The 143,877-nt window shown below is 44.7% G+C and overlaps 3 protein-coding genes across 5 annotated transcripts; 2 read left to right on the top strand and 1 right to left on the bottom strand.

The window, feature by feature from the left end:
- Positions 1-3,090: 3,090 nt before the first annotated feature.
- LOC118093199 (tropomodulin-2) lies at positions 3,091-43,601 on the bottom strand. Of its 2 annotated transcripts, none has more exons than XM_035132123.3 (10): positions 43,382-43,601; positions 30,495-30,687; positions 27,969-28,125; positions 18,965-19,087; positions 16,664-16,747; positions 11,268-11,398; positions 10,632-10,739; positions 8,079-8,222; positions 6,235-6,379; positions 3,091-5,243 (listed from the first exon to the last, which is right to left on the bottom strand). In XM_035132123.3, exons 2-10 carry the CDS (start codon positions 30,618-30,620, stop codon positions 5,209-5,211), a joined length of 1,053 nt encoding a protein of 350 aa, XP_034988014.2. In that variant the 5' UTR covers positions 30,621-30,687; positions 43,382-43,601; the 3' UTR covers positions 3,091-5,208. The 2 variants fall into 2 exon arrangements, with proteins under 2 accessions (XP_034988014.2, XP_088512722.1); XM_088656596.1 differs by having other exon boundaries at positions 30,495-30,653; positions 43,382-43,561.
- A 10,543-nt stretch (positions 43,602-54,144) lies between these two features.
- Positions 54,145-97,319, top strand: LOC118092615 (tropomodulin-3). Of its 2 annotated transcripts, none has more exons than XM_035130886.3 (10): positions 54,145-54,254; positions 66,560-66,765; positions 68,069-68,225; positions 79,615-79,737; positions 80,120-80,209; positions 83,295-83,425; positions 84,371-84,478; positions 85,779-85,922; positions 87,559-87,703; positions 92,909-97,319. In XM_035130886.3, exons 2-10 carry the CDS (start codon positions 66,640-66,642, stop codon positions 92,941-92,943), a joined length of 1,059 nt encoding a protein of 352 aa, XP_034986777.1. In that variant the 5' UTR covers positions 54,145-54,254; positions 66,560-66,639; the 3' UTR covers positions 92,944-97,319. The 2 variants fall into 2 exon arrangements, with proteins under 2 accessions (XP_034986777.1, XP_060138669.1); XM_060282686.2 differs by lacking the exon at positions 54,145-54,254 and adding an exon at positions 57,217-57,435.
- Positions 97,320-106,992: 9,673 nt separating this feature from the next.
- LEO1 (LEO1 component of Paf1/RNA polymerase II complex) lies at positions 106,993-129,158 on the top strand. Its single transcript, XM_035131772.3, has 12 exons — positions 106,993-107,147; positions 109,313-110,089; positions 110,786-110,890; positions 116,627-116,721; positions 117,271-117,416; positions 118,438-118,522; positions 120,184-120,278; positions 121,452-121,586; positions 122,941-123,076; positions 124,420-124,606; positions 124,938-125,035; positions 128,875-129,158. Exons 1-12 carry the CDS (start codon positions 107,090-107,092, stop codon positions 128,980-128,982), a joined length of 2,025 nt encoding a protein of 674 aa, XP_034987663.2. The 5' UTR covers positions 106,993-107,089; the 3' UTR covers positions 128,983-129,158.
- The last annotated feature ends 14,719 nt before the right edge of the window (positions 129,159-143,877 follow it).

Raw genomic sequence — 143,877 nt, 5'->3', positions numbered from 1 at the left:
GGAGAACGGCAATATCAAGCGATCGTTTGCATGCAAGCAAAGACCTCGGCTGAAGCAAATGGGAGCTGCTTCACAGTGCCTGGACCACAGTTCCTATTCCTTCTCACAGACTGCCTGGGAGCAGAAGGGAGCCTGGATTTCAGGACCCACCACACCTGGAATACTGTGTACAGAGTTCTGGTCATCTCAGCCCCCCCAAAAGTGTATCGTAGAGCTAGAAAACCTGAAAGAAGTGGGGTGGGTGACAAAAAATGATCCACCAACCCCACTCTGAGGAAAGTATACGATGTTAGGGGCTTTTAACTCAGGGGAAAGGTGAGCAAGGGGGGTAGGGAGACACAATGGAGGTCCATAATAATATCCATTCTGAAAGCAGACAGGGAGATGTTTTTCTCCCTCATAATACTAGAACTTGGGGCCATTTGATAAAGCTACTTACTTACGCTTTAAGTGGTAAACAAATTTTGTTAAATAAAATAAATGTAGGAAGATTCAGGACGGACAAAATAAAGTGCTTCTTCACCTAACACTTAATCCCTTCCCACAAGAGGTAGTGACAGTCACCAGTTTGGGTGGTGGTAAATTAGGATTGGACCAATTGATGAAGAATGAGATTATCAAATGCTATTTATTAGCCACAGTAGCTGTGGTCTACCTGTTGGAGTCAGTTTGCTCCTGAAGACCCAAGAGCTAAGAATCACAAGAAGCGAGAACACTGTTGTTTCAGGTCCTGCTTGCAGGTTTCCAAGAGGCATCTAGTTGGTCACTGTGAGAACAGGATGCTAGGCCAGGTGGGCCTCCAGCCTGATCTAGCAGAGGTCTTCTAATATTCTTAAGAATGGGTGGGGAGCAGAGAGAGGAAAGGGGTGCTGGGGGTGGATTCAGACCTGCAGCAATTTAAAAATGCCAGGCTGTGTGCTAGCTTTGGTTTTCTATTCCTATTTATTAAACTGAGTTTATAGCAGCAAATGGGTGATTACATTTCCTCTCCTTGTTTCCTTGCGGGGATCAAGAATAAGCTGCCATTCTTTCAAATAAAAGATGGGGGAATCTGGTACACAAGGTTATTTTGCAGACTATAAATTTCAGACTATAAATTTTGCAGACTATAAATTTCGTGCATGCACACGAAAGCTCATACCAAAATAAAAACTTAGTTGGTCTTTAAGGTGCTACTGAAGGAATTTTTTTTTATTTTGCTTCGACTCAGACCAACACGGCTACCTACCTGTAACTGCACACACAGAGACACACATATCTAAATTGCATTTGGAATTTAGAAAGCTTTTTTTTTCACAATCTCCCCACAGCCAAGGAAAGAGTTTTGTTACTTTCACTGCTGTGGCTCTGCCAGCTTTTTGCTGGACCATGGAAAATGTGCTGATTTCAGAGATTAAAAAGGTAAAGTGGGCAAATGCCCTTTTCTAGGCTTCTTCACACATTACGTTTGAAGCATCTTACCTATGTGCCTAAGATGTTTGTAAGGGTGCACCAACAGATGCGAAAAGTGAAAATGTTAGCAATGCGTTCTTGCAAACAGGTGGATCATACAAGATAGACACATCAGGCTTGGCTGCAGGTAGGGATGGAAGTGTGGAACCATCTCATTTTTCCAATCTTAAATTTAGTTCTCCGTATTTCTGTAGCAATCTGTTTTTTTAAAAAAAAAATCCTCATGAAAATTCCTCAGCATTTTAGTGCGATTTTCTCCTAATAAACCCGTTCCTGTATGTAGTTTTCACTAATGAACACACTTTTTGCAAGCAATTTCTCCTAATCCCATGCATTTTTGTGCGTCATTTTCATTAACACATTCATTTTTAGATATACACTTTAACCTAATTGATGCATTAGTTTGAGAATTACACTACAGAATTCGGGTAAGGGCAAATCTGAAAGCATGCCTGTGTTTTGGTTCTCATTATTTTGGAAAGTGCCAAGGTGATAGATTGGCTTTTAAATGTGAACCAAACCAAATTTCTCCCCCTATAGCCCAGGATTCACCCAGTGCCAAACAGGAGTGCGCCCCCATGTAGTTTGTGAAACAGCCCTTAGCTGTCTTCTAACTTCCTCCTTTTTCCATTCACTGGCAAGAACTGGCTTTTGCTGCATCAACTATTTCACAGTACAATCCTCTCTACTTGTGTCCTTAGCAGATGGCAGACTCTCTCCCATCCCAGGTAAAGGAATGTATGATTGCAGCCCTAAGGGCATTTATGTAAAGCTTCTTAGAAGGGAGACTCATTGATAGAACTGTGTCTTGAGTCAGGCTTGCCTTTGAAGCGAGTGTACATTAAAAAAAAAGGTAAAAAGGTAAAGGACCCCTGGAGGATTAGCTCCAGTCAAAGCCTGGGGTTGCATTGCTCTTCTCACTTTCAGGCCAAGGGAGCCGGCGTTTGTCCACAGACAGCTTTCTGGGTCATGTGGCTAGCATGACTAAACCGCTTCTGGTGCAACAGTACACCATGATGGAACCCGGAGCGCACGGAAACACCATTTACCTTCCCGCTGGAGCGGTACCTATTTATCTACTTGCACTGGCGTGCTTTCGAACTACTAGAATGGCAGGAGCTGGGACAGAGCAATGGGAGCTCACCTTGTCACAGGGATTCGAACCTCTGACCTTCCGATCGGCAAGCCCAAAGGGCTAAGTGGTTTAGATCAGTGCTCCCCAACCTTTTTATCGCCGCGGACCAGTCAACATTTGATAATTTTACCGCGGCCCACTAAGGGGAGGACGTTGACTGTTTATATTTTATTTAGATTGTTTTGATTTAATAATTTTAATTTAATTGTATTTAAATGTTCCTTGGGCGGCCCGGTATCAATTGACCCACGGACCGGTAGCGGTCCGTGGCCCGGGGGTTGAGGACCACTGGTTTAGATCACAGCGCCACCCGCGTCCCTACATTAACAATAAACCTACCCCCCACCCCTTGCAATCTGGTATCTCACTCACTGCTCTTCTGCTACTCACAGATCAATCTACAGCCACTATTTGGGAATCTCTGCGTCTCAGCAGCTGGCAATAGCAATAAATGCAGGTGTCAGTAATTAAACACACACACACACACAACCACATACATGAAATGGCTTGAAAAACACAGCACCTTTGCTTGTTAGAACACTGATCTAAATTAAGGAGACTGTTAGTGGCAACCCCGGCTTCCTGAAATAACAGCAATAATAATTTGTAAAAGTATTAAAGGTTTGGCAAAGCTAGTGTTTGTTACATGACATCACCCAACAGGACAAAACAGATTGGAACGCTAGCCCAACTTCCAACCTTTGTAAACAAAGTAGGCTTTGACAAGACAGATTGCACAGATGGGGTTCACACAACATAATGGTTATATGGGACAGGATGTTTTGGTGGTATGAAGATGTGCCCAATTCAATTTCTCTTCGCATTGGCTGGATGGAGGGATTTTCCCTTGTGCTCCGGGTTTGAATGACCATTGTTTGGGTTCTGGAAGGAATTGTCTCCAGGTGATGCCTAGGCTGGGCAGGTGGTGATCTCAGCCTTACAGCATGACTTAACGTTCAGAAAACACCAAACTTTGGTTAGCGGTGATGTCTGAATAAAGAATGGTTTGCAATCAGTCAGCAAACCAGGATCAGGAGCCAAGATTTGACAGAGATCTGCAAACCATAGTTTGAGCTAAGTATGTTTGTGTGATGCCTGAATACTTAGTCAAGCGGATGGAATGTGGTTTGCTGACAGATGGGAAATGAAAGCAGACTAGCTCCTCTGAACTGCGGTTTGTCTATATGTTTGGAAGCTCACACCAAACTTTGGACTCTAAACTATGGTTAGTGCAAACAACGTTGTCCTGTCCACATTGAGCCTTTGTGTGACTTAGCACAAACTCCTTTGTTCCGTAACCTCTTCTCTACTCACTGTTTTTTGGCACGTTGTAGTCTGGATTTCAAAGGCCGATCTGTTTGGTGAGTTTGGCTGCTGGTGGAGAGATGGTCCCATCCTGATACGAGAGGTTGCTTTAAAAACGACCTCTTGGTCCCTTTTATGATCCACACAGAGCTCCGCTCAGGAAGGTAGCTAAGTGGATTGTATGGGAACAGACCAGATCCTGCTGTACTACGAGGCAAGATGAACTGGCAGGTTTCAGGAGCGGGAAATGGACAGTTCTGATCCACGAGGAACAATTCACCAGGCATCTCCCATTCATTTCAATGGGGAGACCTTCCTAGTGGACTGTGTGCCCTTGTTAATTTAATGGGGACAGAAGGTCGCCATTGGGCTTTTTCATCCCAGGCTCTCCCATTCCCGTCTTGGGCGCGGCCCAGGACCAGAGGCTCAGAACCACCTTAATTCAATGCATGGTTATAGATTGCTAGGGTGGAAGGAAAGAGGGCAGAGTGGCACTGCAGAGACCAGTCCTTACTTATGCAGAAAGAATTCAGCAGGACTGAGAAAGTGCCACACTCATTTGTGAGCCCTGGCCTTGTAGGCGGCATCTTGTACAGTGGTACCTCGGTTTATGAACACAATTGGTTCCGGAAGTCTGTTCATAAACTGAAGCGTTCATAAACTGAAGCAAACTTTCCCATTGAAAGTAATGGAAAGTGGATTAATCCGTTCCAGACGGTCCACGGAGTAACCGTTCATAAACTGAAGCAAACTTTTCCATTGAAAGTAATGGAAAGTGGATTAATCCGTTCCAGACGGGTCCGTGAAGTACTTAAACTGAAGCGTTCATAAACTGAAACATGGGTGTAATTGGTTCCGGAAGTCTGTTCATAAACTGAAGCGTTCATAAACTGAAGCGAACTTTCCCATTAAAAGTAATGGAAAGTGAATTAATCCGTTCCAGATGGGTCCGCGGCGTTCATAAACCGAAAATTCATAAACCGAGGTGTTCATAAACCGAGGTTCCACTGTAACTGAAGTCAACGGAAGACTTCTAGTGGTTTCAGAAGATCCACATGAATGGCTATTTGGCCTCTATGGTGTATATTTTGGCTTTACATAATTGATTAAAAGAAGAAGAAGAATATTTTTATGAAAAATCAGGCTGAATCATTTTGTTTAAAAAAAGGTGTGGGGGGGAGAGGGATAGGAGAATGGAACACGAGGAGCTTCATTCTAAAGACTTTCCAGTGTCTTCCCTTAAGACCAGTGAATTCTCTGAGATGGGTGATAGAACAGCTCTCTTTGACATCTAGCTTGTTCACCTCCTGGCAAGACTAGTGGCGTCCTCCTTCCACACGCTTCTTGCGAACTAGAGAGAGAAGGGGGGGGGGAGAGAAAGCACAGCTTGCTAAGTGTCACGGGGCGCTTTACTAATTTTTGCAACTTGGGGGGGGAGTTAATTAACTGTGTTGCGTTTATGTATCAGAGGTGTGTCTTGCCCTTCTTCCAAGGAGCTACAGTCACTCGCATCCAGGCTATGAACATAGGCATTAGAACTCATTTCCATTGCTATTGACTATACAGCTGGGGTTGAGAACCTGTGGCTCTTTGGGTGCTGCTCGGCTCCAATTCCAATCTGTCCCAGCCAATGTGGCCAGCAGGCATGGATGATGGGAGTTGTAGTCCAACAATATCTGGGAAAGCCACATTTCCCCCCAACCCTACTGTTTGGTACTGTTCTCAGCAGTGCCGGATTTACATATAAGCTAAACAAGCTATAGCTTAGGGCCCCACTCTCTTGGGGGCCCCAAAAAAATTAAAGGAAAAGAAACTGAAAAAAATATTTCCAAAATATACCGTAAAATAAAAAACAAATACAATAAAACCTACATACAGCAGCAGTGTTTTGTGTTGTGTAGGCTCCTGTGATGTAAGTAATGGGCCCTGCCTGCTAGCCTGCTCCCTAAAATATTACTGGTAATTATTTCACTATTAATATTCTTCTTCTTAATTGTATTTCACTATTAATATACTTCTTAATTGTATTTCAGTTCAACAATTACTTTGATAAAACACATATTTTGTTATGTGCAAATGGCTTTAGATACCTATTAGGTCCATAAATGACCATATAGCATATATTCAACACAAAAAACAGTGACAATTTGTTCTTGACAAAGGACAGCTGGACAGATAAAGGCCCCCATTACCTTCAGTAGCTTAGGGCCTCATCAAACCTAAATCTGGCCCCGGTTCTCAGACTAGTGAGGAAATGTTACCCAGGGATCTTAAGGCTGGGAAATGTTACCTTGGCAACTGAAGGATGCCCCTGAGGTCTTGCTAGGACCAGCAAGTCTTACCTAGGTCATTATTTTTAGTGATGGCTGCTGCTACCCTGGTTCTTGGGCCTTGCTTTGTAAACTGGTACCCAAATTTGAGGATCTGTGAATTCTCCTCCAACATCTGAGCAATCTCCATCTCAACCGCTGTGCCGAGTTGTTGTCTCTGGGAAAGGAGGTGGAAAGGTTGACTTTCTTAGCACAAAGAAACAGACACACAGATTTCTCCCAACACTTAATATAGCACATCAACATACATGGCACTTTACAGGAAAAAGCAAGTCCTTGGCGTCAAAGAGCTTCCAGTCAAGGGTAGGCAGGGACACTAAACAGAGGGAGGAGGGAGGAACAAGGGACGGATCTGTGCAAATCTTAAGTGTGTGCATGTGTGTGTTGGGTGGGGGAGTTTAGATGAGCCCCTTATAGAACATCTGAAGGCGGTTGCAGAGCCATGTCGGCAAACAATGACCCCCAAATACACAGTGACCATTCCTTCCCACAGTCCACAAGTATGGACAGGATAGAAAGGAATGCTCTGTCTGCATATGAGTTGTGTGCCCATAGATCCCCTCCACACACCAAATGAACAGATGGGTGGGGTGGGGCATGGTCACTGTGCCCAAGGGCAAGGCTAGCCTCTGCAGCAGTTGTGGGGGACAGCCGGTTCCCAAGGTGGTCAATATCCCCAAGGCTGCTTCCCCATATGTCAGGGACTGTGGTGAGGAGGGCTGCACTGAGGAGGAATGGTGGGAGCCACTCCCTCCCCGATCACAAATCTTCCCAGGAATAGGAGGACAGCGTAGATTTGGAATAGTGGTTTGCGGAGAGGCATAGTTCAGAAGGCAGAAGCTGGGAAATACTGGATGGGGAACAACTAGAAGAAGAAACACTGGGAGAGAGAGGGTTAACAGATTCACAGTCGTTGGACAGCATTTCTCTGCTCTCCCCAAGGTCATGAAGAGCTCAGAAATTCTCAGAACAGAAAGTGCAGACTGTACAAACTCAGATTACAAGACGTAGGAGTGACGTAGATTAATAGATAGGGAGGGGGGAGTAAGCCTTAATTGGGAGCACCGCCATTCTAGGGAGACGTGTTCTTTTCTCTCTCACTGTGATTATTAAAGAATCTAATTAGCAAGACATTTCTTTAGTTTGATCTTCTACTCCCATGGAGGGGGGAGCTGATTCCCCAAAGTCTGACACCATATGACATCACCTGTGGGGCAAGTGAAGACGCAGCTTGCAAAAACCCTGCGCCGGTCACAGCGGCTCTTCCAAAGGCACATGGCTTCACCCGTGCCATCAGGTCTGGGCAAGCACACTGGCTTGCCCCCGCAATTGGGAGGGGCTGGGCAATGTGCGCACATGTGCTGGCATCATGCATGCATGCCACAGGGTGTGCTGACATCACTCGTGCATGCCGTGGAGCATGCTGAGGTGTTGTGTGCACGTTGCAGGACTTGCACGCATGATGCAAGCATGCCCTGTGGCACGCGTGCATGGCTGCCATGGAATTTTGATGGGGCCCAGACCCCTCCTTAAAATTTTTGGGAGATGCCCTCAGCCCCCTCTAGTTGGCGCCCCTGGGTGTGGGGCAGGTGACAACTCTGCAGATCGCCTTTGATCTTCCAGGTGGTGTCAGTCATCCCTGACCATCAGTCATGCTGCTGATGGGCACTGGGAGTCCAACAACACCTGGAGGGCCACAGGCTCCCCATCCTTGTACTTAGGAAAATCAAAAGCCTTGCCCTCCTACTGCTGAACACAAGACCTTGGACACTGCCTCCCAGCTAATTTTCATAGTCAAGCTGCAACTTTCAGATTCCAGCTAACCCTTAAGTTCCAGTATGCTGCCCTTTCCTTACCTGATTATCAATTTTTATCTCAGTCAATGTTTCATTCCCTTTCAGGGCTTCAACCAAGGCAAGGATGCCTGTCCCCGTGATGAAATTGGATTCTACATTTAGACTTTTCAGCGTCTTGTTCACTTTTAATGTATCTGCAAAAGCCTGAAGGGAGGAAAAGAGTGGTGTGAGTTCAGATCTCAGGGTACCCCACAAAGCGCTGTAACCTGCCCCGGGACCAGCTGGTATGGGGTGGGTAGTAATAGGAACTGTAGGAATGTTCAGGGTGGCAGGAGAGAATATATTGTTCATTAACATCCTTCCTAACCTGCGCTAGCAAGTTTCTTTACTTAGCAGAGTTTACATTCCCCTTTTATATGCACAGCAGACAATCTTACTCAAAGTCAATAAAAGAAGTTTACTTACATCAGTTCACAGTTGGATCCCTGAAGGCAGACTTAGTTACAAATATGTATATGTGGATCTACCCCATATGGGGGAATAATTCCACTGCCTCTGCTAGCTGAGAGCTAGCAGAGCAGTCCTAGCTAAAAGCTGGTCAAACGAAGGTGTCCAAAAAGAGGGAGGTGTGCTGCGTGACTCGTTCTTTTTTACCTGGACAGGTTAGGTCATGCCCACCTTCTATCACATGCAAAAGGAAGGATGCTCCAGCCAGGAGGAACAAGGAATGTTGTACTCGACTGTCTCTCATGGATTACATCGCACAGGAACAACAACAATACCTACATATAATGGTCCCAGAAGAATATAGGCTCCTATCATTGGATATGTATGAAAGGATTTCCCAAGACTAACAATGTGACTTTTCCAGTTCCTGATTGTGGAAGTTTTGATACTGATGTTAATGACGTTAAGTTGCAACACCTGACATCAATTTGGCACAAGCTGCATTGCCTACAGATGTATTTCTGCACCCAATTCAAACTGCCAGTGTTAAGCTTTAAAGGCCTAAATGGTTCATAATCCATTAACTAAAGGACCACCATCACCCATGTGATTCTGCCTGGGTGTTAAGATCAGCTTTGCTTGAGGCCCAAACATGTATGCTTCCACCCAGTAAGTTCAATTACCGGTAGGTTAGTGGGCACAAGACACAGGAACGCCCTCCCATCAGATGCCAAGGAGATAAGGAACTACACAGCCTTTAGAAGACATCTGAAGGCAGCCCTGTTCAGGGAAGTTTTTAATGTTTAATGTCATATTGTGTTTTGACTTGTTGGAAACCGCCTACAGTGGCTCAGGTAACCCAGTCAGAAGGGTAGCTTCCTCCTCCTCCTCCTCCTCCTCCTCCTCCTCCTCCTCCTCCTCCTCCTCCTCCTTCACCTCCACAGTTCTGGAACTCTCTTTCCATTGAACTATTCATGGTCCAAACCAGGCACAGGCAAACTCAGCCCTCCAGATGTTTTGGGACTCCAACTCCCATCATCCCTAGCTAACAGGACCAGCCGTCAGGGATGATGGGAATTGTAGTCTCAAAACATCTGGAGGGCCGAGTTTGCCTATGCCTGGTCCAAACACACTGCCAAACCATGGTCTGTTAAATGCAAAGTCCTGTTTAATGTCATGACTTGCTTGGCCTTCAGAATAAAAATTGTGGGATGAGTTTTGTGAAACATCCCTTAAAGGGTGGCAGGAACGCTTAGCTCCAGTAAGTCTCTTCAGCTCTACAATCCCGGGGACCCAACTGAGAAGCCTCAGCTGTGCTCCATCCGTCCCCCCATGTAGCGTGGGGACTCCCCTGCCGATTCAAAGAAGAAGACCTCACGAGACATGAAGCAGTGGCCACAGCGGAAGGAGAATTTAGCATGCTGGAGCCTGGCCAGTATTAATAGCAGAATATTCTCATTTCTGTGATTGGTTCTGAGAAGCAAGGCATGCTGGGATGAAGAGGAAGGAGGGATGCTGTGTGTGTTTGTGTGGGCACGCACTTGCTCGGTTCCTCCATTTATGGATGCTGATGAGACAGCAACGCAGCTTACAAATCAGAGATGTTAGAGCTCTAAAATGGGACCTAATTTATTTTCTGGATAAAATGTGCTTGGATTGTTGTAACTCAGGAGTCACCAACAGGATGGTTCTGAGGTTCTTCCCAGGTGCCCATGAAGCCACTGAGCGGTGAGGGTGGTTACTTTTTTTTCTAAAACAGTTTGTGATCCCCGTAACCAGTACGGTATGCTGAATTGCCATTTTATTTCTTCTTCTGGGACTCTGGTGCATTTTAACAGAGGCACAGCTGTGTGGTCTTTTCTATCATAAGCAGAGATGAGGAGAGCTATGCCTGATTAGTTTCTGCTTGCTCAGCAGCTAGACACAAAATCTACCGTAGTTTTCCTATGTTCCCAAATCCAGCAATAAAGGAGAGAGAGTGAACTCTCGAACAGGGCAGAGGAAAGCCGTGGAGAGAACTTTCGCTGACAAAATCTCAAAAATACTGTAGCCCCGGAGCTAGTTTTGAGTTTGAAAGCTTCTCGGCATTTGGAACGCTGCAGCTTAATTCAGCCAAAAATTAAGAGCTTTTTCTTTCTCTCCAAAGAATAGTCTTCTCAAACTTACAATTGCAACAGGGTCGTTGCTCCGAGTAGCAGCCAGGCTGAATTTCGTCACGTGGGTGTTGGTTTCCAAAGCTTTTGCAAAGTCTTTCAAAGTTGGAATGGGGATATTCTGTATTAATCGAGAAAAATACAATATTTAAAAATGAGTATCTTTGAATCCAAATCATAGAGTTGGAAGGGTCGTTCCCTGGAATTCTAATGGAGAAGCAATATCCATAGCTGCCAAGTTTTCCCTTTTCTCACGAGGAAGCCTATTCAGCATAAGGGAATTTCCCTTTAAAAAAGGGAGAACTTGGCAGCTATGAATATCTGTTGGGGTGGTAATGCTATGGAAGACAATCTTACTCGGCCAAAGAAGAAGAAGAAGGTGTGAGCCCCTCCATCCTATGCTCAATTGTATATGTGTGTAAATAAAACCATATATCCTAAAGACGCCACAGTCTCTGCTGACCTTTATTCCAAGGTAACCAAACCCTGGGTGAAGCGGAGGCAGCCCTGAAGTCTCTCACCACTCAGAGATTGGGGTAGTGTCGTAACAATACTTTATAAAACAAAATTAAGACCATTTAGGAATACTTTGCAAATAATAAAAAATGGCACAATGGGGCAATCAGATAAACAGCAATGATATCCCTACCTTTATGTTGTTCAGATTGACTTCCAGGAGCGTGGGATCATTTGCCTTTATCCTTTGCAAAGAGGCTTCAACATTCGTTGGGTTAGGCGGTTCCTCGAAAACTGGCTTGACCTTCTCCCCTTTGACTACATCTAAAAAGAACATAAACCAGTTATGCATTGAGATGGCATCTCCACCCACATCGTTGGTCCACCTTGAGGTCCACCTCCGAGGGCCTTCTGGCGGTTCCCTCCCTGCGAGAAGTGAGGTTACAGGGACCAGGCAGAGGGCCTTCTCGGAAGCGGCGCCCGCCCTGTGGAATGCCCTCCCATCAGATGTCAAGGAAATAAACAACTATCTGACTTTTAGAAGATATCTGAAGGCAGCCCTGTTTAGGGAGGTTTTTAATGTTTGGTGTTTTGTTGCGCCTTTAATTCTGTTGGGAGCCAGATTTTATTATTATTATTATCATCATCATCATTAAAAACACAGAGAAATTTAGGGAAGTTTGTAATGTTTGATATTCTGTTGGGAGCCGCCCAGAGTGGCTGGGGAAAGCAAGCTGAATGGGCAGGGTATAAATACCGGTAAACTATTCTTATTCTTATTCTTGTTCAGCTGCTGGGATTTGTAACTCTGTGAGAGGTAAACTTCAGTGCCCAGGATTCTGTGAGGGAAAGAAGGTGGGTCAGATGCTTGGAGTTGCCCAGTGGTGCCACAGGCCTGGCAGAGAGAGTGTTCCTGGAGCCCAGAGCCCATTGGCTCCAGTCCTTGGCCAGGCTCTGAGCTCACAACCAGCTGTGGAATCCTGGGGAATGTTTTGTTTCCTAGGAGGCCAGGTGAGTTGTTTAAAAGGAACTTTAAAGAGTTGGGATGGGTGAATTTCTCAGCTTCTGCTCCTCATGTAAACCCATCAGCAAATTCAAAATTTCTCCTCTTATATGCACATTTGAATGCAATTATTCCTACCTTTCCCCCTAAAATAACACAGTTCTGTGGCAGGATTTGAATCCAGGTCTCTTTGACCCTAGTTTAACCAGGGTAACACAACAGCTCCTCTTCCCCCCCCCCTCCTGTGCAGCCTCTCTTCGTTTAGTCTGCTTATAATCTTATTTCTTCAGGAGCTCCTGAAATGCATGCCTCACCCTTTCCCCCCCCCCCATTGAAAACAAAACAACAAGCATCTGCTGGAGGGAAGGGAGTATTGTTTTTGGAATGAAGATGTCTGACAAAGCAAATTCCTAGCTGCTAAATATGTGACAGGAGTGCAGCTTAGCAGACCCACCAAGCAGGAATGGTGGACCTTCGCAAAAAAAAAAAAAAAGAGAGAGAAAATAATCACAGAGAGGGACACGAATTAGCAACATAAGGCCTTTGAGGGCTGCAGCAAACGAGCCTCTAGCTGGGAGGGCTATACCATCCGCCTCATTTTGGGTGGAATAAAAACTGCCCTGTTTCTTCCACATTTCCCAGGGGCACTTGCTTTACGAACGTGAGTTGTTTAAAAGGAACCCTGGCTGAGCTGAAAGCCCAGTCAGTTGGAGCAGTTAGCAGCCATTCAGATCACTTCTTCTGTTCTTGTCTTGAAAGCTGTTCAGATGGATCGACTGACTTTCTGGACATCTTCGGTTTTCTACCCTCATGGCACAATGTCTCACTGGTTGCGCAGAAGGTAAAGTCATGGGAAAGAGGGGAGACATCCTGAAGATTCATTCCCCCACCACATGCCCAGTTTTTAAAGATGCTCCTTGGACCAAGGACCTTGGTTATTTGACCTTTCTAAATCCCATGCTGGGTGTTACGCGAGCCAGCAATTTTCCTAGGGAGTTTTCTGATGAATTTTGAGTTTCCTTTTTTGCCACCATTCAAATTGCAGCAGAATTACCATCTCTCCATCCCAAATATTCAGGAGAATGCTCCCCCCCCCCCACCAATTTCACCGCCCACAAATAGGATGGGGAATTCTGGGAGAACGTTTTTACACAAGTTCCAGACTTGTCACTGTTTTCGGGTGGGATTCCGGCAAGGGCCGAGGGCCTTCTGGCGGTTCCTTCATTGCGAGAAGTAACATTGTAGTCCAGATGTTTTGGACTACAATTCCCATCATCCCTGACCACTGGTCCTGTTAGCTAGGGATCATGGGAGTTGTAGGCCAAAACATCTGGAGGGCCGCAGTTTGGGGGTGCCTGGGTTACAGGGAACCAGGCAGAGGGCCTTCTCAGTGGTGTCGCCTGCCCTGTGGAACACCCTCCCATCACATGTCAAGGAAATAAACAACTATCTGACTTTTAGAAGACATCTCTGTTTAGGGAAGTTTTAATGTTTGATGTTTTATCATAGAATTGTGTTTTTACTATTCTGTTGGGAGCTGCCCAGAGTGGCTAGGGAAACCCAGTCATATGGGCGGGGTATAAATAATAAACCGTTGTTGTTGTTGTTGTTCAGACAGTCATTCAGTCAGTTTCATTACAAGAACCACCCTGAGACCTGCAGGTATAGGGCAGTATATAAATTTAATAAATAACAACCACAACAAACATATTCAGTCATTTAAGGTGACCCAACACCAGCGAACCTCATTAGGAAAGATATCCTAGAAAGAGATGAGGGGTGCCCCTATTGTGCTACAGAATTATGCTGGTCTGAACTAAGTTATGGACATCCTCTGCATGCTCCATCTGTGAATTCAATTGATGCTCATGAAATTGCCACATCTGCACATCCTACAAGAAAAGAGCTGCTCACTTTGCCAACCCATTATTTGTCAAGTCTTGAGGAGCCTTACTTGCACAACCATTCTCAATGCTGGCAGCCCTGAGCTATATAAAGCAGCACTGATTCCTGCAACTGCTTTCCCCCCAAAAAACAAAAAAAACCCAACCCATAGCTTTTAAAGCTAATCTGCAATTGTAATTCTTAAATATTAGATAAATAGCAGGCTTAGACCACCCAAGCAGCTACCGTATGGAAAGCTATACTTCTAGCAACTAGCAAACTCCAAGCCAAATACAAATTAAAGAGAAACTTGAGATGGGGAGCTGCCTTAGACTGTTCCAGCAACCGCACAAGTTCTGTGGCACTTTAAAGAGTTGGGATGGGTGAATTTCTCAGCTTCTGCTCCTCATGTAAACCCATCAGCAAATTCAAAATTTCTCCTCTTATATGCACATTTGAATGCAATTATTCCTACCTTTCCCCCTAAAATAACACAGTTCTGTGGCAGGATTTGAATCCAGGTCTCTTTGACCCTAGTTTAACCAGGGTAACACAACAGCTCCTCTTCCCCCCCCCCTCCTGTGCAGCCTCTCTTCGTTTAGTCTGCTTATAATCTTATTTCTTCAGGAGCTCCTGAAATGCATGCCTCACCCTTTCCCCCCCCCCCCCATTGAAAACAAAGCAACAAGCATCTGCTGGAGGGAAGGGAGTATTGTTTTTGGAATGAAGATGTCTGACAAAGCAAATTCCTAGCTGCTAAATATGTGACAGGAGTGCAGCTTAGCAGACCCACCAAGCAGGAATGGTGGACCTTCGCAAAAAAAAAAAAAGAGAGAGAGAAAATAATCACAGAGAGGGACACGAATTAGCAACATAAGGCCTTTGAGGGCTGCAGCAAACGAGCCTCTAGCTGGGAGGGCTATACCATCCGCCTCATTTTGGGTGGAATAAAAACTGCCCTGTTTCTTCCACATTTCCCAGGGGCACTTGCTTTACGAACGTGGGAAGACAACTGGAACCGCAGTTAATCTTAAAACAGCCCACACACAAAGGCCCGGATCCAAAGGTAGTTGGTTTAAAGTCGGTCAGAAGTACAATGTATACAAGTGAGAAACCATTAAAGGGCTTTAAATGAGCCTGGGTGCAGCCAGGGAGGCACATTTCCTGATAAATGTACCTGATATGTTGGTGGGATGCAGAGACAATGCTCTCCAGAAGAACTTAATATATGGACAGGTTTATACAGTACTAGCTGGCCCTACATGCGTTGCTGTGCGTTAGTCTGTGAAATGGAGGGTAATAGCCCCCCTTCAGATCCCCCTGAGCCTCAGAGTCCCCCTGAGCCGAGGCGAGATACTGTGGGGAGGGCAGGTTTCATCCCTGTGTCTCCCCCCACCCTGTTCTGACCCATTACGTATCCCTGCCCCCTATTCGGCCCCCCACCCCCACCCCCAGGCAGGCCCCTACCTCCACTTGGCAATGTTGGGCCTTGCGGCTGCAAAAGACCTGTTTTCAGTTGGTTTGGTCTTCAACACCTCTGCTGGATGGATGGATGTGAGTGGTGGATCTCGTGGTGGAGGCGGGGTTTGTGGGTGTGGTGTAGATTTCACAGGAAGGGAGGGGGTGTACTGTGGGAGGAAATCCACTTGAGGGCGCTGTTTTACTTTGTGGGAAAAGAGGTTTGTACCTGCGGAGGTGTGAGGATTTGAGGGATTTCTTTTTTCTAACAACGCTCGGGGAGTGGCCTGGATCGTTGTGTCAAAATTTCAGGACGATCGGTCAAGCGGTTACGGAGAAAAGTGGATCCCGCACTTTCACGATTTTTACATTTTTATATATATAGATGGGAGAAGTAAGCCATAGTCCTAAGCCATTTAGGACTTTAAATTGCTTTGAAATGCTTGAAAAACAATGATTTTATCTTTTTATGTTGTGAGCTTTTGATGAAAGGCTGTATATAAATTTAATAAATAATAAGTTTGTTGGTTAACTTTTCTAGTAGGGCAGTTTCTCATAAATTGGGGTACCAGCCATCAATTTCCATTCCTGAGAGGTCCTTTCAGTGTCTAGTTATGATGGTTCTTGCTGCTGAGAGGAGAGTTCCTTGTCATGGGAGTGTGCTTTGTTATCCTAGAAGATATTTAATGTATAAACCAGGTATAACTTAATGTGCTTCCATACAGCCCATTTATGCTGAGCATTCATCCTGATTTGACTGCACAGCGATTAGATGACCCTGGCAACTCAATGAGCATTCATTCCGATTCTGCAACCTGGATTTGCCTGTATGCGATTTAATAATAACAATAACAATAACAATAATTTATTTATACCCCCCCCCATCTGTCTGGGTTTCCCCAGCCACTCTGGGCGGCTCCCAACAGAATATTAAAAACACAATCAAACATTTAAAACTTCACTAAACAGGGCTGCCTTTCGATGTCTTCTAAAAGTCAGTTGTTTATTTTATTTCCTTGACATCTGATGGGAGGGCGTTCCACAGGGTGGGTGCCACTACCAAGAAGGCCCTCTGCCTGGTCCCCTGTAACCTCCCTTCTCGCAGTGAAGGAACTGCCAGAAAGCCCTCGGCCCTTGCCAGAATCCCACCCCAAAACAGCGACAGTCTGGAATTTCCCCTTTGGCTTCCATTGCCGGCTTGGATGCTTGCAAACCACCTGGGAGAAAGAAAAGTGCCTGCTTACTTTTCACGGTTTCTTTGCCATCTTTAGTGGTGGTTCCTTCATCAAACTTTGGATTGTTGACCAGGTTGTGCACTCCTAGGACAGCTGTAAAAACCAGCAACAAGAGCACAGGTTTTAGCATCATCATCATCATCATCACTATCATCATTTATTATTTATACCCCTCCCATCTGTCTGGGTTTCCCCAGCGACTCTGGGCGGCTCCCAACAGAATATTAAAAACACGATAAAACATCAAACATTGAAAACTTCCCTCAACAGGGTTGCCTTCAGATGTCTTCTAAAAGTTAGATAGTTGTTTATTTCTTTGACATCTGGGTGTTCCACAGGGCGGGTGCCACCACCGAGAAGGCCCAGCAATACAGTATAGGATTTCAATAGCCCAGCAGTGGAAAAACTTGGGGGGAAATCTACATTTGCCTTTGTGCTATAAGAACTTATGGACTTTGGCTACTGAGTCATAGCTATGCCTTTAAAGTACAGGGGTCCTAGCATCCAGGGGGCATTAACCCTCAATTGTAGTCCCAGTCCAGATTGGGAATCCCAAACCTGTAATCAGGGGCGAGTCTCCTTTGTTTCTTTTCTCTCTCTTTTTTTAAGGATAGTGAGGGGACAAAGGGTTAAAGCCCTCCTGTTCCCCATAATAAGGACCCAATCCAGATCAGGAACCCCACAGTAGCCTCTTGTGTGCAGGGGGGAAAGGCACAGCTATGTAGCTAACAGAATGTGCGGTTTGGATGGATGGTTTAATGGAATACTGAATGCTTTAGTTTAGTTTATACAGTACAGGGGTACCTCGCAAGACAAATGCCTCGTGCAACGGAAAACTCGCTAGACGCTTTGTTGCCTCGCAAGACGAAGCTTTCTATGGCTGTGTCTCGCAAGATGATTTTTTTGCCGCTTTTTTTTTTTGCCCTCTGCCGTTTGTTTCCGCAAGACAAAAATCTCGCTAGACGAAGCGACCCGCGGAACGAATTATTTTCATCTTGCGAGGTACCACTGTATAAAATATGCAGGGATTTCTGTTGTGCAAAATGAACCATGGAAAGAGGAGAAGGGAAGTTTTTTGATATTTTAAGGTTTTTTAAATGAATATTCTAAATTGTAAAACAGAAAATTATATATATCTATACAGTATATATAAAAATGTAAAAAGGACATGGGGGTGGGTATCCACTTTTCACCGAAACCGCTTGACCGATTGCGCTCAAAATTTGACACAACATCACATGCGAATGTCCGAAGGACCTTAGAAAGTTACTAAAGACAGGTGCCACACCTCCGCCCGGTGAAACCCCCAAAACCCGTTCCAGAACGCACCACTCAGCCAAAAGTGCATGCTGGGAAAAGAACCAGGCAGTAAACCAGCGCCCTCTAGCGGCGGCTACACTGGTACTGCACCTATAGAACCTTCCCTTTAAACAGCACCTCGGCTGCCGTTTACATACTAGGCCGAAGCCTTTACAGACTAGGCCGAATGGAGGTACTGACTCACCTGGGTGGGGGTTGGGGGCATACCTGCCAAGTTCCGGCCTGAGAAATAAGGGACTGAACCAGAAGTAGCAGACCGGAAGTAGCGCTGCCACCATTTTGGAACTGGGCGGAGCATGCTCAGAAGCAACTTTTGATGCTGCTCTGCCCTGTTCCAAAATGGCCACCGCACCAGAAGTCGCGCTGCAGCCATTTTGGAACTGGGCAAAGCAGCACCCAAAGTCGCTTCTGAGCATGCTCCGCCCAGTTCCAAAATGGCCGCCACGCCAGAATCAAACGGGGGGAATCCGTTTTTTCGGCTGGGGATAGCTGGAAAAACGGGGGTTTCCCGGGGAATACGGGAGACTTGGCAGCTATGGTTGGGGGGGGCAGGGGACGGGATAGGTCAGGACATGGTGGGGCCAGTCACAGGGATGGGCCGGGGGTGGGGGGGAAGAGGGGGCATGATACAATCATGGGACGGGGCAGGTTGGGGGGAATCACAGGGGAAACCCGGGGGTGTGGGGAAGAGGGGGCGGAATACATCATGGATCGACACAGGGTGGTGGCAGTCACAGGGATTAGCCACCGCAACGCGTGGCAGAGCCAGCTATAGTGTGTATGTGTGTGTGTGTGTGTGTGTGTGTGTATTAAAAAACAAAAACAGAATGTGTAGTTTGGTCCTGTCAGCATATATTGCAGCATCATGGATGGCCCCTTTGAGAAGCATGGTAGGAGTTGCAAAAAAAATGTAGGGCTGTTGCTGCCAGCTGTGTTAAGATACCTAGGCCCAGTTTGTGATAACCCAACTGTTCAAAGATGGCAACAAACCTGCTAGATCGTACAGCTCAGTGTCAGAGGCACTGGCTAGGGCTTCTTCTAATTCTGGATCCAGAGTTACTTTCTCCTCTGTGCGAGTTTCTATTGGTCTTTCTTTAGGGATAAATGCTTTTCCTTTAAAAAGAAAAAGGGGAAAGGAAGAGAAAGCAGATTAAACTGGATGGTGGTGATGTAATTGTCAGTAATGCTCAACATATTATTATTATTAATTATTATTATTATTATTATATTACTATTATTTTAATTTCTATACCGACCTATACCCGGAGGTCTCAGGGTATACGGTTCACATAAAAGATCAAATCCATAAAATCAAAACAAAACCAACAACCCAATTTTTTAAAAAAACCCAAAGGGCCAGCTTTTTTTTAAAAAAAAGGATATAGGATGTAAATCAAGTCAGACAAAGGTCTGGTTGAAAAGGAACGTTTTTGCCTGGCACCTAAAAGTGTGTAGTGAAGGCGCCAAGAGAACTTCTCTGGGGAGAGCATTCCACAGATGGGGAGCCACTGCAGAGAAGGCCCCGTTCTTGTGTTGTCACCCTCCTGACCTCTCGCGGAGGAGGCACACAAAGAAGGGCCTCAGAAGGTGATCTCAGGGTCTGTCTGGTAGGTTCATATGGAAAGAGGCGATCCTTGAAGTACTGTGGTCCTGAGCCCTTTAAGGCTTTATAGGTCAAAACCAGCACTTTGAATTGGGCCCGGAAACTAATTGGTAGTTTGTATAGGATTATCAGCACTTGATTTCAGATGCAGAGTGCCTCTATCTTTCACCGTCTAGATGTTACTGACATACAACTCCCCTCATCCCTGGCCTTTGGCCATGCCTGTCGGAGCTGATGGGAGTTCAGCAACATCTGGAGGGCCAAAGGGCCCCAACACCTGCTCAACTCCATCTTGCACCCCTGGTGGTGCCCACGGGTGTACACATGCCCACAGAGGCCTCCCCTGGCACCCACTGGGCCTCCTCTCCCTGCTGAAATTGGGTTTAATAGAAGCATCCTGCTGTGGTCAATAGAATCGGTTGCAGCTGGGGTCTGGTACCCGCAGTAATTTCTCCCGCCTCCCAATCTGTCCACCCACTCCAAAAGGTTGGTGAACCCTGATGAAGAAGAGCTCCAGAGAACTGGAAAGCTTGCTTGATGTTTTGAGACCTTTTAGGTAGTCCCAATAAAGATGTTGTTCTACTGTTACTTTTGAACCGTAATGTTCCTTTTGCAAACTGCCTCGAGGGTTGTTGTTGTTTACACTCAAGCAGAATAGAAATTTTACAAAACGAACAAATAAAATTAAAAGAAATGCTGCGAATTCAGTTGTTGCTCGTTTTAAAACACTGCCAGCGCCCAAGTATCTTTTTCTTTAAAATGAACGCTAAGCAGCTGGGTTTCATTACGAGGATTTTCCGAGACATTTGCATCCTGGCCTGGGTTTTCCCACCAGCCAACGTCATCTCATTTCCTACGGATTCCGATGAGAGCAGAGCTAGAACCTCAAGTGCATTCTCCTCTCATTTTATGAATCGGATTACAAAGGCTAAGCTGTCCAAGAATCTGACAACTCTCTAAGAAGCATCCCTCTGTGGGAACATCCCATCATACAGAAGCCTTCAGAAAGCCTCAAAGGCTCTGAAGAAGTGTTCCCACAAAGTTGCATTGCCTATTTGATTACTATCATTCGATGGACTCCAGATATTACAAAGCACTTTCTGTAGGAATCAAAAGAACATGATTTCCCCCGCAAGTTACCAGAAGGCTGCCGGTACATTCTTTGAGGCAACCATGTCCCGGCAGCAGAAAACATTTGTCAGTAGAACAAGTTGGATGGCGATCTGTCAGAAATTTTTATTTATTTTATTTTTTGGCGTTGCAGGGGATTGGCCTTGAATTCATCTTGGAGGAACCTTCCAAGTCTACAACTATGATTCTTTAAGTGGCTTTATCTTAGCCCTGCATTCCCAGTCTTGCATGAGGCCTATTACTGCCACCTTCACTGATGCAACTGGTCCAACTCTTTGAGCTCAACATCTCTTTGCATTAGTTTAATAAAATGGTAAATTTATAGCTGTTCTCCATGTTTTCCCCCCACCAGACCTAGCAGTGTTTGTCTACTAATGTGAAGAACCCAGACAATATGTGAACTAGATGGGCCTGATTCAGTTTAAGGCTGCTTCATGCATTCGAGGAACAAGAGACAAATAATGCACGGAGTTGATTGATTTTGCCGTGTGATATTTAGTCGCTTGTATTATTTTTAGGGAGGTGATTCATAATTTCCAGACTTAGAAGCTAGCGATACTATGACAACTCCCAAAGGAATGCCTCCACACAAGTACATCTCCCCATATTAGCAATGCCCATTAAAACCTTATTTCCCCCTACAATATATTCATGATGATGATGATGATGGATGTCAGGGGGACCCTCCCCCAGTCATCCGGACCAGCACTTCGCCCAGTGACAGCACGAGCAGCGGGTCAGGAGGAGGGAATGAGGAATGGAGCGGAGTGGAGAGAGGGCTCTCAGACGTGTCACAGCCTAGACACCGACCCAGCTGGCCAGGTGGGGAAGGACAGCGCAGCGAGGTGCCGGAGCCTCTGCAACGCTCCAGCCGAAGGACGGGAGAAGGAATGCAGCCCCTTCCGGCACCCGAATTGACACGCGCCCACACGCAGGGCTAGGGGGAGGCGCTTTGGGGTGCCCAGGCTTTTATGCTGGCCAAAGAGCCGGAAGCAGCCATTGCCGGGTTCTGAATTGGACTAGGCAGTCATGTTTTCCGATATCTCTGCCCTGTAAATAATATGCACAATAAAACTCTGAAAGACAGAGCGGACTGGGGCGTCTTTACTCGAGAGTAGCCGCAACAATCCCCTGACAATGATGATGATGATAATTGCTGCAATTTATTACCTGCCCTTCACCTTAAGGTCCCAGGGCATGTTGCAACAATTAAAACACAACATCAATATTAAAGCACAATATTTAAAAGTTTTAAACAACCTAAAATTAACACAAAGAAAGTGGGCCCTAAAAATATACATTTCAAGCATTTTAAATTTTAATACTGTATTTTAATCTGTATTTTAATTAATTGTTTTATGTTTTATTGTGGTTTTGTTGGTGTGAGCCGCCCTGAGCCCGATTTTTGACTGGGGAGGGCGGGGTAAAAATAAAAATTTATTATTATTATTAAGTGTCAAAGGTGAGGGTAAAGAGGTCCATTAAGTACAACCGCATAGTGGCAAATTCAGAAATGTAGGGTCCTTGCATGATAGTCACAGCCCTGCCCCTTCAAAGATTATACAACCTCCTAAGACTCCTAAGAAAATATGAGCAGTCACTCTATCAAATTCCTTCCCGATTCCACAGCCTCCCTATGAAGCTTTTGGAATTCTCTCCTCCCCCCAGCTTATTCCACAACATAATCAAAAGCATACAGCTGACTTTAAAGAACACACACACACACAACTGAACGTCCATCTTTTAACCAGATGGTTGACACTGGAGAGCTCTTTTTGCTCAAGTATTCCCTAGCGAAGCCATCGGCTTCAAAGAAAGGGAAAAGTTGCTGAGCTAGAAAGAGAGAGAAATTACTAACTGCAGGGCTTTTCCAGGAAGAAGGATGGATTTTAAACTCTCGCCTCCGGCAGTGCTCTTTCTGTCCCTCTCCCTGATGTGGGGGGATATTGTTGTTCAGGTGCAGCTGAACCCTGATTCCAAAGTGAAACATTTGCGCATGGGATGGTGTTTTTCTTTTTTTTAAAAAAGCACCAATAGACTCACATGCACCACCTGCGCAATATCACACCTTGGCACTACGTGCGATCCGAAAGAACTCTCCACCTACTTTGCCCCAGACCAGGTCTCAAGGTAGAACTTTTTTGGGTGGGGCTTGAATCTGGAGGTTGCGGGGGAGGGTCCCCAAAGCTGGGAGTGGGGTTTTTTTGTGGGGGGGGGCGTGTTTCAATAGGTCCATGGGGAGCAAACTCAGTGGTGAGGCAGCCATGCATTAGCCTGTCCTTTTTATTTTTAAACTGGTGCTGGCAAAATGTACAGTTTTGAAATATTATTTTTTAAAAGCAGGGAGTGGGCTCCGCTGTACATCAGTGTGGAAGGACAAGGGAGCTAATGGATCAAGAACTGTGTGTGCACTAACAAGAAACCAGACTTATTTACCTATTTAAATCCCTGCACCAGGGGGGGAGGCGAGTTTGAATACTTAATTAACTTTCAATTGTTTTATTTAAGTTTTCTGACAATATGGCTACTGTTTGTGTTCTCTTTGCCAGATTTTTGGATACTGTACCTTTAAATTTCCTGAAATTTGATGTGATTCATTGCACCTGTGGGTAGCCTTTATAATGCTACCAGGGTTCTGCCAACAGTATCAGCTTACTACACTTTTAAGCCAGGCATAGGCAAACTTGGCCCGCCAGATGTTTTGGGACTACAACTCCCATCATCCCTGACCACTGGCCCTGTTAGCTAGGGATGATGGGAGTTGTAGTCCCAAAACATCTGGAGGGCCAAGTTTGGCCATGCCTGCTTTTAAGTGATTGCTGATCCATGGCCATTTACAATTAATTTGGTATGTATTTATTATTGGTTGTTTATATGCAGGCCTGTCATTTCAATCTCTGTATTGTATTTGAATGTACAGTTAATGGATTTCATTTTAGATTGTTGCCAGCTGATGAAGAATTATCATTGAAACAGTTCATCAGCCTGGAAGAACTGTTCTGTCTGCTGCTGTGCTTGGAGCACCCTATTGCTAAGTTCAGAGTACCAACCTATCACCTCACGTTTGTAGGATATTGACTGTGGAAAGGCATTCTGCCTCCATTTCAGTTATCTTTGACAGTGACTTACCAACCCTATCATTCCTGGTTATGGAACATTTATTTGATTCCTTTTATTTGTGACTCCATGCACATATTATACACCCTTGTGCAAATTAATTGAAACAAAGCATGTTTTCTATCTTACTCGTAATCCTGTACTAAAAAAAACCACGAAAAGTCAGTTGATCATTATGGTGTTGGAAGCCTGCAGCCAATACAGTACAAGGAATGATGCGCTCGCCACAATATATTGAGGTTCTATGAAAATGAGCTTTCCAGAGCTGGAAAAGAGGTATCCTGATAGTACTGGGATATTGCAGCAGGACCTAGCCCCCTGCCACACATCGAAAGTGGTGAAGAAATTCATGACAGAGCAGCAAATACAGGCACTTGATTGGCCAGGACTTAAATCCCATTGAGAATTTGTGGGCTATATGCAAAAGTCACCTCCGTGCTGTAGACTGTACGACTATGGAGAAGCTCATTCAGGCACTGATTCAAGCTGGTACAGGGATCCAAAAATCGACAGTGACTGTTCGAAACTAGTAGACTCCATGCCAAACCGTGTTCAAACGCTGCTTTAAAATAGTGGAGGTCATATCAGTTACTAATGTACATCTATGTGAGTTTTGTCCATGTATATGTGAGTTTTATACAATAAACTACATTGTTTGTTTCAATTAATTTGCACAAGGGTGTATGTCTTCTGTTTATGAATTTTGAAGCGGTATAATGTTATAAAATTTTTGTTAGTATATAATGGTGATGATGATGATGATGATAATTTATTTGTATCCAGCTGGGTTTCCCCAGCTACTCTGGGCGGCTTCCAACAAAGATTAAAATACATTAAAATATCACACATTAAAAACTTCCCTAAAAAGGGCTGCCTTCAGATGTTTGGTAAATGTCAGGTAGTTGTTTATCTCTTTGACATCTGATGGGAGGGCATTCCACAGGATGGGTGTCACCACCGAGAAGGCCCTCTGCCTGGTTCCCTGTAACTTCACTTCTCGCAATGAGGAAACTGCCAGAAGGCCCTCAGCGCTGAACCTGGTGGTGGAGACGCTCCTTCAGGTATACTGGGCCGAGGCTGTTTAGTCGATGTGTTGCTTGTTGTTGTTTAGTGTGTGAGTGGAGGCATTTCAGCAGTTGAGAAAGAAGTGTGGGGAAGAGTCTCGGTGCAATGTCATGCGATACAAATGCACAAGTGCCTCCATTTCCATAAATCGGGAAGGTGCGCTGCTCTGAGACTGGCTGTCACTCTGCTCTTAACTGCCAACTGGCTTGTCGCTGCCTCAAGGATGGGTAACCTCAGGTCTGATTCTCCAAGGCAGCCCCACACACCTTTGGTCATTGCCAGCTCTCACAACCACAGGCTGTTTCCCCTTTCCTAGGAGGCCCCTCTTCTTCCTTCTAAGAAGTGTAACTGGCAAACAGCTCAGTTCCAGCAAGGATCAGGCTACGAAAGCTTTCCAAACAATCGTCGCCCTGTCATTTATACAACAGGCTCTGCCAAAATAAATATTGTGGTCAGAAACACCACATAGATCACACGCCCTGCCCGCCTCGCTCGCGCCTGACTCTTACGCAACGACGATAATGTGTTGCCAGCTTTGAATCAGGAGGCGCATCTTGTGCAAGAGCCCGGAAGCCTCCCATAGGGCTCATTTGTACAGTGAAAGGTTATCGTAGCAAGACAGTTTCAGACAACCTGTCCTTAGATACAACGGTTCACATATACACCGTACATTTAAAGCACGCGCACCCCAGCTGAATAATCCTGGGAATTGTAGTTCACCCATCACAGAACTATAATTCCCAGCACCCTTGACTACAATTCTCAGGCTTCTTCTTTTTTTGGGGGGTATACAGCCTTAAGGAAGCTTGAAAACCAGCTTCCCCAGTTTGACCAGTTGTTGGACTCCAACTTGCATCAGCCCCAGCCAACATAAGCCTATAGTCAGGGGTGATGGGAGATGTAGTTCATGCAACACCTGGACGGCCATATCGTCCCCATCCTGTGTTCCAGGTGGAGACCTTATGGCTACACTACACCATGCCTATTTTTATGGGTTTTTGGTTTTTTTGTCGCTTTTGCATTACACCCACCATGAAAAGGAACTCTGCAAAACTAAAAAGCTGGCTGACTGTCTTGAAGGCAACCCTGTTTATGGAAGTTTTTAATGTTTGATTGTATTTTTAATATTCTGTTGGGAGCCGCCCAGAGTGGCTGGGGAAACCCAGCCAGATGGGCGGGGTATAAATAATAAACAAATATGGTGGTGATGATGATTATGATTATGATGATGATGTTTTGATTGGTCCTTTTAAAAAATGCACTGCCTAACTGTGGATTTAGGACAAAACAGCTTATGACTGACGGAACAGACCACAGACCAAATTTGCAATTTACCAGGGTTAAAAGTCTGCCACTTGACACTGAACTTCCATTGCTAGGTTGATTTTCAGTACGAGGCCACCCAGTTAGCACAGATGACTCTGAGCATCTGCCCTGCCATTTTGACTCTCCACAAAGATGAAGGCTTATGTGGCAGAATAGTGCCTGATGATGATTCCGGTTCATCATGGGTTAATCTATCACTCCCATTCTAGGCAGGTGTTCCCTGGGAGGCGGAGCTAGATGGCATTCTAAATGGAGGGGCAACAACCGTTGAAAGGCAGTTGGGGGTTGGCAGTTGAGAGAGGGAAGAAGAGGGACGAGGGAGTGAGAGAGTTATAGTGAGAAAATGAGAGGTTTCGGTTGTATACTACGGTAGGATCAATCGAATGTACTAGTTTTATGGATTAATCAAATATGGTGAACTAAGAGTTTAAACAAATGAAACCATAAAGAAATATACATGTTCTCCAGTTAAATAAAGCTTTCATCTGTGTTGTGTCAAATTGGATGTTCCTCCTTATTCCAGCAACGTATCTAAACTCAAAAGGGTGGTGACCTTACCTTCCAAGTCCCGGACTGCAGAATCTGGGACCGGCAGCCATGTGACACCAGAAGTTGCGTTGACATAACTTCCGGTGTCGCTTTGCCCTTCTATGGGCACCAAAAATGGCCACCGCCGGTTTTGAAAGTCACTTGTACGCATGTCAGGAAGTGCGTCAACGCAACTTCCGGTGTCGCTCCACCCATCTATGGGCACCAAAAATGGCCGCAGACACCGGAAGTCGCTTCTATGCACTTACGGACATGCGTAGATGCGACTTTTGAAGCCGGCGGTGGCCATTTTTGGTGCCCATAGAAGGGCAAATCGGAAAGAAAAAAATGGCCGAAGGCAGGAGAAAATAAGGGAGAAAAACGGGAGACGAAGTGATACGGGGGACCACTGGAAAAAGGTAAGTAAAAACGGGGTTTTCCCGGGGGAAACGGGGTACTTGGCAGCTATGGTGGTGACTGAAGAGGGGAGATAAAACTAAGCCAGAGGAGCAGGTGGATAGTTTGTATCTCAAAGTCACGCACAGAGGAGGCAAGTGAAGGGAAAGAGTGCCTTGCAGTGGCTAAAGTGCTGAGGCAACAGCTGCTGAGGTGAACCTGAGTTGAGAGAGGGAACGCTTACTGAGGGCACAAGATTGTTCCTGTAAAATTTGCCTGGAGTTTTTAAGGATACAGAGCCACGTTAACTGGAAAGCTGGAATTGGACTCTATATACTAGCAAACCTATATAAACAGGGAGTTTATTTGGGAGGCAGAAGGAATAGTGGGTTGTTTGAACAACAACTGAATTCCTTTAGCACTCTGTTAGTAATAGAGACCAGGTGGCGCTGTGGGTTAAACCACAGAGTCTAGGGCTTGCTGATCAGAAGGTCGGCGGTTCGAATCCCTGCAACGGGGTGAGCTCCCGTTGCTCGGTCCCAGCTCCTGCCCACCTAGCAGTTCGAAAGCACATCAAAGTGCAAGTAGATAAATAGGGACCGCTCCGGCAGGAAGGTAAACGGCGTTTCCGTGCGCTGCTCTGGTTCGCTAGAAGCAGCTTTGTCATGCTGGCCACATGACCCGGAAGCTGTCTGCAGACAAACGCTGGCTCCCTCGGCCTATAGAGCGAGATGAGCGCCGCAACCCCAGAGTCGGACACGACTGGACCTGATGGTCAGGGGCCCCTTTACCTTTAGTGATAGAGAAGCGAGGTTCGTCACAGTTTACCTTTCTTTTCTCCGGTAAAGGGCACGACGTCCTCTATGTCTTGGTGTTCCAAGGCTTGTTTCTCCAAGTAGGACAACAACCGCTCTCTGTCAAAAGGTCCCGTGGCAGGTTTACTGGTCTGATCCTTCTGGCGGAAGCCTGCCGGCAGAAGCGCATTCTATCCAAGCAGACATGAGAGAGGAGAGCAGAGAGTCAGTAAGATGGCAAACTACTGTCTTTATTTAGAGCACTTCTTTAGCCACAAAGCCTCCCCGAGCAGCTAGAACAGGCATAGGCAAACTTGGCCCTCCAGATGTTTTGAGACTACAACTCCCATGATCCCTAGCTAACAGGACCAGTGGTTGGGGATGGTGGGAATTGTAGTCCCAAAACATCTGGAGGGCCGAGTTTGCCTATGCCTAAGCTAGAACAAGGCAGTCCCTGTGCGCAGGCTTACAATCTAAAAGACACGACACAAAAGGAAAAAGCGATGGGTAGGTAAGAGGAAAGGGGAGCGCAAACTCAGGTGCACATTTTTAAAGACTGGGACATACGTTCTTAAATAGTAGTCAAGTCCCTATCAGAGAAAAATGGCAGATTAAATTGGTGGATTATGCCGAAATGGCAAAAATGACCGGAAGAATCAGAAATCAGGGAGACCAGAATTTTAATAAGGAATGGGGGGGATTTATAATTTATCTTAAAAAATGATTGTAAACAGTTTAAAATCGTTAGTAGGATTGGAATAACACTTGTAGTTTAATCGTGAATTTTGGATATAATGGATATGTAAAAGGATTTGGATTTTTATAAAAGATGCAGGAGGAAATAGGACCCACAAAGGGGAGGAGGGAAGTTCAGGAGATTCTTTGGAATCTTGTTCTTATGATGTATGTTGGATATGTGAGTGTAAAACTTTCATTTGAATGAATGAATGAATGAATGAATGAATGAATGAATAGTTATCCTGATGACCAGCTTCGGGATGGAAGGAGCCAGAGCTAGTATTTGCCCTTGTTTTCCATCTCTCCCACTGTTGTAACTTGCTGCAATCACTGCTGCCAGACGATAGTGGAGAGGTGGTGGACTTTCAGCAAGTTTCCACATTATCTGTAATTTTACACCCAGATCTTGCATGTGCTCATTAGGGAGCAAAGAATGATGAGACAGGAGCTTCCAAAGGTGCATTGGAAACGCTTTTTAAGCCCAATGCCAACACATTTCAAGTCTTACAAGCCTTCTCCAAGGGCACCATGCAAGTGAAATTATATACCATCACTATCTACTGCCTATCCAATGGGTGGCATATCATTTTTTTCAGAAATGTTACTAAAAACAGGGCTGGTTACAGATTGGAGAGGAGCCATAGCAAAATAGTAGTAGTAGTAGTAGTAGTAGTAGTAGTAGTAGTAAAACTTCAAACATTAAAAACTTCCCTAAAAATGTCTCCCAGCCCCCCTCTTGAAAAACACTGTCACACTGAGGGGGGGAAATAGCAGCTACAGCACCTCAGTCAGTGATAAAAATGTTGTGAGAAATAAAATAAGGACCACTATGGCTGCCACCAAAAAAAGAAAAAGGAAAAAAAATCTTGCTTGAGTCTTTTCAAAAAATGTTGTTCCCCTTGAAATTGGCCCTTAGGAACGATCAAATTTTGGTAGTTCTTCCTACCAACTTGCCTTCATCCTCCATGGGTCGATTCTTACAATACATGTAACTCCGAGCTTTATAAAGATTCTGATATGTGATCCTTAAGGTTAAAATCCAATTATTCTTATTTATTGGACTTTTTACTTCTCCTTCACCAGAAGGTCCCTGGGCATCTTACAACATTGTAAAACTACAATATTAAAATCAGATGAAACAATTTACGATATGAGAAAAGAGTGGGTCCTAAATATATATCGGGTGTCAAGGTGAAAGGTGTGTCTTCATCATTATATGATGAAAGTTGTACAACAAAGGTACCAGACACACCTCTCTGGGAATGAAATTTCATAGCTTTAGGGGCTGCCACAGAGAAGGCCCTATCCGTACCCTCCAACATTTCTCGGATGAAAATAGGGGCATCCCATTCCATAATGATAATTTTACTATTTATACCCCACACATCTTACTGGGTTGCCCCAGCCACTCTGGGCAGCTTCCAACACATATAAAAACATAATTAAACATTTTTAAAAAAACAAAAAACCCTCCCCTATATAGGCTTGCCTTCAGATGGCTTGGGGGATCGGATAACTCTATACCCTCCCACATTTCTCCAATGAAAATAGGGACGTCCTAAGGAAAAGCAGGACATTCCAGGATCAAATCAGAAACTGCAGCGGATTCTCTATATCAGGGTAGTCCCTAGAAAATTGGAGGGTCTGCCTCTCCTGGCCTGGTTTGGCCAACCACCCCATGAAATTCCTAGGGCATTAAAACGACCAAGAGGGCCCTCTCTGCTGATCTTAAGAGAGTCTGTAGGGAAGATGGTGGTCTTTCAGAAATGAGGAGTCTAAGTTGTTTAGGCTTTTAAACACGAATGTCATGTTTGGTACACACCTCTGGATCCAGATCATCAAGAACACTTTCCAGCTGCTTCAGCTCATCCTCAGAGAGTTTGTTGAGAATTTCGTCTTCATTGATATTCTTGTATTTCTCCAGCTCTTTCCGGAACGGCACAGACATGGCTCTTTCTAAACAGGGTCCTTTGAAGGTTGCCTGTCAATCATTCAAGAGTCAGTCTTCCCGATCCCTGTGAAAAAAGGAGATCTCTTTGGGGGTTTTTTTTGCTTAATAATGTTTTTATTATTTATATGCCACCCATCAGACTGGGTTATTTTATTTTATTTATTAAATTGTATACTGCCCGTGGATCTCAGGGCAGTAGTTCGGTCCTCAGACTTCAACACTAGTTGCCTAAAAGAGAACAGCTTTTTCTTCTCACCCATTGATGGAATCCTAGAAGGCTGGCAACCCTAATAAATCTGAATAGATGAACAGGGTTATGTGAAACTAGGAGCCAAAGAGAATTAGTATAATCCGTTTTCTGCTACCAAATACTGGCATTAGTTTTACAAAAGCTGACTTGATCCACATTAGAACTCACACTCCACCCCATTTTAAAAATAAATGTCTCAGAAATATTACATGCAAACTGTTAACAGCTACTTTAAAAGATGGGCAAGGAACAGGGCTAAACCTTTAAGAAAACATCTAAATAGCAATTTTTAAAATAAAATATCAACAAAATGCTAGTACTCCAGCCAGCAGTAATTCACAAGACAGAAAATATTTTTTAGAACTGTATTAAGAGCACAGGAGGGTGGCAACATGAAAACAGGCCTTTTCGGTGGTGGCTTCCCAGCTTGTGAAATGCTCTCCCCTAGGAAGCTCACCTGGCACCATCATTATATATTCTTAGGCACCAGGCTAAACTCCTTTTTAGCACATGTAAAGTTCTGTTAGATGAGTGAGTTCATGGGGACAAAAAAGAGTGTATGAAAGAATACCACTGCAAATAGCTAAATTGAAAAAAACTGTCTCTCTTGTCTCTTGCAGCTGAGATGTTATGAGGTCCAAAACTGGGAAGTAAGGCTGCAATCGTAACTTCACTAACCTAGGAGTAAGCCTCACTGAATTTGGCTGTGAGTGCAGCTTTCTCCCAATTGAAGTGCAGAGTGTTTGAGGACCAGGACATTCGCGGGGGAACCAAAATGCTTGTTTACAAAGCTATTGTACTACCAACCTATTATACTACCAACCTATTGTTTACAAAGCTATTGTACTACCAACCTATGCTTGTGAAACGTGGACCACTTATAAACGCCATCCCCAACTCCTCAAAAGATTGTCTCCGAAATCAACGGTGTCTCCGAAAATTTTTGCACATCACTTGGGAAGACTAATGCCAGTGTACAGGAAGAAGCAAAAAGCACCAGTGTCAAAGCAATGATTCTTCAACATCAACTTTATTGGACTGGTCATGTTGTGCAGATGCCCGATGATCGTCTTCCAAAGCAACTACAGTACTCTATTCCAAACTTAAACATGGAAAGTGTAATGCTGGTGGTCAACAAAAGAGGTTTAAAGACTCTCTCAAGGCAAATCTAAAAAAATGTAATATAAACACCGACAACTGGGAAACCCCGGCCTGCGAGTGCACCAATTGAAGAACTGCCTTTACCAAAGGTGTCATGGGCTTTGAAGAAACTCAATCTCAGGACGCAAGGGAGAAACATGCTAAGAGGAAGGCACGCTTGGCAAATCCACACTGTGATCAACTCCCGCCTGGAAACCAAGGACGAAAGGGGGAAACATGCTAAGAGGAAGGCATGCTTGGCAAACTCCTGCCTGGAAACTTATGTCTCCACTGTGGAAAGACATGTTGATCCAGAATTGGCCTTCACAGTCACTTAAAGGTAAAGGGTAAAGGGACTCTCTTTACCATTAGGTCCAGTCGTGGACGACTCTGGGGTTGCGGCACCCATTTCGCTTTATTGGCCGAGGGAGCCATGTGGCCAGCATGACTAAGCCACTTCTGGTGAACCAGAGCAGCACACAGAAATGCTGTTTACCTTCTTGCTGGATTGGTACCTATTTATCTACTTGCACTTCATGCTTTCGAACTGCTAGGTTGGCAGGAGCAGGGACCGAGCAACGGGAGCTCACCCCATCACAGGTATTCGAACCGCCAACCTTCTGATCGTCAAGCCCTAGGCTCTGTGGTTTAACCCACAGCGCCACCCGTGTCCTTCACAGTCACTCAAGAACCCACTATTCAAACCGTGTTTATGGAAGACAATCTTACGTGGCTAGGAGTGATCGCCAAAGAAGAAGAAAGAAGACTTCTGATTAGTCATAGTTAGGACTGCACTCTTCAGGTTGTGTATCCTGTGTTCTATTCATAGTTGTCCCCTGATGTGAATGAACAGGACGATCATAGCTTTGTTGATTTTAATGGGTCTATTCTGAACAAAACAAGCATTCAATTCAACCCTAAGTCAGGAGTGGGAGCCAAAGATAAGAGCCAGGGACCAAGATAACCTGTTGTTTCAAATCTCATTCATTCAGATCTCATTCTCTCCAAAGGCATTACACTAGTATCCTTTTCTTCCACAGTTCAGGGCAAGAAAAGAAAAGAGATTCATTTCTGCACTAGTCAGCTGGGGAACGAAATGTTTACTTCTCCAGCTCTTAGGAAATTGCCATTTAATCATATGATTACCATCCTTTCCTTGCTAATTGGATTCTCCACCCTTAGCCTTATGCAAATAAACTGTGCCATGCCCTGTCTGAGAGCCTTATCTTGTCTGCAGCTTGAGGCTCTCAAAGAGTTCATTGGTCATATCCTCTGTTCTTCTCATTCCCTCCCCCACCCCTTCCTTGTATTTTTTGGCATGCTCTCCAAGCAACTCGCTCACTTGGGTAACGGGGCTCATTAGAGCGAAGCAGAGCTTGCCAAGGTACGCAGCAACGAAGCAACAACAACTCAGCAAAAAAGAAGAAGGATCTAATGCACATTTATGATCGGGTTGTACTTGCCCATACAAAATAATCAGATTATCCCACAAAAATATGAGTCACTGCTTCTCTTATATGGACTGAACTTTAGATAGGAGCCCAACTGCCTCCAGTCTGCAGATACAGCACAGCATTTACACACCAGAAAGCAGTATTTTATATAATACTTTTCTTAAGTCCTGGGTGGGGAGCCTCCATGATTGTCTTTTGGCTGCCTGGAATAGGCTGGGGAACTGTGATCATGCCTCTTGCTTGCCTGGAAGGAGGATGGAGAGGGGTGTGGCATTCAAGGCTCACCCTACCATTAGGCAGAGGGGGGCAGCTGGCTCAGGCGGCAGGGGTGGGGAGTCGGGCAGAGGTGGCGACAGGGCTAGGCCAACATTTTGCTGCCTGAGGGAGCCTATGGAACAGAGGAGAGGTGTCCATTTTCAGGTGGGATTGGGGCTGGTTCTGGAGTCTGAGGTTCTCCACAAGGGGATGCAGCTTGGAGGAGGCAGTCTGGAGACACAGGCTTCAAAGGCCCCCAGTCTGCTCCCAGCCTTTGTTGGAGCAAAACCCTCACCGGGAGGGAGCTATCCATGGTCTAGAATCTAGATACCCTCGCCTTGCTGCTTTTTCTCTGTCAGATTTGACATTGGGCCAGAACACAACAGCCAATGATAGACAGAGCCAACTCATGCTAGTTTTCGTCCTCATCCCCCCCTATTCCTCCCTGCTGAGGACAACGGGAAGCTGTCTCAGGCAGTGTCACCCCCTGGACTGGTTGCAAAGAAGGAGGCAGGGGGGCAGTTTAGGGCAGCGCCTCATTTCCCCTAAGGGACCAGCAGCTTCCACTGCCTCCTGCAATTGTCGCCTCATCCGCTTCTTCCTACTTGGGACTCCCTTTCTCTTGCCATCCATCTTCCTTCCTCTGTTCCCCCTCAAAATACTTCTTAAAACTTCCTCTCTTATTTCTCCTCGTTTTGAAGTCCATTTTCGTGTTGCTATGAAGCTCATCGGGCAACCTTGGGCTAGTCCAGGCATGCCCAATCTGCAGCCCTCCAGATGTTTTGGCCTACAACTCCCATGATCCCTAGCTAACAGGACCAGTGGTCAGGGATGGTGGGAATTGTAGTCCAAAACATCTGGAGGGCCAAAGGTTGGGCATGCCTGGGTGAGTCACTTTCAAACCAACCCGCCTCGCAGGGTTGGTTGTAAGGATTTATTTATTTATTTATGTACATGCATACTGTGCCATCCTGATCTTCTTGAAGCAAAAGCAGGGAAACTTAAAAATATATATATTATTATTTTTAAAAAGTACTATTCATTTGCATTTATACTCCACCTTTCCTCCAAGGAGTTCTCCTCCACCAACTTTTATTCTCACAACAACCTTGTCAGGTAGGTTGGACTGAGAGGGAGTGACTGGCCCAAGGTCACCCAGTGAGGCTTCATAGTCAAGTGGAGATTTGAACCCTGCTCTCCCAGGTCCTAGTCTGACACTCTACACCAGGCATAGGCAAACTTGGCCCTCCAGATGCTTTGGGACTACAACTCCCAGCATCCCTGGCCACTGGTCCTGTTAGCTAGGGATGATGGGAGTTGTAGTCCCAAAGCATCTGGAGGGCCGAGTTTGCCTAGGCCTGCTCTACACCGTATGGCTCTGTTGCTGCAAAAAAATTTTTTACATTCTCACACAAGGGCAACTATCTGCACACAGAACTTGGAGACGCACTGATACATTTTCCAGCGGTGTGATGCCCTCCCCTATCCTTAAAGTAGCTGTTTCTGTTCAGGAAAAATATATATCTTTGTTTCCAAACAAAAAACTGTGGTTATCTAAGGTCACAATTTTGCAATTATGAATCCCGCAGAGGAAGTTTCCCAGCCTGCTGTTTTAGGTTTTTCGTTTCCCCCCTGCAAACAGCGATAACAACATTCCGTGGGAACACAGACTAGCCTTGTTGAAAGGGAAACATCCTGCACAACCCTTTGGAAAAGATACAGCTAACAGCAGCAATCTTTCACATACGTAATTGCCCAGTTCTTCCAGACTGGTAGGCTCTTGACTACTTAAGAACAAGCCACTTCCTTGGTCTTTTCTCAATTCAGATGAATGAGAGATGGAAGGTCAGATCCAGACTTACAGAGCAACCCAAACACCCTTTATTCTGAGGGATCATAGAGTCGTAGAATTGTAGGGTTGGAAGGGACCCTGAGGATCATCTAGTCCAACCCCCTGCCTTGCAGAAATATGCAGCTGTGATGTTTGTGTCTTGGGTGGGAGAGTTAGAATTGCTCCAGTTTAGCTTGTCAAGGGTGCTGCGAGTTGTTGGGAGACCCCTATTTCCCTCCCAGATCTACAATTTCCAGAGTTCCCTGGTTAAGAGGGATTGATCGCTAAACACTGGGAATTGTAGCTCTGGTAGAGGTGTAGCACCCTTAACAAACTACAGTTCCCAGAATTCTTTGGAAAGTGGCATGATTCTTTGAGAACTGCAGCATGCGATTAAAATGTACAACCACATCTTCCTTCCTTCCTTCCTTCCTTCCTTCCTTCCTTCCTTCTCTCTCTTTCTCTCTTTCCCTCCTTCTTCACCTCCACACCCAGATCTCTCTGAACTCAGCCAGACTGCTGTTTGTCCTGCTGCTTTTCCACGGGGAAAACCTGATCCTTAGCGCTGTATCAGAGCAAACGTCAATCGGGTCTTCCAGAGATTGAAGTTTGCTCCAGTCCAGAATCCTGGAAACAGTGGTCTACCCTCCACCAAACTATAACTCCCAGCACCCTTAACAAACTACAATTCCCAGAACTCTCTGGGGGAAGGCATGTGCCTTAAATGTATGCTGTGTGCACATTTCAGCAGCCTAGTTTAGAAGAGGGTGTGTGTGCTTTTTCTTAGCGCTGTGGCTAAAGAACTGGAAGCCCCAAACACTTGCTGATCAACTGCAACTTGAGGATTAAAATGCCTAAAAATAGCTTTTATCCTCTGAACAACATCTAGAAAATCCAGTGATGGATGTTTTCATAAAAGCAGAAAAACCACTTTATTAGTTATTCAATAATGTTTGATGGTGCCGCCAAGACTGGCAGGCATCCTGTCCCACAGTGAATACTTTATTACAACACTCATTTTTATTTCATTTATTGATTTAAAGTATTTATAAACCTTTCTATTATTAACATTTCTAAGCACTGTACATAGAAATACAGAGAATAAAGCAATAAGACGTCATCAGATCCAACACTACATGGAGGTGCCTGGTGGAATAAGAAAGTCTTTGTCATGCACCAGAACTTTAGCAAGGAGGGTGCCTGTCAGATCTCAGCTGGGAGGGATTTCCATAGACTAGGGCAGGGCTTCCCAACAAAATTTTCTCGAGGACCCCTCATCAAGCCGCTATTGTGACAAGGACCCCCATTAATTCCTAATCCTAAATCTAATTCCTAATTCCTAATCTAATTTTTCCAGTAAGCTTAACACTGATCTTGGAAGGGTAAGGTTCAAGGGACGCCGACGATTTAGGTTCAATGGACACTGACAAGATCGGTTCGAGAGTCACTGACTTACTTGCTTGAACATCAAATGCATTATCTTCCTCTTCATCTGTAGGCCTTTGTCGTTTTAACGAACCACTTTTTAACCAACGGTCCATTTTTAACTACGCGAACTGTAGCTTCCGCGAAAAACAAAGCTTTGTTTACAAACACTACTGTTTTGCAAAGAGGCAGCGCGCGCCAGGGAGGAGGGAGGGGAATGGAGAAGACAGGGTACCTGCGCAGTAGCGCACAAATGAAGCCGACGCGCGCAAAGCATCTTGGGGAGGTGAGCGTTAGTAGAATGCGCACACTGCCTCTTTGCAAAACAGTAGTGTTTGTAAAGCGCCACCTAACGGCATACAGCAGAACTACTGCCTCTATCTAATTCTAGTTTTGCGCTAGACTCTGCTCATGCAGGAAGCGGCCAAAACAAAAAATCTGTTATCATACGAAATATATTTAATATATTTTTTATTCTAATAGCATCTTGCGTACCCCTCTGGCATAGCTCGCGGACCCCTGGGGGTCCTCGGACCACCTGTTGGGAACCACTGGACTAGGGACTCAGCTACATTAGTAAAAACAAAACAAAACCACAATGCCTTGAATGTGTTATAAACATGTAACACCAGATGGCAGCAGAGAGCAAAAGAAATTTCTATGCGATTTTTACAGTGTGTTTTTTTTTTTCTTTTGGTATAACGATTTAATTTCTTCCTTATTTATAGCGACCCCCCCCCTGGTGTGTAGATCCACCCTTGGGCCACAACACTAAATGCATGGCTTATCTAATAGCTACTCTGAGCCACCGGGAACCTCCAAAAGAGATTTTCCCCATAATCTCAGTGATCAGGCAGGGCTGTGTTTTATTTATTGCTTTATTGCGTTTATATCCCATCTTTTTCTCCAAGGAGCTCAAGGGGGCATACATGGTTCTCCCCTTTCTCGTTTAACCCCCACAACAACCCTGTGAGGTAGGCAGGGCTGCGAGTGAATGACTGGCCCAAGGTCACCCAGTGAGTTTCATGGTCGAGTGGGGATTTGAGCCCTGGTCTCCCAGGTACAAGTCTGACTTGCTCACCACTAGACCATATGGCTCTGGATCAGGCTCACACCACACCCACCTGCATCCATTGTGGCTACTTCTACACAAATACAGTTGATGACCATTTCATGCAGGGGTTCCGTTTTCAGCCCCTGCACACCAGTGGAGCGCACAAAAACATGCACCACCCCATTACACTCCGCCCCATCCCGGTTCTGCACTTTTTAAAATCATTTTTGTCACATTTTCAGTCCCTTTCAGGTTCGGCCCTGTGTGCGAGTAAATGGTCATGCATCTTTTGGGACTCTAAGGATAGCATGTGGGATACAGTAGTGCTTTGTAAACAAGCATTTTGGTTTCCCTGCAAATGTCCCGGTCCTCAAACACTCTGCACTTCAATCAGGAGAAAGCTGCTTGTGAAACGTGGACCACTTATAAACGCCATCTCCAACTCCTTGAAAGATTCCATCAATGGTGTCTCCGAAAATTTTACAGATCACCTGGGAAGACAGGCAAATTAATGGCAGTGTACCGGAAGAAGCAAAGATCACCAGTGTCGAAGCAATGATTCTTCAACATCAACTTCATTGGACTGGTCATGTTGTGCAGATGCCTGATTATCATCTTCCAAAGCAACTATTCTATTCCAAACTTAAAAATGGAAAGCGTAATGCTGGTGGTCAACAAAAGAGGTTCAAAGACTCTCTCAAGGCAAATCTTTAAAAATGTAGTATAAACACCGACAATTGGGAAACACTGGCCTGCGAGATCTCCAATTGGAGAACAGCCTTTACCAAAGGTGTCATGGTCTTTGACGACGCCCAAACTCAGGAAGAAAGGGAGAAACGTGCTAAAAGGAAGGCATGCTTGGCAAACCCTCATTATGATCAATTCCCATCCAGAAACTTATGCCCCCACTGTGGAAGGACGTGTGGATCCAGAATTGACCTCCACAGTCACTTACAGACTCACTGATAAAAATCGTGTTTATGGAAGATAATCTTACTCGGCTACGAGTGATCGCCAAAGAAGAAAAAGAAAGAAGCAGGTGGGATAATGGATGATGCACGACCAAAAGAGGTCATGTATTAAAGGTGCTCTCAAAGACACATCACTCATGAGCTGGAAATATAAATCTGCCTTCCAGCCAGTTCCAGATCTTAATACATAATGAAAACTCTGGCACGTGATGTTCTGCTCTGTGCCAAAAGTGGTGCTAAAAGGCTGTCCGTACATCACCTGGCAACATGTGGAACTAACTTAGGTCACCTCCAGCCTGCCAGCATTTCATGAAAGAGATCCAAGCGCATACCGGAAATTTAGATTTGCGCAACTGAAGTAGATTAAAGTGCTGTGTTGCAACACACCCAGTGTTTCCGCTGTTAGGAAAATACAGTAGAGAACTTAGGACGAACACATGATGAACAGCAAGGCACATAAACACCCCAGAGGCAAGTCTGCCTGAGTGCTCATTATTGTATAACCTCCCCACCAGCAAATCAGAACAAACGCTCAACAAAGACCAGGCATAGTCTAAGCTCCGCAGAGGGGGGCGGATAGCTCAGTTGGTTAGAGCGTGGTGCTCATAACGCCAAAGTTGCAGGTTCAATCCCCATATGGGACCGCTGCATATTCCTCCATCGTGGGAGGGTGGACTAGATGATCCTAAGCATCCCTTCCAACTCTCCAGTTCTATGATTCTGTAAGCTTTGGGCCAGCAAATCAGGACGAACGCTCAGTAAACGGGATATCTGGAGGAGCCCACGTATTGTGTCAAGTTCCTCACTGATAAAAGGGCAGCATCTCTTCAGGGCTTCTTGTAGAATCATAGAGTTGAAAGATACCACGAGGGTCTTTTGCCCAACATGGGGCTCAAACCCACAACCCTGAGATTAAGAGCCTCATGCTCTATGGATTGAGCTATCCCAGCTTACTCCCACAGGGCTGATTTCCCAGTCTCTGCTAGCTGGGATCTAAAATGCGACTACAGATTCAAAGCATGTAGAACGAAGATAATTCAGCACTACTTTGCACTCAGGTCATCTCATCTGCACATCACTTCTCAAGAAAAAGGGGTTTTTGTTAGGTGGGGTGGGGAAGCCCCTATCTGGGGGGCCGGCCCGCAGGCCAGTGGCGAGTGTGGCAAAGACTGGCGTTGGCAAAAACCCAACCACTTCCCATCCTATGCCCAGGCAAAAAAGAGGAAGTGTCACAGTTCAATGACACTTTTCAGCCAAGTAAAAATCACTAGAGGAAGGTGGGGAGCAGGATCCGGGCTGGGTGTGACCTGGGAGGGAGGGGCAGCATGGTGTCAGCAGAGTCCCGAGGGCCAGGCAGAGCTGCCTGGGGGGCCACGACTCCCAGGTCCGAGGCTCACCACCCCCGCTTGACAGTTCCATTCTCAGGATCCAGCTGATTTGCCATGTTTAGGGTTTGTGGGGAAGAGAGAGGAAGGAGAGTTAGCTCTTGGGTCCAGGGGCTGATGATCCTAAAAGCTTCTTGCTTTTGTCCTGAAGCAAAGATGTGAAATGGTTTGTTGTATTATTTTTTTCCCTTATTGTGCTTCTTTTGGCATGAGCATTTGGCAAGACGCTCTTTCCTTGTTCTTAGCCTCTGCTGATTACACAACCACAGCTGGATTATAGGGAGGTCCTCTGCAGGGGATGCTCAGTCAAAGATCATGCGGGAGAAAGGCTGTTTTACTCGGGCAACTGGGTCCCTTTTAATCTCTCTTTTTTAAATGAACTATGTTATCTGGTGGTTGTTGTTGTTGTTGTTGTTGTATTTAAAAAATGCATATTAAGGGAAGAAAGGGACTCAGCAACCCTGCAGTCATTTTTGTTGAAAAATTGGGTCTTTCTATCACGTGTTGGCGCAAGAAATCCACCCACAGTGTTAGGAGCACTGTGAAATATTCACTGAAGGAATCTGTGCATTTTATCTGCTAGCGTACAAGAACATATTTTATTTATTTGTTCATATTTTTTACTTAATGTGCCATCCTGTCTCCCTGGTACTGTTTTATGTTGATGTATTTATCTTATTTTTATAAATCCCTGTCAAATCTATTTAAAAAATACAGGACACTAAAAGTAATATTTTAAATTGCTCTTCTTTTTAATGCCCCACCCATTCAGAACTAAATAGCACAACCACCTCCCTTTCTTCTTATCTATTACATCTACGGTGCTGGGGAGAATAAAGGCAATTCCAAAAGGTTAACTATGCTAGGTTGCAATTCCAAACACACTGACTAGGGCAGGCATCCCCAAACTGCGGCCCTCCAGATGTTTTGGCCTACAACTCCCATGACCCCTAGCTAAGAGGACCAGTGGTCGGGGATGATGGGAATTATAGTCCAAAACATCTGGAGGGCCGAAGTTTGGGGATGCCTGGACTAGGGTGTGTAAGCACCATTGAGCACAATGGGACTTTACTTCTGAGGAAACACACACGGGGGCTGTGCTGTTCGTCTCTTGCAGCAGCTGGGGAGGGGGCTGCAGCTCAGTTTGAATCACAGAATTGTAGAGTCGGAAGGGACCCCAAGAGTCATCAAGTCACCTGGTCTGCTTTGCAGGAATGAGGTCCCAGGTTCCATCCTCTCCAAATAAGGGCTGGGAATATTTCACAGCCTGAAACCCTGGAGAGCAGCTGCCAGTTAGTGGAGACAATACTGAGCTAGATGGACCAGTGGTCTGACTCAGTATAAGGCAGCTTTTTGGAAACCCACCTGAGGAATCCTAGAGCACCTTAAAATGCTTAAAGGGAAGGGAAAGTAGAGGCAGAACAGCCTCTTTCCATCATCTAGTTCTGCCTCTCCCACGCCACCAGAGAGCCTACTCAAGAACCATCTTGCCCTGAGCAGAGCAGAGAGATTTTTTTAAGCCCCCACCCTGTCCTTTGTAGCTTGTGTTTGCTATTTTTATACTATTTTAACACAGGTGCCTACTGTTTTAGCATTTCTATGTGAGCCATTTATTGAGGGCTTTATAAATATCTTAAATGCACGCACCCCTACAAAAGACTCGCACATGCCACGGAATTGTAAGAGTCAGAGAGGGCTCTCCAGATGCCATCTAGTCCAACCCCATCCTGGTCAGGGCAGGAAGTTCAGAGTTCGAGCAGCCCCTTGCTCACCAACAGACCGCCTGGTGCCCATTTCTCATGATTAAAACACACACAAGGTAGCAACACCAATCCATTATTATCCTAAAACACACACAAACACCAATGTACCAGTGCTGCAAGATCAAAGTGAAACCTCTTTGGGATGAGGACAATTATTACTATTAATAATAATTTATTATTATTATTACTATTACTATTATTTGTAGGTGTACCCATTCCCTCTGCACTTTTCTGACCGAGTCCCCTTTGGCAAAGCTCTAATCCGGATTCCTGCTCATAGGGGCCTTTGCACACACCCCATAAAATAATTGAGGGGGCCTGCCTCCCCCCAAGTTGATGGGCATTGCCAATCAAATGGTATGCGTGCGCTGCATCTTGTGATCGATTATGCGGGGGCGAGACTTACCTGGGGACCCCCCCCCCATACATTTTATTCAGATTGGCATCCCTGGTCCTGCTCGTATTGAACGCGCTCGCCTCTGCCCCACTTCCCTTTTGCCCATTTCCCAGGCGAGCGGGTGGTCCCTTTTGGCAAAGACCTGCTGTATTATTGGAAACCCCTCCTCCGTGCCCTACCTCTGCTTCGCGGGCGAGTTCCCCCTGGGAAAAGATCCGGGAAGGCCCCACATCCAATACATCGCCCCTCCCCATAGCGACATCCCCCTCTCCCCCCACACACGGCCCGCACCGCCTGGCAACAGAGGCGGCAGAGACTCAATGGAGCATCATCCTAGCTTTAGAAGAAGATGTAATGCAAGCAGAAGGCAACGCCGGGGGACCATTCTGTCCCCTCCACGGCTCGAATATAGGAGTGGCTTCTCCCCAGACAGATCCAGGAGAAGCGGGGTGAGAATGCACCATTGCACCCCATTAGGGGTGCCAACCTGAATAAAATATTGGTGGGGGCAAGGTAGCCCCGCCCCGCAGAATCGATCACAAGATGCCATTTGGATGGCAATGCCCATCAACTTTGGAGATCCCTGGCCCCCTCGAATATTTTATTGGGGTGGGGGAGGGCGAAGGGACCTCGGCTCCCAGGAGTTGGCTGCTATGCACCCCATCCCATCATCTCCGGGCTCTGCCTGCAGAAGGGAGGCTGGCTGGTGAAGGATGCTCGGCTCCATCCTCCAGGGCAGGGCGGGTGGGGTGGCAGCGAGCGTGCATGCATGCACGCATCCCGAGTGGGAGATCTGGGGGTCGGGGTGGGGGGTATGACGACCGCAGGCTTACCCAGCTCCTGCACCGTTGGCCGCTGCTCCTGGGCGGACGCACGATTTATCCCGTCCGCCTGCCGGCCTTTCTCTGCATGGTGCGCTCCTCTCTCTACCGCGCGCTCCCACCCACCCCCCAAAAAGAGAAAAGCCCACCCCAGAGGGCTGTCAACAGGCAACGCGCTCTCTCCTCCTCTGCAGCCAAGCCAGGCAGGCGGTTGCGCAGCCTCAGCTCCGCTGCTGAGCACTCTGGGACTCGTAGTTCTTGGGACTCCGACGCATCCCTTTCCTGGCCGGGGTCTGCCTGGTCCAGAACCGCACCTAATGCATTAAAAAAAAATGCAATGCAGGCGTATATTTATCTACAGTACTGCATTTGCACCCCATCATTTCCTCTAAGGAGCTGGAGGTGGGGCGCACAGCAAAGGCGTCCTCCCCCCTCTCCATTTCATCCTCACAGCTTCTTTGGCGATCACTCGTAGCCGAGTAAGATTCTCTGCCATAAACACGCTTTTAAAAGTGAGTCTGTGGAGGCCAATTCTGGATCCACACGACCTTCCACAGTGGGGACATAGGTTTCCGGGCGGGAGTTGATCATGGTGAGGGTTTGCCAAGCGTGCCTTCCTCTCAGCACGATTCTCCCTTTCGTACTGAGTTCGAGTCTCTTCAAAACCCACATCACCTTTGATAAAGGTTGTTCTCCAACTGGAGTGCTGGCAGGCCAGTGTTTCCCAGTTGTCGGTGTTTATACTACATTTTTTTAGATTTGCCTTGAGAGAGTCTTTGAACCTCTTTTGTTGACCACCAGCATTACGCTTCCCATTTTAAAGTTTGGAATAGAGTAGTTGCTTTGGAAGACGATAATCAGGCATCCCAATAGTGGTTTTCCCAGTAGTGATGTATGGAAGTGAGAGGTGGACCATAAAGAAGGCTGATTGCCGAAGAATTGATGCTTTTGAATTATGGTGCTGGAGGAGACTCTTGAGAGTCCCATGGACTGCAAGAAGATCAAACCTATCCATTCTGAAGGAAATCAGCCCCGAGCGCTCACTGGAAGAACAGATCCTGAAGCTGAGGCTCCAATACTTTGGCCACCTCATGAGAAGAGAAGACTCCCTGGAAAAGTCCCTGATGTTGGGAAAGATGGAGGGCACAAGGAGAAGGGGACGACAGGACGAGATGGTTGGACAGTGTTCTTGAAGCTACAAACATGAGTTTGACCAAACTGCGGGAGGCAGTGGAAGACAGGAGTGCCTGGCGTGCTCTGGTCCATGGGGTCACGAAGAGTCGGACACGACTAAACGACTAAAGAACAACAAATCAGGCATCCGCACAACATGACCAGTCCAACGAAGTTGATGTTGAAGAATCATCGCTTTGACACTGGTGATATTTGCTTCTTCCAGTACACTGGCATTAGTTTGCTTGTTCTACTTCACTCTGTGAGATAGGTTGGGATGGCCAACTTTGCCCGGCTCCCTGAGCTCCTGTGCCTTTAGCAGCTGCATCAGAGGCAGGGTGTGTGTGTGTGTGTCCACCTTGCTACCTCTATATGTCTGATGGACTGGGGAAGCACACCTAATGGGTTTTTACATTTTTCTTTTAGTTGTATAGAAAAATCATAGGATTGGAAGGGACCCGAAGAGCCATCTACTCCAACGCTCTGCAGTGCAGGAGTATATTTATTAACTTCATTTGCATTACACCTTTTGCTCCAAAGAGCGTACAGGCTCCCTCCCACCTCTCCATTTCATCCTTATAACAATATAACACCACCTTGTGAGGTAGGCTAAGGTGACTGGCCCATGGTCACCTGGTGGCCTTCCCTGGCTGAGAAGGGATTTAAACCCTTGCCTCCTAGCTCCTAATCTTGACAATCTAGCCCAGGGGCAGCCAACTTTGTGAACTCTGCATGTTGTGGTCAAAAACTCCCATCATCCCTGACCATTGGTCCAGGGCCAGATTAAGACCTTTCGGGGCCCCAAGCTCTGAAAAGATTATGGTACCTCCCCCCTCCCAATTCAAAATAAAATAAAATAATTCAGAATAAAAACAATGCTATAAGCCACAACATAAACTTTTAAAACAATAAAACATAGATTTACTGCAACACGTAACAAAATCTGATTTCCTCGCGTTATTTCAATTTGTGTTAAGAGGTCAGGGTGCCTCCATTTCCACCATTCTTATTCTACACCTACTTGTAGCCTTGCAACTGGGGATTATTTTCAGTGGTTAGAGGAACGACATTCTGCATATGCTCAGAGGAGGACAAGGCATGGCTGTCATTCAGCCCATCATGATTCGAGCTGAAGGTCACATTGGGAAATTGCCAGCCCTACTTGGAGCTGCCAGGGCATTCCTGCATGGCAGGGGGTTGGACTAGATGACCCTTCGGGTCCCTCCCAACTCTACAATTCTATGATTCAAGGGATTGAACCTGGCACATTCTGTGTGCAAAGCAGATGCTTGACCGCTAAGCTATGGCTCTTCCCCTATGGTAAGTCAAAATTCAGACTTCATGCCTACAACATCCAGCCTAATTTGTGTTGCTGTTCCCTTCCCCTCAATCCCTTGGTTTGTCGCCTGGCAAGAGTTACGGAAAACTCAGAAAGCTTGCTCACTCTTTTGTGACATTCCAGTTAGCCCCAATATCAAAGTATTGCCCAACTGTGGGTTTTGCAGGCTCATTATAACCAGAGAACTGGGTCCTTCTGGAGGAATAGTACAGTGGCACCTTGGTACCCACACGGGTGGCGCTGTGGGTTAAACCACAGAGCCTAGGGCTTGCCGATCAGAAGGTCGGCGGTTCGAATCCCTGTGACAGGGTGAGCTCCAGTTGCTCGGTCCCTGCTCCTGCCAACCTAGCAGTTCGAAAGCACGTCAAAGGGCAAGTAAATAAATAGGTACCGCTCTGGCGGGAAGGTAAACGGCGTTTCCGTGCACTGCTCTGGTTCACTAGAAGCAGCTTAGTCATGCTGGCCACATGATCCAGAAGCTGTACGCCAGCTCTCTGGGCCAGTAAAGCAAGGTGAGCACCACAACCCGAGTCGTCCGTGACTGGACCTAATGGTCAGGGGTCCCTTTACCTTTACCTTTACCTTTACCTTGGTTCTCAAACAACTTGGAACCCAAACACCACAAACCCGGAAGTAAGTGTTCCGGTTTACGGACTTTTTTTGGAAGCTGAACGTGCTCCGTTTTGAGTGTTACACTTCCGTTTTGAGTGCTACGTTGAGGTCTATCTGCTTTTGTTATTTATTTTGCCTTTTTGTTTTTGCGGCTCTTTTTTGGGATTGTGTGGAACCCAAGTTCAGCTACTGACTGATTGATGTGTGACTATAATAATAATAATAATAATAATAATAATAATAATAATAATAATTTATTATTCATACCCCACCCATTGGGCGGCTTCCAACAGAAAAATAAAACACAGTAATCTATTAAACATTAAAAGCCTCCCTGAACATGGCTGCCTTCAGATGTCTTCTAAAAGTCTGGTAGTTGTTTTCCTCTTTGACATCTGTTGGGAGGGCATTCCACAGGGCAGGCGCCACCACCGAGAAGGCCCTGTAGTACATTGTTTATTGCTTTCATTTTATGGGTCAATGGTCTCGTTAGATACCGGTAGTAAAATTCATGTTATATTTCTGTCTTAGGGGTTGTTTTTAAAAGTCTGGAACAAATCAATCCATTTTGCATTACTTTCTATGGGAAAGTGCGCCTTGGTTTTGGAACAGACTTCCGGAACAGATTAAGTTTGAGAAACAATGTTCCACTGTAATGTCCTAAAACACTGAGACTGAAGGGTGGGGACTGCCTCTCTTCCCCCCTGAACGACACACCTATCTGTCCCAGCCTTTCCTTGTGGGCAATCTTAGAAATTATCTTGATCACAAGTTCTAATTATAGTAGAGCACCATCCATCCAGGTCATGTAGAAGCACTTGTTAAAGAGGAACCTAACCATAAGCAGCAATCATGATTCCTAAGCTGGAACCACAAGAAAAGCCAGTCTAGTGTAAGCATAAAGTAAATCTTCCCCTGTCATTGATGTATAATGAACCATGCGCTCACTTAATTAAACAGTGTGCCTCTTTACAGTGACACATTTTAGGTGACTTAATTATGAGGAAGGTATTGGAACGTGTCATCCCAAGATGCTTAGCTCATTTCTGTCACCACCCATGAAGATATGCACTCATCAAAGGGCATGCATGTATGGGGCTGGCTCCCCACTCAAAAATGCACTCTTTCACTGCACCTTATTCCTACTATTGAAACAGCATCAAGATTCAGATCATGAGTCTGCATCTGTTCACCTAGCAAAAGCCACTGGTGTTTTTCTCATTGTTTGGTTGATATTTTATTTCTCCCAGGCCTTTGGCTAATTAAACAATCTACAGTGGTACCTCGGTTTATGAACACAATTGGTTCCGGAAGTCTGTTCATAAACTGAAGCGTTCATAAACTGAAGCAAACTTTCCCATTGAAAGTAATGGAGAGTGGATTAATCCATTCCAGACGGGTCCGCGGAGTACTTAAACTGAAGCGTTCATAAACTGAAGCGAACTTTCCCATTGAAAGTAATGGAAAGTGGATTAATCTGTTCCAGATGGGTCCACGGAGTACTCAACCTGAAGTGTACTTAAGCCGAAGCATGGGTGTAATTGGTTCCGGAAGTCTGTTCATAAACTGAAGCGAACTTTCTCATTGAAAGTAATGGAAAGTGAATTAATCCGTTCCAGATGGGTCCGTGGCGTTCGTGAACCGAAAATTTGTAAACCAAGGTGTTCATAAACTGAGGTTCCACTGTATATGGCCTTTTAAACTGGAGGTGGGAGGTATTTTTTTGTTTTGTTTACTATGGTATGTATTTTTGTACTTTTATATTGTAAAATACCCTGTGGTGATATTATTATTATTATTATTATTATTATTATTATTATTATTATTATTCACAGGAAGGGTGCAAGTGTACTCCAACAAATGTGGGTTTAGTGGATTAAAACACTCTATTGATTGCCCTAGTTTAACAAGTCCATCTTTGAAAAGAAACAGACTTTCAGACTTTTTGCTGTTAGGAAAGAGATGGGGAAATGAATTCAAACATGTGGGAGGGACTAATGATTAACAGGAAGACATCTAAAAAGCACGCAGGCAAATCGGGATGAATGTTCTTTGTTGTATAAGTTCCCACAAACAAATCAAGATGAATGCTCAGCAAAGACCAAGCATAGTCTAACCCAGGGGTTCCCAACAAAATTTTCTCGAGGACCCCTCATCGAGCCGCTATTGTGACAAGGACCCCCATTAATTCCTAATCCTAAAATTAAAAAGTGAGAGCCAAATTAAGAGTCTTTTTATATTTTATATTTATACGTTTTTTACAGTTCTTCCTCTTCATCTGTAGCCTTTGTCGTTTTAACGAACCACTTTTTAACCAACGGTCAATTTTTAACTACGCGAACTGTAGCTTCCGCGAAAAACAACGCTTTGTTTACAAACACTACTGTTTTGCAAAGAGGCAGCGCACGCCAGGGAGGAGGGAGGGGAATGGAGAAGACAGGGTACCTGCACAGTAGCTCACAAATGAAGCTGACGCGCGCAAAGCATCTTGGGGAGGTGAGCCTTAGTAGAATGCGCGCGCTGCCTCTTTGCAAAACAGTAGTGTTTGTAAAGCGCCACCTAACGGCATACAGCAGAACTACTGCCTCTATCTAATTCTAGTTTTGCGCTAGACTCTGCTCATGCAGGAAGCGGCCAAAACAAAAAATCTGTTATCATACGAAATATATTTAATATATTTTTTATTCTAATAGCATCTTGCGGACCCCTCTGGCATAGCTCGCGGACCCCTGGGGGTCCCCGGACCACCTGTTGGGAACCACTGGTCTAACCTCTGCATAAGCTTTTTGCAAGCAAATCAGGATGAATGCTCAATGACATATGAGGAAGCTGTAGTGTAGACCTTCATCTGCCAAGGCATATGTATTTTTTTTTCTCTTATCCTCTCCCAAACTCAAGCCATTCTATGATGAGAACTCCAGGTTAGACAAACAGAGCTAGTTCAAGACACATGGAGGCCAAGGATGAGGTCGTTCCCCCCACCACCACCAATTGCCACATATAGAATCCTACTGGATTGACAGCTGGCTCTTCAATTTTGTGATAGAACCACATCCTCCACTACCCCTGAGAGTAGTAGCCCAGGTAAGGGGATGCTGTTACAGCTCTGTGGAGCAAACACCTCTGTTCTCCTAGAGAGGAAAATGGCCCAGAGATATTGGAAGCAATGGCAAGGATGGGATAGGACTACTGCTGCTGCTGCACACGCACTTATTGTGTCAATCAAACAATTTATTGGGTCAATGGGGTCTCCCACCCATTTAGAGAAATCTTAGTCAATTAATCCTATGCTACTTTATTCATCCCTTGTTGCGAGAAGCCAAGTTGCAGGGAACCAGGCAGAGGGCCTTCTCGGTTGTGGCTCCCGCCCTGTGGAACGCCCTACCATCAGATGTCAAAGAGAAAAAACAGCTACCATATTTTTAGAAGACATCTGAAGGCAGCCCTGTTTAGGGAGGCTTTTAATGTTTAATAGATGATTTTATTTCATTTTTCTGTTTAATAGATTATTTTATTTCATTTTTCTGTTGGAAGCTGCTCAGAGTGGCTGGGGAAACCCAGCCAGATGGGCGGGGTATAAATAATAAATTATTATTATTATTATCCGTTAAACCTGCACAAATATGGGTTGATAATTAAAAGTCTTGGGGAAAATGAGAGGGTGGGAAACATGTACGCCACCTTGAGCTCTATGGAGGAATGGTGGGATATAAATCTAGTAAATAAATAAATGAATGGTGGAATGGAGTCTTCTGGAAAGGGGTGTGACTTGCTGGCTGGAATGTGAACAGGAACACGGTGCACTCCTGCGTTTTGTTGCAGCAGGTCCCGCTTGTTCTTATTAACAAATCACAGATTCCCTCTTGCAATGTTTCATTCGGCTCTTTACTTGAGTTTCTGCAAAAAGAGCTTCTTTCTGTCTTTCTTCATCTTTCTTTCTCTCTCTCTTTATATTTCTTAAAGACAAAAGCACTGCCAACTACTCATCTCTTCTGTGTGTGTTTAAAACATTTTGCATTTCCCCGAGAGCTGGTACAATTTAAATTTCTGTTTCAAGGTAGATGTCAGAGGTTAGGCTACTCCTCTGAAAAGGGAGTTTTACTATTACTTTTTTAAAAAATCTCCCTTGCTCAAGCATGTAGTTGCAAGTTTGGGAAAAGACTCGCCTTCTAAGGAGCACTGCAGAATTATAATAGACCTCTGCTCAATGGCAGGCATACTCTTGAGCATACAAAAGCCTCTCTTCATCCAAACCATGGGCAAGGTGCCAGAAGTACTCAACTTGGCTTGGTGGCATCTCTCACCGCTCCCGCCCCCCCCCCCTTCTGCCCATCACACTCTGCGGAAACTGTCACAGCCATTATACAACTCAAGCAGATCAGTAGCAGAAAACTTCCTGGTTTAGCATAGAGGGTGCTTTTCATGGGATTGAACAAAGAGCTCTAAGATAGCATTGTCTTTCATGTGGGACTCTCCCATCCCAAGCCCCCAAGAAGTGGGGAAACAACAATGGACCATAAGTATAGTTAAGGCAAGCGGTAAAAGCAAGGCTACGTCATAGAAAAGCTTTGTAAAATTCTACCCGATGTTCACATGAGGTCTGAAAAAGTGCCAGATTCCAGACTGATCTGATAATAATTGCCGCCGAAGCCACAAGTGACACTTTGGCCTTGTTTTCTCAATTAAGAAAGCATATCATTTATTTAGGGGACGCGGGTGGCGCTGTGGTCTAAACCACTGAACCTCTTGGGCTTGCCGATCAGAAGGTCGGCGGTTCGAATCCCTGTGACAGGGTGAGCTCCCATTGCCCGGTCCCAGCTCCTGCCAACCTTGCAGTTCGAAAGCACGCCCCAAAAAATGTGCAAGTAGATGAATAGGTACCACTCTGGTGGGAAGGTAAACAGCATTCCCGTGAGCTGCTCTGGTTTTGGTGTTCTGTTGCGCCAGAAGCGGCTTAGTCATGCTGGCCACATGACCTGGAAAAAATGTCTGTGGACAAACGCCGGCTCCCTTGGCCTGTAAAGCGAGATGAGCGCTGCAACCCCAGAGTCCTCTGCGACTGGACTTATCTGTCAGGGGTTCTTTACCTTTTTTATCTTTATCATTTATTTATTTCCAATTTTGGGGGGAAACCACTGGTGCGTTTTATTCAGGCTTGTAGTTGACCTGACCTTTTCATTGGTCTGATGAAGTTCTGATCAGCAGTTTGAAAGTTATTAAGGTTTTTCTACCCCATATTAAGACCTATGGCAAAATAGGTTGTGTCTTGGCAATGGACCACCTAGGTATGTAGAACTCTGTTTCCCATGCCTGTTTCCCATGTGGTGCTTCTGCTTATTCTGGGCACCATTCTCTATCAAAAATGTACAGTCATACGTCTAGATACGAATGCTGTGGGTTGCGTACAACATGGGTTACGAACGCGCTGAACCCGGAAGTAACAGAACGGGTTACTTCCGGGTTTGGCAGTTTGTGCATGCGCAGAAGTGTCAAATGACGTCATGTGCATGCGCAGAAGCGCTGAATTGCCATCCGCGCGTGCGCAGAAGAGCTGGCGCAGGTTGCGTACTGCTCTGGATGTGAACGGAGCTCCGGAACGGATCCCGTTCACATCCAGAGGTACCACTGTAATAGACTCTTCCATGCATTATGCAGTTCTTAGTAATACATCAGTTCAGGACCGAATCCTTTTCTTTATGCATCCTTGAACAAGTCGTCTTGCAGGTGTGCCTTCCTGATCATCCTGTGCTTTGATGGCAAATGATATCAAAGGCCTTCCATTTTTGGGCAAAATCTCTCTTGTCCTGCCACCACTATAAACAGATTGATTCATGTGCTAAAGGCATGGGTAGGAAAACTAAGGCCTGGGGGCCGGATTCTGCCCGATCGCCTTCTAAATCCGGCCTGTGGACGGTCCAGGAATCAGCATGTTTTTACATGAGTAGAATGTGTCCTTTTATTTAAAATGCATCCCTGGGTTATTTGTGGGGCATAGGAATTCGTTCATTTCACCCCCTCTTCAAAATCTGGTCCTGCCCCCAACAAGGTCTGAGGGACAGTGGACTGGCCCCCTCCTGAAAAAGTTTGCTGACCCCTGGGCTAAGGTGAGTGGTTGCTCAAAACTGAACCTGGTTTGAGAGAGGTAGTAAAAATGATGACCCTGTTTTTGTCCACTATCGTGGATGGTGGTGGTGAACTGAAGTTGGCAGTGCTCTGGGTGGATACAGAAGACCTGGCATTTCAGTGGCAGAGACATTTCTGACTGTTAAGTCAAAGATGCTGCTTTATTGCTTTGCTACACAAGTTCCAAAATTTCTGTTTCTAACTTGCAAGGCTAAGCAAAACGTGGAGGCGGGGGGGCGGGAATGATGGCTGGCTTCTTTTTAGAGCATAGTATGAGTACTAAGCTGAAACTATTTTTTTTAAAGAAACATGCACTTTAAAATGTATGTTTCTTCCCTGTTCCCCTTATGTCAGCTCAGATAGCCAGTAGAGCATAAGACACTTACCGTAATCTCAGGGTCATGAGTTTGAGCTCTAGGTTAGGTAACTTTCCTGCATTGCAGGAGTTGGGACTAGATGACTTGCATGGTCCCTTCCAACTCTACAATTCTGATTCTATGAACTTTAATTCAGAGAAAGGGCTGTAAAAGTCACTGCTTTGTAGGTTACAAGGGGGCAAGGGTCCTACCTCCCCCCCCCAATCCCTGCCACTCAAAAAACCTTTGTTTACACCTCCACCCCAGCCTGGATGAATTGGTGGGAGAATGTGGAAAGGAAATGACTGGCCTCTGGGTGGAGTGAGTGCCCATGATAAGAGTGTCCATAAGGCACTGGAATGGGAATGTCTGCAGTACTCTAAGGTGAGACATGGATGCTTGAAGGTTGAGTCTTGGATCCAAATGACTGGAAATAAGATACATCATCTGGAGCATGTGGATGTTTCGCATACTACTTTTTTATTTCTGCATTAGGCAGTATTTTCTCTCCCATCTAGTTTTAAGCTGTTAAATTGTTTTATTTGTATTGTTTTATACAAACGTATGGATTGTGGGTGTTTTTTTTTTTTTACATATATTGGTTGACGTTGTTGTTGCTGCTGCTGCTGCTATTTATTTTGAGTTACACCAACACCTTCCCAGGCAGGAAGAATACACCCCCCTCTAATCCATTTCATAAAACAATGTATTTTAAAAATAACAATAAACACAGGCACTCAAAATTTGCAGACAAAATGACAGTATTATTATCATTAAATTTATTAATCCGCTTTAGTGATTTATTTTTAATGGAGCAAGCAAGCAAGCAAATATTACATTACAATCATATCATATTAATGGCCCGCAGAAGTGGAATGCTGAGGGTAGTTAATTCGGTGGAGCGCGAGACCCTTAATGTCGGGGTCGCGGGTTCAAGCCCCACGTTGGGCAAAAGATTCCAGCATCGTAGGGGGTTGGACTAGATGGCCCCCATGGTCCCTTCCAAGTCTACAATTCTATGATTCCTGCAAAAGGATATGGGGCGGCGGCATCACGCCCGGGATTCTCCCCTCCTTCCGCTCCATCGCTCGAGCGAAAGGCTTCCGGACTACAGCCCAAATCAATGGCGGACTACGCCTCCCATGATCCCACGCGAGCGCCTCCTCGGAGCCAGTCCTGGGAGGGGCGCGCAGGCGCAGTGGCCGGGCGGAGAGTCGGTAGCCGCAGCCTTATACGCTTCCTTTCCTTCGAGAAGGCTGGGAGAAGTTCGCCTTCTGGCTGGGTGAGTCCTCCGGGGGCGACGAGGGTGGTCGGGGCGGGAAGGGCGTGGTGGAATTAGCCGGACCCGGGTGAGGCTCTTGCATCTGGAGGGGACGTCTGTCACTTTGGCCGCCCTTTGGGAAAAGTTGGGGGGAAAGATTCCTGCCTTGCCGGGGGTTGGGCTAGATGACCGTGGGGGACCCCTTCCAACTGCACAGCTCTAGGTGAGGCGGAAAGAGGAGGGAGCTAGCTGCCGTTGTGGGAAAGCAGGCGTAGCTTATTATTATTGATTATTTAAAAGGGTCGTATGCACAAGGACAAAGAGTCAGTTGAAGCTCTCTTCTGGTGGGGCAGTTGCTCTGCAGATCCAGCACCGCGGAGTAAGATTTGGAGTCGCTCCGCTTCCACACCAGCTTCAGTTTTTCCTCTGTGCCTCCCTTCCCCACAGCTCTTTTCCTCTGCAGACTTGATAAACTCACACCCAGGAAGCTCAGCTCCACCCCTTGTCGCATCGTGAATCTTACCCACCCTCCCTTCTCCGTCTGCAGGATTTCCTCCCTCTCTGACTACATGCCGGCTCCCCAACTCAGGGAAACTTCCTTCCTCTATCTCCTGGGGGGGGGGGGGGGGAGAAGCAGGGGGGAAAATGTTTTGCAAGTGGGGTTTGGTGTTTTGTTTGATGCTTTTGTCTCCCCACCCCACCTTGGGCATTTCTGCTCAGGGCTGTAGCGTGAAGAGTTTAGGATTGTTGGGGGGGGGGGGTTGTCACCAATATGATTTCCCCATAAAGAGGGCATATGTGTCACTTCTGGTCTGCAGCTGATTAAAAAATGGCCAAGAGTTTAATGGCAGGTGAGGGTGAGCCTTGTTTTGCCATGGTGCCTGCCTCCCCTTCACTGTGGAACATTTTGTACTACGCCCAGCAGTTTGGTACAAGCGAGTTCTCCTTTGCTTCTCCGTGTTTTTCTGTTCCTGTTGCATGCAACAAAAGATCGCTCTTTGGTTTACATCTGTACTAAGTGTGCAGGATGAATGGAGAGGGAATCCTTTCTCACTGAGGTCCAGAGTGAACAACTTTTATTTTAGACTCTGGACTTTCTAACCTTATGCCCTCCCTGCTTCCCCAGTCCCGGCTGAGGTGGTAATGTAGGAACTAGGAAGTGGCCTTATAGTGACTCACACTATATCTTTGAAACACATTCTTTCCCTTGAAGAATTCTGGGCACTGTAGTTCTCAAAGGGCTGCTGGGAACGGAGACTCTGGAAGGGGTAAACCACAGGGCCCAGAATCCTTTAAGGGAAAGCATGTGCTCCGATTGTGCTTTAAAGGTACAGTGTTTGCATAGCCTCGGTTTGGACCACCCTATAATGGTCATTCGGATTCCACCAAATTTTCTGGGCACATCTGCAGGTGTGGATTGACATGCCCATCTGGGGGTGTGAGGTTAAACAACAGGGAGCTGCCCCTCTCAAAGAAGTACATTATATTTATTTTTATTTCATTTCCCGTTGAGTGGAGGGCTGTCCTACAGGCCTGTCTGAATGTTTGAATTGGCTTTGTGCTAGCATGCCGTTGAAAATGCTTTCGGGAGAGTAGGGTGCTAGAAATGAAAATAATACCGATGATCCATGATAACTTGCGTAAAGAATGTTTCTTTGAAATATGGTCAGGTGGTCTTAAAGGGAAATGTGCCATGGAAATCCATCATGTATGCCTCGTTGGCATCAGACCTTTCTCAAGCGGCTCACCAGGCTGAGGAAGGCTAGAGGCTCATTGCATGAGGCGACTAAAAAATACAGCAAATAAACAATCCAAGCCTATGGCTATCAGGCCAGTGCTTAAATAAAAGGCTGGTATATCATGGTGGTAGGGACCCAGGTGGTGCTGTGGTTAAACCACTGAGCCTAGGGCTTGCTGATCAGAAAGTCGGCGGTTCGAATCCCTGTGACGGGGTGAGCTCCCGTTGCTTGGTCCCAGCTCCTGCCAACCTAGCAGTTCGAAAGCACGTCAAAATGCAAGTAGATAAATAGGAACCGCTACAGCGGGAAGGTAAACAGCGTTTCCATGTGCTGCTCTGGTTGCCAGAAGCGGCTTTGTCATGCTGGCCACATGACCTGGAAGCTATACGCCGGCTCCCTCGGCCAATAATGCGAGATGAGCGTGCAACCCCAGAGTCGGTCACGACTGGACCTATGGTCAGGGGTCCCTTTACCTTTATATCACGGTGGCAGTTAAACAAACAAACAAACATCCTAGAATCATAGAATCACAAAATTCTGGAGTTGGAAGGGACCATGCAGGTCATCTAGTCCAACCCCCTGCAATGCAGGCTTCTTTTGCCCACGCTGTGCCTCGAACTCGCAACCCTGAGATTAAGAGTCTCACGCTCTGCTGATGGAGTTGCCATTGGCATCCGTTTGGCAGACTAGAAGAGTTCAAAGAATGTCAACAGTGTCTATTGAAGTATTCCCATATTTGTAACTGAGGGGGAGGTGTTGCTTTCAGAAGTTGGGGTTACCGGTATATCCAATGCTAGTCCAGACCCCATCTGCACTAAACATTTAAAGCAGTATCATGCTACTTGAAACAGTCATGGCTTCCTTCATTCTTGGGAACGGTAGTTTGTTACGGGTGATCAGAGCTGCTAGGAGACCCCGATTCTCCTCACAGAGCTGTAACTCTCAGAGGGGTTTAACAGTCAATCCCTCTTCCCAGGGAACTCGGGATTGTAGCTGCTTGAGGGGAACAGGAGTCTCCTAACTCTCAGCACCCTTGACAAACTAAATTTGAAGTGCTGTGGCAGTGCTTCAAGTGTATTGAACAGATGGGACCAAAGTTAATGAACATGACTAACTTCTGTTTAAGCAGATGACTAACTTAGGTCCAGGAATTTCACTGGGTGTACTATGAGCAGAACCTGGTTCGATACAACCTCGAGATCTTCTACTTATCCTTTTCTTCTGCTTGTATTATTGTGCTACAGTTTCAAACGAGCCGTTCTACCTTCCATGGGACTTTTTAAAAAGCTGCACAGGTATGTGTTGTCGTCGTCCTCCAGGTATCTCGACTCGGGAATGCTCACCTGATGTGCTGTGCCTAATAATAAAATGTTAGGTGTGCGCCGTCACTCTTATTAATGCAAAGCAGTTCCGGTGCTGAACGGCGTAGCTGCGTAGAAACAGGAAATAAGAGCATTTGAAAGGTATGTTTGGCTTCTAGAAATGGTACTTGAATGGCAGGGCTCCCTTCGGTCTCTAGGCTCTGTTTGCTATGTAAATGTGTACATACTCAAATTGTTTCCATAATGCTTGGGGCATCTCCTAGACCAGTTTGTTTGCTTTGGCCTCTGGGATATAAAGTTCAGCAGCGGGACGGTTGTGGAAAGCAGAGCGATTGTCTTTCTTCTTTTAAAGATAAATAAACAGTGGGAAGGGAACGGGGTGGCAGGCGAACCACCCCAACCTTAGTCCTTGTGATGCTGGATGTGTCCCTCCCAAGACTTTTTTTTTTTGAGTGGTGCATGCTTGGGATATCTTATAGCAAAACCAGATGTTGGCGTTTCGAGCTGATTCCCAAAGGGGACAAGTTGTCGCTGCTGGAGGAAAGGGAAGAGGGGAAAATTGGCTCAGGGCAAAATACAAATTAAAAAATAAATAAATCTGGCTTGGGATACCTAGAATCGCTGAGTTGAGAGGGAACAATCATCAACCAGAAATATCCATTAGGCTTACACTCTCCCCCAATCTACCTGCCTGGCCCTTGTGACTCTCCATGGACCCGTCACGCACCCGTTTGAACACTCGGCGAATGCTTTTCCTCTAGATGGAATGCATCTCTAAACCCTGATAATACTTCATTGTATTGTATTATTGAAGTTTTCACAGCACAATTCAAAAGAACAAACCAATCTACAAAAATTAAAGAAAATAAACCAAGGAAAGAAGAAACGGAAAAAGAAACTACAAAATCCTCTTTAACCCCTGTATCTTAACTTTCATCCCCTACAGAGGAAGGTGTGCTCTCCCTAGCTCTAACCTGGGCTTGTCCCTGTCTTCTAACAGCCTCCCACCCTGTGAGATCTCCCCTTACCCACCTCTCGCACAGGGTCCTCAAACTCCTTCTCCATCTGTATACAGTTCTTACTAAAATACAACGAGAAAGACAACAAGAACAACAAACAATTACCAAGGGAGAGAAAAATAGAGAGAGAGAGAAAGAAAAGACCACCAGCTAGCCATTTGTCAGTTGTGTATACAGTGGAACCTCGGTTTATGAACACCTCCGTTTACGAATTTTCGGTTTATGAACGCCGCGGACCCATCTGGAACGGATTAATTGACTTTCCATTGCTTTCAATGGGAAAGTTCGCTTCAGTTTATGAGCGCTTCAGTTTATGAACAGACTTCCGGAACCAATTACACCCATGCTTCAGGTTAAGTACTCCACGGACCCGTCTGGAATGGATTAATCCACTTTCCATTACTTTCAATGGGAAAGTTCGCTTCAGTTTATGAACGCTTCAGTTTAAGTACTCCGTGGACCGTCTGGAACAGATTAATCCACTTTCCATTACTTTCAATGGGAAAGTTTGTTTCAGTTTATGAACGCTTCAGTTTATGAACAGACTTCCAGAACCAATTGTGTTCATAAACCGAGGTACCACTGTACAATATTTCTTCCAAATCGTCAAATGCTCAATCTAGGTTATTCGATTGTTCCTTTGTTGGAAGTTGTTTTTTCAGCCTTCCACCTGGTACTGTCCAGTTCGTTTACGAAAGTGTAAAGAAGATTCTCCAGTTACTGCTTTCAGCATTATAAAAAATTCCCTCTTTATTCTTTTATCTTCTTCTCCAAAAAGAAAAGCTGTTGTTGTTTTTTAACCTATGTTGGTATATTAACACATAGTTGTTCAGTCACTTTTAAAATCTTCGTTCGTCTCCCAATCAATTTCCTGTGTCCTTTCCATCCGAATATCAGTTCTGTACCTGCTAATGCCTTCTGATGGGTGGCTGTGTGTAGGTACTAGCCAGCTGTACCAAGATAAAATTTCTTCCTCCACCCACTTGTGCCCCAGCCCCCAACCACCACTGGCAGGCGTCCCCCAGAAGGCAACACGGCCCCCAGGCTGAAAAGCCTTCCCCATTCCTAGCCTGCGCAAATTGAGCAGAGAACAATTGCACCACAACAGGATTGGGCCATCTCTGGGCCTCCCAATGTTGCCGGGCTACAACTTTTGTCGGCCCCAGCCAGCGTAGCCTGGCTTCTTGGACCTGGGGGGCGGGGCGGCAGGGGGTGGGGTGGGTAGAAAATGTGTCAATGTCTGGAATATAATGGAATGGAGAGTCGCAAAAGAATGCTGGCAGACTGTGGTTAGAGAGAGGAAATGGAAAACCACTGCGGGTGGGAGGGAGGATGCAATGGAGTGTCCTGGGAAGGGGATTGCAGGCTGGCTGGAAGACCGGACAGGAGAAATCCATAGGGGAACATTTTTGTTGAAATCCATAAGGCAGATTTTTATGGCACAACTGGAGCAGGGATGTCCGAACTGTTTTCCCGGCTGGTGAAGAGTTAACGCCTGCTGCCAATGTGAGGGTTCTCTGGTGAGAAGGTTGGAATTGGTCTCCCTTAAGCAGCTGGAACCGTTTCAAGCCTATGATTGATGGTGGAAAACTGATAAACTTTGCCTACAAAAGACCCTCCCTTCTCCCGTTGAGGTTCATCCAGAGGCTGATTGGAATAAGAGGCGGACCCAAAATAAGGACAATGTTTTAAGGCTTCTTAGCGTCCTGTTCCAAACCAGCTCTTGTTTATTTGCCTCTGATGTCATTTTCTATTTTGAAACATTAGCAATGGGGTTTTGTTTCGCAGAGATCCTCAGTAAATTTGGAAGCCCCACCCGCCTTCTAAAGAGAAAACAATTAGGACTCTAACTTTGCAGGTCACTCGTCTCCAGTAACCTCTTTGTAGCCTTGTTAGCGCCTGAGGTCAAGGGGTCCTGAGTGCATGTATTTTGCATGCCTCTGCTAAAACATTTATTTAGGTCTTAATTCAGGACAAATAGCAGCATTTCCGGTGCTGCAGGTAGGTAGCTCTCAAGTTTGCAGGCAGTTTGAAACTCTGGAGCATTGCTGCTAGTCAAAGTTCACTCTACATGAGTTAAATCATGGGTAGGCAAACTAAGGGCCGGGGGCTAGATCTGGCCCAATCAGCGTCCAGGAATCAGCGTGTTTTTACATGAGTAGAATGTGTGCTATTATTTAAAATGCATCTCTGGGTTATTTGTGGGGCATAGGAATTTGTTCATTTCCCCCCCCCCCCAAAAAAAATAGTCTGGCCCCCCACAAGGTCTGAGGGACAGTGGACTGGCCCCCCTGCTGAAAAAGTTTGCTGACCCCCGAGTTAGATGGACTAATGATTGGTCTGGTATAAGACAAATATGTTTATCTAAAGCAAGTTTCTATCCCTCATTGTTGCAGAGGAATAGCTTGAATGTGCTATGCATGCAGGCCTCTGTTTGAATCTCTGGCATCTTTAGCTTTTGGATGAAAGGCCTCAGATGGATCACATGCTTTTCACGCCAGAGGTCCCAGGTTCAAATCCTGGCATACTCTGTCATTATTATTAGCGTTTTCATTGATGAATTGCTTTCCATAGTGTTTTAACAATGAAGTCATTGATGCTAAAAGCACATTAAAAAAAATATAAATCAAGTCTGGTACAGACAGTACTGTAGGATTTGGAAAGATCACAGCTTCCTGGGGAAGTGTAGTTTACTAAGGATGCCGAGAGTTGTTAGGTCACCTCTTTCCCTATCACAGAGGTACAATTCCTCGAGTGGTTTAACACTCAGTCCCTTTCCTGCTAAATGTTAGGTCCTTGGATTCTTGGAGGTGGGGAAGAAGAAGAGAAGAGTTTGGATTTGATATCCCGCTTTATCACTACCCGAAGGAGTCTCAAAGCGGCTAACAATCTCCTTTCCCTTCCTCCCCTACAACAAACACTCTGTGAGGTGAGTGGGGCTGAGAGACTTCAAAGAAGTGTGACTAGCCCAAGGTCACCCAGCAGCTGCATGTGGAGGAGCGGAGACGCGAACCCGGTTCCCCAGATTACGAGTCTACCGCTCTTAACCACTACACCACACTGGCTAATGGCCATGACTAATACGGCTTATAGTCAAAACAAAAAATAAAATAAAATAAGTTCGTCATTGGTATGAGCTTTTGTGTGCATGCACACATGCACACGAAAGCTCAAACCAATGACAAACTTAGTTGGTCTCTAAGGTGCTACTGGAAGGAATTTATTTTATTTTATTTTGTTTCGACTACGTCAGGCCAACACGGCTACCTACCTGTAACTGATTATAGTGCAGAGGAGCCCTAAGTTCCTGCAAAAAACTTGTAAGCAAAGCATCACCTGATCAGGGTTTTCGTGTGTGTGTGTGTAGGGGATGCTGTTGGCTGCATCTCAGTGTGACATGCAACCTCAACCAGTCTAGCGTTTGCAGTGTGTTCAAGCTGGTCAAATGGGCATCTCATAGGATGGGATATGCGGACAGACGAGGCGCATGAGGGAGCAAAAATGATGGCAGCATTGATGGCCAGATCACGTTGCAGCACAAGAGATGCTGTTATTCTACCTGTTTCCAGGTATATAAAAAAACAGTGCGGACCATGACTCACTTTGGGACGTTTAGTGATTCTTTGGAAGAGATGCAGGTGTAAGATTATGATGGAGCTCAGAAACAAACTAGCTCCTGTGATAGTCTGGCTTATAAACAGCCAGCTGTACCAATGCTTGATAAGAGAAAATAAGGAGGCCACAAATATCGATTGTGGCAACCTCCCTTTTTTCAAGTTGTCGGCTGTTTGTCTCCAGCCACCAGCACTCGTATTGGAAAAGGTTCCCTCCTCCTCCTCCCAGAGTATTGTGGTCTGGTCTGATTATAAACAGATTTGCACTACGCTGGGAGAGGGAACAAAAACACAGCATAGTGTTGACTTGGCAGATGGATACGCAGCTTGGCAGCCAGCTGCAGGAAGCCATTTCCCTTTTAAGATGCTGGCTCACATTGGAATGGGGGTTTGCTCGTCTGATGGGAGCAGGAACTTTTGTTTGCTTCCTAAGCTGTCCCGTCCCCCCCCCCCCCGAAAAAAAAATCTGGCAGGGATGTTGCAATGGCAGCAGCACCACAGTGTTGCAACGCTCGTGGAGAACAACCGTGGCCCAGTGGTTAGTGCATCTACTTTGCATGCCGAAAGTCCCAAAAATCTGGACGCTGCCTGTCAATATATAGACCAAGCGTCAGCAAACTTTTCCAGCAGGGGGCCGGTCCACTGACCCTCAGACGTCTACAAGCGCCCGCAGTGAGGATCCAGGCCAGGATCCTGGACTCCCCAGCTTGCACACAGCTCAGAAGCCAGCAAACGGGTGCCTTGCAGTGCGGTATCCTAGAGAGGGAGACAGAGTAAGGTGCCGTGGGACTCTGTGGCGATGTTGAAGTGTATAACCCAGTCTCCACGGCCGCAAAGTTTTAAGAAGATGGTGGGAAGGAATACAGGGAGGTTGAACGAAATAATTCCGAGTCTCACTGATCTGAAAAAGAGACCGCGTGTTCCTAAGAGAGGAATCACGCGGATGCCTTGACTTTAGACCTGTCGTTCATCGCAGATTCTCCACTGGGTGAAAAGAGGCGATACCTAGCGAACATGGAAGGTGATGAAATGCAAAGCAGGGATGTGGGACCTGTGGCCCTGTAGATAATGTTTGACTACAGTTCCCTTTAGCCCTGGGCATCATGGCCAGTGGTAAAGGATGATGGGAGTCGTAGTCCCCACAATATCTGCAGGGTCCCTTGTTGGCTACCCCTGGGTTGAGGCATCTCCAAAGGCAGGAATGTGTCCTCAGCTGCTGGAGTGACTCTGCCCAACCACACTGGCCATTGGCTCTCCTTAACAGGAGATGCTATAACAGCTTCCTGTTCAGACTAGGATGCTGCCTGAGCAGTTATCACTTTGCTTTGACTTCGGGCATGCTCACCAGCTCTTTCTCCCTGCATAGACCGTTGCTTCCCACTCAACAGCTGTCTCTGGTTCAGACCTGTTTGTATGCCAGCGACACTCAAATTCTTGTTTATATACCTGACACCTTTTTAAAGAGCTGCCGACTTTCACTTTGTATAGAAATTGGACGCAGCAATGTTTTATTTTTGCTGCTAATGGAAAAGTAGCAGAATGAATAAGCACATGTCTGTCACAAAGATGTTAGCTTAATGCTGATCCGTGGCTTACGTTCTTAACTGGTTTTTGACTTGCAAGGAGATGTCACAATCTTGTTATTTCCTGCCCCCTTCTCAAAATATAAAGAATTTACCGGCAACCGACACAGTTTTTGATATTTGCTTTATGTATGTTACGTTGATACGAATTCTATGTTTCGGAGCAAGCAAATGAAAGCTCCAACATTTGATCCCTGGAGTCAAAGAGAACGTGGCCCAGTGGGTGACATATTGCCAAGATCAAATAGTTAGGCACTTCCTTTAAAGTAAACAATGACGTTCAAAGGAATCTGTAAGCCGAGCTCTAATGGAATCTAGTAAGAAAGCAGCTTTGGACTTGAGTGAGCAGGATGTAAGAGAAAGTGTGTAATCAAATAAGAGTGAAGTGATAAAATGATGAAATCCTCCCAGATCCACGTTAGGGCAATGCCTTCATTAGGCCAATCAAAATGCCACAGAATGATTTGCAAGCTTTTGAGTTCTCCAGGACTCTTAATCAAGAGTAATTAAAATGGGTGGGGTTAGAGCAATGGAGTCTTGCCTGTAGCACTGTGCTCTGCTGTGCAAGTTTCATGTTGCACCTGGGGTCCCTGGGGAGGAGAAACACACAGTGGTTGATCCACCATCTTTGAACATATAATAAATTCCAGGTGTTGTACCCAAACGAAGTCCTGCTTGGAGCAGACCCACTGAAATGAATGGGTCTTCCTTAGTTGTGTCCACTCACTTCAATGGGTCTGTTCTGAGTAGGACTAGCATTGGAGACAGGCACAGCTAGCTGTTGCCCAGATCCGTCTCCATCCTTAGGCTAAGTGCACAGGTTCTTTTGTAGGTGAAAAACAGGAATAAAAAGAAGGTAGGCAGCTTTTAACACAAGCTTGTGTGTGATCTGCTTTGAATGTAGCCAGGGTTTCCTTTGTGCACGTTCCAGATTCAGACTGTGAAGGTGACCTTGAGCACGAACAAAATTAATAACTGGTTTCACGAAGTTTGTGTATGCGCAGCTGACTCCAAGGTCTTGGGATCTGTAACTAGTGTTTGAAGAGTAGATAAATTATCTCCTACCTGTTTTTACCTGTTGTTGTTTTAACAATGAAAGTTGTGTGTTCGGTTGCTGACCTAAGCAGCAGTATGATATGGTAGGGGAAAGGGGGTTGTGCATTTTCTGGGCAATGCATGCCCAGCAATGTAGATAGGTGCTAGATTTTAAACAGAAATCTGAGATGCGACCTGAGTTAAACTCAGGACAGCAGACCTCAGAGTTTACCCTTAATCTTCCTAGGGTCATTTGTCACTTTACCTTCTGTACTCGAGAGTATGGATGTCTGAATACAAAATGCATGAGCCTCTCAAGCGAAATGCGCACTTCTTGCAGGCGTTTTATCAATACAGTATACATATACTGTACTGCTTTTCCTTGTATATCACCCTGTTCAAAGAAATTTACTTCAAAGCAGGATGAACGTAACATCAGTTTGTTGAGTTTTGCTTTTACTGTATTATATTTTTAAAAAATAACTTGCTCTTCCTCCCAAAGGATCGTTTGATGGCTAAGAACAACCAGTAAAGCAAACAGATCTTAAACAACATATGAAAATACTTACAAATGGGCACATTTAAATGCATGTCTTTAAAATCTGAAAGTGTGCGGATTTAAAATATTACGACATCATAGTTGGGAAGGGATTGGACACCAGCACCTTCTTAATCCTTGGGACAAGTGTCAATAGAATAAGAATAATAACCATGACAATAACACTGCTATTTCCCTTTATTTTTTCCCCCAGTTCTGATTTGAAATTAAAGAGCAAAAGGCAGAAGGCGGGAGAGGAGGCAGAGGTGTAGATTTAAAAGAAAATGTAAGAGAGCTGTGTTTGGGGTATCCCCTGGCTCTTTCAAGAAGCATTAATAGCAGGTGCATTGATGTGCAGAAGGCGGCGGGGGGGGGGGGGGCGCGCACACACACACACACACACACCAGACTATGGGGGTCCTGATTCTCCCCTTGCCCTGGGCCTTGTTTTGCTGATTGAAGCTGCCCCTCTCAAGCTTCTATTTGCACCACGGGGAAGAAAGTGCAGATATCAAGCCTGAACCAGCGTCTTTCAGGTTCACAGCTTGGGGGATGTAGAAAGGTTTCAGTTAGGACAGTATTGTAGAAAGAAAGGTCTAATTGCCTCTCCTAGTACTGCAGTCTAACTTGGGAGGAGGGTACATGGCGGTAATTGATATAATAATGATGATGACGACGACGATGATGATGTAGAGGTCGAAACAGGTCTTCAGCATCACCTCCTGTAAAGTCCTTGATTGACTCTGAATTTCCTTGTTCAGGATGTCCTCCCCTGCCAAATGTAGAACCTGAGATGGTTGATATTTGGGTGGTGGGGAGGCACACTTTTCGGTGCTTGGGTCCCAAGCCATTTAGGACTTTGCATGCCAGCCCTAACAGCTAGAATTTGCCCCAGTATCTCACTGGCAGCCAGGGCACCAGCAATAATAATAATAATAATAATAAGAAGAAGAAGAAGAAGAAGAAGAAGAAGAAGAAGAAGTATTAGTAACAGCAATACAGGCAATTCTCTTTTTGTGCAGGGGTTATGTTCCGGACTCCCTCGCTCATTGGCATAAGAGTGTGCATAAGCCTGCCCCTTCCGCACCAGCCATGCCCCCGTTCTGCCCTGTTTCGTAATGTTTTTATGACGTTTGGTGGTCGTGGAGTCTCCTTCTTTGGAGGTCTTTAAGTGGAGGCTTGACAGCCATCTGTCAGGAATGCTTTGATGGTGTTTCCTGCTTGGCAGGGGGTTGGACTGTATGGCCCTTGTGGTCTCTTCCAACTCTGTGATTCTATGATTCTACTTCTGGGTTCAGCTTGTGTGCGCCATTCGGACGTGCCTAAATCGCTCGTTGCCTGTAGTTTATATTCTGCCATTGCAGTTGGAACGGCTGCTCTGCACCATCCTAACTTGCTTGAACGGCCTTCCATTTGCACACACCGCTGCAGAACAAAATGCCCTTGTTGATGAGTTCTTTGTCCCTCTTTCCACAGTCCCGGTTAAAAATAAAACCCAGATTGCCAGCCTTGCTGTACACTTGACAAAGCTGCTTGCCGCCTCGCAAGCCGAAGCGATGGCTCTCCCCTTCCGAAAAGACTTGGACAAATACAAGGACCTCGATGAGGATGAACTCCTGGGCAAGTTATCGGAAGAAGAGTTGAAACAACTGGAAACCGTCTTGGATGATCTTGATCCAGAGGTGTGTTTTGGGTCAGCGGGACGATTCCCTCTGTTTAAAAAAGTGCTTATCCTGCTTTCTCTTGTACAAACTTTCAGGGTAGCTAATGTTGCAAGATAGTGCAAAAAACAGTGGCTTGACTCCACAAGAAGCCTGAATGGAATGAGTCCATGTGTTAGTGCTGTTGGACAGACAAGCTGCAAGTCCCAGTGACTGGAGCGCAAACATCTTTTCAATGGAAAGCAAATCCTGGGGGAACCTGGGGCATCTTGGCTGTTGCTGGATTCTCCACTTCCATCAGCCCCAGGCAGCACGGCCAATGGCTGGGGATAAGTGCCATGTGGACAACCCGGCCGGTCAGGCCAAATGCTCACCTGGTCCAGCATCTCACAGTGGCCAACCAGATGCTTGTGGGAAGTCTTTAAGCAGAGCATGAGTGCAACCGTGCTCTCCCCACTTCGTGATTCCCAGCAACCGGTATACAGAAATGGAGGTAGAGCAGGGTTTCCCAAATTTGGGTCTCCAGCTGTTTTTGGACTACAATTTCCATCCCTGACCACTGGTCCTGTTAGCTAGGGATGATGGGAGTTGTAGTTCCAACAACAGCTTGGAGATACAAGTTTGGGAAAAACCGAAGTACAGCATGGTGAGAGTTGTAGTTCAGTAACATCAGGATGGCCACATCTGGAATTGCATGTGCCTTGGATATGCAGGCGAAATGGATGTTAAGATACAAGCATTAACAGATGTGGATTGCAGAGGAAAAAGTCAGCAAATTGTGTGCTGCAACATATATATATCTGGTTCACTTTCCACACGTAGCACTCTTTTCACACCCAGAAATGGCCTATCCGTGAGCAAGGGTGCTTGCAGAATGGATCCAGTTCAGTAGAAATATGCCAAAATAAAAACAAATTTGTTTCAGAATAAACCCAGCACAAAATATTATACATGTATGGATATATCAGCATCGGGATGTATCCCAGTTCCTACCAAGTGGAACAGAGTCTTATATGTGAGTGGGCAGGGAGGGGTCTAAAAGTACATGCCCCAGAAGTAGAAAGTGATGAATGAATAAATGTAGATATTATCATTGCGTTAAAACTGTACTCAAACTTGCAAGTCTCATCCTGTCCCAGGAGATAGGGATGATGCAAGGAAACATGATGGTAGTGATGGCTCTGCTCCCGGGACAGGATCCAGGAGGATTTGGCCTTTTCGACCCCTTCCTAGACACCTGCGTGCATTTTAGTAGATTGCTTCTGCAGTTTGTTGTTTTTTGACGAATAAGAGCGGTAGAAGCCTTGTCGTTTTCGTTTTGCAGAATGCACTGTTGCCCGCAGGGTTCCGGCAAAAGGACCAGACTTCCAAAAAGCCCTCCGGTGCTTATGACAGGGAGAAACTTCTTTCGTATCTGGAGAAGCAAGCGCTGGAGCAGAAAGACGTTGAAGATTGCGTTCCGTTCACCGGAGAAAAGAAAGGTAAGGACGCCTCTCCCCCACCCCGCCGCCACACCGGGCACAATGGTTTGCGCAAACTCGCCCTGAGAGCTAACTGGTGTGAGTTTACTTCTTCACCTTTCTTCCTTGCTTTTTCTGTAACTGGTAATGCTTGGCTTGGCAGTTGTACATAAAGATCCAGTTTATTTATTTTTATTTTCTAAATAATTTTTTTTTTTGGTTTTTCAAAGTAAAATTTTGCAATCACATAACAGCATACAATATAAAAACAAGAATCCTCAGAATCTCCTGGACTTCTCCCTCCTCCCCTTTGTGGGTCCTATCGTTAGTCCTTTCCTCCTGCATCTTTTATAATAATCCAAATCTTCTGCATCTCCATTATATCCCAAATTCACCATTAAACTACAAGTGTTATGCCAATCCCACTAACGATTTTAGCTGTTTACAATGGTTTTTAAGATAGATTATAAATCCCCTCCCCTTACTAAATTTTTGGTCTTCCTGATTTCTGATTTTTCCGGTCATTTTGGCCATTTTGGCAGAGTCCATCAACTTGATCTGCCATTCTTCTTCGGTATCTTCTTTCCCTCTCTGGGCTAGTAGCATCTGCACAGCCGTGGTCATGTACATAAATACATGCTCCCTTGTACATAAATTCTGCTCCCTTGGGAATTCGGCACCTAGAATTTCTAAAAGAACGGCTTAGGGTTTTTTTTAAAAGAAAAGGTTATTTTAAACATTTGTAAAGATCCAGTTTTAGGGACCCAGGTGGCGCTGTGGGTTAAGCCACAGAGTCTAGGGCTTGCTGATCAGAAGGTCGGTGGTTCGAATCCCTGCAACGGGGTGAGCTCCCGTTGCTCGGTCCCAGCTCCTGCCAACCTAGCAGTTCGAAAGCACATCAACGTGCAAGTAGATAAATAGGTACCGCTCCAGCGGGATGGTAAACGGTGTTTCCATGCACTGCTCTGGTTCACCAGAAGCAGCTTTGTCATGCTGGCCACATGACCCAGAAGCTGTCTGCGGACAAACGCCAGCTCCCTCGGCCTGTAGAGCGAGATGAGCACCGCAACCCCAGAGTCGGACATGACTGGACCTGATGGTCAGGGGCCCCTTTACCTTACCTTTAAAGATCCAGTTTAAACCTTATAGCCCTGTCTGTCTTCCGAGGAATGAGACGAAGGACCTACTCTGTAACAGAGAGGAGGTAGTGTGTGTGTGTGTTGACTCCTTCACATGTATGAACTGGGCCTCAGATGTGCCCTTGCCTGCATGAATTTTAGGTCCTCGGAAAATGCTGCTTTTGAATTTCGAAACGGAGAGGGCTGCTTCTCCAAAATGAATAAAGCACCCCTCTGCCCCTGTCATAAGCGGTTGCTAAAACTTGAAAGTCTCACCCTACCCCAGCTGTTGGCGAACATACAATGAACCACTGTTGCTGGTGGAGAGGGCTGATGCGAGGAAACTTTCTTTCGCAGAATGACATTTGGAAAGAAAATACAGATTTCATCCACATAACAATGGGAGCTTTGTGGCCCAAAAGCATTGTGACTATCAAGAAGGCATGCAAACAATCGTTGTCTGCTGCAAGCACACAGCTCGAGGACCCAGAAGGGTTGGGGAATTGATTCCCTACTTCAGAGGTGGTGAGCTTGGGCCAAGCGGGAGTCCTAAATTGACCCGCAAGCCTTCTTTCCAAAAGCCACACCCACCTGCCCTATATATATGCTGTCAGGTGTAAGGCAGTTAAAGATGTGACTCCTGGCCAGAAGCAGGCTTTGCAGGCACTGCTTATCACCTGTCCCTTTGCCTGTGTGGCTTGAGTTTGCATCATGCTGGTAAAGGGAGTGTGGTTTTGCAACTGACCGTCAGTGCTTGCAAACCGTTCTTCGTTTGCCCACATGCCAATCCAATCCAATCCCTTTATTTCAGCTTTAAGCTCAGAGACATAACAAGAACAAGGGCACGCACGGTTTAGTTTACAGTTAATAACAATAAAATAAGTTAAAAGATATACAGAATTAGATAAAATTATAATAAAAGAATTTCGAATTACATATAGCAAACCATTACGTCTCTTGTATGACAGCACGGAAGTTAGAAATTTTGCCATTTGTAAAGTTGCAAACGGATTTGTGTCTTGCGATAAAAAAGCAAGATGCGAATCTGGATTTGCCCACATGGTTTGACTCATCTGATTTCACCTGCCTGAGAACCCCAAGCCTTTGTGGCTTGAAGTCTACTTTGCCTCTTTTTCTGACTTTCCTGTGCCACCTTGGGCAAATCACTGAGGGTGTATTTAGACTCAGCTGGAATGGAAATCACCCATGGACATCCACAGGGCGATGCAGTGCATTTTGCATTGATTGCCTTGTTCTGCAACCCAGGATAGCTCAGCTGCAAGCCAGTCCGTTGTAAGCCAGCATCTAGGCAGTGGGTTCCTAGGATTTTCTCCTGCACAGCCCACTTGAAAACTGCTGAGGGTCATGAAGAACCACTTAACGATTCTTCTGCCTGTTCTGGCAAATGTAATGCACTGCGCTAGATGCTATACGATTCTCTATTGCTTCTGTTATTTCGCATCTGTTGTATTTTTTTGCATTACAATTTGATCTCCATGTAATTCAATCAGCTACCAGATGTTGTGTTTGCTTTTGGCACAGTTCCCCCCCCCTTTTTTTGCACAAGTATGTGAAATAAATTGATTGAACTGATTGCCTTTTCTCCAAGGATCTCAAGGTGGTTCTCCCTCTCCTCAGTTAATCCCCACAGCAACCTTGTGAGGTAGGTTAGACTGAGAGGCCGTGACTGGCCCAACGTCACCCAGTGAGTGTCGTGACTGCATGGGGATTTGAACCCTGGTCTCCCAGGTCCTAGTCCAACATTCTAACCACTGCACCACAATGGCTCTCTATGATTTCTGATACATAAATGTATCATGTGGTTCATCTCAGGCTTGATTTCATTCAGTTTTTCGTATCAGAACTGCAGTCTGCCAGCACCTGGAAAACCATAGTTTTCCCACCATGGTTTGTATACATTTCAATGATACTTAGCACACATAACCATTTTGACACCCTTATGCCAAACTGTTGGGTGTGGAAGTGTTTTGATATGTGCATTCCCCCCCCAAAAAAACCCCCACTCCACCATGTGATCTCCTCCTCAGATAAATAAATGTTCACAGATTATCAGCAAAAACACTCCTGTCGCCCTTGCAGCCTCAAGTGCAGATGTGTCCTTTTGACGACGTTTGTGTTGGTGCACGTCGAGCAAGAGGAATCTCGAAAAGCTCTCACTTGGCTCTCTGCTTGTATAGTTATGTCATTGTTTCCAAAGGCTGTGCAGAGTTTTGCCCTCACAGTGACTGAACAATGAGCTTTAGTTTTCAGAGTATTTGCTCATTACCTGGAAAGGAATCTCAGAAGTTTTCTCAGAACAGAAATAAGGGTGGGACTGCGCAAGACGAGACTCGCTGGGAGCTCCAGTGAGACCTAGTTTGCATTTGTGTGAGGGTCTTTTTTGTTGTTGATGATTGCAAGAGGTAGCAGCTAAACCAGCTCACTGTGGCATTGATCCCAGTGTATAAAAGGGAAGAACACAGCAGTGTTTAAATTTGGGTCGGTTATGGGGACGCCATCAGCCTCAGCCCACACAGCCAAGGGTCAGACATGGGGAGTTGCCGTCCGGTGACTCACATGCTCCTTATTTTTGAGTACTTCAAAAGTTCTTCAGAGCTGTGTGAGAAAGTTTCTGTGTATGTGCTTTGGCCAAAGTGTACCCCTGGAGCTGCAATGGAAAGGAAATAGTGCAAACTGTGCTCTGCTCCAGTGGCTCAGGACCGCACTACCTCAAGGACTGCCTCTTTCCATATGAACCTACCCAGACCCTGAGATCACCTTCTGAGGCCCTCCTTCGTGTGCCTCCTCCTCGAGAGGTCCGGAGGGTGGCAACATGAGAATGGGGCCTTCTCTTCAGTGGCTCCCTGTCTGTGGAATGCTCTCCCCAGGGAAGATCGCCTGGCACCCTCATTATACACCTTTAGGCCCCAGGCGGAAACGTTCCTTTTTAACCAGGCCTTTGGTTGATCTGTTTGACATCCTATACCCTTTTAAAATGTGTCTCTTTTCTTCAGGGTGTGTTGTTGGGTTGCTGTTTTTCTTCTGATTACAGTGGTACCTCGACTTACGAAGGCGATGCGTTCCGCTGCGCTCTTCGTAAGTCGAAACCTTTGTATGTCAAAGCGTCCATTTTGTGCATGTGCAAAGTGCGCTTTTGCGCACGCGGCGAAAATACTTCTGGGTTTGCCGACTTCGTAAGTTGAAACCTTCGGAAGTCGAGGTACCACTGTATATATGTTGTGATCTTTTCTGTGAACTGCCCTGAGACCTCTAGGTATAGGGTGGTATATAATAATATTATTATTATTATTATTATTATTATTATTATTATTATTTATACCCCGCCCATCTGGCCGGGTTCCCCCAGCCACTCTGGGCGGCTTCCAACAAAATATTAAAATACAGAAATCCATCAAACATTAAAAGCTTCCCTAAACAGGGCTGCCTTGAGATGCCTTCTAAAGGTCTGGTAATTGTTGTTCCCCTTGACCTCTGGTGGGAGGGCATTCCACAGGGTGGGTGCCACTACCGAGAAGGCCCTCTGCCTGGTTCCCTGTAGCTTGGCTTCTCGTAGCGAGGGAACCGCCAGAAGGCCCTCGGCGCTGGACCTCAGTGTCTGGATAGAATGATAAACTCAACAAATAATAATAAGGCCATTGCCCGGCCGTCCAGGCTTCCGCTCTCACAAGTATGCTATTATTCATATTCTACCTCCACTCCAGAGGCGGTGTGCTTCTGAACTCCAGTTGGTGGGAATCCCAAGTGGGAAGAACACTGTTAACAGCCAGGTCCAGCTTGTGGACTTCTCCGAGCCATTCATTTGGCCGCTGCGAGAACAGGATGTTGAACTAGATGAGTTGCTGGGCTGAGCCAGCAGGGCTCAGTACGTTTATGGCTCTTCTGCAGAGTCTGCCAAGGGAATCCAGGTTAGGTGCTCACAGTGAATTTTGGACAGTACCCATTTTGTGCTTTTCATAAGAGATTTCATCGCCTGTGTAGTGTTGCGGCCTTTTGCAGAACCCAGAATGCTTTGGGGCTGTGGGAGAAGGCTGAGCTGCTGCCTCAGTTCTTAACGTGCAGCTCTGCAGTGCTAGGTTTAATAATGGAAACAAATGGACAGGAAAGGCACAAGAATGGGAGCTGGCAGCTTTTCCACTGGAAATAAACCAGGAGGGAGGTGCTTTTCTCCAGTTGCACGCTTGCTGGGGGGGGGCGGTGGCAGCTTGTGCGTTTTCGCCAGATTGCCTCAGAGCCCTCTTTTGTGAAGCCAATTCTGTTTTTAATAACTGGGTTATTTTCCTGCCACATACCATGAAGAATAATGCTCATCAGAAGGAACAGAAATGCAATCGTGAAGGCTATAGCAGGCCGAGAAAAGTAAAAGAGAGGAGGGAGCGTGTAATATATATCCATTGCTTTCAGCTTTTTCAGACTTGCTATATAATTGGGGAGCATTCATAACTCTGGTAGAGCACTGTCCTTGTGTGAAGTCCTCAGCATGGGAGGCAGTGATGGCCACCAACTTGGAAGGCTTTAAAAGAGGGTGAGAGAATTTCTTGGAGCGCAAGTCTGTCAAGGCTTCTAGCTATGATGTTCTACCTCCTCCAGGGACGCGGGTGGTGCTGTGGTCTAAACCACTGAGCCTCTTGGGCTTGCCGATCAGTAGGTCGGCGGTTCGAATCCTCACGATGCAGTGAGCTCCTGTTGCTCTGTCCCAGCTCCTGCCAACCTAGGAGTTTGAAAGCACACCAGTGCAAGTAGATAAATAGGTACCGCTGCAGCAGGAAGGTAAATTGCATTTCTGTGCACTCTGGTTTTCGTCACGGTGCCCTGTTGCGCCAGAAGCGGTTTAATCCTGCTGGCCACGTGACCCGGAAAGCTGCCTGTGGACAAACGCCGGCTCCCTTGGCCTGAAAGCGAGATGAGCACAGCAACCCCATAGTCGCTTTTAACTGGACTTAACCGTCCAGGGGTCCTTTACCTTTTCTTTTACCTTTCTACCTGCTCTATTGTCAAATGTCTTTCAATGCCAATTGCTGGTAGTTGCAGACAGGCAGAGGCTGTTGTATTCATCTCCAGTTTGCAGGCTGCCCCCCAGGCATCTCACGCTGTGAGAACAGGATGCTGACTAGATGGACCAATGGCCTGATCCATCAGCCTCATCTTACGTTGTTATCTGGAGGGCATCATGTAGATAGATCTGTGGCATAAGACAACTTCACATGCTCCTGTGCATATCCAACCAGCAGCATGAGGCCTGCTTTTAAATGTACATGTTTGCTTTTCAGCACTTGTTTTCCTATTGTCTCTTTTTTAAAAAAAAGAAGGCAGCAACCCATTAAAAACAACAACGCACCACTAAATAGTGGTGTTGCCATTGGTGCAAACCACTATAGGCAGCGTTGTGGCCCAGTTATGTGTTCCAGTCTACCAGTTGAAGATGATGATATACTCCATCGTTGATGAGATCATCCCTGTAGGTATATGAAGAAAGCAGCTCTCAATTAGTTGTGATAAATCTTCTGTCTCCCATTTTGGTTCTGAAAACTTTTGGTTCGTAGGATCGAACCCATTGTCAGGGCTATTCAGAGCACACCCATTGCAATTAATGGGCACGACTGGCTATTGTCCTTTGATTTCAATGCACTTACCCTTAAGTAGGATTTAATAGGCTACCACCCACAGGCCCTATTGTACATGGTGTGTCAGAGGCTTGCAAAATCAAGTCCAGTATCAGTCGTATTTGTTTCAACATGGACCTCTAAAGATTATAAAATGAGTCCAGGCAAAAGTGGGTCTTGAGTCATCCCATCAGATCTACGTCCAAGTTTTCTGTGCCATGAAAACTCTGACCCTTGAGTCTTGTGCGGGCTTCCATTGCTTGTAATATTGCTAAGATGGATTCCAGACATATTTGATTCCACCCCCCACCCCACCCCATTTCATTACCTTTTCTCTTGAAGATCGGAGTTAGCTCTTGCCAAGACTTGTGACGACCTGAAAGTGAATTCAAGGAAAACAGAACCAGATGGTGACGAGCTGGAAAGGGAGGCTTGACACTGTTTGGCGAGATTCACTTTTCAGCAAAAGATGCTCCCCTTTCTTGTTTCATTACGATGCCTGTATCCCAGACTGTATCTCAACCTTGGGTCCACAGATGTTGTCGGACAACAACTCCCATCATTCCTGACCACTTGTCCTGCAAGCTAGGGATGATGGGAGTTGTAGTCCAACAGCATCTACAGACCCAAGGCTGAGAAAGGCTGCTGTATCCTGTTCTGTCTTCTTTTTTAAAATATACAGAATCCACAATGTAAGTTTTAAAATAAAAGCGCTTGGTCCAAGCAAAATGGCTAGGAGAAGTAGGAATTGCTTACCTATATTTACTTACGGTGTCAGGACAGGTTGCAGCATGGTAACCATACAGAATTATTTTTAAAAGTCAAATTGTTCCAACTAAGATGATGATGATGATAATTATATGTCACCCATCTGATTGAGTTGCTCCAGCCACTCTGGGTGGCTTCCTACAAACTAAAAACATTAATAAGTATCAAACATAATAAGTATAGATTCATCAGAAAGGATTGTTCCACAAAACATAATACCTTAACTATCAAGTAAATAAGTGTGTCTTCAGGGTATAGGGGAATATGCAGTGAAGATGCCTCTGTGAAGATGGGTTTCTACAAATTAGGGGCTGCCACAGCCCATACCAGGGAACGTGGGTGGCACTGTGGGTTAAACCACTGAGCCTAGGGCTTGCCGATCAGAAGGTCGGCAGTTCGAATCCCTGCAACGGGGTGAGCTCCCATTGCTCGGTCCCTTCTCCTGCCAACCTAGCAGTTCAAAGCATGTCAAAGTGCAAGTAGATAAATAGGGACCGCTCCGGCGGGAAGGTAAACGGCGTTTCCGTGTGCTGCTCTGGTTCACCAGAAACGGCTTTGTCATGCTGGCCACATGACCCGGAAGCTGTCTGCGGACAAACGCTGGCTCCCTCGGCCAATAGCGCGAGATGAGCGCCACAACCCCAGAGTCGGTCACGACTGGAACTAATGGTTAGGGGTCCCTTTACCTTTACAGCCCATCCCGCCATTCCCCACACTTATAGGAGTGGTGGAACTACGACAGAGCCCCCTCTGATGACCTTTACACCCAAGAGGTTCTCTAGGGATGAAGACAGGCTTTCAGAACCTTCTGGAGTCTCCTTCAGGGTCTGCAGAAGCCCTCAGAATCACAGCTTTTTCTGGGATCTGAAAGCCAAGAAGGGATGGAGCAGAGTATCGGTCCCAGAGCAAGGGAGTGCCGTAATCTCGGTGCCTGCGTTGCCACTCTCTGTTTCTCATATTGTGGAGAAACACAGAGCAGGGGCCTTGACTATGGCCTGGAGGTATGGTCCAGTCTGCTCCAGTGCAGTGTCCTACAACTCCCATCATCCCTGACTATTGGACATGGCAACTGGGGCTGCTGGGAATTGAAGTTACAGGCTCCTCAATTCTGTTTCGATAGCTCATTGGTAGAATATGTGCTTTGCATGCAGACTGTTCAAGGCTTCATTCTACAGTAATGGGGATCAGGTTAGCAGGGCGAAGGGGAAGAAGACCTTTTCTTCCAGGAGAGCTGCCGCCAGTCAGAGTCTGCGATATTGGGCTAGATGGGCATGAGTCTGAGGTGGCTTAAGGCTTCTTCTTAGGTTCCAGCACATCTCTCAATCCTCTAGCCCAGGCATCCCCAAACTTCGGCCCTCCAGATGTTTTGGCCTACAACTCCCATGATCCCTAGCTAAGAGGACCAGTGGTCAGGGATGATGGGAACTGTAGTCCAAAACATCTGGAGGGCCGAAGTTTGGGGATGCCTGCTCTAGCTCAAGGGTAGGGAACTACAACTCCCATCGCCATTGACCATACTTGCTGGGGGTGATGGGAGTTGTAGTTCAGCAACGTTTGGAGAGCCAAAGGTTGCCCACTCATCCTCTAGGTTTTCCTGTTGTACAGGTTGGTTGTATCTATGTGCATTTACAACTTTCTCGTTGTGTTTTTGTTCTCGCTTCATACTGAACACACACATCCAGCTCCATGGTTGTTCCTATGTTTGATCTCATAGGAAGCAGCAAGCTGGGATAGGAGTGCCACCTATTGAATTACTCAGAATGCCTTAGCAGAGAAATAATTCAATTACTGCTGTCAGGCATCCATCAGAGAGACGTCTAAAGCACCATTTCCAGCTGCCTTTCCTAACCTGATGTCCTGGAATTTGACAACCAATCAGCCTGGCTCTGCCAATCTGGTGCCATTAGGCATCCATACAGAACATCTGGCAAATGCTGATTTAAGCGGGCCGAAAATCACTCAGATGCATTGCAATCAAAAGACTGAAGCCAATTATGTTGTTGGATTACTGAGCTACTCACTGATCTCTATCTTGATGTAAAAGCTGGATTTTCATGTTCAATTTGGCAAATGCAATTGGAGACACTCCTATTGAACTGGCAGACAGGCTGACGTGTTTGTTGTGGAATACGGCCTTTGTGATGTATGGAAACGGTGATAATGTTCTAGGCCAGGATCCAAGGAAGTACTTTGGGGGTAGTTCCTGAGGACTCGGCCATGCTCTTTAGGTGCCGTGTTTAGAATCATAGAATGATAGAATTGTAGAGTTGTAGGGACACGGGTGGCGCTGTGGTCTAAGCCACAGAGCCTAGGGCTTGCCGATCCGAAGGTTGGCTGTTCGAATCCCCGCGATGGGGTGAGCTCCGGTTGTTCGGTCCCTGCTCCTGCCAACCTAGCAGTTCGAAAGCACGTCAAGTGCAAGTAGATAAATAGGTACCGCTCCGGCGGGAAAGTAAACGGTGTTTCCGTGCGCTGCTCTGGTTCGCCAGAAGCGGCTTAGCCATGCTGGCCACATGACCCGGAAGCTGTCTGCGGACAAACGCCGGCTCCCTCGGCCTATAGAGCAAGATGAGCGCCGCAACCCCAGAGTCATCCGCGACTGGACCTAATGGTCAGGGGTCCGTTTATCTTTACCTTTAGGGACCATGAGGGTCATCTAGTTCAACCCCTTGCAATGCAGGAATCTTTTGCACAACATGGGACTCGAGCCTACGACACTGAGATTAAGAGTCTTGTTCTTTACCGACTGAGCAATTCCAGTACAGTGGTGCCTCGCTAGACGAATTTAATTCATTCCACGGGTCTTTTCTTATAACGAAAAAATTCGTCTAGCGAATCCCATAGGAATGCATTGAATTTTTTTTGAATTTTTTTTTGCCCATAGGAACGCATTAATTGAATTTCAATGCATTCCTATGGGAAACCGCGATTCGCTAGACGAAAACGAATTCGTCTAGCGAGGCAACCTCCGCTAGAAAAAACCTTTCGTTAAGCGAAAATTTCGTTAAGCAGGGCATTCGTTAAGCGAGGCACCACTGTAATTTAAATAAATGAATAAAGATTCCCTTGCTGTATATTAACAGTGGGGAACCTCTGGCCTGGGGTGGGGATATCTAATGTCACCCTCTAGGCCTCTCTGTATGTGCCCTTAGGACTCTCCCAGAGCCACATACGCTCCTCATTCTTTCATCCTCCTTGAGCGCATACCCTCCAACATTCCTCTGATGAAAATAGGGACGTCCTATTCAATAATACTCATTAGAATAATTTTGTTATTTATATCCTGCCCATCAGGCTGGGTCGCTGCAGACACTCTGGGTGGCTTCCAGCACATATAAAACATAACAAAACATCAAACATTAAAAACTTCCCTATATAGGACTGCCTTCAGATGTCTTCTAAAAGCCGAATAGTTGTTTATTTCCTTGACATCTGATTTGAGGGTATTCCACAGGGCAGGTGCCACTACCAAGAAGGCCCTCTGCCTGGTTCTCTGTAACCTTGCTTTTTCTCAGTTAGGGAACCACCAGAATGCCCTGCGTGGTAGATCTCAGTGTCTGGGCTGAGCAATGGGGGTGGAGACACTCCTTCAGGTATACAGGACTAAGGGATTACCCCAGGCATCCCCAAACTGTGGCCCTCCAGATGTTTTGGCCTACAACTCCCATGATCCCTAGCTAACAGGACCAGTGGTCGGGGAAGATGGTAATTGTAGTCCAAAACATCTGGAGGGCCGAAGTTTGGGGATGCCTGGATTACCCCTTTAGTGATGTGGTTTGGTTTGGTGAGTATTGACTTTGTAAGCTACTGATCATCATGCAATGCGATCTCAAGATCCTGCAAGGTTGTCGGAAGCTGAGCACTGATACTATCCTAAAACAACTGTCCTCCTCTTTTGAACAGGGAAAGTGTTTATTCCAAAGCCAAAGCCAGTACAGTCTTACACGGAAGAAAAAGTGAGTCTTGATCCTGAACTGGAGGAAGCATTGACAAGTGCTACAGACACTGAACTATGTGACATTGCAGGTTGGTGTGCATGTGTGTGCTGAGTTTGATATAGCTTTCCTAAAAGCATGCTACTTGATATAAGTATTCTTAAGGTTTCTTCCTACAGCAGGGATGGGAAGCCACAAATGATTGGATTCACCATGTTGGCTGGGGCTGATGGGAGTGGGGAGTCTCAACAATATCAGGAGAGCTATAGGTTCCAGTCTCTGGCATAGAGGATGCTGGTATGACTCTGAGCCATATCTCAGAAGCAGTGCCTGCATTGTTAGTGGCACTGTACAAGGAGTCGTAAGAATGACTTTGGTCTTTGAGAAATTCTGCTGCAGATTCATGTTTTGGTCGCGTTAAGGGCCCAGCTGCAAAACCTAACTGCTGTTTGTTTCTCCTTTCTCCCGAACAGCTATCCTGGGAATGCACAACTTGATAAGCAACTCTCAGTTTTGCGATATTGTGGGAAGTAGCAATGGTGTCGCCAATGAAAGCTTCTCAAGTGAGTTTTCATGCTGAAAGTCCGGAAATGCAACATTGTGGGTTGGACTGAAAGTGAGCCTCGCTGAGATGGGTTTCCTAATGCAATTCAGCACATGCAGAGTGACATATGCTGGATTATCTATGTTTGTCATTTTTATTTTTATTTTAAAGTGTCCTAAGCTATTGTCCCAGACAAGGCAGCAAGGTGGCTTGGTAGGTCTCTTTTGCCTTTGTTAAGGAGGTCAAAGACTCTTCTTGTCATAATATTCCTGTGAGGTTGAATTGCACAGTTTTATGCCCCATCTGCACAACAACAACAATTTATTATTTACACCCCGCCCATTTGGCCTGGGTTTCCCCAGCCACTCTGGGCAGTTCCCAACAGAATAATAATAATAATAATAATAATAATAATAATAATAATAATAATTTAAAGTGATAAAACATCAACATTGGTCCAAGGAGCATCTTTAAAAACTGGGCATGTGGCGGGGGCACGAATCTTCAGGATGTCTCCCCTCTTTCCCATGACTTTACCTTCTGCGCAACCAGCAGCATATTGTTCCATGGGGGTAGAAAACCGAAAAGGTCCAGAAAGTCAGTCGATCCATTTGAACAGCTTTCAAGACAAGAACAGAAGAATGGCTGCTTTCTGGCTGCTAACTGCTCCAACTGACTGGGCTTTCAGCTCAACCAGGGATCCTTTTAAACAACTCACCTGGCCTCCTAGGAAACAAAACATTCCCCAGGATTCCACAGCTGTAGGGCGACTGAGGGAGAGGCAGTAGGCAGATGCAAGAACCTGCAGGCCCTAAGCCACCACATCACTCCTAAAAAGTCATTTTGTGTCGTCGTCCCGGTGCGGACCGCACCCCACCACCCCCTTCCTCCGCCACTGTGCCTCCCCTCTTTCCCATGACTTTACCTTCTACGCCACCAGCAGCACATTCTGCAAAAGGTCAGTCAAACAGTTTTCAAGACCACAAAAGAAGGATCGCTGCTTTATGGGCTGCTAACTGAGCCAACTGGCTTTCAACTGACCCGGAGATCCTTTTAAACAACTCACCTGGCCTCCTAGGAAACAGAACATTCCCCAGGATTCCACAGCTGGTTGTGAGGTCAGAGCCTGGCCAAGGACTGGAGCCAATGGGCTCTGGGCTCCAGGAACACTCTCTCTGCCAGGCCTGTGGCACCACTGGGCAACGTCAGGCAGGTGCCAAGCATCTGACCCACCTTCTTTCCCTCAGAGAATCCCGGGCACTTTACCTCTCACAGAGTTACAATTCCCAGCGACTGAACAAAAATAAGAATAAGAATAGGTTACTTATACCCCGCCCATCAGGCTGGGTTTCACTCTGGGCAGCTCCCAACAGAATATTAAAACAGAATAAAACAGGCTTCCTCAACCTCGGCCCGCCAGATGTTTTTGGCCTACAACTCCCATGATCCCTAGCTAGCAGGACCAGTGGTCAGGGTTGATGGGAATTGTAGTCTGAAAACATCTGGAGGGCTGAGGTTGAGGAAGCCTGGAATAAAACATCAAACATTAAAAACTTTCGTAAACGAGGCGGCCTTCAGACGTCTTCTAAAAGTCAGATAGTTGTTTTATTTCCTTGACATCTGATGGGAGGGCGTTCCACAGGGCGGGCACCATTACCGAGAAGGCCCTCTGCCTGGTTCCCTTGACTTCTCGCAGTGAGGAAACAGCCAGAAGGCCCTTGGCGCTGGACCTCAGTGTCTGGGCTGAACGATGGGGGTGGAGACGCTCCTTCAGGTATTCTGGGCCGATGCCGTTTAGGGCTTTAAAGGTCAGGACCAATACTTTGAATTTTTCAATCACCCTCACCCCCACAAACACTATACATTTAAAGCAGTGTCATACCACTTTAAATAGTCATGGCTTCCCCACCACAGTGCAACAGAGCTCAGCGTGATTTAAAGTCAGTCCTTCTTCCCAGGGAACTCTGCTCAAGATCCTTTCTGTTGGAGGAAGGGTTTTTTGGGAGCTCCAGCCCATAATACACATAAAGGGATTTGTTTGTACGGTTGTATTGGACTCATCCAGCTGGTCTACTCTGAGTACAATTTAGTGGGAAACAACCTGTAATTTATCTTTTTATCGTTCCAGATTTTTCATTTAAAGTTCTCCCAATATCAGTAACACATAACATCTTGAGGAAGCGGTGGAGCATTGTTATGAATTTTGTTTTCCAGTGAAGGATTGCCCTTATTATTATTATTAAAATTTATATACCGTCCTAAACCCACAGGTCTCAGGGCGGTTCACAGGATAAAACCACAATACAATATAAAAACACAAAATACATAATCAAAATAAAAACAAGAACAACTCAATAACCTCCTGCAAGAGACGGAAAATTTAAAACACACACGCACACATGCGCACGCACACAAACAAAATATTTGTAATAAAACATATAAAAATAAGCGCCCATCAGATACTTTCAAGGAGTAAATTAAAAGATCAGTGTAACTGTCTTTCAAATCAAAACTTTTTAGCCATTGGGGTTTTTTTTACAATTGAATTGGAATAGAATTGAGTTTTCTTCTGCATTGCATTTGCATGGGCTCTGGCATATATATATATATATATATATATATATATATATATATATATATATATATACACACACATATACACACACACATACATTCATACATACATACATACATACATACATACATATATACATATATATTTTAAAAAAAACAACACAAGATATGGGAGGCTTGGTTGTGTACTTTGGTTTATCCCAGGCGTCCCCAAACTGCGGCCCTCCAGATGTTTTGGCCTACAACTCCCATGATCCCTAGCTAACAGGACCAGTGGTCGGGGAAGATGGGAATTGTAGTCCAAAACATCTGGAGGGCCGAAGTTTGGGGATGCCTGGTTTATCCCTATGCTTCCATACTACAGACTTCTCCCTGTGGAATTTTGTTGATGGTAGTTGAAATTTTGCCATGATAGAAAAATGTTGCAACACCTGAACCTGCATTTTTAAAACTAGTACCGGCACCATTTGGGGGGGGGGATTGAAAAATTCAATGTTTATGTTTCTCACATTCCCTGTCTCTTGATTCAGATGTGGTCAAAGGCGAAAAGATCATGCCCGTCTTCAACGAGCCACCAAATCCCACAAACGTAGAGGAGAGTTTGCAAAGGATTAAAGACAACGATTCGCGCCTTGTTGAAGTCAACTTGAACAACATAAAGGTAACTGCGAAGCATACAGAGAACAGCAGGGATTGGAGAGCCAGTGGCCCTCCAGATGTTGCTGGACTACAACTCCCATGATTCCTGACTTAACCACGTTGGCCAAGGCTGATGAGAGTCGCATCCAGTGGGGTACAGGTGCCTGTTTCTGGAGTCCAGAAATGTAGCTTTCAAAATGACCGGAATTTTTTGTGTCCATGGCAATATGGCGCCAGTGTTTTATGATGGCAGATAGTGTGCTTTACTTACTACAATTCAAATTGTTATTTAATTACAGTCGTACCTTGGAAGTCGAACGAAATCCGTTCCGGAAGTCTGTTCGACTTCCAAAATGTTTGAAAACCAAATTGCGGCTTCTGATTAGCTGCAGGAAGCTCCTGCAACCAATCAGAAGCTGCAGAAGCCCCATTGGACGTTTGGGTTCCAAAAGAACATGCGCAAACCGGAACAATCACTTCCGGGTTTGCAGCATTCGGGAGCCAAAGCGTACGAGTTCCAGGGCATTTGGGATCCAAGGTAGGACAGAATTGTTTTTATTTTGGTTTTTTGATCTGTGGATATTTACAGTGGCACATGCTGTCCTTGCTGAGAGTTGTTAGGAAACCCCTGTTCCCAGAGTTCCCTGGGAAGAAGGATTGACTGTGAACCACTCTGGGAATTTTAGCTCTCTGAAAGGGAAAAGGAACCCCCTAACAACTCTCAGCACCCTTAACAAAACTACAGCTCCCAAGATTACTTGCTGGAAGCCATGACTGTTTAAAGTGGTATGATACTGCTTTAAATGTTTAGTGCAGATGGGGGCAGCTCTCTTTCTGCTGCCCTCTCCCCTCACTTTCCTCCCTCGTGAAAATAGACTGAGGGCCCCACTGCTCCCAAGTTGAAGGAAGGAGGCAACTGCCATCATAATATTAATTGTGTCTTATTCTCTTTTAATTTTGATGGAAGAACATTCCTATTCCAACACTGAAAGAATTTGCCAAGGCATTGGAAACAAATACTTACGTGAAGAGCTTCAGCCTTGCAGCTACTCGGAGCAATGACCCTGTTGCTGCCGTAAGTGAGATTCCAGGGTTTACTGATCTTGTCATGACATACTCAGAACAATTGAGTTAAGGTAAAAGGTGGTGCATGAGGGAGAGATGCTTTCAAAACCTGTCATGCCTTGGATGAGCTCAGACTAAGGCTGATACTAGGGGTCTGAAGAAGTGTGCATGCACACGAAAGCTCATACCTATGACAAACTAAGTTGGTTTCTAAGGTGCTACTGGAAGGAATTTTTTAATTTTGTTTTGACTAGGGGTCTCGTTCTGGTGCAAGAGCCAGAATGCTGTAAGCCAAAAAATGGCTTATCTCCTGAGTTAGCCAATAAAACTCAGAGACAAGAGGAGTTAGGAGTCCGTTTTGTTTATTGCAAAGCAATAAGGTTACAGTCGAATCTTTTCGCAAAACTGCAGCCCCGCCCAAAGGTCGGGCAGGAATTTATAACATTTCAGACAAAGGATTTTGATTTAACCAACCACATAAAGCATTACATCATTTAATATTTTAATATTCATCATTATCTCATTTCATATTTAATACGTATGTCATTACCTAATCTAATACGCATGCGCAATAAGCATTGCTAACTAGGCCAAGGATCGCTAACTAGGTCTTTGATTCTCAATAATATGTTACATTGTGAGATAGTATGCGTGTTGGGAACCTGTGTTACGTGTACTATGTAACAATTTGTGTTCTAGCTTATGAATTTTATCTTTGTGATTTGCGTGTTAGCTGACCTTCTGTTCTGGTAAAAGAACGGCATCTTGCTAGATCATCAGTTTCTTAAAGCAACAAGTTCCCATAATTCACTATTATAAGCATATTCTAGGATTTATAGGGATTTACATTATCACCTTAATTGGGGCCCTTTGGGCCCCTCCTACATTAGGACATAGTCAGGAGGGTCAGGGGCACAAAAGGGGGAGATGAGGCAAGGCTGGTCTCTTCAGCAGCTTTTCACAATAATGAGTTGCTCAATCTGAGAAATTGACTTGGATGTTTGGGTTTTTATAGGGCCTGGTGGGCTCGGCTTGGCCAGCTGACAGTGTTCCAGGAGTTTCTGAAGCCTAGGCGGTACCGTTGCGCTGTAGAATTTAGCCAGGTTTGCAGGATGAGGCAAGACTGAAAGCATTGTAAGATGTTGGTGGGAGGGAAGTCTTGAAACCAGGACACCGTCACCCTCATCGCCTTAAAACACCTTTTGAGTACTGACTGTTATGGTGTAGGCTTTCATTCATGTCTGACATGGTCATACTCTGTTTTGGTTTTCCATGTGGGCTGCTTTCATTGACACCTCTTGTACTTCAAGGCTTTTGCCGACATGTTGAGGGTGAACAAAACACTGAAGAGTCTAAACATTGAATCCAACTTCATCACCGGTGTGGGAATATTGGCATTGGTTGAAGCGCTCAAGGAGAACGAAACCCTGACCGAAATAAAGATCGATAACCAGGTAACTTCAGCTGCTTCTTATTCAAAGTCAACAGTCAAAATGCAGGCTAGCCAGAATCCAAAGCTTTGTTGTAAAAAATCAATAAATCTAGTTGGGGGGGGAGGGTTGAGGCTGAAGGTTGAGCTGTTGGTCCACCTCTCAAATGACACTGTTTGGTGGAAGCTGTAACTGCATAGATAATGCATTCAGACCTTCTACTGAATACTCAGAGGGCAGAGAGATTGAAAGTGAGGACCTGTTGGCCGCATTACACATTTCATATGTCTCCTTTCAGCCTGAATGTTGTACTTGGACAAATTGGGCAATTTTATTCTTCAGAGGAGTGATGCCTTTGGAGTTATTAATCCTTTCCCAAAGCAGTTTTTAAATCTACAACATGAATTTAACCCTCTGTCTCTCTCTCTTAGTTCTGTGTTGGTCTTGAACAGCCACCTTCCAATGACAGTAATTGTCCTGTAACTTTAATTGCTGAGAGTAAAAAGAGCTGGGTTTTTTTTAAAAAAAAAGTTAGCTACTACTTACATACTAGTTATTAAACAAATTAGTTTTTTGACAGTTGAGATAGGGGTGTTGTGGTTATTGTTTTTAACATGTGGTTTGCAATCTCTGCACACACATAGTCCATATCTGTCCTGTGCTTACAATTTTTAAAAAATAAGTAGATATGCTCTGATATCTTATGTTTTACAAAATGGTTTGTCTGTTCTTTTCTCTGTGCATTTGGACGCCGCTTAAGATACCGTAACCAAATACGCGTGATGGTTTCCGAAAGCTGGTTTTCATCTACTGTATGTTTGGATAAAACTGAGCACCATTCTGAATCAAGATGACAGGCCGAACCTTTCAAAATGGCGCTGACTTTTTAAAATCACTGGAGTTTTTATTAGTATCTTAAAATTCCCAAGCAGTGTCAGTTCATAGAATGATAGAATTGGAATGTACCTGAGGGTCATCTAGTCCAACCCCCTGCAATGCAGGAATCTCAGCTAAAGCATCCATGACAGATGGCCACCCAACCTCTGCTTAAAAATCTCCTAGGAAGGAGAGTCCACCACCTCTCGTGGGAGTCTGTTCGACTGCCAAACAGCTCTTACTGTCAGTTGTGAGGCTGCCAGTGCAGTATAAAAGCATTAATAATGATAATAATAACTTTTACCCTATCTGACTCTTAATGAAAGCAGGAGACTATTTGCCTTGAGGTTGGATTTGGTACCTGAAAGTTTAATAGTTTCTGAATTTGAAACAGGTAGGTAGCCGTGTTGGTCTGGGTCGAAGTAAAATAAAAAAATTCCTTCAGTAGCACCTTAAAGACCAACTAAGTTTTTATTTTGGTATAAGCTTTCGTGTGCATGCACACTTGCACACGAAAGCTTATACCAAAATAAAAACTTAGTTGGTCTTTAAGGTGCTACTGAAGGAATTTTTTTATTGAATTTGAAACATAACTCTTCTTACCTGAGAGATGGGAAAGCCCATCGCCACATATGCCGTGCTGTGCCTCACCCTTTTAGGGTCAAATCACCCATCTCAGTGTTCCCACTACTGATCTAAAAATCCCAAGGTGCTTAGGAGACTTTATTTTGGGCAACCCTGGACCGACGTTTGCTGATTTCTAATGTTTTGCTGATTCCACCAGAGGCAGCAGTTGGGGACCCCTGTAGAAACAGAGATCGTGAAGATGCTCGAGGAGAACACTAAGATCCTCAAGTTTGGATATCACTTCACACAGCAGGGACCGCGTGCCAGAGGAGCGGATGCAATTACGAAAAACAATGATTTGGGTAAGGCATTCTTTGCTGCAGAATGAGCAGGCCTCAGTCACACTGAGTGTGGTGGCAGCTACTTGGCATAATTTCTATAAGGAAAACTGACACCAAAGGTTCAGCCCCTCCAGCTGGTTTGCTTCCCCTCCACACTGATTCCTCTTCAAGAGCCTTGTTGGGTCAGGCCTAAGGCCTGTCTCATGGGTGGGGAACCTCAAACTAAATGTGGCCCTCTAGGTTGCCTCCTCGTGCTTTTGCCTGACTGGAAAGCGTCCTTCAACTCTGATCATGCCTCTTACATGCCTGGATGGAGGTGGGTGTGAAACTGCTGGATTTGTGTGATTAGAATATAACACGCTGAACAAAGATTAAGAGTCACATCCATTTTGCTCCATCTTTTGGTTGCCTCAGGACCCTACATACTACTCAAGGCTGCCTGCTGTGGAATGTGGTCTTCTGCCTGCAAAATGTCCCCCACCTCTGGCCTATTTAATCCCGCATCTAGCTTCCCATCATGGCCAACCAGATTGATTTACTTAGTTAAAGGATAATAATAATAATAATAATAATAATAATAATAATAATAATATATTCTGCCCTTCATCCGAAGATCCCAAGGCAGTTCACAACAGAAAAATACAAAATGAGAACACAAAATACAGTGGTATCTCGGTTCTCGAATGTCTCCATTGACGAACGTTTCGAACCTGAACGCCGAAAAACAAATGCTTCCATTTTTGAACGCACCTCGGAAGTCAAATGGCTTCCACTGCGTGTTTTTTTATTTTCTCTCTTTTTTAAAAAAATAATGCTTTATTAGTTAATAAAATACAGTTAACAAATGACAATAATACAGTTCTTGTTACTTGTTGTACAACGAGCACAGGAAGACATAAAATAATACAAAAAATTTTTTCCCCAATTATGTAGTGAGAATTAACTACATGTAACCTTAAATGCTGTTTGTTACTGTACGAACAAAATATTTTTGTTGTATTTGACTTCCAGGGTGGGTTGTTTTCGATTTTCTCAATGCAATTTGCAGGCTGCCCTTTGCGCCTCGGTTTTCGAACGTTACCAAAGTCAAACGGTCTTCCGTAATGGATTACGTTTGAGAACCGAGGTACCACTGTAAGTAATAAGACAGAACCAAACAAGTAATGCCCCCTCCCACAAATCCTGCTATTTAACTGTAAAGTTTTCCAGAGCGGCTCCCCTGAGACTTATTATAACAAACTCAAGGGAAGAGGAATCGGAGGGAATCGGGAGGAAAGGAAGCAAGTTTAATCACAAGTGTCCTTGGTAGTAGATTTTGCCCATTGGGAGTGGCAGGGCCAAAGGCCAAACAGTCTGTTGTGCCTGAGCCACTGAAAGGGAGAGCCACCCCCAAACTAGTTTTGGCCCCGTCCTCTTCCCTGCTGAGTTCTACAAGGGGCAGCACTGAGGCTAAGGAGGAGCTGACCAGCTGTTTGTAAATCGAAGGTGGTTGGGTAGCGAGCTGGCTGAGGGCATTTTGCAATGCAATAATCTTTTTGCCCGATGTGGGGCTCAAACCCATGACCCTGTACAGGTACTGAGATTAAGTGTCTCATGCTCTACTGGCGGAGCTTAAGAGTTGCTTGAACAGCTACCAACAAAGAGTACATGCAAGGCACCTGTGGGATGGAGAGCAAAAGGAATCCTCAACACTGCTGGAAAAGAATCTAGGTTTCTAGAGGAAATATAACTTGGCCTCGTCTTACTTTCGTTTTCAAAAAGCCGCTCAGCACATAGTAAACTTTCCTGTTTTCCACCACTGCCCCAAATTCCAGCTGTGATATGTCATTGCTGGATGGTATCCATCTTTTCTCATCTATTTATATCTTGCTTTTTTATTTTTTTATTTTGCTTTCCTAGTCTGGCGTAAGAGTAAAAATGTCATCAAATGCCCTTTCATCTCTTCAGCCCTGAAGCTTCTGAGACAGGTTATTGCAAACGCCCAATTGGGTACTGAACACTGCAAGAGAAATTCGCCTAAAAACACTCCTTGTCTCTGTATGAGTCTCCTAACAACTCTTCGTTTGCGCACTGTTGCTCCATGTTTCCATCACACTCTTCTGCATGCTTTTTTCATTTCGTGGAGGCTCTCGAATTCCTTTCTAATAGCATGATTAATTAGGGAGGCATAAATGAAATCCTGTACGATTCTATTCTTGAGCCAGTTTCATGCAGCAATGGGTTGCAATATATAGTGTCATAATGGGTCACTGTTTTTTAAGAACAGGCTCAGAGCCGATTGGGCTCAAAAGCATAGGGTGTGGAATAAAGAAAAATACAAAATAAATGTAACAAGTGGACTTTTCCACTTGCATCCCAACACATTTGGGTGCTGCTGTTAACAAGGTAGTTGTTAAAAGATTTCACTTCCTTTGGGATACCCTCCTTGATCCAGTTAAATAAAATCAACGTTGGACTAAGTTCCAGTGTAATTCCCATAATTCATGTTATTGTTATTGTTGTTGTTATTATGTATTTATTACCCACCCTTCACGCTAAGGTCTTAGGGCAGGTTACAGAAATTAAAACACAATGTTAAAAACAGTTCAAACCATCTTGCTAACACAGAATGAGGTGGGTCCTAAATATATGTCAAAGGGTGAATACCAAAGTTTGGTATTTACTGAAAACTGTACAATGGAGAAGCCTGGGGCACCTCTTTTGGGAGAGAATTTCACAACTTTGGGGCTGACACAGAGAAGGCCGTCTTCCGAGTTGCCTCCGCCCCAAGCTTCTGAGGATGGGAAAACAACCAATAGCATCTCCTCTGTCAATCTTAACACCCAAAGTGGTCAGTAGGGGATGAGGCAGTCTTTCAGGTATTTGAGGACCTGAGTCATTTAGGGCTTTAAACACTAACATGGGCACCTTGAATTGGGCCTAGAAATAAACTCGGCAACCAGCGCACTTGTATTAAAACACGTTAGGTAAGATCTAAACAGAACCGCTGGCAGTAATCTATCTGGCCACGACTGTATCCAAGTCGTCTCCAAAGTGGAACGTGTTGCAATAATCCAATCCTTTTTGGCATTTTGTTCTTTCCCAGTTTGGACGCTGCAATGAAGAAAGGTGGAGAGGGGCATCAGATTTTGAAGTGAAAGGACCTGTGGACTAATTTCCAGTACCAAATTAAAAAATGTACTGGGCCATGTGCTCAGAGGCTCCTTGTTCCTTAATTCTGTGGACTTTAAGTTGGGGGTGGGGGGAACAGTTGTCCCACTAACCCAGGCATAGGCAAACTCGGCCCTCCAGATGTTTTGGGACTACAATTCCCCTCAACCCTGATCACTGGTCCTTTTAGCTAGGGATCATGGGAGTTGTAGGCCAAAAACATCTGGAGGCATTGCTGTCAACTTTCCCTTTTTTGCGGGACATTCCTTTATTCAGCGCCCTTACTTTCATATCCGGGAGTTGACAGCCCCATAGGATTCCTTATCTTCAAATCCAGGGGTTGACTATGTCTAGAGGGCCGAGTTTGCCTATGCCTGCACTAACCTAACTGGACCCAGCACAGGTCCCACTTTTGCCTGTGAGGCTGTTTCCCACAAGCACAAACTCCTGGTGTCACATGACGTCACTCGTAATTGTGCATTGGTAAGGGAGGCTTGCTGCCTCCACCAAGCAGCTGAGCAAACCAACTGGGATCAACTGCACCATTGAGTTCCGCATTGGTTAGAGTGAAGAGCTTTTTAAAAACACAAATTGCCTATGCAGGACGTCCAAAGGAGGATCCTAGTATAAGCGGGCTTCAACTCGTTTACCTTCTTCTGCTGTGGTCTCCATTCAGATCAGCTTTCCCTAGGCCTGCAAGTTGTGGAATCAAACCAGCAGCTGCGGTAAAAAGGCACAGATATATAGTTAATGTCTTACGTGGTATCTAAATTTCATTAAATAAATAAGTGCCTCTAAGCTGCTGTTTTGCACTCCAGCTGGTTCTAGAAAAAGCAAATTGGATTATTCAAAGCCTAGGTCTGCCTGCGCCAATGGAGTAAGCTTCTTAGTTACCGATTCTTACAAAACATGAGTTTTCAGTACATTTAAACTTAGAAATTTTGAATAACTGTTTCCTTTCAAAATACCACGCTGATACATATTTTTTCCCTCCTTGCTTGATATACATGTTCAGTAACCTTCTGAAAATATTTACAAGACTGTTTGAATTCTCTCTACTGTTGACTTGATGGACTAACATGTTTTCTTAACCTAGCGAAAAGGCCAGAGAATTGTGTGTGCAGAATTTGACCAGTTAAATCTTTGGCTTATCAAATTAACTGTTTTGGAATGAATATTTCCCTGCCTGGTTTGAAAAAAAAAAAACAAGGTTTGCAGTAGGAGACCTTCCTGAACTGTTCCAATAATATGCTGTGTATTTAATCTCTTACCAATTCAGGTCAACATTACCTGCTTGCTGAGAATTGTGTTTTCGTGCTGTGTTTCTGTAGTTGTGCCGGTACAGCAAAGACCCCAGACCCGTTTTTAAAAGTGCTGAATAGCATCAAGTATCTTTGCCATGCAGGCAAAAGGCACAGGAAGAGTAATTGCAGCAACAGCTCTGCAATACCAATGTGTTGCAGCATGGATGTGGTTTTTTGTTAACCACATCATATACCCCAGGCATCCCCAAACTGCGGCCCTCCAGATGTTTTGGCCTACAACTCCCATGATCCCTAGCTAACAGGACCAGTGGTTGGGGGATGATGGGAATTGTAGCCCAAACATCTGGAGGGCCGAAGTTTGGGGGTGCCTGATATACCCACTGCCACATTACAAACTGTTCTTCAGGTTCGCTGGGGCTTTTAAAATTTGGCTTGCTGGATGGTGAGAATGGACCATTCATCAGTCATGGATGCTTTGGAATGACATAGGATGTGGTTTGGGACAGTAAAGCGGGAGAAAGAGGCATGGGTGGAATGCAAGATGGGGTCTAGTTGTGTAAGCAGAAGTGCGTTTGTGCTCACTCAAGGGAACTTTGGATCCAACCCATAATAAAGAATTTTTTAAAAAAATTGCTAAAGGGTAGGAGAATTCATTCATGGCCACCGTTTTTAATGTGCATGACAGATGCTGCAATTAGTCTTCCTAGTTCTTGCCTGTTAATAGACATCATTCCAGTAACAGAAACATGATAGCCTTACACCAGCATTGTCTCATGTCTTGTTTCTCTTCCCCCACATCTTGTGGGCGCAGTTCGCAAAAGAAGAGTGGAAGGAGACCATCAATAAACCTTGCCGACTGCCAGATGTGTGTGGCATGGAGAATTTGGAGCTCCTCCAGGTGCATCTGCTTAGATGGTTTCTTCGGCAACCTCAAGATTACTTCTTACCTGGGTAGAAGGGAAAAGACTGGAATCGCCATTCCTCCTGTTGTCGGGTGTTCTGTTTTTGTGTGTCTGTGTTGTAAATGTATATTTGTATGCGTGATATCCAACGCATGTATGTTCAAAGCCTTGTAACTACATCTGCCCAAGATCCATTCTTGAACAGCCTTTTATTTCAGAACTTGAGTGTGTGTCTTCCACAAAGATAAGTACCAATTCTAGCATCTGCGGAGTATCTGCATGGCATGCAGTCAAGGATCAGCAGATAGTTTTAAACCCACAAGGAGCAAGTTTTCACGCAGGAAACCCGGAGTCCTTATTTAAAATACGGACTCCATATTTTTAGAAAACAATTGTTTTGCGTAGGGTGGGGGAGAGAAAGATACCCTTCCAAGAAAAAACAAAGGACTTTGACCACTTACTTCAACTTTGTATGGGATGCGGATGAATCGCTGCTTCTGGAGTTAGTCCTCTGTTTCTTAACATGCTTTGACCATGTAGAATGCTTTCTTGATATGGAGATTTAAGCTTGAAACTTCTTTTTATAAGAGATTATTATCCCACTTTTAAGGGCTGCTTCTACTCTTTTACCTCATTGGAGGTAAGTTAAGCAGACAGAAATGGAGAATGGTATTTTAAGCCCACAGCCTTTGCAATATCTGGTGTTTGGTTGGCTTTCTTTTCTGTCAACTTACAGAACATGACATTTTGGCACCTTTTTTCTGTTATGTCTGAACTGGATGTATTTATAGACCTTTTGGTGTTTTTGTTTCATCCGCGTCATGTTGTTATATTCCTTGGAATCTGTGTGTGTGTGTGTGTGTGCGCGCACACACACACACACACTCTTCAGTGAGTCATAGCACAGCATCAAGTAGCGGTCCTCTGGTAAGCTGTTTTGTATAGGCCAAAACACATGGCAACCAAGTTTTATGCTCTTTGGCTGTGAGTTCTGACCAATGTGACACGGCACGTTTTTAGAAACTTTAGGCTTTCTGTACTTACCAGCACCCACAGACAACTGCTGTGGCCTTGCAGCCTCTGAGCACCACATCAGGGCCCACTTTCACCGATGCCTCCCGTAGGCCACCATTTTAAATTACCCACAATGCCCCAGGGCAGCCAACGGAGCATCACTTGGGCATTGTGAGGAATTAAAATGGCTCCCAGTTGGGCATCACCACTTTTAGTTTCCCACGATGCTCTGGGGCAATGCATTGACTGCTCTGAGATGCTGTGGGGATTTTTTAGTGGAGCCTTCTCAGTTGTCCAACCTTGCCACTAGGGGTTCGCTGACTTAAAATACCAAGTGGTATTTTACTGAGCCCCCACCCCTGGCTCTAGCCCTTACTCTGCTACATCCATCATGTGCATAGGAATTTGTTTTATTCTTTCCTATTTCTGCTGCAGCTGGCAGCTTGCAAGTAAAATCCAGTTTTCAAACATCTGTTAATAACAACAAACACTTTTAACCTTACAACAGCTACAACTAACAGGATGGTTTTGTGACTCGAGGTTGGTTCCTACTGTGAAGTAAGGACCGTGTTAATGCCACTATGTTAATGCCTGTTGCTGACTTACAGCTCCAGTTTCACGTAGCATGGGGAACAATAATGCATACTGGACACAATCCGTCAAGCTTCTCTTATGCAAACCCTGATAAAAGTCAATGGAGCGCAAGCAATAGTAGCATATGGAATAGGATTCACAGAGTAAACTCCAGGTTCATTTTTTTAGTTCAGGGTTCTATCTTTAGCAAAACTAGGAAACAACTCTGGCCAGGTTTGTTCTTGTTTTCCTTCATTTTTCTGACATCTTTTGACTCTTTGATTTGATGAGTGCAAAACTAAATGGCACAGAGCAGAGCATCAGGCCAGGACACAAGCATTTTGATTAAAGTTGCAGGATATATGTATATGTATATGTATATGTGTATAATCACTTGGTGCCCAACTCTGATGTGCTCTTTTTAACATCATTGTCTCTCTGAATATGGACCATGACTGCAAACATTTTACCTTAAAGGAAGTTGTGTTGAAATCAGTGATACGTTTTTCCGAGCCAGTGCACTGAGAACACCAAAGCTAAAGTTGTGTGTTTCTGTAGGGCAGTCATCCTAAAACAGGTGTCTTCCTGATGTTAGGACTACTACTCCCATCATCCACGATAGTGAAGGGCTGATGGGAGTTGTAGTACATACTATCTGGAGGCTGCTATAGGGCAGAGGTTTGTTTGCTTTTTTGCATTGCATCTTGATGCAGAGACTGCATTAAAGAAACCATATTAATATGTTTGTTTCTGTTGGCACTTAGGTGTGTAAAACAGAAACGTGCATTTTTTAAAACAATTTTGGGAAACAAATCCAAATCTCTTTTCTCATTTGCAAAGCTTTAAAACAGTCCCAACAACAAGAAATAAAATGGGGGGGGAGGTAGTTGCCTCTGTATAAACATATGCATTTTAAAAGTTTCAGTGTGTAAATACGATGCACCTATTTAGTAGAAGATAGTGTAGATTTGTTTTGAAAAATCAAAAGATTAAGTAGCTTTATCTCCCCCTTTTTTTTTCTCTCTTGGCAAAATGCCTGTCAGGTTTACAGCCTGCCAGGTGGCTGATACACCCAGTTTAGTTTTTTATTGGGGGGGGGGGCTTCTGAAACAGCCTGCTTCAGACATATGGAGAGCCACAAAACAGGACTGGCTTTTTAGAAGAGAGCTGAGGCTGCAAACTGGCAGGCTTTATTTAGAGGTGGTTTTTTTCCCCTTAGAGAATGTGCTCAAATCATCTGCATGCATTTTTTATAAAAAAAAAATCTATCTATTAAGACTGCAGCCCTGCACTTCCTTGGGTACTTGGCTCACACAAGCCACATTGCATGGGCAGGAATACCCCAGGGGTGTTTTTCAACAAGTGGGGCTATACTAAGTTAACCAAAACGTAGTAATAAATACTTGTACAGTATTGCATTGTCTGAAACTTGGAGGGTGGGGTGCTACTACTGCATGACCTCCATTCAGTTCAATGGGGCTTGCATGGGAGTTTGCCTGCATCACATTAGGATCAAGAGGTGTTGTGGAGTGGATGGTTTTCAATTTCTGTAGTGCCTAATACAATATAAAAGTTGTCAGAACACACATATACACACACAGAGTAAATGTTTCTCTGTTTTTTCTGTTACCGGGAGGGTTCTGTATTTCGTTTCATATTTGTCAGATCAGGTGCAGAGTTCATTGGTGCCTCGATGACCGCCAGAAAATGTTCAGTTAAAGATGAAGGAAGGCAGTAAAGTGTGTGTGAAGCTCTCTTGTGCTTCAGACCAGGAGTGGTCAGTGGGGTGGCCTGCTTCGGGCAGGACCTCCCATTGATGGCTGTTGACCATCCAAAATGACCATTGACTACCCTGGCTGGAGGTGACAGGAGTTTAAGAAGCACCTGGAGAGAATCACGTTGGCTCCCCTTAGTCCATATGAACCATCAGTATTATGGTGATCTGAGCATTTAGCAGCACCTAAATTTAGAGGTGTTTGAGAGCTGGTAACTAGCCTGGAAGAGTTCAGTGATCATTGTCCTAGTGGAGAGAAGCAGGCATCCTTTTAATGCCAAGCAAGCTTCTCTATGAGTAGAGAAAAGAGGCAGGGAACCTGCTTAAAGCCATCAAATTGTCCCTTTGAGGTAGGACTTCTGAGGATACTTTAACTCTTTCTAGTTCTGTATGCATTCCTGTTTCTACTCCTTGGAACGTAAAGCTTTCTGAGTTGCACACTATAATACAGTGCAATCGTCTGACTTTTCATACTTCATTCCAGTTCGCTAAGCTTACTGTTAAGGGCACATATCATGAAAGTACATACAATGATGGTTCAGAAATGACTGTAGAACTGGGCCATTTCCCCAAAAGGTGAAGGTTTTGTGCATTTTTAGCCTAATGGTTCTTGCTGAGATGAGAGACTGCTTTATGTTTTAAAATATATGCACTTATCCTTTTCTTAAAACTACAACAACAAACAACCCTTGGCTTTAGGCTCCACTTTCAAGATCTTGAACAGAATGTTTTCATACTATATGACAAAATAGTGTGTTTCCACTTAATACTGTTTACAAATGTTATCTTCTCTTACTATTTTTGATACAGATAATATTGTTTGTAAGCTATAAACTTTCTCGAGTCTTTGGGCAAAGTTTCTGCGGGGAAAAAACATGAATGGGAATATATAGGAATGCCAGCGCTGTATGCTGCTGTTATTGTAATAAAATTATCCAAATGATTTTTTCAAAGTATAATTACAAGGTGGTTTTTCTCCTGCTTTAAGTAGGTTTATTGTTTCATGTGATTTGGAAGGCAGCCCTTTATATCAGAAATTGAGGTCCAAGTAAAAAAAAAAGAAAGAAAGAAAGAAAGAATTTGAGGTACATGGTCTGCATCTTGGTGTTTCCCAAGTAGTCACTGCAAATTGACGTGCTTTTCTCACCATGAAATGCTCTGTGTACATGTCACTCTGGTGACTAACTTGGTTCAGTTGGGGATTGGATGAGTCAAAAAAGATGCACATAGACCTTGTGGATGGTCTTGTGTTCCAACTCCACTATGCCTTTGTTCTTAAATTGCTAAGGGAGATATTCGGCATCTATTAAGTCAGACAAAACTTTCATAACCAACTATTGGGACTCCCTTACCATGCAGAAAGAAGACATACATTCCCTCTTTATCATAGAATTTGAACAGACCCCGAGGATCATCAAGTCTAACGCCCTGAAATGCAGGAATATGCAGTTGTCCCATTTGGGATCAAACCTGCAACCTTGGCATTGTCAATGCCATGCTCTAACCTGCTATCAATGCTTTTATAACAGCCCCCTCTCTGAGGCAATATTGTTGTGTAACAACCAATCATTGCCTCACATAATATTCTCCATTTCCCAGGTGGTACATTGGCACAACCTAGGGGTATGTGGTGGCGGCTCAAAGGGGGGCTTGGGAGAAGCATTTTATAAGAAATGGTATATGCCTTACATTACCGGGAAGGTCCACCAATGACTGAAAAATGCAGTTTCCTTGGAGTTTGCCTTTTGTGTGTTCTCAGGTGTCAAAGTTAGCTTTCTGGTCCCACACCTCCATCATGGCACAGCAGCAACAATCCCTGGTGAATCCCCTTAGGGCTTTCATATTGACCATGTCACCTGGCACTCACCATAGCTGCCACAGGTTTGGACATGTCATGAGAGAGATGCCTTTGCCTTGGCCTTTCTATGGGATTTTTTATTATAGGCTCTGGTCTTGCAGTGTAGGGAGTTGCTCTTAAAGGGAGAAAGCTACTTGCACCTTGGATACACTTGCCCAATTAGAATTGACCCAATTATAATTTATACAGCCCCATAAAAACCATGCTGAAAAGGGCACATGTCCAAATTGGTCAATTTAATTCTATAAGGAACCATTCCTGGTAAATCAAGGCATATACACCTTCTTGTATCTGCTGGTTTCATGGATCCTGAAACTGCTTCTTGGTAAAAAGAAGGCTGGCACACTACAAAGTGCCAGGTGAGATAAGGAAATGTGGTCACAAATTTATCTAAATCTAAATAATGGACTATGCAATAGCCTGATCTATTAGAAAACACAAAAATGCCCCCCTTTGTGGAAATAACATATACTTGTCAGGCATAGGTCAATGTTTCTGCATAATATCACGTAATTATATATCAGTTGCATATCTTGAGGCCAACTCTTAACAGGGCACAGAGTCTTGAAGTCAAAAGAGAGTATATGTCCTTGCAATTCACTTTCCCCCCTTTGTCAGCCCTCCACCCCCCTACATAATAACACATAATACACAAACCCTACAAATTGGTAAATCGTGGTTTTGAGGCAGTTCTTGCTTTTTCTCACATCCTTAACCATTGGGCACATGGGCTTGAGGTCAGAAAGGGAAAGAAAATGTCCTTACAATTCAACTCCCTCCCCTTTGTAAATTTTCCCAATCCCCCCTTTTGTCAGTCCATATCCCTTTGGAATGAGATTGTTGTGGCCAGTTTGAAAACTCTGGTGTCTGTTGTTGCAGGTAAAAGTCTTGTGGTCTGGAGGATTTGGGTTCAAGGTTTTTCCATCATTGATCTGTAGTAACATCTGTAGAAGGAGTATGCTGTAAGGGGCAGTGTTTGGGGTACTTAAGGGCACAGTTAGAAGAAGGAAAGGGCAAAGGCCAAAGGGAAGAAGAGGGAAAAAGGGGAAAAAACATCTCCTGGAGTTTTCTTGGGAAGCTGCAAAGAATAAAATCTTGATGCATTAAGTATTTTTTCTATATAATTACTACTGTTGTTAGCTGCTAAGTCTGTTTTCCTTTACCTAGGGGTTTATTATTATCATCATCATTATTATTATTATTATTATTACCACTACTACGGAAAGAATGACTTAGATGTTACATTCACATGTACAGAAATAAAGAGTAGAAATACAAAAAAGTAGAAATGCAAAATAAATCAAAAATAAGAACAAAATAATATTTAGATTACCACTCAACAATTTTTTCAGATGGACTTGACACAAAAATCTCAGATTAAAAAAAAGAATTATTATCAAATAATATGAAGACATTATAAAGACCATACAGGTTAATATTGGACTGTAACCTAAAGATTTGAAGGTGAATGGTAAAATAATGGGGAAAAACCTTAAAAGTCATCATGTGCTATCTGATAAAAGAGAACTCTATGGGGAAAAACACAGATGGTACCTGAATAAACATCAGTAATAAGTTTTGGAGATGCAGTGAATGAAAGACCTCATTCCACGTGATGGACTGATGGACATGCCCCAAAATATAACAAAACAAAACACTGACATATGAGGAACCAAAATAAATAAATAAATGCTAAAACACACAATTTCTAATAATGAGCATCTCAAATGAAAATAAAGAGCAGCAATCTAAAGTTGTGCAAGTATGGTTAGATTAATTTCATAGACATAATGGAAAAACTGATTTAATAAATGAAAGCAGATTATTTGTAACCTAAAGAGAAGCGTCAAAGTAAAGGAAATATATAAAACTATAGCGGGAAGTAAACTAATACAGTAGGGATTTAAGCTCGTTTTGCAGACTGTAAGGAAAGAAATTACTGTCTTTATCTCTTCACCTCCCCCCCCCTTTTTCCCCTTTTTTTGCTGTGGGAGAAAAGAATAGACACTTGTTACTGGGGTTTAGTCCTTCACATATCCTTTAGAAATGTTCTTCCTGGGAAAGCTGTGAGAATAATTTTTGCATGTTAGGTTGGAACTTTGCAAGGGGGGAGGTTATGCAGGAGTTAATGCTTGGGGTGAAATGCAAATGTGAGATAAGTATCTGAAGGTGCTTCCTGAATACCCATTGGAAAGGGGGAGCAGACCCTTGGTTTGCATAGTCTGGAGTTTTTTTCTAAGCCCTTGACTAAAATCACAATCAGTATCCTGTTGAAAGGGGAAACAAACAACAACAAAAAGTACTCAAGCGATGAACTCAAAGTGGGAGTGCTGAGATATTTACCTCTGGAAAGAATTTTGCATATTAGATTTGGAATGATGGTCCAACACTTGACCCTTTTGTTTTCTCAAGTGACCCCTGGAGTCAAAGACGCATAGGGAAATTTAAACAAATTTCCCCCTGCAGGGCACAGGCCCTTCAGCATTTGGTTGCTGTTTTTGTTTTGTCTTTTAACCTTTTTTCCTCTATTTTTCTCTTCAAGCTGGCATAGCCTCTGTGCATGTACAGAGTTTGTGATTCAGAAATCTATTGTACCACTTGAAAGTGTTGCAGCTGTTGGCTAAGTCACCATTTGAAAAGAGGTAGGGAAGGGTGAATAGGTTAGATTTTACACAGAAACCCAGCAATTTACACTCCCACCAAACCAGCAACAAAAGTGGTCAAATTAAATTCTTTGGTCAGTTTAAATCCATTTCTATAGCTTTTGTATCCTGAGATATTTCTGACACCTCTTATTTCCTGTTCCTTGCTGCTTTGGAAGCAGACTTATAAATCTTAAACTTTTAATATATAAAACTTCAACATCCAGACAACCCAATATTTTCATAAGAAAGCTGCAATAAAAGTTTGGTTAAATTAAACTACTTAATGAAGTCATGGCACTAATTAGCCATGTTTACTGTACTATATAAACATCTCATACCCCAGGCAAAAGAAATCTAGATTTGCCCCCTTTATCTACAGGGTTTTTGGGGTGCAGACTTTTATTCAAAATATTTCACAAATGTGGATTATTATTATTAGTGTGCTTTCCCTCTAGTCATTAGCGGAACAATGACCCGCCCCCTTATGTATGGGTAAATGACCGGTCAGAATTCATAAATTGCAAATGTTTGTTTGTTTTAAATAATTTCAGCCATGGCAGACTAAATTCCCTGCCCCCTTATCTATGGGTAATATGGCCAGAGCAGACTTAATGATATTCAACATTCTCACTCATCTCAGCCTCACCATCTTCCAGACTAATTCTTCTGGCCTTTATGTACAGGGATGGTCAAGGCTCATTCTGCTTGATTATGAATTTGTATGTGCTTGAACTGTTGGCTGGAGTTTTGCAGTTAAAAAATAGCTGACAATATGGTGGGGGGAAAAACACCAGACATTCATTTTCAATGCATGATATACCATCTCTACCTCTTTCTGAATGGCACCTCAAACTCTTCATGCCAAACTTTAAAAATCTATCTTTCCATCCTTCTCCACCAAAGAGTAAAGCTTGACTGAATTCAGGCCATTTCACTAAGCCACCAGAGTTTAAAGTCACTTTTCAGTGCTTGAGTAATCTAGTCCACCCCTTCTGAAATATGGGGATCTCAACACTATCACCGCCCTTAGGATACACATACATTTGAGTACAGATGCCTGACTGGGAAGGAAACACGGGCTATGCCCTATCACGGAAGCACACGTGTGTACTAAGGGAAAAATAAGGAAGGGGAAGATTAAAAGTACCAACGTTATATAGAAGCCTTTTGCAAACCTTAAGATTGGATAAAGATTGGGAAATGTTCAAGACTTTCATATGTGCTTAAACTTTAAACCTTAATAGACAAAGTGATGAAAACTTATATAATCGCTCCATAAAAACAACAATGACACTCTTGTTCCAACTCTGAAAACCAATAATCTTTCCTTGCCAGAAAGCAGAGCTGGGCTGAATTTCAACCCATCACCACATCAGACACATTGCCTTTCACATAGCTCTAAAATGGGGGTTAGAAGGGACCCTGAGGTCATTTAGTCTAACCCTCTAAGATACAGGATTCACAAGATTTGAATGAAAATACCAACTTTATACAGAACCCTTTAGCAGATGAGTTTTTTCCTTAAGAGACTGATATGGGGAGCCCAACAATAACCCTTCTGTCCAACACAATTGAAGTTAAAACTAGACTCAGATAGACAATTCCTGGCTATGGAAGCTCTACTCTTGACAAACAAATCACCTTTATTGGAATAGCTGTTCAATTTTCCTTTAGTCAATATTCATCTAGTCACTTGGAGAAAGACTCCCCTTTGGAGCCTCTCTCAATACCAAACATTTGCACACCTCATGAAGTGAACATTTTCAAGTTTCAAAATTTTTTCAAAGCATTGAGCAAGCATTTTCAAACTTACTACTCTTTATTTTCCTTCATCCTGCCCCCTCTTTTTACTTTTGGAGAGGAAAAAATGGCCTTCTACAGCCTCTTTAAAACAAACCTTTACACACTACCTCCACTCTTTTAAATATTTGCCATTGTTTTTGGGTTGATCAAGCCCTTACATAAGATTATTTAAGCAAGCTTGCATTTTGTTTTGGTTTTTTCTTTTGTTTTGTTTTTAGACCCTGAAACATTTCTTAAATACAATTGGAGGCGTCTATCAGAGTTCAGACGGGAAGTAAGCTCTCCTTGGGCTTATTTCTCCCCTGAAGCCTGCAGAGTTGTCTCTTTGGACAGGGGTGCACCCATTTTTGCCCTGGTCAGTCTCCGAAGGGGCACTTGCGCAAGTTCTAGCCCTGGGCAGTCTCCGACGGGGCTTTGGGGTCTCTCGGGGTTCTGGGGACTCCTGGGGAACCTGGGGCACGTCTAAGGAAAGTGGACAGACTCCGATAGGAAAGTGGACCGACTCCGATAGGAAAGTGGGCTTGGGAAGGTTTGCTAAAGGGCTCTCTAAGGGAAAATGGGGTTTGGAAAGTCTCCTTAGGAAAACGTTCTAGGAAAGTGGGCACACTCCGAGGAGGACTCTTATTCCCACCCACAATTTAATAGTGCCACAGCAATCTCCCTGCCTCTTGCTCTCTAGACTCAGATCCTACTGAACGCTTGCCTACGCAATGCCAGATCGGACCTGAGGAATGTAAAGTAGGAAAAGGGAACGGGCACACTTGCAATCTCTGGTCATGGGTCATACCTAACAAAAGGTCGCCATGGCAGAGGGGCGTCTTCACCCGGGATAGCTAAGCGAGAGAAGGAAGAGTTGCCAAGGCTTGCTATCTGGGCAAAACTCCGACGGACAACAAGCCTTGGGGAGGGAAAGGGCAGCCGCAAAACCTTCCAGCCTGGGCAGACTCCGACGGGCTTTGGGTTTTTTGGCTGTGAAAAATAGGAAAGAGTTTGATTGCTGTGACAATTCCCACCCCGAAGAGCCAATTCCCTATTGATACTCACGTTGCAGCGCGCTGCCTTCTTTTCCTGAAGCTTGATCACCTCGCGACAACAGGAGAAGAAAATCTTGGAAAACAACCCCCACGGCCGTCTGGATCCTGTTTGTTTTCCCTGTGTGGTCCCGCTAAGGATCCCAGTTAGGCCAGAACTCCAGGGACAGTCGGGGAAGGGGATCCCCCCTGCAAATGGCTGGGTGCGCTTGGGCTCCCCAACCACGGCGCCCCAAGAGTACGGCTAAACGGAGTCTCCTGCCCTGGCTCGCCATATTGTTATGAAAAATGTACCCCAAAATGCGTTGCCTTTTAAGAAGGACAGACGCGGGTCGGAAGCTCCAAAATTTGCACTAAGTTCAGCTCCGCCGGGAAAATGACAGAGACCACACGATGCTGTCAGGAAAAACAAACTGATCCCTTTATTGCAGAATGCAAAGCTACAGCTGTAGAGTCCCTGCCTCTGGAAAGAAGGAAGGAACCCCGGGAAATGGTAAAGTCCCTTTTTATGCCCTCCTGTCCCTGCGTGGAAATCTCTGGACTGGGAGGGAGGGGGAGACAAGGGCGACGGGTGGGGGATCGGATTAGCTGGGTGCGGAGATGACTTTTCCTTTCAGATGGAGAGATGTCAATTGCTCTTCTCCTGTCGCTGATGGTGCTCCCTGTTGTTTGGCAGGAAGGGCAATCAGTCGAGATGGGTGCAGAGGTGGGGCAGTTCCTGGCGATTTCCGTGGGGTGGAAGTCCGCCCGGCAGGTGTTTTCCTCCAGGCCATGGAAGGGTGGGCTACGTTGAGGATGGCAATTTATTTGAATAAAGTTGTTCCAGCTAATCCCTCTATTGTCCGTGTGTCCTTGAATGGGTATAGGGTGGTAGTAGGGCAAGGTTCAGGTGGGTTGGGATCATACAGGGTTCATACAGAAAATATACCTGGAAAACATACCTAATGCAGGGATTTCTAATTAAAAGGTAGCAGTCCTGACATATACAGTTCTAAGATATAAAACAGCAATTCTAATACAGAGGCAGCGGATAGAGATTTCATGGTAAGAGAACATATAATAGGCTGTATTATTAACTTGAGTAGAAAAGTTTAACTTTGGATTTGGGCGGTTTCCCCCCCCCCCTTCTTCTGGAAACATTGTTTTGTTCTGGGCGGAGGGGAGGTGGAGAGGGGAAATGTGTGAGTTTATGCTAACTGTTGTGCATATGCAGATCCTTAAGCCTTCCTTCAGGCAGGGTCTCGTCCTAGCTGGAGGGGTGGGGAGACAGGGAAGATGGCATTGAACAGGATTCTGGGTATTGCAGCTGTCACCCCTCTCTGTTCATTAATAATGGTGTCCTGCAACACCCCCCCCCCCAATATGATTTTATAACACTTTCCTTTCCTTTTACTTCATGCGGCTGCATTCACAGCTACCAAGCACATGAGTTGCATTGGGCTATCAGACAAGAGGGAAGACGGCAGGACTGGTCAGATATGTTTAAGGCATCAATGCAGGGGCAGTCAACATGTTGCCCTCCAGATGTTGGAGACATCTGTTGGTCTTCTCCCAGGCTCTTGACTAATTGGAAGAAATATGGCCTTTTAAACTGGGGCAGGGAGTGGAGTTATTGCTCTCTGTTACTATGTTACATATTTTTGTGTTTTTATATTATAAACCACCCTGTGATCCTCAGATGAAGGGCGTTATATAAATGGCAATAAAGCTCTGAATAGGCCCTGAGTTGCTGGGAACCACAGGTGCTGCTTGCCTGCCGGCCATGCCGGCATCTGGTTGGCACCATGAAAGCAGGATGTTGGAATAGATGGGCCATTGGCTTGATCTAGCAGGGTGGTTCTATTGCAGGTATTAATATTGTGCAGCCTGGATGCATAAAAGCTGACTCCTTTTGGAAGAAAAATTGTCCAGACCCATAATTACTATTCTAAGCTTTAATAACCAGGACTTCTTAAAAAAAAAACAGGTACAAAAACATAAATGATGCATCCAAAAAGATGTGTAAGGCATATGCCTATTCAAGCATATGTTCTTAAATATACATAACATAATTACGATCAGAGTAAAAATCAAATCTCTCTCCCTTAGCTTGCATTAGCCTGCATCCAGCTCCTTGAGATAGGGTTGCCATATTTCAAAGAGTGAAAATCTGGACAGAAAAGTTATTGAGCTTTGCCCAAAGTTGTTTATGGAAAATTGGCACTGCCAACATGGGCTGCCATACATATGGATTTTCCCGGATAACTACCAATTTCCACCCGGACAATGCTAGAGACAGCAGTATTCCATATACCCGTATGTCTGGGAAATTCCGGACATATGAGACGCTTCATTATCACATCCTTGTCTCTCTGGCGTCCAGAGAAAGGCTAATAGGGAACTGCCTTCAAGCCAGAGATTTGCAATATCCTCACGTAATCTAAAATTAAACACCACGTGAAAGCTAGCAGAGAACGACAACAATTAAGGATCACCCCAGCTAGATCCCAGAGAGCTCTCTTCTAGTTTTGTATACTCCAGTGGAATTTTCCAATGTTAAAATGCTTCAGCAGCACACACACAGGCATTTCTCCATTTCAGTGTGCAATTAACAATTATATTTCACACGTTCTCATGTAGCACAGACAGGGCTAGATTTAGGTTTGATGAGGCCCTAGTAAGCGACTGAAGGTAATGGGGCCCTTTATATGTGCAGCTGTCGTCAACAACAAATTGTCGCTGTTTTTTGTGTTGAATATATGCTATATGGTCATTTATGGACCTAAAGCCATTTGCACATAACAAATAAGACCCTACACAACACAAAACACTGTTGTATGTAGGTTTTATTTATTTATCTTATATTATGGAAATGTACATCCAGTTGTTTTTTCCTTTAAATTTTTTTGGGGCACCCAAGAGAGTGGGGCCCTAAGCTTATAGTTCGTTTGGCTTATACGTAAATCCGGTACTGCCTAAGGGTCATCTAGTCCAACCCCCTGCAATGCTGGAATCCTGCCCACAGCCATCCCTTGGTAGGCTCGAACCTCCAGCCTTCTCGTTAACAGCCAGACGCCCTGACCCATTGTAGCGCAGGTTTTTCATCTCTACTGTACGGTACTGTATATAGATTGAGATGATTCTGTTTATATTCTATCTCTATGCGATCCACTATCGCCCGCCCACGCGGACACTTCCGGTTTAACGCAAGTGGATATAGGTTTTCATTTTAAACCGGAAGTGAAGGCCCTGCACCGCTCTATTTTCTATCTCTGTCATCTTCTATTGTAAATCTAGGCGTGACTCCTCCCCCCTCAGTCGCAGCTGCTTTACGTCACGAGGAGGCGCCCTCTTCCGCTAGCCCTGCCGCCGGGTCCGCTGAGGTGGGCTGAGGAAATTGGGCTCCCCTCGCCATGGCGGACATGGAGGAGCTGTTCGGCAGCGATGCTGACACCGAGCCGGAGCAAAAAGGTAAAGGGGGGGGGGTGACGCCGGGAGGGGCATATCGCATTGTGTCACGCATGCGCGGAAGAAGGCCTTGGCTTTTAACCTCAAACCCGCCCTCCCCCCCCCCCCCGACCGCCTTTTGATTCCTTTGAATTTATCTCCTTGCTCTCTTGTTCGAGCCCGGAGCTCAGCCCCAAGCCTTGTTTTGGTACCAGAGTGCACGAGAAGCGGCCATGCAGAAAAAGAGTTCCTATGAGCATGAGCAAAGTGTCATATTCGCAACGCAGCTGGGATGAGGCGGGATAAGGGGCCTGGACGCTTTCAAGTACAGTGGTACCTTGGGTTACAGACGCTTCAGGTTACAGACACTTCAGGTTACAGACTCCGCTAACCCAGAAATAGTACCTTGGGTTAAGAACTTCGCTTCAGGACGAGAACAGAAATTGTGTGGCGGCGGCAGTGGGAGGCCCCATTAGCTAAAGTGGTACCTCAGGTTAAGAACAGTTCAGGTTAAGAACGGACCTCCAGAACAAATTAAGTTCTTAACCTGAGGTACCACTGTAACTAGTTCTTCAAATTGCATATGTTGTTGTTGTTTAGTCGTTTAGTCGTGTCCGACTCTTCGTGACCCCATGGACCATAGCACGCCAGGCACTCCTGTCTTGCACTGCCTCCCGCAGTTTGGTCAAACTCATGTTCGTAGCTTCGAGAACACTGTCCAACCATCTTGTCCTCTGATGTCCCCTTCTCCTAGTGCCCTCAATCTTTCCCAACATCAGGGTCTTTTCCAAGGATTCTTCTCTTCTCATGAGGTGGCCAAAGTATTGGAGCCTCAGCTTCACGATCTGTCCTTCCAGGGAGCACTCAGGGCTGATTTCCTTAAGAATGGATAGGTTTGATCTTCTTGCAGTCCATGGGACTCTCAAGAGTCTCCTCCAGCACCATAATTCAAAAGCATCAATTCTTCGGCGATCAGCCTTCTTTATGGTCCAGCTCTCACTTCCATACATCACTACTGGGAAAACCATAGCTTTAACTATACGGACCTTTGTCGGCAAGGTGATGTCTCTGCTTTTTAAGATGCTGTCTAGGTTTGTCATTGCTTTTCTCCCAAGAAGCAGGCGTCTTTTAATTTCGTGACTGCTTTCACCATCTGCAGTGATCAAGGAGCCCAAGAAAGTAAAATCTCTCACTGCCTCCATTTCTTCCCCTTCTATTTGCCAGGAGGTGATGGGACCAGTGACCATGACCTTAGTTTTTTTGATGTTGAGCTTCAGACCATATTTTGCGCTCTCCTCTTTCACCCTCATTAAAAGGTTCTTTAATTCCTCCTCACTTTCTGCCATCAAGGTTGTGTCATCTGCATATCTGAGGTTGTTGATATTTCTTCCGGCAATCTTAATTCCGGCTTGGGATTCATCTAGTCCAGCCTTTCGCATGATGAATTCTGCATATAAGTTAAATAAGCAGGGAGACAATATACAACCTTGTCGTACTCCTTTCCCAATTTTGAACCACTCAGTTGTTCCATATCCAGTTCTAACTGTAGCTTCTTGTCCCACATAGAGATTTCTCAGGAGACAGATGAGGTGATCAGGCACTCCCATTTCTTTATGAACTTGCCATAGTTTGCTGTGGTCGACACAGTCAAAGGCTTTTGCATAGTCAATGAAGCAGAAGTAGACGTTTTTCTGGAACTCTCTAGCTTTCTCCATAATCCAGCGCATGTTTGCTATTTGGTCTCTGGTTCCTCTGCCCTTTCGAAATCCAGCTTGCACTTCTGGGAGTTCTCGGTCCACATACTGCCTAAGCCTGCCTTGTAGAATTTTAAGCATAACCTTGCTAGCGTGTGAAATGAGCGCAATTGTGCGGTAGTTGGAGCATTCTTTGGCACTGCCCTTCTTTGGAATTGGGATGTAGACTGATCTTCTCCAATCCTCTGGCCATTGCTGAGTTTTCCAAACTTGCTGGCATATTGGGTGTAGCACCTTAACAGCATCATCTTTTAAAATTTTAAATAGTTCAGCTGGAATATCATCACTTCCACATTGCATATATCTGATGGATTTGCTTCCTTCTGACTAGGTGAACATAAATAAAATGGTATTGGTCAGCTGATTTTTATATATGTTATCTGATTCTTTTCTTCTCGCTAACATTGTCCCTTTATGTTTGTTTGGTTTTAACAGATTCTGATTCTGGGTCAGATTCAGACTCTGACCAGGAGCCTGTTGGCTCCATCAGTAATATTTCTGGTAGTGAGAGCGACAGAGATGATGACCGAGAGGCTTTGAAACCCAGTAACAAAGAATTGTTTGGTGACGACAGCGAGGATGATGCGGCCTCTCACCATAGTGGTAGCGATAACCGGTCTGAACAGTCCTACAATCGCTCGGAAGGCTCGGGGCATTCTGAACGTGAGGATAATGACCAGTCAGATATGGACCAGCACAGTGGCTCAGAAGCTGCTCACGAGGAGGACGAGGATGAAGAGGATCGCAGGTCAGAGGAAGGCAGCCACCACTCTGAGGCAGAAGGTTCTGACAAAGCACACTCTGAGGATGAAAAATGGGAAAGGGAAGACAGAAGTGATCAGTCAGACGATGACGAGAAGCTCCAGAACTCAGATGACGAAGAAAGGCCACAGCACTTGGATGACGATGAGAAGAACTCAGACGACGAGGAGAGACCTCTGGCTTCTGATGAAAAAGAGAGGCTGCAGAACTCGGATGAAGAGAAAATGCACAACTCAGATGATGATGAAGAGAGGCTGCAGGTTTCTGATGAAGAGGAAAGACCCCCAAACTCTGATGAGGAGAATATGCAGAACTCGGATGATGACTATGAAAGGTTGCAGCATTCAGATGAGGAAAAGATGCAGAACTCTGATGAAGAGAGGCCCCAGCATTCTGATGATGAAGAGCGAAGGCTCTCGGAGGATGAAGAAGAGCATGAGCATAAATCGGGTATGAAAAATTGAGGGTGCAAATGTCTAGTCCCAGGGCTGGGGAAACCTTAGGTCTGGAGGGCTCTTGGGCAAGATTCTTTCCCAGCCTTCTACATGCAAAGCATGTGCTTTACCACTGAGCTTTGGCCTAGTAGTCATATCTTGAAGGCTACGATTACTCTTTTTCATCCACCCCAAATCAACGTCTAGCACAATCCATCTTTAGTTTGCAGAGCAGCTGTCCCTTTAGATAATCTCTTGGAATTTGGGTTTAATAGTTGCTCACTTTTTCCACTTACCTTTTAATAAAAAAAATATAACCCCCAAAATTTCAGGACAGATTGTAATTTTGGGGGGTTTGTTTGTTTGTCACTATCAACCTTTGATAGCAGTAAGGCTGAAAAAATTGCTGAATGCCTACCCAGGGAGCTTCAAGGCCAAGTAGGGATTTGAGTATCTTCCATTTATATATGGCCACTGCATTGCTCCATCATCTTTATTTTAGCACCCGTGTGGGTTCATCAACAATACTTTTGGAAGTCCACTGGTACGAATGCCATTCTTCAAAGTGACATTGCCCTGCTGTGTTTTATTCAGGGTGTCTGGATTGTGTAATATATAATAATACATTAATAGAAGTATATTAATAGAAATATATACAGTATAATAATAGAAAGTGATGAGGGGGCTTCAAGATTGATATTTGCTTTTGCAGAATCGGCTAGAGGCAGTGACAGTGATGAAGAAGTCATGCAAACAAAGCGTAAGAAACAAATTGCATCAGATTCTGAAATGGATAGTGATGTGGAAGGACAAAAAGGTAAGCAGCCCCTCTTTCTGTCATCTGGGATTAAAACAAAAAACAAAACTCATCTGTGGTTGGGTTTGCAGTGCCAAGCTCCCCTTCACATCCTCCACTGCAGTAGATCAAAAGTTGTCATCACAACAGTTGATTTAACAACTAATCTACATGTTTGATTATATTCATGGTAGCTCTGACTGCAATATTTTGGGTCATCTCGTCACTTGCTTTAGAGCAGGGATGTAGAACCTGTAGACCTCCAGATACTGTTGGACTCCCATCACCCCCCAGCCAGCAGGCCAGTGGCCAGGGATTAAGGGGGTTGTAGTCCCAACAGCAGCTGGAAGTCCACATTTCCTCTGCCCCTGTTTTATAGGGTTCAAAGGAGGTCAAGTACTTCAGTGGGAAAGTTCCTATAAACCAGGTTTGGCTCCGTGTTGCTCCATGGACTGGATCTGGCACCTGAGACAATTTCATCTGTTCTAGAGCTACCTAATACTTATTCCCCCCCCCCCAAATACTATTATTTATGGATTTTTTTTTCACCCTTCATCGTTAGGTCCCAGGGTGGGTTACAACAAAATAAATGTACATTGTTAGAATGAGTTAAAATAATTTACATTGGCTTTCATTACACTTGCAAGTTATAACACTACAGAAATACAAAATTAAAATTGGGTATAAAAATTTAGAATTACAATATTATAATCAAGTTAAACAATTTGCAATAATCCAACCCCAGGTACATAGTTTTAATAATGTTTGGCTCCCTCTCCTGGAAACCAATTTTAGTATCTGTGCTGCCGAAGCGAGCACCCTCTCCTGGTATCCTTCTGTGGTGCATATAATTTTCCAGGTCTCATTGTAAGAGCAGTTTAGGAGATAAGGTCAATTTTTGCCAAACCAGTTCATTGGGACCACTTCCTGATTCCCCGCATGGTCAGAATGGACCACCCTTAAGTTTCAAAAGAAAATCCCCAGTAGAAAGGCATCTGAAGCACACCACTAAATACCTGGAAGGGTTTATTTTATTGATAAGCCAAATGGGCAAGGTTTTTTTTAAGAAATAAAATAAGGGCAAGGCATACAGAGCAAAGTCTCAAAACCAAAAGACACATACCTGCTACTGAAATGACAAAGATTCTTGTGGCACCTTAAAGACTAAGAAGTAAGAAACTTGCTCCCAGTCTAGGTACACTAAAGTCATTTAAAGCAGTGTTCTTCAACCTTGGGTCCCCAACTCCCACCATCCCCTCTCCATTGACCACACTGGCTGGTAACGATGGGTCTTGCGCAGCAACAGGTGGGGACCCCCAGGGTGGAAGAACTCTCATTTAAAGGACAGGACATCTTTATGACCGGGGCAGGCTTAGCTGAGATAACCTAGTTTCTCTCTCACTCCCTCTCTGACACTCTCTCGGTTTCTGTGACTCTTTGCCCTAACTTTGATCTAACTGTCTTCTCCCAACTGACAAAGTTCCAACTGCCACTGAAGCTGTGCCTTCTCCTTTTGTTAATGAGAACTGGCTTCCTTAGATGCACGGCTCCTCAGGTCCATCTGCCAAGTCTACCTGATAACTTCGTTACACCTTCCCACAAGCCGGTTGTTGGAAGGCGGTTTCTGTGTAGGGCAAAGGAGTCCAGCTGGAGCAGGAGGCTCTGCCTCCCTCTCTCCAGGAATGCTGGAGGGCAAACTTGGTAGTTAGTTTTTTGTTTTGTTTTTAAATGCTTTGTTTGTAAGGAAGGGATAAACAAGGATGTATGGCAAGTCACTTTGGGCCACCTTGTAAGAAAAGTGACTTTAACACACATAATAAAGAAATAACAATTTAATAATAAATGATTTACATGAAATTATAAAACTTTACATGAAATAATATAAAATACTCATAAGAAAATGCCAGTAAAACAAACAGACTATAAAACAAGTTGATATAATGAAATTATCAAAATATTAGATTAAAAAGAGGGGAATGCTTGATTTCCCTGCCCTTTTAAATAAATCCTCACAACAGCCCTGTCTGAGAGGAGAAAAGAATCAGAATCAGAAGAATCTTTATTTGTATCAGCCACTAGCCATAGCAATAAAGTAAATGTACTGAAGGCAGAGGTAAAAACTTAACTATAGAAAATACATTTTGGGGGTTTACATCAATAATCAAATAATAGATCTTATTCTAATTGCCCCCGCTAAAACCTTGCAGTTTTTGCTGTCACCTGATCATCTTGATCTGCTAAAAGAAAGGACACTGTAGGAATGGTTGAGTGACCCAGCATGGACAATAATAGAGGGGTAAAAACCTCACTCCTCAAATCTTTATAAAGAGTGCAGGCCAGAAGCACATGAGCCACTGACTCAATACTGCCATCTCCACAGGGACATAATTCTTTTCCCAGTGGGTTTTTTTGAAATCAACCCTCAAGTACAGCCGAAGGCAGTATATTCAATCTTGCAAAAGTGAAAGCTCGTCTGTATTTTGGAATTGTCAAATTTTGCAAATAGGGTGTGCCAAAGTGTCAAAATGACTGGGTGGAAAATAATCATACCAAGCCTCATAAGCTTTATGGCTGGCTGGGAGTTCGAATATCATTCTTCGCCCGCCACCCTCTCGGGCCACATCCTGAGCCATCCATTTAAAGCACTATTGTGCCAGTTTAACTGCCATGACTTCCCACACAGTATCCCGGAAACTGCAAATTGTCAAAGGTGCTGAGAGTTGTCAGGAGACCCCCATTCCCTTCACAGAGCTGCAATTTCCATTCTCTCTTCACAGGGAACGCCAGATAAAAACCAGCCCCCTACATTCAAACCCAGGTCTTTGTGGCTCATAACAGCTCACACACCAAACTCCTACATGTCGCTGAGGTTTTTCCTTCCCAAAATCCTCTTAGATTGATCCTGAAATATCTTGCTAGACCTACGAGGAATATTTCAACTAAAAGAAAGCTTTTCAAACACTGTGGATCCTTGGACGTTTATTGGGGCAGGTTAGCTGTTTCCTAAGTGACAAAAATCAGTCGTGACTTTTTTGACAGCTATGTAAGTGAGACCTGGACAGGAGTCATGAGAGACGGAAAGATTTTAAAAATAATATTTTAATTAATTTTTTACAATAACAAAGCATCACATTAAAAAAAAACACATACATCAAAGCCTTAAAATAATTATATATAAAATCCACATTTACTCCATAACCTGGGACTACTAGAGTCCCCTGACTTCCCTCCACCCCCCATATGGTTCCCTTGTTTTATGTTATTCATACATGACCATCAGTTTTTTACCTCATTTTACATTCCAATTTTGGCCTTTATAATATTACTAAAATAACCTTTATTGTACATTAGTTAACATCAATTTACATATAACTTATAACATTTAACTTGGTTTACTCTTCAGATCGTATAAATCTTTTGCCTTTTATCTATAATATTACTAATATTTCTAAAATCCTGCAAATGTATTAACTTGTACACACTGCTTTTGTATATATGCAATAAAGATTTCCCAGTCTTGTTTAAATTTGTTGACCTCTTGATTTCTAATTCTCCCAGTCACTTTAGCCATTTCCGCATATTCCATTAACTTACTTTGCCAGTCTTCTTTCGTGGGGACTTCTTCATCTTTCCATTGTTGTGCTAATAATATCTGAGCAGCCGTTGTTGCGTACATAAACAAATTCTTATATTTTGTTGGTAAATCCAGTCCTGTAATAGGAAGGCTTCTGGTTTTTTAACAAAGGTTATTTTAAACATTTTTTTAAAAAAAAATAGTTGTAAATCATTTCCCAAAACCATTTAATAACTTTACATTGCCACTACATATGATAAAAAGTGCCCTCCATTTCTTTACATTTCCAACACTTATTATCTCTTGTTTTATACATTTTTTGCTAGTTTGACCGGAGCAGGTACCATCTATATAGCATTTTCATATAATTCTCCTTAAGTAAAGTACAGGCCATAAACTTCAAATCATTCTTCCATAATCTTTCCCAATCTGTCATTTGCATATTGTGTCCCACACCTGTTGCCCATTTTATCATAACACATTTTACCTCCTCATCCTTAGTTTCCCATTCCAACAACAAGTTATTCATTTTTTAAATAAGTTTATTATCACTCTCTCCTATTTCTCTCTGGAAACTTGACATTTCATTAGTAAATCCTTTCCTTTTATCATTTTTAAAAACTTCATTTAATTGAAAATATTGTAACCAATCTGTTACTTTACCTCTTATTTCTTGAAATTTTCTCAGTTTTAATTGGTTATCTGATTAGAATCAGAGCGGGGGGAAAGATTGACACGAAGGCAGGAAGGAGCCAACAGGTTTCCCCTCTGTGTCTCCAGCTGCAACTTCTCCTGAGTTGCCTCCTCCCGAGCTTCTTCCCTCATTCATTCTGCCCACCCCCACTAATAACTGTCTTTCCCCACCCACGTCATTTTGTGACATCACAGGCAGTCTGTAGCCAATGGCAACAGCTGGGGAAGCATCAGCACAACCTCCCCAGGCCTGACAATTGTGGGGGCACCTCAGTGGTGATTGATTCATTTATTTCTTATCTGTTTCTTGCTCAGAATGCCCTGCATGTGAAATGATACCAACATAGGTGTGTGATATCCCTTTACCTGTCTTTGAAGAAAAAGATAGAATGGCTGCTACAGGTAGATTTATTTAGAAAGGCGTTTATGTAGAAATGTAAGCTGACTTGCTTAAGCCCTGCAGTTTTCTTCATTGCTTCCATGGGTACACCTCACTGGCTTCATGCAGCCCTGGAAGGAGAAAAAACAAGGATGATGAGTGGCATGGCTACTACCCAGACACCTCCACCAGCTTCTGCCTAGTGACTTCATCTGCTAACTTGACTCCACAGCCTGCCAGACTCCACAGGTTTCATCTGTTCATGAAATAGTCACCTTTCACACATCACATTTACTCACACCCCCACACACCCCATTTCGCTTACACCCACAAACATCAGCCTTGTAGCATCCATTGGCTTCCAGATGCAAACTCCACCGGCTTCCACTCATCAACACCTGCTTGCTTCCCTTAGGTCTCTCGCTAGACACCGAGCTTCCAACCATGGATCTCAGCAGCCTTCAAGCCATAATCCCACTCAGCAAGCGAACATGCCTTATTATTGCTCCATAGCATTCCGCTGCTGGATGATCATCTCCTTCCATCTGCCAGTTCGCCTCCTCCAAGTGGGAGGAAACCAGGCAGTGCTGAGTGTCACAGCCATTGCCAGCTGTGCCCTGCTGGGGAATATTAAAGGGATTTCTACTCTTAAAGTAGAAAGCCCTTTAAATCCACTCAAGTGCTTTTGTGGAATCACAGGTAGTCCATGGAACAGGACTTTAGACCTCACAATAGTGGGTGTGTCTCAGCAGGAATTTGTGTGCTTGTTTTTTTTGCCATAATAAAAACTCTTCATCTGTTCTGAGCAAAGGAACATCCACGCCTGGGGTGGAAGAGCAGGGAAGTAGAAGGTCAGGCTATCGTGAGATGTGATTGGGTGTCTGAATTGACAAGCCTCTCGATAGAGCTTCAAATTAGGCACCCCATACATTTGGGCTTTCTAATATAGAACCCACCCTTTTATATGTAATGCTGTCGTAGGTAACTTTTATGCCCCTTGTAGAGTGTAATTTTTATAAATAAGGTGTCTTTTAAAAGCAAAGCCAGTCCTTCCCCACCTCCAGTTTCCAACCTTCTAAGTATGAATTCTGTTTCTTATTTTCTGGGCAAGGTAATAAGGATGCAATGGATCTGTTTGGAGGAGCAGATGACATATCTTCGGGGAGCGATGGGGAAGACAAGCCCCCAACTCCAGGGCAACCTATTGTAAGTACCTTTGTTGGTCTGTGAGGTCAGAGGGTGGCACATGTCACCCGGTCCTGCTTTTGCATCAGTGTTTGATTTAACCTGACAACTTGATCACTAATATTTTAATGCTTACACATATGTTAAGATTTGTATTATCAAATTGTATTAGGAAAAGGTGGGTTAACGATTTGTGTTCCTTTTAGAAGGGATTGCAGATAAGTGTATTCCATTTCGGACTTTTGAAAGTTGAAGGTCTCTTTTCCCCTCTCTCCTGATGCCAGGATTGGGGAACTTTGGTTCCTCTGGAAGTTGCTGAACTACAACTCCCATCAGCCCCAGCAAGCATTGGCCAATGGCTGGATATGATAGGAGTTGTGGTTCAGCAACATCTGGAGGGCCAGAGGTTCCCCACGCTTGCCTTATGCTGATGTCCTGAGCAGGCATAATGTTGATAAAATGTATGTTCTCTGTATGGTCAATCACACATATGCATAAATGGAAGAGATGGAATTATATTTAAAAGCAATAATTTCCTGCGCGATTTTCTCTCCCCTCCCCACTGAATAGGACGAGAATGGATTGAACGAGGATCAACAGGAGGAAGAACCTATTCCTGAAACACGGATAGAAGTCGAAATTCCTAAAGTCAACACAGACTTAGGAAATGACTTATATTTTGTGAAGCTTCCCAACTTCCTCAGTGTGGAGCCCAGGTAAAAGTCACAGGCTCAGTCTGGGAAACAAGTGTTCCAGGGTCTTAAAAAACAAAAGCAAAAAACCAATCTGTAGTGCTATCCACAGATACACAGGGGTAAAAAGCCATAAGTCCCCTCCCCCCACCTTTAGTCATTTTTTTAAAAACAAAAAACTAATGCTAACAAGTTAATTCTGTGTTCGGTTTTATTATAAACCACCTTTATTATAAGGAAGAAAGGGAGAATATAAACATTTTAAATAAACAGAATTGTACTAGGGAAACTCAGGTGTGACTTTGAAACCCTCTGTCTTGGTAGAAGATAATAACTGAGGGTTGTATTTAATGTAGTGTAAAGTGAAAGTCACTTAGCAGTGCACTTGTTCCACTGGTGAAATGTTTTGCTCCAGAAGAACATAGCTGCACAATAGAATGCATAAGCAAGCTGCTTGTGGCGTTGCACAATGTGCAAATCTTAAGGACATAGGAAGCTGCCTTATACTGAGTCACACCTTGGTTCACCTAGATCAGCACTGTCTACACCAGTGGTGTCCAAACTTTTTTCACTTTTTTCAAGTGAAGAGCCATGATGGCCGACCAAAGTTGTTGACCTTTTTTTAGGATTCAAGTCGAGCTTTTTTTAGGGTTGAAGTTATCGAGGTTTTTTTAAGGATTTTACCCCAGGAAATAAACCAACTGGTGGGCTGAATTTGGCCCCCGAAACAGACTTTGGACATGGCTGGTCTACACTAACTGGCAGGGTGTCCCACGGGAATTGCTACCAGCCCTACATGGAGATGCCGGGGATTGAACTTGGGACCTTCTGCATTCAAGGCAGATGTTTTACCACTGAGCTACAGCCCTTCTCCAATCATCATTCACCTTCTCTGTTCTCTCTTCCACCCCCTACCATGTGTACAAAGGAACTGCGGCCACAAACCCATAATTGGGTTTTTGTGTGAGAATTCCGGTCCTGGTGTCAAATTGTTTTGCAAGGAAGGGAAGACATCCATGGTAACCCATATTCCGGTTTATTACAGGCCTTTTGATCCACAGTACTATGAGGATGAATTTGAAGATGAGGAGATGCTGGATGAAGAAGGTAGAACAAGGTTAAAACTGAAGGTACCATATACCTTAAATTCTACCTCCACACAACATGCAAACACTCCTTGCTATGTCCTGGAACACAATCCTGTCAAGCCTCATGCTTTGGATCAGGGCTGAGGAACCAGCCGTTCTTGGACTCTCATCTCCCTTGATCCTCAGCCTGCATGACCAATGGTCAGGGATGGTGAGCGCTGTGGTTCAGCTGAATTGGGAGAGCCAGAGGTTCCCAATCCCTTCTTTAAACATTCAGAGCTTCTGTAGCATAGTTCTGAGAGATGGTGCAATGCACTAAGAAGTCCCCAGCTCAAATCCACTGTTGCGGTGAAGTCCCATTAGATCCTGAAGTTGGAAGGGGAACCTTTTAGGTAATCTATTCCAACCCCTGCTCAATGCAGGAAACCCACTACTTGAACATTTCCAACAGGCAGCTGCCCAGACTCAGAGAGGCCGTGCCCACGCACTGGGCAATTGGTTTCCTGGTCCAACTGCTGTTTCCATCAAGAGGTTTCTCATAACATTCGGCTGAAAGGTACCCTCCTGCAACTGAGGCCCATTAGATTAAATGGGCTTACGTTACAGGAGGTTCAGATGAAGCTGAGCATTGCAAGAAACTTCTTCCCAGGAAGAGCAGCAAGCCTTCTCTACCCACCCCAGCCAATTGTGGCCCCCATCTGCAATAGGGGGACAAGAATACTGACCCACCTTACAACATCATTGTTAGGAAAACATCCATCACTCTGGGAAGTGATTTGTAAACGAAATAAATAAATGATGACCACGATAACTTACGTGAAGTTCTTGAGAGTGTTCTAATTGCTATTTAAACACAAAATATGACACTGATTCATTCTATAGATAGGTCTGACCTCTAGAGCACTACCATAGTATATGCACGATAACATTCTCTGTGCCAAATAGAGCACCTGGGGTTTCTTCCTTGGTTTTTATTTATTTATATCTCCATCAATGTTCAATGGTACCTTGGTTCCCGAACAGCTTAGTTGTCGAACAAATTGGCTCCCAAACACTTCAAACCCAGCAGTAAGTGTTCCAGTTTTTAAAGACATTTTTCAGAAGCCGAACGTCCGACGTGGCTTCCGCAGCTTCCGATTGAGTGCAGGAAGCTGCTGCAGCCAATCAGAAGCCATGCCTTGGCTTTCGAATGGACTCCCAGCATGGATTAAACTTGGGAACCAAGGTACCACTGTACATGGATTATTATTTTTCAAGCATAACAGGGAGGGAGATCGGTTCCTGCCTGAAGGAGCTTCCTTTCTAAAATAGGGCACATGGGAAGCATCAGTGGGAGTGGAGAGGAATGGAGAGGAGAGAAAGTCAATTTCAGGTTTGCATACATATTAAATGTGAGGACTAACATGTTGCGCCAAAGTTTTAGCAGAAAAGGTCTGAGCTTGCAGTGGTAATCTCTCCTCCCCGCCCCCCAGCTGAATCCCTCATGGTACACTGAGCCGTCTTGCTGCTCATTGATTCACAACACTAATACCTGTATGTTCAACCAGTTAGTATTTTAAACATGAATTCAGCAATTCAGAATACCAGCATATGACATACCCACCAGCATTATTCCCCCTTTCCCCACACTGTATTTCTTGCAAGCGTTGTGACATTTCATTCAAGAAACGCCTTCTGCACGCGGCAACTTTGTGTCCCCACAGGTGGAGAACACAATACGTTGGCGAACTCGCCGAGATGAAGAAGGGAGCGAGGTTCGAGAAAGCAATGCGCGGATAGTCAAGTGGTCTGATGGGAGGTCAGTTTGTGCCTGATCCTGCTTGACCCATTCTTCTGAACTGTAGAAAGAAACATGTGTAGCATAGAGTTCTGTCTTGGATCTCGTTCACCCAGTTATTCTTTTTATTGTTCTATTTTCTGAGTGGGGTGAAGGGGTTGAGTCTTCCTGCCCTGGAGAGTAAAGGAATCAGGCGGCCAGCTTTAAGCAGTTCAGCGCCTTACCTGGGACAGAGCTCTGCCCTATCCCTTCATTCAGCCTCATTGCATATTACCTTGCTGGAAGCCTTTCATTTTATTTAGTATTTAAATATTTATATACTGCTATTTTATTTAAATATTTATGTACTGCTATAGCTACTTTTGTTGCTATAATGCAGGCTGATCCCACTATAGGTTAGAAAAAGCTACCAAGGTAGCTCAAAACCACTACTGCCTCCCACCCACTTTAGAACAGGGAAAGTTCCAGTGGTAGACACTTCAGTGAATGTGCTGCTTGGTGACCGATGACACTGCCTGTGTAAAAACCCACAGGGAGAGGAAAGTTCAAAGTGCCATTAGTGAAGCTTAAGAAGCCCCATATCCCTCTCCTTTGCTATTTCCAATTTTGTCAGGGCATCTGTGTTTCAGCAGGAGGACCTGGAGGCAGTAGGCAATAATACATAGAAAAACATATCCACACAGCACATTAAAGAAAGCTGACAATGACAATAAACAAGATAAAAGGCAGGCTAAGAACAGAACCAAGGAGAGTGTAATTGTAGATTGGGAGAATTTGCAAGTTTCACACAGAAACTGCCAAATTCTGTAACACCTGTAAAAAAATAATAATCCATGATGTAAGGAGTCATCAGAATTTTGTGGGATAACTCTTGTCTTCACCGTTCTGTAAACAGATAATAACATCCTATATCTAGTTTACTTGTGTCAACTGGGCACCTTCCATTAAACAGAAAAATAACTCAAAGGCTGCTGCTGCAATAAGGCTTACTGCTTAAGTAAAACGGGACCAAGGAAAGGAGACTGGAGAAAGAGGGCAAAGCTGAGACAGAATGGTAGAGAGCACGATATGGGCATCATGGGCCTGTAAATACATCAGCGGAAGTATTCAGTTGGCTTAATGTACTTGTATCAGCAAAGCAAATAAGGCTCTTGGCTTGTGTGCTAATTGAAGCAATCCTCCTTCCTTTTGAAGCATGTCGCTGCATTTGGGGAATGAAGTGTTCGATGTGTACAAAGCACCATTGCAGGGGGATCACAACCATCTCTTCATCAGGCAAGGAACAGGTCTTCAGGGGCAAGCTGTGTTCAAAACAAAACTAACCTTCAGGTAAGCACGTGGATCCCATTGAGTTGAAAATATTTACAAGTAATAGCATCACAGTGAATGTGATACAAGGTGGTTTGCCTAATTATTTCCAGGGGGGGGGGGTAACCCATGTTAAAGCAAGAACATAGAAGCTTGCCTCATCTACAGGCATTAATTAACTGACCAGCATCAGGATGTTTAGATTATTGTCATCAGTGCTGCTGTGGTCACTGCCAATTTTACATACCCTTTAAACTTTAACATAATACTCAGAATCTACTTCTCTACCCTCTTAATTTCACTTCTTACAATTCCCATCCACCCTCAACCATCTCTCTCTCTCTCTCTCTCACTCTCTCTCTCTCTCTCTCTCACACACACACACACACTCACTCACTGTCTACCTTCCAATTCAGGAATATGTGTAATGCATGTGATGATGTGGACTCTATTCTACAGAAGCTTATGTTATACTAAATATGTTAGTCTTTAATGTGCCACAAAACTGTTGAATTGTTTTATTATGGTCACTGTTGTCTATGGTCTATAGCAGGTAGCAGCATTCAGAATTCGCCAGGCACATTTTGCACCTGGCTAACAGCCACTTGCGACCAAGAGAAGATGCCTGGGCACCAGAATGGCACCTGACATCACCATCTGACTGGCTAGCGGACAGTAGTGTGTGTTGGCTTTTTGTTGCCATGCTATGGCGCAAGTCAGATTTACGCTGGAGCTGAGAATATACACAATTCATTTTCATTAAAAATATATGCATCCAAACATTCTGTTAGTGTGCCTGTAACCTAGCTTTAAGGGGCCATATGCCGAATAGCTTTTATATCTCAGTTTCTAACAGTGTCAGGTAGGGAACCTCAGGCCCAGGAGCCAAATCAGCTGAAGGCCTGGCTTCAAGAGAGCCCTGCACAGCCAAAGGCCTGGCAGTGAGCTGCAACCAGTTGTGCTAAGAGGTCCCCTTTAGGAAGTACCTGATGCAACCACTTTCTCAAAGAGAGAAAATTGCTGAAATTTAAAATGGAGATTTTGTTCTTTCCAGGGATATGAAGTGCTTTCTCTGCAGAGGGGAAAATGTTCTACTTTTAGGAGCATTTCCCCCTCTGCAGAGATTTCAAAGAGGCTCCCTTTAACTGACCATCAGCTGGTCATTGCTTACAGGGAGCCTCTTTGAAGGCAACCTCCTAGTGCCAGTGGCTTCTTCAAAGGAGGTTGCTGCAACCGATGATCAACTCACAAGATGGTCTGGGCTACAGGTCGGCATAGCGTGTTGTGTGAATCAGCTCAGTCACATGCAATTGTTTTCTCAAACCTGCAGTTCCCTCAAAGAAGTGCTTTTAACCCAGTAACAATTTTACCGCAGGCCTCACTCAACAGACAGTGCCACACACAGAAAGATGACTCTCTCGCTCGCAGACAGATGTTCCAAGACACAAAAAATTCGTATTTTGCCCATGGCTGGCCGTGATCCAGAGTCCCAACGAACAGAAATGATTAAGGTATAGATTTGGGGTGGGGTAGCTGGAATCAAAATTTGCTTTCTAAGCCATTATGTCCCTTATATGCAAATCTTAAAATATTGTTTGTATGCATGACTCAGCAGCATCTTTAGACTTGCTGCCCTCAATGCAGCTAGCCTCTTGCTCGGCAGGAGTCTGAATTGCCATAGAAAACAACCTTGCCTACCTTGGCATCTCTGGGTGGCCAGGGGGCTTCTTTGAGCCTGCAAACAGTTGAAAAGGGGGAGAAGAATGGAACAAGAGGGAATGAGCAGAAGAGATAAGAGAAACTTCATATTTGCCATTGCCTACAAAACTCAGTATCGGAATCTGGCAGTCAGTATTTATAAACCATTTTATGGTATCACCAGCACTGCTAGGTAAGAATGGGCAGTACCTCGCTGCTATGTTGCCAGTGGACTAAAACACCCACACCCAATTTGGTGAAATGGTGGAACTGAGTTGGGAGCCAAGTTAATTTAAAAAGGTAAAGTACCCCTGACAGTTAAGTCCAGTTGTGAACGACTCTGGCCGAGGGAGCTGACGTTTGTCTGCAGACATTTTTCCTGGATCTTGTGGCCAGCATGACTAAGCCACTTCTGGTGAAACCAGAGCAGCGCACAGAAACACTGTTTACCTTCCTGCTGGAGCGGTACCTATTTATCTACTCACACTTCGACGTGCTTTCGAACTGCTAGGTGAGCAGGAGCTGGAACCAAGCAATGGGAGCTCACCCCGTCACGGGAATTCGAACTGCCGACCTTCTGATCGGCAAGCCCTAGGCTCTGGTTTAGACCACAGTGCCACCTGCGTCCCATTCAAGTTAATTTAGTCTGAAGCAAAACAAAAAACCTTACTTGGATCCTTCTTCCTCCCTCTCTAACCTATTGATCAAGCTGTGTAATCCAGGCCAGAGCAAGTCATGAAACAGAGCACATGAAACCTGTGCCACATTGCTCTGCTGCACCATGTAGCAGAAAAAGAACCTTGAATAAAGGTAGAACGAGACTTAACTGCTGCGAGAATACCAAAGCCTCATCTGCATTGGCATTCCACCGGCTTCTGAAGATGCACCTGTTTACACAGGCATCCACGCGATCTTGACCTGTTTTAATCAATGTTTTGTTTAATAGAATTGTTTTATTGTATGTTTTAATTATGGATGTTTCCGTTCTAATACATATTAGTGTAACTGGTGTACTTTGAAAACCACTTCGAATTCTGCTTGGGCAATAAGAGGGGTGTAAATTAGTGATGGGTGATGTGCAGGGCAATGCACAGTCTGAGCCCTGTTTTGAGAAATCCTTGGCACACCCTTGTGTTGTTGCCATTTCCCCCTGCAGAAAGAGGAGGAGAGGCTGCGAGCTTCCATTCGCAGGGAGTCCCAGCAGAGGAGAATGCGAGAGAAGCAGCACCAGCGGGGACTGAGTGCCAGCTACTTGGAGCCTGACCGCTATGATGAAGAGGATGAAGGAGAAGAAGCCATCAGCCTGGCAGCAATTAAAAACAGATATAAAGGTGGAATAAGAGGTATGGTTGGCTTGGCACAGAGTCCTGGATTTATCTGGTTTTAAGTCCAGGGTGCTGCTTGGGGCTTATCACACAAAGGGAAAGTGGGGCATTAATACCTAAGAGGAGGGTGGCGGGAAATCCTTTTGGAAATAATATGTGCTTATTTTGTTTGTTTAGTTTTGCAATGGCCAGTGATGACAAGCAAATAAACAAGGCTGATAGTGCTTCACGGCACGTTTCTCATGGAGGGAAAGGATTGTCACTTCTAAGCGGCCAGTTTTTAAGTTACAGTCAGTTTTTGTAGATTAGCTCTTGGAGAGAAATGCATATATATATTTTTCCCTTTCAGAGGAGCGTGCTAGGATTTATTCATCAGACAGCGATGAGGGCTCAGATGAAGATAAAACGCAGAGATTGCTGAAAGCAAAGAAACTCAACAGTGACGAGGTGAGAGAAATGGTGAAGGGGTCTATTTTGAGTGGCTCAGGTGTTTACTATAATAATTGGTTTGACATGTAGACCCCTCTGTACATTGGGGTGGAGAACCAAGGGCCCTCCAGAGGTTGTTGGACTCCAGCTCCCAGAATCCCCGGCCAGCGAGGCCAAAGGTCAGCGATGGTGATGTCCTACAACATCTGTCTCTGCTGTGCATGTTAGTTTGAAGTGCCAAAGACTAGTCAAGCTCTCTTACCTTGGACTACTTCTATGACCCGATGTTTCTTGAGACTTGTTATACTCTTCTTCTTCTTCTTCTTCTTCTTCTTCTTCTTCTTCTTCTTCTTCTTCTTCTTCTTCTTCTTCTTCTTCTTCTTCTTCTTCTTCTTCTTCTTCTTCTTCTTCTTCTTCTTCTTCTTCTTCTTCTTCTTCTTCTTCTTCTTCTTCCTGTTTCACCCAGAATACTCTGGCTTTAATATCATTTTAAAACCAGTGTAGTGCAGTGGTTTAGAGTGTTAGACTAGAACTTGGGAGTCAGGGCTCAAATTCTTGAGGGTGATGTAATGAGATAAAAAGTTGTATTACAAAGCCTGCTAGCATCCTTCAGGCTTGCACAGATTCTAGTCTGAAAACATTGTTGTCTCTTAAGATCATAGCTGGAAAGCATCTGTTTAATGCTGTAATTTTAGATGCCTGCATGTTTTTACTTAAGTGGCTCAGTATCCAGCATGCCCAAAGAGGCTTTGGTCTTGTGTTTCAAAAGTGGTTGGTGACATGGCATTGAAGAAGGGAGCCTCTAATCTAAGAAAAGCCTTCTCGAAGCTTTCTCCAATCAAAGGGCTTCTACATACAGAATTCTGTCTGGTGCCACAAATTTCTCATTTCTATGTAGGTGAAGGACAACGAAACCATGACTTCTGTTTACTCTCCCCCCCTTTCCATTTTAGTTTGCTAACATTCAACTTCACCACATGGTGGCGCTTAAGCATTGAAAAAATAGTTAAGAGAGTTGCAGACCTGCATAGACCACAAATTATGGGCTGCACAGACTTGTACTATGGTATGCATCTCGTTGCAACCATTTTTCTATCCTTGCTCTCCAAAAATGATCCAGAGGACTACTCTCTTTGCGCTAGTGATGTTGGAGTTCAGCAGAACTTCTCAGAAAGAGGTGGAGAAGTGAATTAGGGTAGAAATCCAAAAGAAGAATTCTGTACTGCATCGAGATCAGTTGATGTGCATTGTGGGCGGGTGGGGGGAACCTGGGCTGAATTCCATCTGTAGAGGTTCATCGTTATTTAGGAGGTCAGGCTTATTAAAGTCAGCATTTAATTTGTGCCTAGACCAGAGGTGGGAACTTTTGTGAGCCTGCAGGCCGCAATTCTCTTCTGGACCACCTTCTGAGGGCCACATGTTGGTGGTGGGTGGAGCCAGAGGCAAAAGTGGGAGGGGCAATGCATGGAAAGTTTATCTTGAATGGTAGGCTAGTTTCTACACGCACTCTCACACCCTGCACCTGAGATTCCTCATCCCTGCCCAAGACCAAGCAGCCCCACAGGCAAGGAAGCATTTTCGGCATCCCCTCAGTTTGTCCCCCTTTTAAACACCTTTTTTTTATTGTGGTCATATCATTTCATGACTTGGATACTCAGTTTGCATGCATGAATTCAACTCTTATTTGTCCATGCCTTATAAACTGTTTGCATGATTTGTTTCAGCTTCTGAGTAGATGGTTGAATCAACCGCCCTTGACCCAGGAACCACTCCTGCTCCCCCCCCAAAAAAATTTTTAGCACCCCAGGCACTTTCCTGAATCCAGACCCATGTTGAATGGGTGTCCTAGATTCCATTATGTTAAGCTTTATAGCGAAAAATGAATCAAGTAATTGGGTTCATTAATAAAAAAAAGCAAGTAATTTTCCAGTTGGTAGAAAGCTGTTGAAATTCTACTTCACTGCGAGAGAGAGACACATTATGGATTACTTCATTAAAATAACCACCAGCCTCTTTTGAAGCATGTGTTGCAGTCAGAGGCTGACTTTGAAATTCTCAAGGACTTCATTTTGAGCTTTTATTTGCACAAAACCTGGATATAGTCAGGGAGTAGGGGATGGCAATTAGCATTTACCCAAAGTCCCAAATCACCCAGTAGCACTTCTGGCTTCTTATAGCTAAAGGAAAAATATTTAACTTGAATGCATTTGGGTCGGTTTTGGGTTTTTTTGCGGGTAGGTGGTTCCATTTGCTGAAGTATTTTGTACTAGGATACAAGATCTTCTCTGAAAGAAAAAAGAAATCTTTAAGCTCATCACTGTTAATGCATTCAGTCTTAAAATGGGAAGTGGTTTCATTGTAATTTAGAACAGGATACTTACCTAAAAATTAAGAGCAAATTATAATTATCACATTGTTTGATTTCCCCCCAGATTTTGCCCACAGTCTATATGTTTTGGCAAAACAAACAAGAGGCATTACCTTTTGCTAACAACAAGCAGTCAGCTGAGAACTAGGCTGAAATCGTAACTCTTGTTCTGATCAGGAAGGCCTGCTGAATAATAGGCCCATCAGGCAGGACCAGAGTCTCTGGGTGGTGTAAAGCTGCCACTGAAAAGGGCATCGCTGTGTTGAGTTCACACCTTCTGTGATGTGTAGTGACACTCATGTCTTGACATCAAGAAACCATGTGAATTCCCACAACAATGAAGGGTGCCTAGTATGGGGGACTTGCAGTAGATTTTATGCAGGAAGCATTCGGCTACTTGCTTCCTCTCCCTTCTTTGAAAGCCCCAATGAAGCTGCAATCCTAAACACATTGGGTTGCATCCAGTGCCGCTGTTCTATTCGCACGACAGACTTTGCAGTTGATCTGCAGCCCCCTGGGCGCCCTCAAAGTCTGCTCCAGAGGGTTGGGAAACCCTCCAAAGCCATTTGGGGGGGGGGACACACACAGATGCCAGCAATAAATGGCCTGTATCCATCTGCCTTGAGAGGCAATGGAAGAGTGTGTCATGTGGGGGGGGGGGGTAGTCAAACCGTTGGAAGGTTACAGTGACTGTAGAGATGGGAGAGGCATGTTTTACTGCAGATGGCAATATCCTGTTTCATTGGGACAGGCGCACCATAGCATTTCTTCTCTCTGGGCTCCTCCCAGCAGTCATTCTTCCTCTAGTCACTGCTATGGATTCATGACCTGACTGTCTCCAGGCGCCTGCAAGGAATTCCCACATGGCAGGGCTGATTTTTCCAGCCTTTGTGTCATGTTTGCAGCCATTTTTGTAACGCAGAGCTGGTCTGCCAACGGGCCTGTTGCCTGAAGCCAGCTTCCTGTAGAGCACATCCTTGGGGATCTTGCAATCTTCCATTCTGTGCGCATGACCAAGCCAGCGTAGATGTCTCTGAGACAAGTGTGTGAACATGCTGAGAATGTGGGCTTGTTTGAGACTCTGTTGCTGTGTTATGCCCAAAGCCTTCCTGGCACAGCACATAGGGAAGGCCTTGAGATGTCACTCCTGGTGGGTTTAGATCAGGGGAATATAACTTTTGAGTAAATGTGCTTTGGGTACTGTTGATGTGGCTGTTGTTTTTTTCCAGCTGTCCTCTATCCTGTTTGCATCTTTAAATAGCTGAGAGTAAACAGTTGCAAGATTCATTCTTCCTTAGCCCAACCTCTGTTTCCATAGGCTCTTTTCCCTCTAAATGTTGCCTCATTATTAACCAAAGAGGGAGCATCATTTTCTTTGGGAGCATTAAATGCCTGTTTCTTAGTGTGTGGATGATCCAAATTGCAGTTTTAGTCACTTACACCTAGAGAAACGCTCATTTTGGCTTAAAATCAATCTGCTTTCCTGTAGGAGGGCGAGCCATCTGGTAAACGAAAAGCAGAAGATGATGAAAAGGCAAGCAAGAAGCACAAGAAGTACGTGATCAGTGATGAGGAAGATGAGGACGAGGATGCATAATGCAAGTCTGAAAGTCTACAAGATTCATGTATATATATATAATGACTGCACTGTTCTTTTTGCAGCCAGGATGTAAGTAAACCTAATAAGGATTTTTATTTTATTTTTACAAAAGAAACTTGCATTCAGATCTGTAGTCTTAAAATGAATAAAGATTTTTGTTGGACCTTTTTAAATTTCTTTTCTTTTAAAAGGTGATTGCTTTGTTCCGCTGGAATATGTTACGGCAGATTTGTTTTAGATCTGTACCCATTTCATCATCAAACACTGTGCTCGGCAAATGCTAGGTTGTTGCTGGATCGTTGACTTTTATGAAGCCGGAACGAAATGTTACGGGTCACATCTTGCCACCAAAAGCAGCAGCGATCCCACATCTCCTCTTCCCCGTTCAGTAGGGTATAGTAGGGTATAGTGTGTGGCACGATGCCATCGTGCTGTAAGATTCCCTGCCGCTTCCTTAATCTGCTAGCTGCAGCTCGTAGAGGCAGGAAAACTTGCAACTTGCTACTGCTGTATCATATGTTTTGCATATCTACAGTGGAGAAGAAGTGGAGGTGGAGATGCGAGGCTGCTGATTTTGGTGGCAAGCATACCATGCACCACCCTTGGTGCAGATAAGCTGATTATACGGATGCATGTGCAAGCATGTGCACACATGCACACAAATGTATATAGAAGCACATACATATACACACACACACACAAATCTGAATTAAATAAGTCACAAGCACCCATGCCTACAGGGTATATATGGGAGGCTTACAGATTCTGCTTCCTTATGCCAGGCCCTTGTTCCTGGTGAAGAAGTGATTTAAGGTTTAGCACTTTAAAAAAATAGCTACCTTAATCAAATGGCTGGATCCTGTATTATTCTGCCATCTGGTAGCCCAACATTGTAGATGCTGGAAGAACAAATTACAAATTAAGCATAAAGGTTAGTATCAATTTGTTAAGAAAAGTGTGGACAATATTTAAGTTGGGGGCAATCTATCTACACACACACACACACACACACACAAAGAGTGGGTATTATGTAGTCGTCAGTTGTGTCTGACTAGACCTGAGGAGACTAGGGTTCTTCTTCCTGTTTAGCCATGAAGACTTTTTGTTGCTGATCACCACTGGTCTTGATATATAAACAGACCAAAAGAAGATATAAAATTCATTTAAAGGTAGAACACATGTTGGGTTTAAATGTGAGTTCTGGTCTGGAAGGATGAAAGGCTGCTGCTTCAAGCTACAAAGTCTTAAAAGCTTGCTTTAAGTCTTACAAGCAAAAGAACCTCACTCCACATTTGCACCATACACTCATGGCTTCCTCCAAATAATTCTGGGAGCTATAGTTTGTTAAAAGTACTGAGAGTTCTTGGGAGACCCCTATTCCCCCCCAGAGAGCTAGAATTTCCAGAGTTTCTGGTGAAGCAGGATTTATTGTTAAACCACTGGGAATTGTAGCTCTATAAGGGGACCCCGGGTCTTGTAACAACTCTCAGCACACTTAAACTACAGCTCCCAGAATTCTTTGCAGGGAAAGCCATGACTGCGTAAAGTGGTATCGTCATGTTGTAAATAATTGGTGAGGACGTGGCCTCAGCCTACCACAGAGATTCCCATTTGAGTCCCATCCCTCTCTGTCCATACAAAAAATTCCAGCTCCTTCAACTTCATCAGCTCTAGGACAAGTCCATGACTTTTCTTGAGATTTTCACCATCCCATGTAAGCCTCCCCATATCTTTGTTTCCACCTGTTGCCTGTTTTTCCTTTATTTCCACCCACCCACCCACTGCATCAAAGATGGGTGGTTCCACATATCTTACTTCCTTTAGTTTTGGGGGGAAATACATTGTTAATTTACCCTAAACTTGTGATCAGTTGACACATGAGAAGCTCTCCTTATGACATTCCTCTGTGAATTGTAACACCGTCTAATAAAATTCATGCGTTTTCCATTAGGGTTTTATTCCTCCCTCCCTCAAAAATAATGCTGCTTTATAACTTGCTGGAATTTTGACCTGTTAATCTTCTTAGCAGTGTGACATCAGCAGAGACACTGATCCCCTTAGTAAGGTTACTTAGGTATTACTTTGGTCTTTTCACATAGCAGAAGCCAGCTCAGAAGAGGCTGATGCTTCATTATGTAATATAGATTTAATGTAGCCTTTTTGCTTTGTCGTAGAGCAACCCCAGCGTATATCCATGTTGGAAATTCTGCTGGGAGTGTGGAGGGGAAGCTCTTGACCTCAGTGGAATATTGCAGTTGCTCTGTGTACTTGATTGGCTTGCGGTTTTTCCTTTGAAGAACCTTTTCTTGTACATTCTGTCTGTGTATGTTCACAAGGACACAGTTCAACCTATGCAGGACAATTGGAAATTTTTGGTTTCTCAACCAACCCCTTGAACTCTGGCTACTGTGATTTCAGTAGACATTTCCCCCACACTTTCAGGTCCATGAGGACTAGAAACTTCTCTCCCTTTTTTGTTTACACTCTGATTGTCAAGACAGGGAGTACTGTGCCTAACAGCAAAACTCTATATTTATTTTAGATGCATAGAGTACACTCTTAAATTTCCTCCCTAGAGCCATCTGACTTCTAGACTACTGCCACTAGGGGGGGAAACCAAGTACAGCCATACCTTGGATCCTGAACGCCTTGCAAGACGAACATTTTGGCTCCCGAGCACTGCAAAGTGAGTGTTCCGGTTTGCGAATGTTCTTTGGAACCCGAACGTCTGGCGTGGGTTCCTGCAGCTTCCGGTTGGCTGCAGGAGCTTCCTGCAGCCAATCAGAAGCCGCGCCTTGGTTACCGAACATTTTGGAAGTCGAACGCACTTCCAGAATGGATTCCGTTTGACTTCTGAGGTACAACTGTACTGTAAGTTTTTAAAAATCCTTTGTCCTCTTTAACACCTTACTTCTTTCTCGGTTAGGGCTGGTTCCTTGTGCTGCAATTGCCACATTTACCAGCTGCCCCCCTCCCCCACCCTTACCTTCCAAGTCCCGGACTGCAGAATCTGGGACCGGCAGCCGTGTGACACCAGAAGTTGCGTCAATGTAACTTCCGGTGTTGCTTTGCCCTTCTATGGGCACTAAAAATAGCCGCCGCCGGCTTCGAAAGTCGCTTGTACGCATGTCAGGAAGTGCGTCGACGCAACTCCCGGTGTCGCTCCGCCCATCTATGGGCACCAAAAATGGCCGACACCGGAAGTTGCGTCTATGGACTTCCGGACATGCGTAGGTGCGACTTTTGAAGCCGGCGGCGGCCATTTTTGGTGCCCATAGAAGGGCAATTCGGAAAGGAAAAAAATGGCCGCTGGCAGGAGAAAATAACGGAGAAAAACGGGAGACGAAGTGATACGGGGGACCACCGGGAAAAGGTAAGTAAAAATGGGGGTTTCCTGGGGAAAACGGGGTACTTGGCAGCTATGCCCCCACCGCCGGCCACTATCCAACCCAACCACCATTTCTAAATTGCGATTGTCGGTACTTTGGGTGCAGAGACCCACTTTTTCTCTGCAGTGCCCCGTAAAGCAGTGCGCCCACAGAGGGGGCTGTAACCATAATAACAGAAGGTGGTGGTGGCAGCAGCAGCACCCAAAGGACCCGGGAGTTACCCACACGTGTCTTTTTATTTGCATCTGTCCATGTATTCCAATGTTTGCCAACTGTGACTCAGAAGAAAAAGAAAACAGAACCAGCTCTTGCCTAATCGCCTGGAGGCAATTCTTACAACAGGTGAGGCTATATTAATATGGCATAACATATCAAGGTGATGCTGAGTCTGCTACTTACTCTCTGTTTCTGGTATACAAGTAAGCTCCCAAGTGCATTAGAAGCCAGGCACTCTCTAGCCCCAATGAATCAGTGGGCTCCACTTTTATTTTTTAAAATACAAATGCCCCGCTTTCTCCTCTCTGCTTTCCTCCTGTTTTTCTCAGGGCATCTCGTCACTGCAGACATATTGGTTTAATAGCCATTATTTTGCCCTTAAAGAATCCCTGACAAGTGTGCAGGCCGTGTCTGTATGTATGTAGTGGTAAGGATCCTCCCAAGCAGGGTTTTCCACACCTACCTGTACACTAAGCGTATTGACCGATTCATCGCAAGCCCTGACAGTTGCCCTAGGACTCAGCTACATTAGTAAAAAAAAAAAAAAACAGCATTTTGAATGCATTATAAACATGCCACACCAGATTTTCCATAGCATTTTTTCTTTTTTTATAACGATTTAATTTCTGACTTATTTATTGCATTCCCGCCCCCCGCCCCCGTGTGTAGATCTACCCATAGTAGCAAACCATTATAACATTGCCGTGTTCCTTCCCTCCCCAAATCTTTCTCCTCCTCTCTTTTTAAAAAAATAAATAAATAAAATAAAAATAAATAAAATAAATAAATAAAATAGACAAATCTGTCAGTGGTGTGTTTCCATCAGCTGAAAACCACCGTGTTACATGTTTTAGCTTTTTCTTAAAAAATAAAATACAATTGTTAATAAAAAATACACAAAGATGACTTACAGTTGCTTACGCAAAACACATCGGTCAATCTGAGGTTCTTTTCAAGTGGCAGCAAATTAGGAATGCAAAGGTAGCAATAGGTTCTGATTATTACAGATTTAATCCTGCTGCAATTTTAAGCTTCACATTAAATTGAATCGACTGCTGCATGCACAATTGAACATAAAAGTGCCACCCTGTGTCTTGCAATTGCGTAGGCCCTGATTTTACACTTTAATAATAATAATAATAATAATAATAATAATAATAATAATGTTTACTGGTATATGTAAAATATGGACAAGTGGGGGGAGGCACGCCTAGAGAGTTGGGTCATAGTAATAGATTATAACTCTCGCACCAACTTTCTGTGAAGGGGCCTTGCCTGACATCAATAGGCAGGGAGTTCCGCAGGTTAGGGGCTAACTACACTAAAAGATTCAGTTCTAGCAAATGCAAAATGGGTGATATGTGGCACCCGTGTCTATATAATGTGCCTTTAAAACGAAGTCGCCTAGCCACAGCTGAAGAAATAAACAGCGGAATAATCTGGAGAGTTTAAAAGAGGCTCTGGCTGCTGCTGCCACCGCCGTTGCTTGGCAGAGAACTTACTCTAAGACTCGATCAATCCCTTTTCCATCTCTTTTTTTTTTCTCTCTCTCTCTCCTCGAGTGGCAGGAGCTTCTGACTGTTGCTTTCTTTCCCTAATCCCTGGTGGAAGGGCCAAGGAACATGTTTTTCCAGGCCACATTTCTTCACGCTTGCCTGAACATGAAAAGCTTACGGAAAGCTGCAGACCAGTCTTGGTCAGTAGGGTAGCGATCGCTTGCGTTTGCCAATGCTTGGGCCTCCTGAACACTTATGTAAGCTGAGCTGGTGTGGGGGGTAGAAAGTCCCTTTTCTCTCTCTCTCTCCAAATTTTTTTGGCTTGCCTGGTTTATAGCAGGTAATCGTTTTATAGCTTCACCAAATGCTTCCATGCAATGGAACCCTGCACATTGCAGGTGATTTTGGGGTGCACTGTAGGGTGCCCAGTCAGTTCATTCATGGCACTGGGTTGTAGCCTGTGGAACTGTCCCATCTGCGCAAAAGCTGCTTGTGCAGCCGAACTTCTCCTCCCTTTGTGCACCACCCAGGTCTGTTCTGGGGGTTCCCCCAACCTTCTGGAGCAGATTTGGGGAGCAGGCTTGCAGGGGGAGAAGAAGGGGAAGCTCAGGTAGAAGTTGTGGTGTAAAGGGGATGTCTCTGTCGAATGCGACCCAATGGAGCTCAGCTTCTAATGCCCATTCTCTTCAGCGGATCTTCTTGAGCAGGACTTGTCTCTCCCCTTTCCCTTTCCCTGTTTTTTGATAAATGTTTATTAACACTTTTCAGAATACAAGACAACTAATTGACACAAAGAATCATAAAAAAGGAAAGGAAAAAGAGGAGAATACAGGGATCCTCTCTAACGAATAAAGCTTAACTTTTGTCCCATACAGAGTGTCCTCCCAGCTCTCACCTGGGAGCATCTCTCTTGTCTCCCAGCCTCCTGCACTGAGAGAGATATTCTTCCCTGTCTCTCACACAGGGTCTGTATATCCCCTTCATCTGCATGCAATTCTTACCCAAAGACAGATAAAATGATAATAGAATACCAAGGTTAGGAATATAAGAATATGCGCTCTACGTGGGGCTACCTTTGAAGGTGACCCGGAAACTGCAATTAATCCAGAATGCGGCAGCTAGACTGGTGACTGGGAGTGGCCACCAAGACCTACATTGGCTCCCAGTATGTTTCCGAGCACAATTCAAAGTCTTGGTGCTGACCTTTAAAGCCCTAAACGGCCTCGGTCCTGTATACCTGAAGGAACGTCTCCACCCCCATCGTTCAGCCCGGACACTGAGATCCAGCGCCGAGGGCCTTCTGGCGGTTCCCTCACTGCGAGAAGCAAAGCTACAGGGAACCAGGCAGAGGACCTTTTCGGTAGTGGCGCCCGCCCTGTGGAACGCCCTCCCATCGGAGGTCAAGGAGATAAACAAATACCTGACCTAAAGGCAGCCCTGTTTAGGGAAGTTTTTAATCTGTGATGTTTTAATGTAATTTGGTATTTGTTGGAAGCCGCCCAGAGTGGCGGGGGAAACCCAGCCACATGGGCGGGGTATTAACAACAACAACAACAACAACAACAACAACAAAACAGAGAGAGAGAGGGGGGGGGAGTGACTTCCAACTACTGTACCCATCCATTCTCTGAATAGGAATTAACATGGGAGGCAACCCACTGTCAGCCTTTGAATGAGCTGGGGGAATGTAAGGTTTCCATGCCAGTGTACATTGGGTAGAGGAAAGACATTGAAGGTAGGGCTCGGTGGGTTTCCACATGTGTTTAGAAGTCCAGCCCACTTCATGCATACATCCGTCTCAAGGGTGAGTGCATATTTTTTTAAAAAAAATAAGAAAATTTGCGTTATTTATTAATGCTTTTCATCCTGAAATACACATCTTTGTATGCATTTTGTCCTAGAGCATGCATTTTTGGTACACGTTTTGGTATGCATTTTGGAGCCAATGATGATATTGTGAAATTGGGAGAACTGAAGGATAACAATTGCATTCCAATCCATGCATTTGTTCGGGAAGGAGAAATTGGGTCAGTTTGCTTTAAAAATACAGACGGAACAAAATCCTCGAGCATCCCTAGGTGGAGTACATGTTTTGCATGCAAACGAGTGCCCTCGTTCAGTCGCTATCTGTTAAAGATGAAGGAAGGGCGAGGAGCTTGGGTTGTATCCCAATAAGTCCCACTTGGTCCTGGGCAGTGTCGACCAAGTGAAATTAAGAGACCTAGGATAGTTGAGCGCTTTAATTTAAGTGGGTCTAATCTAAGTAGGACTAACAGAAGATTAAGGATCATAGAGCATAGAATCATAGAGTTGCAAGGGAAAATGAGGATCATCTAGTCCAACCCCCAGCAATACAGGAATATGCAGCTGTCCTGTACGGGGATCAAACCTGTAACCTTGGCATTATCAGCACCATGCTCTAACCAAGTAAGCTATCCAGGTGGATGGATTAGTTTGCATTTAAAGGTAAATCTATCAACTTTGCACTTTCGGACATGAGAACTGAAACACAGCCATTCTTCAAAATTCACAGTCACCCAACTTCAGCGATCTGGTTCTCCAACCAACCATTGTTTACAAAAAATGCATGTATTAGGGGAAAGGGTACGTGGAAATGAATGTAGTAGTGAAAAGAACATAAAAAATGCATCATACAGTATTAAGAAAATTGCTTGCAAAAATGTGTATGTTAGTCAAAACTGCATGCAAACTGTGTTTATTTGCGGAAATTTGACCAAAACACTAATGAGTTTCCATGAGGATTTTTTTTAAAGCAATAATTGTGAATTGCTGCAGAAATCCTGGATAACTGAAATCATGACTGGAAAAATGAGAAACTGAGAAAACCGAAACTGAAGGATCCTTCCATCCCTGTATTGGACACAATCCCCTGATGCAGGATTTTGAAGCGGACAAGACACCAGTGTAGGGATTTACTCAAGATGTGCCTTTGCCCAGAAGGCCTGTCAAGTGGTTGTACAAAGGTGATGCACCTTGACGGGACAGAGGATGGCTGGGAGATTCAGATCAGGAGTTCCAACAGCAATGTTTCCGATAAGAAAAATCAAGGTAACTTCCTTAAAGTGAAGAAATCTGCACTTTGTCCAAGACATTTGGATGGCAGAACATCCTATCTAAATTAAAGCATAATGATTAGCCATCTATGATGCTTTCTGCAGTGATAAGATAAAAAGTCTCCAGGAAGCTTATTTGCTTAAGGCTGCTGGAGTGTTTAATCTCTGAGCCCCACTGAGTCGGGCTGAATTTTAGTGCCAGACCAAGTTCAACGCTCCCTCTGTCTTGGCACCCTGGTCCAAACCGTGCAGTGCTCGCCATTAAGAAGCATACAAAGGTGCCATTTTCCTCCCTGTATTGTTCAGATTCCAATGGGTCATGTTGCATTTTGAATGAGGAGTTGTGCATCTTTGGAGAAAGAAAGGAGATGACAAGCCAACTTAACTATGGCAATTCTCTCCGCCTACCCCTGCCCTGCCCAGCTCAGCTTCCCTGTCCCCCTCGCCCTTTGTATGATGGCTTGGGGTGGGAGAAAAAGCAAATGCCAAAGCAAAACTTACTCTGGGCAGCTCAGCTGCATGGATTCCAGGTTGTAAACCCAATAAGGATGTTTTCCAGTTCTGCACAAGCAAGTGGGCCTTTTGTAGAGTTGAAAAAGACACTAGCGGTGGCACGAATCTTTCAGCTCACAGGATCTCTGTACTAATGTGTGCAATCAGGGGGAAATTGGATGACATGTTCCAACACACTGGTTTTCCAACTGTATGTGGCTTTCTGAGCAAACCTGGTGTTCCTCAGAAGCCTACTGCAGATTCCTCCATGAGATCACTAATGACAGGTGAGTTTTCCTGAAAGTCAGCCTGCTTGCCACTATTAATCTTGCCCATCGGGCTGCAAGACTGTGGAAGACTTGGGCATACTCTAGAGGAGGCATGGGCTGACTTCAGGCATGTGGGAATGACTTTTCTTAATCATGAAAACCATAGAATCATAAGATTGTAGAGTTGGAAGGGATCACAAGGGTCATATAGTCCAACCTCCTGGTGCAAAGCAGCTGAAAATCAGCTTAATTGATCTTAATTGATATTGTCACATAATGACGCTCATTTCCAAGCTGGGGGCAGATCATAATTTTAAATGTCCCCACCCCCTTCCCCCGCACTGGAAACAGGACCAAATGTTTCCTTGAAAATATACAACTGAATGTTGAGAGGGCTTAAGCAGACCTGATTTCATGAGAATCCTAAAGCATTCATGACTTTTTGTCATTCAGAAGGTGTGCGTTCTTGGGAAACCGCTTAGGCTGTTTTCAAAATAGGCTTTAATTGAACCCATTTCCCTTTTCTCTCTCCTGTAACTGGGCCACAGATAACTCTGCATTGCTGGGAGAATGTAGAAAGTTAATTGCACAGCAATTTCAGGTTATGCATACTTTCCAGGGGCTTTAATTTAATTGTTGCAAATTAGACTCCAAAGCCACATGAGGCATTGCTCAATTTCAGGTTTGAGATTAAGCCGCCATGAAAATAGCATTTGGGGAGGGGGAAGGTCAGTCTAGACATATATAAATCCTGCAGCATGATTCACTAAAAATGTAAACCATTGTAAGTATATCAACCGTCAAGTGGGGTGTACGTGACTGGGCAGAAGGGGCAATAAACGCTTTTTCAGCCAGCGAAAAATATCAGTGAAAATAACAGCGCCCCTGGTTCTTGGGCTTACAAATTAAAAAGACATAGCACAAAAGGAAAAGGGGTGGGGAGGGAAGAAGAAAGAAAGCAAACTAGGGTGTCAATGTTTCAAGGTTCTTATAACAACTAGATTAGATGGAAATGGACTGCTCCTTATTAAACGATAACAAAAACAGGTGTGGGTGGGTCCCTGAGAAATATCTTGAGCCTTTTTGGAAGTGGTTGTAATGCAGCTGGAAATTGTGAATCTTACAGGGTGGGTCTTTGGTTTCTTGCCACTCTGATTGCAGCAGGCGGGCTCACAGTTGGGGTTCATACCACCAATCCCAGAGCAGATGGTCCTCCTGCTCTTCCTTGCACTGCAGGTGAAGCGGACAGCCTCTGTAAGGGGAAAGAGGGTCGCAGGCTGGCTGATGGGAAGTTAGAAAGCTTGCTTCTGTCTCACATGACTACAAATCGGCTTGGCCTTGCTCCATACGGGAAAGGTTTGTTCTGAACACAGAGAGAGGGGAGCGTGTTTAAAATGGCCCAGATAGGGTTTAACTTGCTCCTATCTGATCTAACAATAGAACATTATGTTCAGAGTACGGAGAGAAAGTGTGCAGGACTCTCACTGTACTGTAATGGGCGACAGCAGAGCAGGGAAGCTTCCTGCAGTGAATACACAGCACCTTTTTGGTCTGATTTTTTGTTTTTAAGCAGTACTGGCAAACCAAAATCCATTAAGCTCTCTTCTCCAAATAGGAACTTCTAGCAGTAGGTCACTTTTCTGCCCCAGCTGCTTAGAGTTGCCACTGTGGCAGGATATCCTTCTTTACTCTGCAACATCTCAGCCATGATCAAGACCTGATGTTTGCTAAAACTTTTCATTGTTGTCATGTCCCAAAGCATCAGAAAACGAAAATGGAAATGTACAGTCAGGGTGTTGCAGAGTGGGGGTGGTGGTGGTTATCACTGCATTCTGAATTTGGGGGGGCGAAGGGATCATGTACTATTCCATATGAAAACAAACATATAGGTTCTAGATTAGGTTTTTCACTTGTAGGCAAAGGTTTGTAGGTGCAGAGAGTGTTTTGTTTGAAATGAAGAGCATTTAGACAGCCAGTTCCCCCAAAACCTCTGCTTGCTGCTTTTGATGTCCTAGTTTTCAGCTCAAGATGCTGAAGTCAGAGATCTTGAACTAGAGAACATCTCCTTTATTCAGGTACAGCTGCTCAAAGCTGACCTGGCCATTCTAATAATTTAGAAAATAACCCCAGCTGCTGGAAGTGGTGGTTTTTTATTTTATTTTTTTGTTTCAACTCGAGTGCCCTTGTTTTCGATCCCTGAATGACAAAAAGGCTTGAGCCCAGGAAATATTGGAATCATCAAGGACTGGGGTTTTGCTTCAGTTTGTTTGTCTGTTCCATCAAATGCCCTTAATTCCCCCTCTCACCGGGTTGGATTGAAGGAAAACGTTTTATGCAATCAGTTATTCGAGCTTTAAAATGTAAGCCTTTGCTGAGCACAGGGCTAATCCTTTGGCCAATATATACATAGTTTGGCTTGGCTGCTTTCACGCAGGATTTTCTCAGGCTCCATTTATGTAACAGTTGGAAAAGTTGAATGAAAATAACAAGGGTTATGTAGTAATCTTAGTGAAAGCAAAGACTAAGCCAGACAAATTAAAAGGGGTTTTTATTTTTAACAAAATACATTCTAGTTTTAAAAGGATGCTTTCTTGTCATGTGAATGAATTGGTGTTTGGCTGACCATCCTTGTCTGACCTTCTCTCTTTTAATACTGACCTGACATTACAGGGAAAGAAACAGACAAATGATACTAATCTTAATTCTATTTGGAGCAATCCCTGACTCCAATCTTTTGATAGCTGGGCTTCATTTGCTTGAACAATAGAGGCCATATCTGCACCATACATTTAAAGCAGTATTATATCACATGAACAGTCAAAACATCTTGGGAACTGTTGCTTGTTAAGGGAGCTTAGAGACCGCTGTTTTCCTTCCGGAGCGACAATATCCGGAGTTCCCTGGAAAGAGGGATTGATTTGCCCTCAAAACCCTTAAGCTACAGTTCCCAGGATTCTCTGGGGGAAGCCATGGCTGTTCAAAGCAGGATGGTTCAAATGCCTAGTGCAGATGGTGTCAAAGAGTCAACCCCTTTGCAAGGAAGGAGGGGAAAGAAAATCAGAGCAAAATGGCTGCACCCATGTGACCTCCTTGGTCCCACCCATGTGACCTTACTGGGAAAGCTCAGAGGGAGAGAATCTGGACCCTGGCTCCTGGTGGTGGGAAACCGGCTGCACCCCAGAGGAAGGGACGAGCTGGGAGGTACTGGAGGCTGGGAGCATGAAGGATGATGGATTATGAAGAGGAGGAAGCAGACAGGAATCCACAGGAACTCCTTGGCCACAGGCCACCACCACTAGGTCCAGGCGTTACCAATCGTCATTGGCCTCCATCCTAGGGAGAAACACAGAAAAAGTATTCTCTTGATCTTAGGGAGCAGGCAGATTGGAATGGGTATCCTGAAACCAAGCTATTGGGGTCTTTAAAGGTATTCACTGATACTTTGAATAATGTCAGTATCAGAGAAGGCACTCGTAGAATACTGGCAGGGAATACTTCTCTGAGCAGGAAGCGCTGGAAGCCAATATATATCTCTATTCTGCACTGAGATCTTCTTGCCCCCTCTGTCGCAGATGAATGGAGTCTAGGAAAGAGGATGATGGCCCCCTGTTGTGGAACAGGCTCCCTGGTGAAACTTGCATGACACCTGTTGTGAGGTTGTTTCAGTGCCAAGGGCTGCCTTTGTTCTCCTCAGACACTTTAACTGTGAGGCTTTCTAAAGTCTCTGTTGATTAGTATTTAAGTTGCTCTGCCATCAGCTTTTGCTGCAGATCTTGTTTAGCTGCATGAATTTTATTATTGTTGTTTTGTTTTGTTTTGTTTTGTTGTGTCTCTATTTTTATTGTGAAGGAGATCTGGGGAAGCTTGTTTTATGGGTGGGGTAGAAACAATTGAAAAATAAGGGAACAAAAAGCTCTGCTCAGAGAAGTAGCCACAGTGAAGTGACACTGCTCATTTATTTCAATAGGTGAGTAGACCAGTCTTGTGAGCCAGCATTTGCTGTGCACGTCTCTGAATTCTGCAGGGCAGTTCTCCATCCAAGCAATGTGCAGGAAAAAAATACATATATGGGTGAAAGCAGCATGCAAAAATCCATTATAGGAGAGTTTTTGTTTTTGTAAAAATTGTGTATATTGGGCAATGTTGCACACAAAATGTGTATATTAGGAGATGCTGGTTTTCATGAGGACATTAAAAAAAAACACAAATCACAAGCTGATGTGGAAATGTGGAGAACAGAATTTAATATTGGAAAAAATGAGATTCCCTGCCCTTGAGTTGTGCTCCTGCTGCCTTGTGGGCTAACCTTAAGAGAAGAAAAGGCTAAGGAGTAAATCCTGCACAAATCTGGAATAGATTTCCTAAGATGGTTGGGGTGGCGCCTGATACGCCTCCTTCTGGCAACTCCTGCAGCCAAGCTGGTGCCAAATGTATTGCTCTGCTTTCCTTTTGACCACATCAGCGAAGCCTTGTTGTCTGGGCAGCCCAGGACCTCCAGACACACGACACAGGTTTGTGCCCACGGAGGTCACTTCAGTGCTGCTAATGCAGCAGTTTGACTTCACCCTCGGAGGTGTACTTCATTGTCTCTCGAGACAGATGGATGACAACAACCATTGAGGGATGCTGGTTGGCTGGGTAAGCCTCTATGACTGCTCCCATTCATCTGAATCTGTTCCGATTTCCCAACTTCGAAGCCTGGGCAGCTCCCTTTGGAATGCAACCGAAATGCAAATCTAACCCACTTGGAAATGCACACCTTGCTTAGTAGGTCAGCCCTTTGAAGCGTGTTTCCTAAGCTGCTTCCACCAGCCCAATTTTGCGAGTCATCATTCTGAGGCCACAGGATTGGTTGGATGGGGCCAACTCTATCTCTAGCCTCCATCCCTGAGAATGTGTTTGTTTTCCACCATGGGTGGAATCCCTGCCAACTCTCTGAATATTGTTTTCCAGTCCTTAATCTGTTTTTCCCCGTAGGCGAAACTGACTTGTGTTCCTCTCCGCAGGACTTCTTGATTGCTCAGCATTTGATCTCCTCTTTCCCTGCCCTCAGATTCACTCCAAGTTCTCTTCTTAGATCATAAAGCATATATGTCAAGATAACTGGGGCAGTGTCACACACGACTGCAGCAACTAGAATTTGGGGCTGGGGACAAGGGGGGTGGGGGTGTTTTTTTAGCAGATAACTATCTTGTGAAGGGACCCAGGTGGCGCTGTGGGCTAAACCACTGAGCCTAGGGCTTGCTGATCAGAAGGTCGGCGGTTCGAATCCCTGTGACGGGGTGAGCTCCCGTTGTTTGGTCCCAGCTCCTGCCAACCTAGCAGTTCAAAAGCACATCAAAATGCAAGTAGATAAATAGGAACCGCTATAGCGGGAAGGTAAACGGCATTTCCATGTGCTGCTCTGGTTTGCCAGAAGCGGCTTTGTCATGCTGGCCACATGACCTGGAAGCTATACGCCGGCTCCCTCGGCCAATAATGCGAGATGAGCGCGCAACCCCAGAGTCGGTCATGACTGGACCTAATGGTCAGGAGCATAGCTGCCAAGTTTTCCCTTTTCTCGCGAGGAAGCCTATTCAGCATAAGGGAAAATCCCTTTTAAAAAAAGGGATAACTTGGCAGCTATGGTCAGGAGTCCCTTTACCTTTACCTTATCTTGTGATATTGACCGCACTGGTTTCTGATGTTTTCAGGCCCTCTTCAAGGTGATGGTTACAGGATGGCCGCAGAAGGCACTGCCAAGAAAAGACAAAATGGTTTACTGAAAAGGAGAGCGCTAATTGGCATAAAATCTCCATACACTAGATTAAAATTGGGAAATAATTACTGCATTTTAAATAAGGGGTGAAGAGCCCATGGCCCTCTAGATCAGTGTTTCTCAACCAGTGTGCCTCCAGATGCTTTCGGACTACAACTCCCATCATTCCTGACCACTGGTCTTGCTAGCTGGGATGAT

Source organism: Zootoca vivipara, chromosome 13 (assembly GCF_965207765.1).
Source record: "Zootoca vivipara chromosome 13, rZooViv2.hap1.1, whole genome shotgun sequence".
Classification (NCBI taxonomy): domain Eukaryota; kingdom Metazoa; phylum Chordata; class Lepidosauria; order Squamata; family Lacertidae; genus Zootoca; species Zootoca vivipara.
Note: the sequence above shows the minus strand (reverse complement) of the source record. Positions and strands in the feature narration are given on the sequence as shown.

Bases quoted from the DNA above. Each gene is read 5' to 3' on its own strand.
- LEO1 (XM_035131772.3), top strand. From the start codon at position 107,090: ATGGCGGACATGGAGGAGCTGTTCGGCAGCGATGCTGACACCGAGCCG. The intron at 107,148-109,312 runs GTAAAGGGGGGG...TGGTTTTAACAG, and splicing joins CACCGAGCCGGAGCAAAAAG to ATTCTGATTCTGGGTCAGAT. The intron at 124,607-124,937 runs GTATGGTTGGCT...TTTCCCTTTCAG, and splicing joins ATATAAAGGTGGAATAAGAG to AGGAGCGTGCTAGGATTTAT.
- LOC118093199 (XM_035132123.3), bottom strand. From the start codon at position 30,620: ATGTCTGTGCCGTTCCGGAAAGAGCTGGAGAAATACAAGAATATCAAT. The intron at 28,126-30,494 runs GTGTGTACCAAA...CTGCTTGGATAG, and splicing joins TTGATGATCTGGATCCAGAG to AATGCGCTTCTGCCGGCAGG. The intron at 8,223-10,631 runs GTAAGTTTGAGA...TCCTCCCTTCAG, and splicing joins GCAACGACCCTGTTGCAATT to GCTTTTGCAGATACATTAAA.
- LOC118092615 (XM_035130886.3), top strand. From the start codon at position 66,640: ATGGCTCTCCCCTTCCGAAAAGACTTGGACAAATACAAGGACCTCGAT. The intron at 80,210-83,294 runs GTGAGTTTTCAT...CTCTTGATTCAG, and splicing joins CGCCAATGAAAGCTTCTCAA to ATGTGGTCAAAGGCGAAAAG. The intron at 83,426-84,370 runs GTAACTGCGAAG...TTTTGATGGAAG, and splicing joins TCAACTTGAACAACATAAAG to AACATTCCTATTCCAACACT.